Source organism: Mixophyes fleayi, chromosome 6 (genome assembly GCF_038048845.1).
Source record: "Mixophyes fleayi isolate aMixFle1 chromosome 6, aMixFle1.hap1, whole genome shotgun sequence".
NCBI classification, from domain to species: Eukaryota; Metazoa; Chordata; class Amphibia; order Anura; family Limnodynastidae; genus Mixophyes; species Mixophyes fleayi.
Window position 1 is genome coordinate 27,678,076 of NC_134407.1, and position 106,062 is coordinate 27,784,137.

Consider the following 106,062-nt stretch of genomic DNA (forward strand, 5'->3'; position numbering starts at 1 on the left):
CCCGTGCATGATACTCATGCATTCTAGTCAAATCAAGCTACTTAAGGTGTTAAAAAGGTTCTTGTCATGCATTTGGGCCTAGACCAGGCCTCCTCAGGGGAAGAGCGTTACTTCCCGAAGCAAGCGCCCTTTTTTAACGTGGTTTTGTCCACATGTCACCACCTCATCATTTTTCTCCATCACCTCATCCTTCATCTTCATCGCCACATCCTTCATCAAGCTACTTAAGGTGTTAAAAACTCCCCACTGTCACCCCCGGCAACCGCCAACCACTCCCAACTGTCACTTCTCCTTCAAGAAATATATAGGTCAGTGTCTAACTCTGCCCAGCAGGTGGCGCTGCAGCTTGGTTTTTTTTTTCCCACACACGCCACTAGGCATTTATATAGTAGATACTGATTAACAGTTCTTTGAAAATGACAGTAGAATGACTTTTAAACACCTGGATATCTCAATTAAACTTATTTGTTTTGGGGTAATCAAAACAATTCAATAAATAAATAATAAATTAACAAAATTAGTAAACGCAAAACATGTTGTGGGAGAAATGAAAGATACATGTTTTAGTGGCCAAGACAAGGGGCGAAGATTACTGAGGAGGGCAATAATTCAGTAAGAGTCCCAAAAAACATAGCACCAATCTGTTTTTAAAAACAAGGTGAATTTGAATAAACCAGCTGACATACCTTCCCTCTGGAAAAAAAATGTACATATTTTTATTGTAATAGGAGGTTGATATCAATGAAATCTCTGCAAGTCTTATTGTTTGTTATGTATCCACCAATTAAATACAGTCAGCATTCTGTAAATCACACCTACAAAGTGCAGTGGCATTCCACTGCTGTTAATAGTACACCAGATTCATTCTGCTCAGTGTTCCATTTAAAAACAACCATGTTTACATTTCCTGTTGAGCTGTGTATTTTGTAAGATTTATCTTGGCAACATTCCATGAATGCAAATTGGGTCCAAAATCCTTTATCAGCACAGAAGATAAACAGTCACGAACTTGTGTTGAAATACCATTTAAGGCCAAAATTCATGTAAAAGACCTTTCGCCTGGGGTGACTTCAGTGAGAAAAGCAGCTCAGGGGAGTTAGGCCTCCTACCTCCAATGTGAAAAGAAATAGAGAGAAATATTAACGAAAAGTAATCGGACCTGTGAACATGGAGCTTCTTCTTATCCCTATCTGGCTGTCTCTCTTTGCTCCAGCACTTGTATCAGCTTCAAAACCGTAAGTGGATTACTACTTTATATTTATCCAGTGCTTATCCAGCCAAGTGGTATCCTTCAAGCAGGCACTTTGTGTTCTAAACCAAAAACTCATGAGACTGCAGGCTACATTCCAGTGATATAACAGAGGCATGAAATATGCTGAAGCAATATTCATAAGAATGTATGCAACCAGTGGCGAAACTACAATGAGTAAAGGAGATGTAGCCACTACAGGGCCCAATCGTGAGGGGGGCCCAGCAGTGCCAACCACAGACCTCCGCAGCACTCCTCAAGGCCCTTCTCTGCTCTGAAAAGAGTGAGCGGAGTCCTTTTCTGAGCTACACATGTGCAGAGGGAGCATGAACCAAACCGCGAGTGCTCAGGACAAGCCGCCTCTCTACAGGGCCATCTTAACATTATGTGCCCCCGGGTAAAGCAGTGCACCGGGGCCCCTAAATATAGATATATAGATGTATACAGATACAGATATAGATATAGATATATAGAGATAGATAGATGTACTTGCTCAGTGACCCTTGTAGGTTTTTTTTGCAGGATTATTTATTCTCATTAAGAGCCATGCCTATGGGGCCCCCTTGCCCGTGGGACCCCGGGCAGCTGCCCATTGTGCCCAATGGAAAATATGGCCCTGCCTCTCTACTGTTTTCAGAGCAGAGCGGGAGCCTGGGAGGTTACAGCAGTATTGACATGGCCCTACCCTAGTTTTGCTATGGGGCCCAGCAATACACTTTTCCACCCCTACACGAAACCATAAACTGCATTCTCGTGTGCTGTTTATTGGCAAAGCTCATAAAATGGCTGCTTGTGTATAAGGACTATTCATTACAATATTATGTTTATATAGCTGTATAGTAGCTAGTGTCATTTAATATTTGAATGCACTTTTTCACTTGCAATAATATTTGCGCCATAAAATGTAATCAAGTTCAATATGTCGTTATGTCACTGCAGCTACTATGTGATCACAGTTCCTGCTCAGATGGTGTATCCGTCAGTGGAGAAAGCTTGTATTACCATTCTCAATCTGCAGGGGGAGCTAAAACTTAAGATGGAGCTAAAGAGAGATGAGAGAATTCAACTAGTGACAGAGGACACAATTAACACCCCCAATTATTTACACTGTTATTCGTTTCAAGTGAGTGAAAAATTATGTGTTTGTGCTTGGAAAGTTATCATATAGAAAACATTGTGCTATAAATAGCAGGTTAGACAAATCTTTGTGTTTAGACAAATTATGTGATCGCATTTTACATGGCCATACAGAGTATAATTAATTTTAGGGCAAATTGATTTTGTAGCTCACTTTAAAGTTTTCAATAGAATTGTACTAATTTCATATTTTAAACTTTGGCAGAGCACAAAATCCTTAGAAAAGCATTAGCTTTGCATAATGTATCTTGCGTGAAATTACTCTGCACATGCCCAGAAAAGTGGTACACATATGTTCCTATGCGCTTTCTGACTTTACGCCTGTGCGTGGAGAGGTGGGATGCAGGAGGGAAGGGACATGCAAATGCAGGCCAAGCTTGCTAAAGGCGTGTTCACGTATATACGGCTCATTCAGAAGGCGTATGTTTTGCTCTTTCTATAGGACAGGTGAAAGTACAGGCTGATGATGACTTATCATAGCCCATGCGCAATTCGAGGTGTATACGGTTCAGCATGTGGGCAAAAATAAGCTTGTTTCTAGTGCTTTGTTTTAAGAGTAAGTTTCCCTTGTTTTGCGCCTTATTTTGCATCAGGATTCAGTTTAAGATAAACTATCCTGCCCGAACCATAATGAAAACCCCAAGGAGTTGGTACGAAGTTGGACACATATGCATGAATACATTACATTAAAAAAAAGCTGTGTATTAATATGATCAGTTAGACACATTAAAAGATATGTCCCAATCTACACCAGTATCATATGCTTCAAATTTATCCCAGACATACAACAGATACACTTATACCTAACCCAAGACATTTTTATATTGTGAATTTTCTGTGACTGCCCCATTTGTGAACAATAAACACTTTTTGACCTTCACTTTAACCACCTTATTAGCTTTATGTACTGTGATTGCACCCCCAGTATCAGACTGGGGCATGAAGGGCCTACCAGGGGACTGCAACGGTAGGGGCCCACCAGAGGGGATGTGGCCACCCACCACAGAGGTGGGACCAGACACTAGAGTGGGAGTGGACAGCCCATGAAGGACATGGCTAGTGGCATAATGTAGTATATAAAGAAATGCAGTGTATATAAAGAGTGCAGAGTCTAGGACCCACACATTAGATCGAGACAAGAAGTTAGCAGACTGTCTTGTTCTCTCCTACCTGTTTTTGCAGCGTTTACTACCTGCTGCTGCTGATGTCTTAAGTTTAGTTGCTGTCTGGATCCTGGATTATTGGGGTCCTGTTTGGGAAAAAGGGATAGGTACATTAAATATGGAAAGCCTAGCAATGAGGACACACTCTAGCCCCCTTTCCCAACCATATATCACATTTAAATATTTCTTATTTTATCATGCTGATTGCATAATATTATTACTAATGCAAACAACAGATAAACGTTCACATTATGCCACACAGTAATGCCTCCAATTTACATTATGTCACACAGTAGTGACCCCAATTCACATTATGCCATGCAATTTTGCCTCCCCATTCACCTTATGCCACAGATTTATGTGCCCATTTCACATTATGCCACACAGTAATGCCTCCAATTCATATTATGCCACGCGATATCACCCCCAATTTGCATTATGCCACAGATTTATGTTCCCAATTCCCATTATGCCACAGATTTATGTCACCAATTCACATTATGTCACACAGTAGTGCCCCCAATTCACATTATGCCACACAGTAGTACCCCAAATTCATATATCCCACGAAGAAGTGCTCCAATTCACATTATGCCACAGATTTATGTCCCCAATTCACATATGCAATGCAATATTGCTCTCAATTTAAACACACACATATATATATATTTATATACAAGTTAACCCGTGCATGATACTCATGCATTCTAGTCAAATCAAGCTACTTAAGGTGTTAAAAAGGTTCTTGTCATGCATTTGGGCCATAGCCCAGGCCTCCTCAGGGGAAGAGCGTTACTTCCCGACGCAAGCGCCCTTTTTTAACGTGGTTTTATCCACATATCGCCACCTCATCATTCTTCTCCATCACCTCATCCTTCATTTTCATCGCCACATCTATCCAGATGTCTATCCAGACACAGGGATCTCTCTCAGCGGTCCTGAGTATCAAACTCCTCTCACTCTGTCACCCCCGGCAACCACCAACTACTCCCCACTGTCACCCCCAGCAACCACCAACCACTCCCAACTGTCACTTCTCCTTCAAGAAATATATATATATATTTTTTAAATCTTTATAAACACTTTTAACAATTAACAAATTAAATTAACAAATTAAAAACATCTTAGTATACCAAATTTCAGCCCTTTCTGAATTTTTTTTTCCACACACACTAAGAATTTAGTAGGTCAGTGTATAACTCTGCCCAGCAGGTGGCGCTGCAGCTCGGTTTTATTTTTTCCACACACAGACAGACAGACAGACAGACTAACACACGCCACTAGACATTTATATATTAGATAGTGATTAAAAATTATAAACAAGTGGTTAAAATCTACTCACCCATATGTTGATTGCTGCAGCCTCTCTGCTTCTTCTTCCTACAATGACGGTGGGAAAATCAGTGTGATATCATCTGACAGGGAGAGGCGGCGGGTCACATGAGCTCAGCGCTGCGATCCCGTTTGACAGATGCCCTGTCGAGACATGGGGGTAAATTTGTCAAATTGCGGGTTTGAAAAAGTGGAGATGTGAATGTGCTAAATAAATGACATCTAGAATCTGATTGATTGCTATAGGCAGCATCTCCACTTTTTTAAACCGGCAGCTTGATAAATTTATCCCATGGACTCTATAAGACCTCTAAAGGTGTCCTGTATTATCTGCCACCAAGATGTTAACAGCAGCAATAAATAGACCTATTTCTAGACCTATTTCCTTCCTACCAGCTCTGACATTAAATTAAATTTACATTTAATGAATAGGCCTATCCCCCCAATTAGCTCAAACATTAAATTAGTAACATTCAGAATTATTAGATAAACTTACTTTGCCCCAAATGCCATGACATTAAATGAATGATGCTCACATTTAATAAATACATCTATCCACCCCCCCCCCCCTCCTGAAACAGCTCCAATATTAAATAATCAGTATTACCATTTAATAATTAAACCTATTTCCCCTCAAATAGTCCCAATAATAACTTGTTTTTCACAACTAGTAGATAGCGTTCCATCTCCCTAAACTCAGCCCCACATTAAATTAATAGCCCACAAGCCACCCTAGCATCAATTAAATAATGCTATCACACCATCTTAAATTAATACTCATTACTATTATCCACTATTAAATTAAATAGTCCTCATCAACATATAAATAAGTAAAATAATATTTTCTATCTACTAAATGATTATCACCCACCCTGACCATTAAATTAATAACCAGCCTCCACCCCTATTACAGTAAGAGCCCTTCCCCGACACTTAGGCTCTACCATCCATCTGTGTAGATTCCAGGGCCAGACACTTCTGTGTCTCAGTCACAAATATACGTGAACATGCCCTTAGTGTACTTGACCTACTTCCCTTCCCCGTCCTGGCTCTCCAATAATAAGGAGGCGTAATTGTCATATGCCACCAACTCTGCGTGCAGATGTATGCATATGCTTTTGTGGGCATGATCAGTGCAAATGTATGTTTTACTATTAGCAAACAGGTGTAGGTCCATGTCAACATCGGTCCATGTCAGCTTCTGACCCTGAGTGCTTGGCTGAGTTCCAAAAACTGTGCTTTCACTAATTTTTCATACTACTACTACTGTGCATTATCGTTCTAGTAAGATTATTTCAGCTTGCACTGATTATAAGAGACGCACCATACGATGGCATTAATTGACATAATGATAACACTAGTCATGCTTGCTCCGTTACTAAATAGGTTTAACTAAAAATTGAAATTGGAATTATAGCACTAGATGCAATTCTAATAATTATTTGCAAATTTTTAAAGGATAACTAGGAAAAAGGAAAAGAGATTCTTTTAAAAAGAGCAGATATTATGTATCACCCCGTTACTCCAGCTAAGGGGTGCACCTATTGTGGAAGACAAATAATAGGATGAAGTAAACTAAATTGATTAATATTGTTTTACCGTGCAATTGCGAATAGTGCGCCACGTGAAGTGACGCAATCGCACAGATTAACAACACACACATTTACATTTGCACTTACACTCGTAAATAATACACACTTATTAAGGTTCCAATCCACATTTATTTATTAGTAACATGTATTGGAGATTAATTATACATTGATAATATTAAAGTTAAGGTATTTATGGTTCAAGTCCTCTAAAATGTAACGAGTTTGGTCTTATATTAAAGCTTATTTCTCCAGCATTAGCTCAGTTTCCACAGAGTAGCGATCGCATCTAGCAGTCGCAAGTTGCAAGCTATATGAGATTAATACTCAAAAGTACTTTGTTTATGGGTCAGTTTAAACTGATTATTCGACGGGAAGACACATAGGCAATAGCTGGAGTAAGTTTCCTCCCACCCTTGGAAAGGACTCACCTATGACCAGCAGTCTACTGGAACATTGTTAACCCTGGACTAATGAAGCCCTCTCTTAGTGTTATCTGTGTAGATTTGTGACATCATCACTGTTCATGCTAATTCAAGCTGTATATAAGCTTCCTGGGCCAGTGTTTTCTTTCTTTCTTACTGACAACAGACAAGACGACTGTATCTGAACCTTCGGTTTTATATTTTCTTGTTTATTATTACCAAGTCTTCTTACTCTTGGACATGGGTCTGCATAGACATGGATGTAATAACCACCAGCTGCAACTTTGGGACCCCCTGTAACCACACACACTTCACACAACTCTGACACACGATAAGGTTGTTCTTTTATAGAAAAATATTTACATTGACAATATATATTTTAAATAGAAGAACAATTAGGGAATAAATAATAATTTAAATTACAAACATTTTTATGAGTTTGACTATTAGACTCACTAAAGATTAAATTTGGATAGTATCTAAATAATTTTGAAATTGTGCTCACTATTTTTAATAGATTACAATATTCTTGTAATAAACTAATCCTAACTAACAATAAAATATGACTATGTCTAACACCTACAGTATATATAGATTATATCACACTAAATTACTTTATAATAACCTAAAAGTAATACTAAATTACACTCCTCACTTAGATTAAATATTAACTAATTAATATTATAGCACACCTAAAAATGTATAGTTCGCAGTATTAATTCTTGCAATATCCCACACTTCCTTGCTATGCTTTTGTTGGTGCACTTAAAATACCGTTGGTAGCTACTTCTCTTCTTTGTCATATGTAGATTTTATTTTCTTCAGATGTGTATCTGAATTCCTTATCACTAATAATGCACAAGATATAATTAAATTGTATATATATCACAGTCTCTGAAATAAGTATTTATAATGACTCAGTTTGTAGATTCAATGGCTCTATATCACAATCTATGAAATTAATATTTATACTGAAGAAGGTGATATATTGAATGGATTTAAAAAGCAATTTCTGTATTTCCTGACATAGGTTTTAACTATATTTCCTTTCACTTCAGGGTTATGATATTTAATTATATGAAAGTCTCCGTCTCCATTACATGGGGGGGATCTCCCCTTGTGTGTATGCAAGGGGTATGGATATCATTTGAGACAGTGCTAGGCTGCTCTCCAAGTCTTCAACTATCTATATTCTACCAACAGTAGCTATAGTTTATGTTATATAAGTATATGAAAGTTCTCAGGTTTACTCACAAGCACCAGGGTTTGAAAATACTGCTTTGCTTACTCTTTCAGTTCTCAGAGGGTATTTTTCACAATGATGTTTCTCCTCACAGCTGATTGGCATTCATAGATAATTCACATTGATATATTTCTATTATCAGATGGTTTTCTTATAAATACTGATCTCCACAAAAACAGCCTTTTACATATCGCTTAATAGATCAATCTCAATAATATATATTTAGCTTCTCATAGATCTGTCTCAATTAATTTTCTCATTCTCACATAGGTCTGTCTCCTCTCACCCCCACCCTAGTGTCCAGTAAAACTGTTGTCACTCCTCTCCCCACTGTAACCAACACACTTTAATTGTCAGTTTCAGCTACCAGGGAATTTGGGATATGTATTCCCTGTCGGCACTGGCTTCTATGTTTATTTTATTCTCTGCTCGGCGGTGAATGTTACAATTATAACATTGCGCTATTATAAGACATTTCCTATAAATAAACTTATGTTTTAGCTAGGAGTTTCAAAAACAGTAAATTGAGGGCTGTAAATAAACTTTCCCATCCCTCTCTGAAAAGAGTACAGGCAGGATAATGAATTGATTAGAACAGATCAATAGAATTAAATAAAATATGTGCGCTACAGCTTTGTTGGTGGGGAATGTGAAACACTGGTTTCTATATATTATAGCAAATGTACTGATAACTGAAGCCGTAAGTGAACCAAATATGTTTAGTTTTGTTTTATATATAGAATTGTTTTTTTCCAAAAAGTACTTAGTTCTAGAAGGTAAACCATGATCTGAATAATACTGTGTTTCTTATCAGCTCCCAAAAGTTGTAGATGAAGAAGAGGTGTGGTTGTTCTATGTATCTGCACAAGGGGAGAACATCAACATTGACAAGCCCAAGAAGGTGATGCTCTACAAAGGAACCCATGTGACTTTTATCCAGACCGATAAACCCAACTACAAGCCTGGACAGACTGGTAATTTCTTTTGCACCTGAAAATCAACAAAAATGGTAATTGAGTCATGACTGTATTATTGGTCATGGACATCAATAATTAGGGACACCCTAAGAGCTATCATAGATACAGTCTATGCATGGATAAAACCATATATGCATGGATGCAGGAGAGGTAACCTTCCCATCTCCTCAAATTCTAGCCATCAATAGCCAAACTGATAGCAAATTTAAATCTTAATAATTTTCATTACAACAATCTCATGATCCTCTCATTATCTATTTGAGGACCTATACCTACTCTCATTTGCCCATCCAAACTAAATACCAGATACCAACCTGGGACTTCTATAAATGTTTGCAGTGATTGGATGCAGTCATACTAAAACTGACTCCCAAATTAGTCATCCCACCAGCGCTGCCATCAGAATTTGTGTGGCCCAGTACAAATGAAAAGGTGGGGCCACCATGCCCTCCTCCCACACTATCGGCCCAATATTAAATTAATAGTGTTTATGTTTAATAAATAAGCCATCTTCCCCCTGATCAGCCCCAACATTAAAGTCATGTCCTTTAAATATCTACATATTCCCCCATTGCCCCCCACCAGTCCCATTAAAAGCATTCTCTCTTAAGTTGGATGCAGAATTCTTGGCCATTATGCAAAAAGAATGAGAAGACATATTTAGTTATTGCTACTACATATCCAACTGCATAATCCACTTATAAATGTTAATTAAAATGACCCATAAACTGAACCTGAGTCCCGGGAAGCTCCATAAAATATTGCAGAATCAATTCAAAATTTCTGGAGAAATTGTGTAACAGATCACATGAAAGTGGTTGGATTCTCACAATCTGTCTGATTTAGCTCAAACTCACAACTTAGCCATGGAGTCTAACATGACAAAGGTTTTCACCAGTGACACCGGCAAGGAGGTTTGGTCTTTGCTGCTAGCACCATGCAGGTCAAGGTTCTCTGGGTGGGTACCAGGTGAGACTGACAGGTGGCAAGAGGAGATGTCAGAGAAGAAGAGCATATCTTAACACAGGAAGCAGGCAATTGAAGAGGAGTTATGGATACAGGATACTGGTAAAAAGTATAGCTGAAAAGGCATTGGATTCTGGATACCAGGACTAGCTGTGAAGCGTAGAACACTGGAAACCAGGATTAACTGAGAAGCACCAGATACAGGATACCATGATTATCTGAGAAGCATATGAAGCTGGATACAATATTTGTTGAGAAGCACCACATTGCCAAAATTTAACTAAAACTCAAAAGGAAACAAAGGGGCTCAAATATAATAAGGCCCAGCAATTTTATTTCCCTTAGTCAAGTGACATGTATATGTACGTATAGTACTGAGCTAGACGACTGAGTCTCAACAAAGCAGGCTTCCTATTTGTTGGACCCAGAGACCTCACTTAGATAACCTTAGTATCATTAGGTTAGGGCCTGTTACACAGCATTGGTATGGTTCATATTGATATGACAATATGTATTTAATACCATGTTAACAATAATCTTATAAATATATTTGAACTAGATACATCCCATGCAGCGCCGGTGCTAGGGTCCTTGGCGCCCTAGGCACTGTGTGAAAACCGGCGACCCCCCCTTTAAAAATCGCCGCCCCCCTTTAAAAATCGGCGCCCCCCCTGTCAAAATTGGCGCTGCGCTTCCCTCCCCTCAGCTCCCCATGTCTTTCTTTATCTTACCTGCATGAAGCTGCTCCTCTCTGCTCTGTCTTCTCTCCTCCACTCACAGACACTGTCGGGCCGTGATGATGACATCATCACGGTCTGTCATTGTCAGTGAGTGGAGGGGAGGAGACAGAGCAGAGAGGAGCAGCTTCATGCAGGTAAGATTTATAGCCCCTTCCCTCCTCTCCTCCCCGTGGATTTCCGTTTTAAATGACCATAGTCATTTTTTTTTAATTTCGAGGCGCCCTGCAGAGCCTGGCGCCCTAGGCAATTGCCTAACCTTGCCTAATGGGAGCGCCGGGCCTGATCCTATGTGATGCTTATTATGACTAGTTACTAAAATTGGTTTGTCTGCTGTTTACCTCCTTTTTGGTCATCTCAATTTCCCTTTTTGTGTTCTGTATTTTGAAAAATCCTAACAAAAACTAATAAGTTTAATATTTCTCCTGACAACTAATTTCAGTTAGTTTCCGTGTTGTAACCCTGGACAAGAATTTTCAAGCTCAAAATGACAAGGTAAATGTTTATAAACCATTCTTTCTTGTTGCTAATAATTTATAGACATGTATAAAACAGTTCTTTTTTCCTGAAGTTAGAACCAATAAATTAAGTAGGATTAATAGAGTGACTTTTGGCAATTCATGCAATATTTAAGTGTGTCCTTTTGCTTAAACACGGTGGAGGAAGCCACTGTTTTTTCTGAAACAATGTTTACGTTAATACATATATCAAATCACTACGAGCCAGTGTTGTCTTTGGCTCCTAGTGAATTTATTGGCATTTTCATGAAATTGGTTCACTTAACAAAATGGCTGACTCCATTGTATGTAAGTGATGGGCATACTTTAAGAGCTGGGTATATAGAAAGTAGAGATGCTCAGGCTCGGTTCTTCGGAAACCGAACACACCTGAACTTAGGGGATCTGAGTCGGATCGCAAGCCGGCTCGGTACCGTCACGCGCCCTCGGAATCGAAAATGAGGCAAAACGTCATTGTGACATAGTCAGATCTTGGATTCCTTTTTAAACTCCAAAATAGCGGGGGATGGGAGGGTGGTCGGACACCCATTTTTCTTTTCTGCCACTGCTGTGTGCCAATGTGTCCTAGATGTGCTAGGAACTGCCGTGTGTTTGTGTCTTTGCTCTGTCGCTTACCATCCAGCCAGGTCGCTGCAGTCTTTGTCCGAAAGTCTATGAAAATAATAATGTGACCTGTGAGGTGGTCAAAATTGACTGCAAATGACTTGAAATTAGTGTTATTGAGGTTAATAATAATGTAGGAACAAAAAAAGAGCAAAATTATGTGATTTTAGCAAATTTTAGTTTTTTTTCTAAAAAATCCAAAACCAAAACACACGAGGGTGGTTTTGCCAAAACCAAAACCAAAACACGAAGCTAATCCAAATCCAAAACTAAAACCGCTTCACTGGGGTCAGTGAGCATCTCTAATAGGAAGACATAATTGGTCAGGCTTAGAAGGTTATGCCTTAGTACATCAAAAAAAGATGCAAACAAAGTAAGTTTTAGACAAAGCAATATAGAAATAATACAGTGATAGAGAATTGCATAACCACATTTATGTATTAGTAACTTAAAGGAAACAGTGCTTTACAGGCGCAGTGCAACGTTTGCTTTCTGTTAATAATAATGATTATTGTCACATGTAAAATTATGGGCATTATCAATTTTAATGTGTAATAAATTACTATTTTACTGTCACATCATGTTATGTATTAGGTGGCACAGATATCAATTCAGTTGTGACATGTAATCTGCCTTTGTGTTTCTGTTACAGTATCCACTGGTGGAAATAATGGTGAGCATTAGAGGAAAATGTCCCCTGGAACTCTTTGTTGTTCTTTGCTGTTCCACTGATCCCCTGGGGAGTATTCCATTTGCATTGTCATCATATTTATTAAATTCTATAAATATAAACTTATACACATAAAAATATATGACCTTACCTATACAATATGGTTTTAGGTTGCCCAGTTACATGGTACCCCCCTACGATTCCTCATTTGCCACTAAGTCAGTTCTCTGTACTTTAACCAATCAAACTTAGAATGTTCTTGAAAGTGGGCGGGAATCATTCTTTCCCAGGGAAAGCAGTATGTGAGTGGACAGTGCCAGAGAGAACCAATCATGTGCTGCCTTCCCTGAGATGGAACCTTGTCTTGTCTGCCTATTGTTGACAAGACTTTTCTGTGTTTACAGTATAAAGCAACTTCCTGGACCCTAAGCTTGACAATGAAGTATGAATGCCAATATCTGTTTATTGATTGCTATGTTGCATTATTGTGCATTTAAATACAGTTAAATCTTTACCCACCTGCTTGGAACCATATCTGGACTTGCCTGAGATGGTTGCTAACTTGAGCAACCATCCCCGGCATCCCCACCAAGTAATTTGTCATATTAATTTGTATTACCACATAGATGATTATGAGCTTAACTAGTCGCCTATACAACTTAAGCATATGGATGTGTTAAGATGAATGTGCAACCATATTGTCTATGACATATTAAAGAGATAGGGAAAAGGAACAGCCTAGATATATAATTCTCTTTAACAGAGCAAGCAGGCTAGGTAAGCTTTTCCAACTTATATAAAACAGCACACTGGATTTTCTTCATTAAAATACTTACCTTAATTATATATCTTATTGTTAAATAATATCAAATTATTAGATATGCTGTGAAATGTATCTTCTATTTTAAAAATGAATTTGTCCATATACAGTACCTTTGATGTTTAGTAAATCATGATGCACACAGTGAGTAATTTGATTTTAGAACGTATCTGTTTCCTCACAGGATCCTAATAACAATCGCATTGAACAATGGTTGGATGTGGCACCAAATCAAGGAATTGCAGATTTTACCTTCCCTCTGGCGAAAGAGCTTCTGTTAGGAGATTACACAATAAATATACCTAAAGTTTATAGCACAACATTTTCGGTCACAGAATACGGTAAGAGCTATGGCTACTGTTTTCTGTTTTTATCTGTTTGTTAGTTTGTTTTACAATGTATTTGTGCAGTCATTTGTTTAGTTGTTAATTAATACATAAAGACTATATCATCATCATCATCACGATTTATTAATATAGTGCCACTAATTCCTCAGCGCTGTACAGTGGACTCACTCACATCAGTCCCTACCGTTTTGGAGCTTACAGTCTAAATTCCCTAGCACACACACACATAAACACAAACACATCATCATCATCATTTATTTATATAGTGCCAACATATTCCGTAGCGCTTTACAATTGGGGACAAACATAGTAAACTAATCAACAAACTGGGCAAAACAGACAAAGAGGTGAGAAGGCCCTGCTCGCAAACTTACAATCTATGGGACAATGGGACTTAGCCTTAGCTTCATGTGTCGAAGTCTACATTTTGCATTTTGGCCCAGCAGGCTGTAAAGGTAAAAGGGACTCATAAGCTAAATTATCCTGTTACACAACAATGTTGGTCAGGGGGTAGTTGTCTTGTGTGAAATTGTGTAACGGGTGGTAATAGGGTAAGGTAGTAAGATTAAAAGGATGGTTGAGGAATATTATAAGCTTGTCTGAAGAGGTGGGTTTTCAGAGAACGCTTGAAAGTTTGTAGACCAGAGGAGAGTCTTATTGTGCGAGGGAGAGAATTACATAGAGTGGGTGCAGCCCGAAAAAAGTCCTGTAACCGGGAATGGGAGGATGTAATGAGGGTGGATGAGAGACGCATTTCCTGTGTGAGTTGCCGAGTTGGGAGATATTTTGAGATAAGAGAGGAGATGTATGTTGGTGCAGCTTTGTTGATGGCCTTGTAGGTTAGTAAAAGTAATTTATATTGGATTCGATAGAAAACAGGCAGCCAGTGTAGAGACATACAGAGTGATTCAACAGAGGAATAATGATTTGCAAAGAAAATCAATCTTGCAGCACCGTGCAAAATAGATTGTAGGGGTTTGAGTCTGTTTTGGGGAATTGCAATAGTCAATGCGGGAGATGTTAAGTGCATGAATTAAGGTTTTCGCAGTGTCTTGCGTGAGATATGTGCGAATTCTGGAAATGTTCTTTAGATGTATGTAACATGATTTAGATATAGAGTCAATGTGGGAAACAAAGGATAGGTGAGAGTCAAGGATTACACCTAGGCAGCGAGCTTGTGGGGTGGGATTTATGGTCATGTTATCAACAGAGATAGAAATGTCAGGTATCTTGAAGTGCATGTAACTACAGACATGGAAACGGAAGGCACCTTTTGCAATCAATTCTAAATCATCTCGTACCTGCAATACATTGTACTAGACATATGTGCAGTTGCAATATTATATAGTAGAATGTAGGGGGACAAATGAAGACAACAGCAGCAGGGGTTTTTATTTCACTCTACAAAAACAACAGAAGAATTTACAGTTATATATATTACTTTCATAGTTTGCGTTGGTTTCTGTACTGTGATTATGCCGGTTTTAATATAACTGAGTATATCTCATTCTCTCTTCCTTTCATTTTAGTCCTAAAGAGATTTGAGCTTATTATTAACTCCTCATCTAAAGTACCTGTGATAGGTGAACCCTTCATTGTAGAAATTTGTGGAAGGTAAGTCGGATAGCAGTGTTATTGCACCCTTTAATTGGCAAAATCGTGGCTGTATGGATATATATATATATATATATAATATAAATGCCTAGTGGCGTGTGTTAGTCTGTCTGTGTGTGTGTGTGTGTGTGTGTGTGTGTGTGTGTGGAAAAAATAAAACCAAGCTGCAGCGCCGCCTGCTGGGCGGAGTTATACACTGACCTACTAATTTCTTAGTATGTGTGGAAAAAAACCTCAGAAAGGGCTGGAATTTGGTATACTAAGATGTTTTTAATTTGTTAATTTAATTTGTTAGTTGTTAAAAGTGTTTATAAAGATTTAAAATATATATATATATTTCTTGAAGGAGAAGTGACAGTTGGGAGTGGTTGGTGGTTGCCGGGGGTGACAGTGGGGAGTGGTTGGTGGTTGCCGGGGGTGACAGAGTGAGAGGAGTTTGATACTCAGGACTGCTGAGAGAGATCCCTGTGTCTGGATAGACATCTGGATAGATGTGGCGATGAAAATGAAGGATGAGGTGATGGAGAAGAATGATGAGGTGGCGATATGTGGATAAAACCACGTTAAAAAAGGGCGCTCGCGTCGGGAAGTAACGCTCTTCCCCTGAGGAGGCCTGGGCTAGGGCCCAAATGCATGACAAGAACCTTTTTAACACCTTAAGTAGCTTGATTTGACTAGAATGCATGAGTATCATGCACGGGTTAACTTGTATAATATATACATATATTTTTATATATATATATATATATATATATATATATATATATACATATATATATATATATATATATATATATATATATACACACATATATATATATAAAATATATATATATATATAGATAGATACATATAGAGATACATACATGTATGTGTACATATCTATATATATATATATATAAATATATATATATATATATATATATATATACACAAGTTAACCCGTGCATGATACTCATGCATTCTAGTCAAATCAAGCTACTTAAGGTGTTAAAAAGGTTCTTGTCATGCATTTGGGGCTAGCCCAGGCATCCTCAGTGGGAAGAACGTTACTTCCCGATGTAAGCGCCCTTTTTTAACGTGGTTTTGTCCACTTGTCACCACCTCATCATTCTTCTCCATCACCTCATCCTTCATCTTCATCGCCACATCCTTAATCTCCATCGTCTTACTGTTCTAAAACCTCTTGATACACAACGTTTCTGCTAAACACCTTATCGCTGTGCTCAATCAGTCTTCCTTGAAGGGCAGTATTGATAACCTGCACTTTCACATCACTGCTTCTCCGTACTCGTGAAAATGCGACATACAATTGTCCATGACCAAACACAGACTCTGGTAAATAAATACCCACACGGTCAAGAGTTTGAGCCCTCAACTGGTAAATTTAGCCTTTACTGCCCCTCCCACGGTGGGAAGGGGGGATGATGGAAGTTAACTGACTTCACTATTATAATTTTTTTGTCAAATAATGTCAGTATACCAAATTTCAGGTCAATTGGATGAGCCCTTTCTGAGAAAATAGTTTTTTCCACACAACACACGCCGCTAGGCTTATATATATTATATATATATATATATATATATATATATATATATATATATATATATATATATTCACTTTTTTAAGTGCTTTGCAGTGTAGATTTATAGAAACATGCTCATGTGCAAGCACTGTTGAAGGGTGCAACTGCGCAGATTGAATAATATATGTTAATGAAACTAAATTCATACAACCAACTTGTTGAGATTTCCTTTCACTTTAAAAACATTTTATAGTGTGCTATAAAGGAAAGGCAAGTGCCCCATTAAATTTTAGTTAGATAGTTATTGTAGAAATAAACACTCCCCTTTAGATCCATGGCATATATAAAAATATTTCCTGTATTTGTTATTTATATCCCCAACCTTAGAATTCTATTTCTGCTACAAAGATTTAGATATCTACAGATGGAGACAGCTAATTTTCAGAGAAGCGCTCAATCACATGGTAATATCTGCGCCCACTCAGTAGAAACAATATGAAGGGTGATGTGCCTACAGGTGAATGGTGAAATCAACACTTGGTGTGACATACGTTTGATCGCACAATTTGTCTAGAAGAGATAAGCTCCATCTTTATGTCAATCTTCAAATATAATACTCTAATACAAGTTTTGACGGGTAGTAATTTAGTGTTTGACAAGTGTATAAACAACATTGACATTTTTTTAAATGATCAAAAGTGGAATTGTTTTTTTAACAAAAAGTAATACATCAAAACATAGTCCATCAAGTCTAATAATTTTAAAATAAAGGTCAAAACATATTTTAAAGTCCTGTAAGTTGCAATTAATAAACGTTTCTTTGTTCAAGCTGAATTCACTGAGTGAGAAGTTCTTCCACTAGGGAAATAAAATAGATTAAAGTCACTTACTTTATGTTAGTGGATTTGGAAAAAACTCTATCTGTTTAGATGATATGAGTATTGGTGCAGAGGACAAGATAAGTCTCATTACTGGGACTGGGGCTCTTTAACGAGTCACTAGGAATACTTGGGCACAGTGTGGTTATGTTGTGGACATGTGTGCTACGTTTTCTGTTCTACATTCCTCCAAATCACCCTCTGCAAAACTTTTGCTTAGAAACTGAACAGCAATGGTCCAAGGACCCAAACTGATACCTGGCTCCTAGCACGTACTAAGCTAAAAGCACAATGTATTTTGGTGACATATGTAGTAGACATTTATTCTTCTTTTCCTTTTGCTTGTGTTTATTTTAGTTACACATATGGAAAGCCAGTTCTGGGTTCCATGAATCTATCTGTCTGTATTAAAGAATTTCGACCATGGGAACGCTATTATCTGGAATATATTGTGGGAAACACAGATGATGAAGATTTGGAGGGTTGCCAGCAAATCAAGGAAGTACAGGTGAGCTAAAGAGGAAGATTTCACTCTTCCAAAAGTGCTTGAAGTCTTAAAAACTTGGGATAGTCCATAGTCCATCCATGGAATAAGGAAAGTCATTACAATTGTTTGAAAAGTTATAATCTAACAAAAAGGAACACATTGCATTGCAGTAAAATTAGGTAAGCTTAGGACCACTCTAAGACAAGCAAGTTGTTGAGCACTGCCCTGTGAATGTTTGTAGATGTCTGTGGGAGAGCGTAAAACATAGTACATAGTACATAACTCAAATTTTAGGGAGGCGCTGTAGGGAAGAGTTGCCCGGGCAGAGAGATCATTTTAATGAGATTATGTAAGCATGAGTTTAGACATCTCTTCATATAGAAGATTCTGTGATGGTGAAAAAGGAAATATAGTGTACACTACATGGTGGGAATAATTTGTGCAATTATTACGCGAAATTATTCGGTTGAAGCTCCACTGACATCAGTTTTCTCTGCTATTTATGCACAGACAGGTGCCTATATCCTCCAACATTCTGCAGATGAAAACAAGGAAGCTATTTATATCCCAGCACCCAAATATGACAAGACACAGGACATATACATTTGATTACATTTCTAACACAGCGCAATAAAAATATCAACTGACTATGAAACGTTCCATAAATATGTATTACTTGCATTTTCTAAGAAGTTAGATGTTGATTTTGGCGATAAGAAAATAGTGAGGTCTAAGATACACATTAAACACAGCAGGGTACTGAGGTGTTGGGGAAAAAAGGGTACATTTGGTTGCTAGACAAATAAAACGCAATTGGTTATGTTTTTTATTTCAAAAACAAGTCAAGCAGCAATTAACTTTAGAGCTTCACACAATAGTATAATATTATATTGATGCTCTAGCTATCACTCTCATCAGGGGTAATTTAAAATTACACTGTTTGCACACTACACGGAAATTATCATTACATCTATTTTTTTGCATCTCTAACTTGTTACGTAACCAAGAAGGCATTGATATGGTCATACTCGGGTATGAAAATTGGATATATGCTCTGTGTCTGCTCATGGCAAATGAACCTCAGTATCTAATGTATATATTTATTGATTACTCTTACCTTTCAGACTACTGACAGAGGTTGCCTATCCAGAGCTATCGACCTCAGTTTTTTCAGCATTTCAAATAAAAAACCATATCAATATTTAAAAGTCAGATCTTCACTGACAGAGGACAATACAGGTGAGAATCAGATCTTATTTAACCAAACCTAGATACAATATTTTAATGGGATATTGAAAATGGTTCCAACTTTATGTTTATAGTACTCTTAGAAACTTAAATTAATGGTTCAATCTAAAGAATGGGGTGATAGATATCATCCTTAATCTATGCTATAAACATAGCAGAGATAACAGTTAAAGTATGTTAAATTATGTCAGAATAGCATCCACTTTCCCAAAATACTGTGACATTTGGAATAATAAGCAAAAACCTAAAATTGCTGACACAAATATTTATATTAGTATCTCAATATGTTTGATCAGAATTAATACAATGTATATATTCAATAAGTGCACAAATGGAAAAAATATACATGAAGCATGCACAATTTACAAACGGACAGTCAAATTGTTGAAAAGGTACAATGTCAAGCCAGTACAAACCAATAAATATTATAAGCTTTATCGAGTAGTTATGTCCGGAAGTTTCAGGGAACAATAGTCCGTTTGCAAGAGATTTTCCTACTGAACTGTGTGCCACGATTTTCTTAAATACTTGGTGTTCGCACCACATTAAGTGTAATCTTTGGCTGCAACAGTTTTAGGGCCTGTGTCATTAAGGGACGTATCTATTTTTCTTGTACGTATCGTACTCAATTCCCTTCTGCGCATGCCCAGAACGAGGATACTCAGCCGTCAACGAAGGCAAGCCCGCTGCGTAAGTCAACGCAAATGACAGTTACAGTGGTCTATGATTTCGGGGAGTGAACGAGGCAGGGAAGGGGCGTATGCCCGTACTCGATGCCCAATATGGGTGTGCCAAACTGAAGCGAATGCAGCCACGTCAAAATGAAGCTCTGCATTTGTGAAAGTTTCATGTTTTTCTGCCTTATCTCTTGTACCATCTAAGGGTCTAGTCGAAGTCCTCGGTCAGTAATGTATCCATGTTATAACAAGTGTCTGAAAACAGGAGCAACTGTAAAAATTTATTTTATGTACAGTAGACATTAAGGACAGACTAATAAATGTTTTTCACCGGAATTTTTTTTTGTATACAATTTCGATTTCTAATCATAAATGATTATATTATTGACAAGTAACATTAATTGATTTTTTATTTTCTGTGTGTTCTTTTGAGATTTCATATTCCACATACGTATTGTATGCATCCTGCAGTGTCTGGTCTAGTAGAACAGAGTGAACCTACACCCATAGTCAACACCACACGTATCTTGAGATCCGCTCCTTGCTGGCTCTGGGAGCACGCCGAGACGATTTACATGCCGTTGAGAACAGTGGCACGATGCCCTCCGTATGCGTGGCTTAATGACTCAGGCCCTTAATCTCTTTACTGGTGGATAGCCTCACATACAGCTCGTTCCTCCAACAGCTACTTATAATTGGACATGGCTGTTTCTTCACAGGTCACAAGGAGGAAGCATCAGCTTTTTTCATATTTCAGTTTGATGAAACAATGGAGTTTGTGGACATTGCAAAATTTTACCAGAGAGGAATCCCTTTAACTGTCAAGGTAAAGTGATGAGTCTTAAACAGATTTGCTCAACTCCAGTTTCCAATTGTAGTCACAGTCAGAATTTGCTTTGTTATACAAAGGTGAATAAATCTTTGCCTTCATTATTAATTATTCCACCGGTTCCCTTAAGGAGGAATCCAGAAAATCAACTTGTTGGGTATACTCGAGGACCGGAGTTAATAAACTCTGTTCTGTAACATGTTGACGAATAAGTTGTGTGTTACTTCTAGTATATTATTTAGCTCAGCGATACCCGTTCTTTGAAATATATTCATTTCAAATGTGTGTTTTTGCTCTTTAAGCTAATTGCTAATGGCAATTAAGTAATCTGTGACAACAAATGGAATTTATATTTCCTGGGACTCTCAGTTTGGGACTCACTTACAGTTGAAAACATGTTTGCTCATAAAGGAAACCAAATGTACATAAAAAAAAAAAGCACACTATGGGGTAGATTCAGTTAGGAACATCGTGGCTGCGCACTTTTACAGTTACTGCAGTAGAATTATCTGCTCATTTTTCCTTGCACCTCCATGGGGCGCGAGTTTTCTGTAAAAATATCCGTCAGAAAGTTTCTCCAGATTGATCGCGAGACACTTTGGGGCTAATTCAAGTCCTCCCAGTGTGTTGAGTCGGCACATCTCTAGATGTGAAGTTCAAGAACATCAGGTGCGTATACTTGCGCACCATAATAGTGTAGGCATAGCATAGAGATATAGTAGAGATGTGGCTTGACAGTATTAGTAGTAAATGCTAAAGTTCCATTTCCTTATTTGTACATTAGTTTAATATAATAAATTGACATTTATATAGGAGAGAATAATGTCTTGTCAGCATCATTAATAAATGTGAAAGTTGCATTTTCCATATAGAATGGAATTTAATGAATACATAAATTAAGCACTTTAAATTGCAACTTTATTGTTATTAGCATTTCTGATGCAATCACCTGCATTCAAACGTTATAATTTCATAACAGCAGGAATGGTAGACAAGAACATTAGATTCCCTATAACCCCATGGAAAAAATATCTCTGAACACAAAAGACTGTCATTAGGGTATTATCATAGTGTGTTTATGATTAATTGCACCCAGGAGCCACTAATTAGATTACTGCCTCCCTCAATATCCAGACACCCCATGTTTTTAAATTATTCTGTGCTGTATTGAGTAGTAGGGACACACATATGTTTAGGAGATGGAGAATAATTATAAAACACGCTAAAAACCTAATCTTTCACTTAATGGTCACAAGCTTTATTTTTACCGGACTGCAGAAGCATAGTGGCCTTCTAGAGGCACTACCAATATATGCTGGTAAAGAACATTAACATGTCCATTTCTCCACAGCTGAGAGCTATTGACAAAAAAATGGAACCAAAGGTGAATGAAACAGTCTACTTGATAGTGGGCTTTGAAAATGAAGACGTCAACCTGACATCAGTGACAAATGAGAAAGGCATTGCAACGTTTACAATGGATACATCTACATGGGATGACATGGTGTCTATGATGGTCAGTTATATTATGCATGCAAAATGACACTCAGAAAAAAGGAATATAAACTTTGATGACAGGGGAAAAAAGTAGAGCTAGGGCCACTGGAATCTTTTTGATGACAACATTTGTTTTTGTTTAAGGAAATATATATTAAGAATGGAGCAATTATAGGGGATGGAATGGTAAATAAGTTAGACAAAATTTGTAGCTGGCCCTTTCCAGTATGCACATTATAAAAACATTCAGGGCCTGATGCAACAAGGCACGTATCTGCAGATTTTCAGTGTGTATAACGCAAAATCACTCTACACATGCTCAGACCCGGCAGATATGGTAGGTTAATCAGCCCTTTCCCGTGCGATAGCGCACGGAAAGGGCACATAATACAGTCTACGGTTTAGGGGTGAGTCCTGGGTGGGGAAGGGGCGTTCAGTCCTAGTCAATGTACAGTAGGGCCATGCCACACTGCAGCGTACGCAACCACGGCCGTAACAAGCTCTATGGCCGTGGAAATAACCTTCCATTTCTGCCGTATATCTTGCTCCAGCTATGGGGCTAGTCTAAGTTGAACCGGCGGGTCGGCCAGCATTACAGAAGTGAAGCTTCTACCCGCTACAGCCCCTTTTTGTGCTCCTGGGTCTGTGGCTAATAGTCAAACATGTACAGCAGATGTTTCTCATGCCCTGTGAGTGATTAATGGTTCACCGCTGATTTCTCTAGATAAAGGTACACTGAACCTTTTAATTACAAATATAATTATGCAGATTTCACACACTGAGCGCTACTACATGTTTTTCCACTATGTGCAAACACTTATATAATATACAGTTTAAATAATAAAGCTGTACAGTATTTGTGTTCTACATGTAAATGCAGACAGTATTTTCCCTGCATGTAAAAAAATGCACTTGCACCCCTTGCATTGGTTTGTCCAGGAGCAGATTTGCACCTTTTGCTTTGCCCAATATGTCTGCATGTTTAATGTGTTAATATATGGAAGTCTAACCTCTTTCTCTTTTAGAGTATGTGGTGTATACATTTATGAGTTATAAAATCCGATAGATCTGAAAATTGTGTATATCCACCTATTGCACTAAAACTCTCTCATTCACCTTATTTGGGGGATACTGCTTACCTTCAGGTATGGAGAGCACAGCACTGGAGTTGGCACTTAATTAAATGTCAACTTGTTTGTATTCTAGATGCGCCCTATAAATGGCCCTCCTTCCATAGCTCTTTATTTTTTTACAGTGCCAGCAGTAGAAGTTAGTAATTTTCTATATTTTCCTTAAAGATTACTGTAGGCACAGCAGTATACTAGAGTGGTATGACTGTGCCTTAGATCTCACTTCCCCGATCTTGCAAAAGGCTTTCTACTGGTGACCAGGAAGACTGGCACTCGCAAGAGACTCCTGCTGTATCTCTCCTTTCACTGATCGTGCTCTGGGAGCAGTTCCAGTCCCCTCCTGGTCGTGATGGATCTTGCTGTTCTAGCCATGATTCTTATGGCAAAAATCACCTTTCAGATGAAGGGTCTTGACAATGACTGGAGATTTGATTTCTTCAGGGTCTATGTAACTGCCATTTCAGTTACTGTCAGTTGAACAGTGGCCGTCTCCCTGAGATCCAGACTTCTACAGGGAGTACTGCAAGGTCAACCACATTCTGTCAAACTGATAGGTCCTGGGGAAAAGCACATGGAATTTTTGACTGTGGAATCTTTACTTTGTACAATTTTTGGGCTATATTCTCAGCAAAAGGAGTTGAGGGATGAGATTTTCTGTTTGACAGGTCACATTTGTTCCTTGTTTTTCAGGATAGTGTGGCTGTCCTAAATAGCATTACCGTTCAGATCAGGTGGGGGGCATGTTAGAGCTCCTGTTCCAGGATATAGGTTCCCTGTTCTGGGACTTATATTTTTGGTGAGTAAATAGTTTCCCTGTTAACATGGCCTTTTGATGGAGCTTCATATTTCCATATTGTTATGCCCAGTGAAAAGGTGGGCCAGTGTATGGTCAGACCATGGTCAGGCAAATTAAGACTGTGTCTCGACTGGTCTACATTTCTACCAGGAAATGATTAGGGCGCATTCTGCTAGATTAGCGAGCGGTTCATGGGTGGTTCAGCATGGAGCTCTGGCAGAGCAGTTGCAACAGTCAGATAGATGTCTCTCTTTCCATTCTTCAAATAGGGTAGCTTGTCTCCAAAGTAGGAGGATGAAGATTTTGTGTGCATACCATCCCCTAGAGGCTGCTTTGGAATTTTGGAATGTCTGCAAGATTAGCAGTGTCTCCCAAATAGGATGAATGAGAACATAGAATTTTTTTATTTACTGTTAACTCAATTTCTCTGATTCCATTTGGGGGACACTGTGTTCCCGCCATTCTGTGTTCCTGTGTCGAGGTTGAGCATTATTGTTTGCTTCTTTCAGTCCTATCCTTTGGGCTTTTTATGTAAAATAAGTGAAGAGGTATGGAAGGGGTATTTATGGGAAGGTTTATTAAATGTCTACTCCAGTGCAGCACCCTCTATACCCCAAGCCTAGCAGTGTCCTCCAAAGGGATTCAGAGAGATCAAGTTAATACAAATTCCTATTTTTCTTTTCCTCAGGGAAAGTTTTCATTGGAAGAGGAAAGGGGGCCATATGCCTATGACTGGCTATATCCCTTCTATTCTGAGACAAACAGCTACCTGAAAGTAGAAGCCTTTACAGACAATAAATCATGTGACACTGATGTGCCAGTTATTGTTAAATACTACATCAATAAAAGTGAGCTGGACCCACAATCAGAACAACTTCCTTTCTTCTTCTTAGTGAGTATTCTAACCTCCACCAAATGATGTTTTCCTTGTGACCAGGAGAAGATTATGACTACCTTTGATATGTGCTTGATTGATGGTCTTCTCCTATATCACCCCATTCTATATTATAGTTAAATCGGCTTATAGTAAATGCTCTTTGGATGATTATTTCTATAATAATAATAATAACAATAATACTTATTAATTATTATTATTATTATTAGTATTATTAATATTTTTATTACTATTATAAAAACCTAGTGTAAACCTTAAAAGAAGCAGCTGAAAGATAAAGCAGAAAGAAAAGAGAGATAGACAATAGTGACACACATATTGTGATAGAGATTTTGCATCCTGACCACCACCACCTGGTTATTTTTAAATCTCAGAGGAAATTACTTATTAATTAGTGTATTTTAAACAAATCTAACAACCATGAGTGTTTTAGAATACATCGATTCATTCTCTCCAACTTTATTCAAATATACTGCAGATCTTCAACTGTATTTATGTGTAAGTGTTTGATTCAGAGACATGTCATTACCTCAAATTAACTTTATCTTTGGAATAGATATGTTTTCTTCAAACATGATCTCACTAGAGGTGAATGTCTTCTGAGCTCTCACTAGACACACAATAAGGAAGTCCCTGGACTACTGATAATAACATTCCAGTCATTAACTCAAGGACTCAATTTAACACCTGGATTTATGACCCACTACATGGACACACTTCACACCCCACAGCAGAGTAACTCCAGATCTCTGAACTCTTAGGACTTTTACTCTTCCATCCATAACAAACACCTTTGTTTTATTACTTTAGCTTATCTTAATGATGTATCCCCACCCTGTACAAATTTCTTGATGTAACAGCTCTTAAATGTTATGCCTTTTCCTCAGTCATTCATTTGTAAACTTGCCTGATAAAGTGGCCTCTGTGCTCTGAAAGCCAGCAAATATAATCATTTTTGATTTGGTTAGCCAATAAAGGTATCACTTCTATAATACTTTTGTCTTTTTTGACACAAAAGTATTTAACATCACATAGAGCTCTCACCAGATATAGGCAGGCTGGAGGTAGTGCGTCTCCCAGAGGCTGGATCCCCATCCATGGACATTAGAACAATTAAATTTATGGCTTTATGCAATCATTCAGTGTTTTGGGTGCACACGTAATCAATATCGCCCTATTGCCTAGGTTCAACTAATGATAGCGTCTGCCCAAGATATGTGTCTCAGACTATATGGTCTTTACAAAATCCTCATAAGAGTTTGATATGAGAAGTTTTGCAATTATACAATATAAAACACAGCATATAATCTTTAATGAAACATTTGACTAGTTATTTACTTTTATATCTTTCAACCTATTCAAGTTGATGAGCCAAAAGTCATCATAACCTTCATTTTATTATACTTTAATATGATAACCCATCTTTCTGACTTTTTATTCCAGCTTAGCATGAAATAGCTTTAATGACAGTTTAAAGTTAATTTTATTTGTGTTCTAGGAATTAGGCTGGGTACACACTACAGAAGTTTTCTCCTAATGTGTTATCTATAATGATTTTACCAATGACTGAATGTCCCGATCAGCATGCCGATTCATGGGTACACACTATACATGTTTTACAAGATTTACCTTCAGATCTGTGATCTTCATCTGTCATAACCATTGGCTGAAAAAAGATCATGACTCTGCAAACTCTTTGGAGATCCTTATCGTTAGTGCATACACACTGCAGAACTGGAATGACATTGCTCCATTACTGGATGAGATTTTCAGTTCAGTTTGAAAATCAAATAAACAATAATCACTTATCGTTGCAGTGTACACACTAAGGCAATATCGGGCAGAACAGCGTTTATCGGGTGATTGGCTCGATACTCGTCAGAAAACCCTGTAGTGTGTACCCAGACTTAATTTGGTGTTAATTCCTGGACCGAGCATGTGTTGACACAGAATATCCATGTACACTATAGACAGTCTGTGTCATCTGTATTGGTGCATGATAGGACTTTCTGGTTAGCATTTGACCCTATACAGTTAGTGAGTTTGTCCTAACTGTTTAAATGCTTTTCAATAGACTTTGGCTTGCATCATTATACATGGTTTGTCCGCCCTGAATACATTAATGTGCAATCCTACTCTCTGCTCCTATGAGATGCCTTCACAATCTACAAGTGACCCTAGGTGAGTGGAGATGTGGAAAAAGTGTGAAGAGGTGCACTGGGCAAAAATGTAAACATCACATAAAAATCCAAAGTCCTACCACTTTAGAACCACTTCTTTCAGTAAATTAAACTGTACTATTCTTCTCACAATAGACTACTGTCATGAGTATGGGGATTTTCCAAAGAGATCTATTTTGATTCTTTAAGGGAAATGTTTGACCCAGCACCTGCTATCTGTATCTGTCTTCTCTATTTCTCCTTCTAAAAGGGCAAAGTCAAGGACTAAGGCTAGTTGGGAAGAATCATTTCTGAAATAGGGAAACACTGGGAACACTTGGGAAACTGTTGAAGAGTAAACTGAGGCCATAATAAATCATTAAAAGTGATTTTGTTTTGAGTAATCTTTTCCCAAGCCTGTTGTTGAGGTGGTTTAGATATGATAAGCCCTCACCTGCAATTCCGGCTCTCTTGTTGACACTCCAAACACTGAGGCCAACTCCTTTAGTGCTGGATCACTGCTGCTGACCATAATCACCTCACCTATGCTTGAATAGGCCTCTGGAGTCAAATGTCTGTTCTCCAGCTGAAAAGAAGTGATCTACCAGTGGAAAGGGCATCTTGCATAACACATGATCCTTTACAGATATCTGTAAAGGACAGACGTACTTTACTTACTCTATGAATTCCCAACCAAACCATTACAATTTATGTAAATTAGGAAAGTCTCAAGACCCAGGAGCTATGACCGCTAAGCCAGCTTTTCTGGACCTGTGTCTATTGGTCACATTATTAAAAGATCTACTTTAAAAGAGCTATCTACTACCAGGGAAACTAAGGAAGGACCATTTTTATTTCCACTTTGCCTGGGCCAAATAGCAAGAAAATAATTATGACTGCAGTTGTAGACTGGATTTTCTTAAGGGGTATATCTGGAAATCCAAAACTGACAAAGCTACTTATGATTAATGCCAACATTGGATCAATAGCAGAGCAAATATCTCTGGATAAAAAAATCTGACCAAATAAATAATAGGTCATCTTCCTTAACCAAGGTAAAACAGAAGCCGGCTGGGGAAAGTAAAGGCCCTTCAGTGCCCAGTGTAAAATGTAAAGTCTAGAAGGGATATCTTACCCTGCCAGGACTCTGGTCATGTAAATTACAATGCTCGTGTCAGGATTCCCCTTTTAAGGCCACAGAGAAGTGTTTTTTATTAAACACTGGCTACATAGGTTTGGGAGCAAGGCACTGAAGATAATAGACACAGGATGCTAAGATCTGCAGGACTTTACCACAAAGTAGTGGAAATGATATACAAGGTGCAACGGTCTGCAGAGCAAGGCATTGAAGGTAACAGACACAGGATGCAATGATCTGCAGGACTTTACCACGAAGTAGTGGAGATGACACACAAGATGCGACGGTTTGCGGAGCAAGTCACTGAAGGTAACAGACACAGGATGCGATGATCTGCAGGACTGTACCACAAAGTAGTGGAAATGCTAGTAACAATCTGCAACAGGTTAGTTATCAGAGAGCAGAAAGCAGGTATTGGTGATAATACGCGGCAGCAGGATAATGCAGAAACACTGGAGGTCTGCAAGCAAGTTCAGAGTCACAGAAAAGCCGAGTCAGGGGTCACAGGAAGAAGTGAAAAAACAGAGGGATGAGCAGAGGTCAAATCAGGATAGAGCACAGAAACAGCAACACAGGTAAATGCAACAGATGATCTGGCAAAGGTTGCTGGGACAAGCAAGCTTTTGTAGGCCAAGGACAGGTATTAATCATCCTGGAGTGACAAGCCTAATTTTGGCAGGTAAGAGAGCAGTCTAAGCACCACAATGGCCCCTTTGGTAGAACAGTGGTACTACAGGCAGGATATAGATATATATATATATATATATATATATATATATATATATATATATATATATGTATATATATCCAACCAGCTTGGAGCCTCAATACACCTCCTGAGAGAGATCTGTAATTATGTCCCCGGTTCTTCAGTGGGCACTGTGGTGGCGATATGAAGGTAAGTCAGTGGTTACTATGAACCTAAATGATTCCTACTATTGGTTGACCTTGAACACCTAATGCTGGTTTGAGGCAGAAAAAAAGAATGTTATGATTTGTGTTGAACAACCTCACAGCTTATGAAAGACCGACTAGTACTATCTCTCCTTCTACATTTTTCCTTGACCCTATGAATGCCTAATGTGTGAAACCTCAGTACAACCTCAGTATACCTGTTGCAGGTATGAAATGACTGCCAGTTCCAAAGACTCCTGAAAACAGGGGAGTGGGAAATCCCAGAACAAAATGAAATTCTCCTCTGATTCAGAGGATGAATGCTCTAAAATTCTCTTTACATGCTTATTATTTCAATTTATCTTTAATATAGTTTTCTCAAGTGCTGAAGAACCATATATAGGGAACACTATTATTTTAGGATACAACAGATAATGATAAAACTTAAAGCGCTATTGGTGTTCTTACATAACAAATTAATCAAAATAATACTTAAATTCAATGGAGTTCAGATTCTTCTCTGGTGAAGATCTCTCTCAATGTAGATAATCATTTGAAAACGACATCAAGAAAACATAACGTGATACTATTTCAATCAAAAATATATCCCAACAATACATGTATATGATATATATGTGATGTATCTTCTAGGGTCACTTCCCCCTCAGACCCCTTCATATAGTGCACTTACAGCAACAAAATTATTATGCGTTTTGTACATACGTAATGAACATTTTTTCAAAGCGAATTCTTCTAAACGTGAGATGCTGTCTCTGAATTATCCTACTCCTCTTGTGATTGTACTCACAAAATATTTTGTGATGTAATAAACGTATATATATTCTTTTGGTATTCTTTTCTTATAGATGGTGTTCTCCAATTGCAACGTGATAAAACATACAAAAAGTGTTCCAATAAAAAAGTATATCTTTAATTTATACAGAAAAAGAAGCAAAACTGATAAAACATAAAAGCACAAATAAAATGGACTTCCTGGATACAAAAATCAGGTGGATTCCTACCAGATCATTTTAGATGTTGCGCAGGATACAAATCATTGCAAGTCCTAGGAAATTTGCATCATTGTCTCCTAGAGAAAGACCTGATGGTTGAAACGCGTCGGATGGAAGTCCTGTGGACTGATATAGTGATACAAGAATTGACTACCAGAACTTTATTTAGGAGACAATGATGCAAATTTCCTGTAGTCTGTGCAGTCTTAAAAATTATCACATGCACAAGCTGATAACGGGAATTTTCCTTTTACATTTTCCAACACGCCTGAAAATAGTTTGATCAGTTTCAGGCATTACAGTTGTTTCAGGGTTACACACACACAGATATAACACCAAGTGCCTCATACTGACACCAGTATTGCAGCTTTTGTGACTAGCATAAAGGAGGCTGGCAGTGTGTTTCAATGGAATTACTTGCAAGAAGTCTATTGTATATAAGAAAAATAAATCTTCCCTTATAAACAAAACTATATTTTAGGAAAGTGTACACCTATTACTGTAGTCAGCTGTTTGTAGAAGATATCAGTGTATATCATTGTATAGAAAAATTAACATAACTCATAAAATTATCAAAAATCAGATGTAATCACTGTTTTCATAAATCCTATATATTTATTAATCAAGCCTTTTTTCAGGCACAAACACCATGATAATTATTTTCATTTCATGCTTTCACAGCTTCTGTCTAAGGGAATAGCTTCTTCTGGGGAATATAAATTGGATCTCAGAGAACAGTCACCTGGCTCTGGTGAGTTCATGAGTACACTCCACACCATGAGAATTTGTGAATATTTTTGGCTTGTTTCAGTAACGTGTAATCTGCTCTTTTCATGCATTGTAGCAAACATATTTGCTGCATTGGAGCATTTGTGTGTAAGAGCAGTTGGGTGCTCTCTCAATTCTTTCTGCTTGTATTTAAGGGAATGCCCTGCTCAAATGCAACAAGTGTTTCATCATGAGACATGAACCCAGAGACATCCATGAGGGTAGTTCGAGCTGTGGGGATCATAGGCAAACCGAGGGGGGTTCCTAGTGCCTGGAAACCCCCCTTCAAGCCTGGGTACTGTATAATTGAGGTGGCTGGACCCTGCTCCTGCTTCACACAGCTCTGCTTGAAAAGGGAGAGCTGTGTGCACCTAACAGTAGTGCACGCAACATTGCCCATGTATGTTATGGGGATAGGAAGAGTTGGAGAGCAGCCAAGCACTGTCTACAATTATAGCCACGCCCTCATGCATACTGGTCGCGCCCACTGTCGGCATGGTGTGGAAACCCCCCTTTGCAAATCCTGCGTTTGCCCCTGGGCATATGGTTTTACATAAACAGTGAGTTTAGTGCAAAATTGCAATTGCAAAGACTATCCAGCACCACCTGGGTAGTATGTAGTGCATTGTCCTGTTCTGTAATCGAGTATATGGTACTAAACTCCTTTCTAATTACAAGTATGCAATGCTGAGCCCCATAATGGTTGACGAACTGTATACATTATGAGCCTCATCCTGATATAAGCACACATTAGCACTGATAGACCAATTACTACTAAGTGTAGAACCACTAATCCTTAAAGAATCTCTGAGAAAGTCTTACTTCCTGAGCCGAAATGCGTCAAAGAAAGAAAACCTGCTAAAGAGGAATAGGGAGCAAAGAAAGTATTCATCAGGGACACAGGCTATCTTGACAATTAAGGATTTTTGTGCAACAATGAACGTTATCTTCATTCAGTAAGTTTTCCACTTACATATTTGGACATCATATTTAACTGACTGTTACACGGGATGAGAGTCTATGACTATCCAATGTGGGGGATTTAATCACAAAATTGTGTGCTATTTTGAATTGTGGAAATTGCCTCCTTTTGTGAACCCTAAAGGATACTTGAGAATCATGTTGCGACTCAGTTCCTTAATGATTATGTACAATCTTTACTTCCATGTGGCTCATCTAAATGTTTTATCTTAGTATTTTGAGACTGAAGCACTTCCTAAAGAAATTGATGTTTGCACTGAGATAAAACAGCAGTCCGCTTTCTTACACATATTATTTTGCACAAATGCAATGAATGTCTCTTGCTTTCCAAAATCTAAATGCTAGTAAGCTATTGATTGATTACTATCATATTTTTTACTTTATGATTGGTATCATTATCCGATTGTTGTTTTTAATTAAATTATTTTTGTATTTTAAGCCAACTTCTAGTTGTCTTACACATGTCATTCTGCCACTTACAAACTTTTCTGTTTATATTTTGTTTTATTTTTCCATGAACATATTTTCATTATAATTATTTTTTCTTTGGTTCTACAGTTAGCAGTTATTGGACCATGAGCGCTATTAATCTTTTATTGATATATTTTATAAATGGGGAGTTGAATGGTGTAACTCTATAGAACAGAAGCTGGACCTAAAATCTAGTGGGTTTTTTTTTATAGGGAGACATTTTCATTCTATAAAAATATAAAAATATTTTTTTTAGCGCCAGGTTCAATTAACCCTTTAATGACAGAAACAAGCCCACCCTTCTTTTGGCTCTTTTACCGTCATTGAAATCCAGCAGCCTGTCCAAGCTTCTGGGTTTCCCAAAAGAATAAACTAGTCGATAATTGTTAGTGAAGCTATAAAACCTCTAGATATGATGACTACCTCATATAAGCAATTTCCTAAAACTTCATGGGCATAGTTCGTGATGATTATAGATTTTTGTCTCCAGTTCTACAGGGAACATTTTCTGTGAAGATTCCCAAAACTATTGAGTTGTTTCCTGATGTCACATTCTTAGTTTTCACTGTATTGCTTAATGGGGATGTAGCGGCAAGCAAGAAAAAGATTGAAATTCCAACATGCCTAAAGAATAAGGTAAGAGAGCTAGAATGAGCTAATCCTCACTTGTTTGACCAATACATTTTAAATGTAACACCCCCTTGTGTATTAAGCGTTGTGAGGGTATATATATATATATTGAACCACGCAGATGCTTCTCACCTTGGTACTTGGTTTTCAGTGCCTCCACCCGAATCTCTGCTTTCTCTTCTGGGGGGTGTTCAAAAGATACACCAGGGGGAGATTCGGGAAACCCCCTGCCCAGTATTAACACTCTGTGACAAAATTTGTGCTGCAAAAGCCAGCCAGGCACATTTATTTAAATGGAAATCCTAAATGCAGCTTTGTAATTTTATAGAAAAATATACTTTGGTATAATTTGAAATAATAGTGCAAACAATACAATACAGTAATAAAACAAGTGTGGATGAAAGTGGCGCACCACTTCTTACTATGCACACCAAGTTAACACAAAAACTCGCAATAAATCAATAACAGCATACAATATAATATAATATATAACAATATAACCATTAACTGTCACAGCTTTATACACATGAAAAAATATATCAGATATCTTACTTGCTCCTGATACTGTGAATATCTTGCAGGGTGAAGTTATATATTTTCCCTTATAGCCCTACAATGTACTGCCAAACACACACAGCAGTATTCAAACACACCACACAAATAGAGCAGTGCACTGCAAGTTGGGGCCCTTCTGTATGTATGCAGCATGGCATGGAAACATCATGTGTCCAGTTTGCAGATTTTGGAGATCTTTAAATCACTTGCAGTGAGGTACAGCAGTCACAGTATGCAGACCCTCCTCTAGCAACAACTGTAAAATCCTTTCTAATTTGTATCCTGGGACTTGTAGTTCCACAAGTGCTGATTAGACACACACTTGGTGCATATTTACCTGCCCACCCATCTATCCCTAACTCTTCAGCCCTTGTGGCCAGATATAGTCCAAACCCCACTTGAACAACAACAGATAGATAAAAATAACCAGTAACTTATCTGCACCAGTGTGTCACAGGTCTGAACATGATTATCTCCAAAATGGCTGACTTGTAAAATGTCCTTCTTCAGAGATGCATGCAAACCTCCTCCTACAGCTTCAAACTGTGGCTTCCAGCAGGTTCTGTTCAGAACTGCACCGAGCTTTGATATCTCTGCAGACTGCTCTCTCTGCTCAGATCACTCATCCAGTGCCCTTCTGCCTAGGGTCACCTATCTGAACTGGTCACACAGCTCAGTCTCTCCCAGGATGCTCCTCTCTTCCTCTCTCTCTCCGCCCTCTGGTTTCTCAGTCTTCTTAGGCTCCGCCCCCTCCTCATAACAGCTTTCTGGGAGATGTAGTTCCTTCTCCTTGACTGGTAAATAGCTATATGCATCTCTTTTCTTACTGATGCAATTGTGATTATTAGCCCCTGGGTGCTCAAGTCCAACTGCAGCATCCCCAGGGGTTACACACTCCCCCTGTGGGGCAAGTCCACAATGAACAAATGATGAGGCTTGTCCCACATCCTGCAAATTTAAAGGGGTTAAGACATCCTGTCTAAATACACTTTCACATCCATACACAACAGGCCCTGGCATAACAGATATGGGAGTCAGATATGGCCACTGATAGACCCAGCTAGGATGAATCACCTTAGGAATCTCAGTTATATGACCTAGACTATCATAAGTCAGCATCATTGGGGCTCTAGGGCTCCTTTTAGGCCGACCCTGGACTGGTGGGTTCCCTTCCTCTCCCCCCAACACCCTGTTGGGGCGTTCAGTGCATCCTCCATCTGGATCAACGACGTCCCCATCCATGTCAACTTCCTGGTTAGAGCCTTCCTCTACTGAACACTGAGAATCCAACCGTCCAGCTACTCTTGGGTTGACACTTTCATCTGAAATGGCAGGCATAGTTCTCCTTTCTTCTACTTGTGGAGGTCTTACAGCGGCCCCCTCGGTAGACCTAGTGAGCCTTCTGATATCTTGTGTCCAATCTATTTCTCCCAATTTACCTGGAGCATCATACCCCCAATCATCTCCATCATCTTCTTCTGTGGTCGGTTCTCTGATTCGCCGTGATCTTCTGGGTGTGGACACTTTTGGCTCATCTGTTTCAGGCTCCTCCCAAAACCGGACACCATCTCTGATGGGAAGCAAATGTTGTCGATGGTATGTCTTTATAGGGCCTGTTAGCCCCTCGGGCCTAATTCGATAGGCTGGGATGTCTGGCAATTTTGCAACCACAACATGAGGATCCTTTCGCCAACGATTGGCTAACTTGTGTTTCCCCGGGAGGCCCAAGTGTCTAAGTAAAACCCTGTCACCTGGCTCCAGAATATGCTCCTTGACCTGTAGATCATAACGACCCTTGTTTCGTTGTCCAGCTTTTGATGCAGCTGCTTCCGCTAGTCTGTAGGCCTCCTTTAGTTCTTGTTTCAGCTGCTCCACATATTTCAAATGGGGCTTTTCTTGGGGATCAGCAGTGTCCATTCCAAAACAGATATCGATTGGTAATCTAGCCTCCCTTCCAAACATTAAGAGATATGGGGAGTACCCCGTGGACTCGTTTTTCGTGCAATTGTAGGCGTGGACCAAATGGCTGATGTGCCTACTCCAATGTGCCTTTTTTTTAGTGTCCAAAGTGCCCATCATGCTGAGAAGGGTCCGATTAAATCTCTCCGGCTGCGGATCTCCTTGGGGATGGAAAGGAGTAGTCCTGGACTTCTTTATCCCGCAGACCTCGCACAGTTCTTTTATTAGCTTGCTCTCAAAATCCCGACCCTGATCTGAATGAATGCGGGCAGGCAGTCCATAGTGGACAAAGAACTTTTCCCATAGGATTTTTGCCACGGTCACAGCTCTCTGGTCTTTTGTCTGGTAGGCTTGAGCATAACGGGTGTAATGATCTGTCACCACTAGAATGTTACACTTGTTGCTTTCATCCGGTTCCACTGATAGAAAGTCAATACAGACTAACTCTAAAGGCCCATTGCTGGATATATTCTTTAAGGGGGCAGCCTTTTCTGGGAGGGATTTTCGAAGTATGCATGTCCCACAAGATTTACAATAACTCTCAATGTCTATCTCCATTTTCGGCCAGTAGAATCTATCTGAAATTAAACTCATGGTCTTCTCTATTCCCAGGTGGCCGTGTTTATCATGCAACGCACGGAGAACCATGGGACGGTGCTTCTTTGGCAATACTAGCTGTTTCCTCTCTCTGCCATCTTTGCGGCTGGTTTCTCTATACAGTAGCCCCTGCTTCACCACCAATGACTCTCTCTGTCTGCTTAGCAAAATAGCTTCCTCCGTTTTCAAACTACTCGGGTGGATTCTTTGTCTGTGTTTAACAGACCACCTAACTGCTGCTATAGAGGAGTCATTCTGCTGATCTTCTTTGACTTGGCTTGAACTCAACTTCTGAAGATCACTGAGCTCCATTTGACTCAGCCAGCAATATTGTCTTGGTAGTGCATCTGTCGTTGCCCCTAGAGCTGTTAAGCATTCTTTGACTGGAGGCACGACCACACGTCCCTCGTGACACATCCCCTTCACCTCTGGAGCTGGCAACTCTATCCATTCTTCTTCCTGAGATTCCACAAACCTTCCCGGTAATCTTGACAAAGCATCGGCATCTACATTTCTTCTCCCAGGCCTGTACTTTATTGTGAAATTGTAAATGGCCAGCGCCGCCAACCATCTGTGCCCAGTTGCATCTAGCTTTGCTGTGGTCTGCACATATGTGAGGGGATTGTTGTCTGTATGCACTTCGAATGGTACTCCATACAAGTAGTCGTGAAGTTTGTCAACAACTGCCCACTTAAGGGCCAGGAACTCCAACTTATGCACCGGGTAGTTCCGTTCACTGGGTGAGAGACCTCGACTGATGTAATAGACTGGTCTTAACCTTCCTTCTTGCACTTGGTATAGCACTCCCCCAAGTCCCTCAAAGGAGGCATCTACATGCAGAATGTATGGTAACTCTGGATCGGCATATGCCAGAACAGGCGCTTGAATCAGGCAGGTTTTCAATCCTTCAAAAGCTTGTTCGCAAGCCTCACTCCACCTTTCCCCGAACGCATCATTTACCCGGAACAATGGTTTCTCTTTCCGATGGGAACCTCTTGGAGCAGGATAACCTCGAGTTAGATCTGTAAGAGGCTTGACAAGTTTACTGTAGTTTGGGACAAACCTTCTGTAATAGCCACAGAACCCCAAAAAAGACCTTAATTCCTTCAGTATTGTTGGTCGAGGCCATTCTTTCACCGCTTCTATCTTCGCTGAATCTGTAGAAATTCCTTCCCGATCCACAACATATCCCACATACTTGACCTGGGTTTTACAGAAGCTACACTTGTCAAGGGACAACTTCAACCCTTTCTTTATTAAGCGATCCAATACCTTGAGGAGTCTTTCGTTGTGCTCATTCAATGTTTGGCCAAATACTATCAAATCATCCAAGTATACCAGCACTTCCCTGAAATTCATGTCACCCACAACATCATCCATGCATCGTTGGAAAGTGGCTGGAGCCCCTGATAATCCTTGTGGCAATCTTTTGAACTGAAAGAATCCAACCGGGCAGATGAAGGCGGTTTTCTCAGCATCCTTCTGACTCATCAATATCTGATAGTACCCGCTGCGTAGATCTAGCACAGAAAACCACTTGCTTCCCTGAAGACAATCAAGGGCTTCGTCTATCCTAGGGACAGTGTACTGATCAGGAATCGTGCGCTTGTTTAATGTCCGGTAGTCCACGCACATCCGTATTTTTCCCGTCTTCTTTCTAGCCACCACAATAGGAGAAGCATAGGGACTCTCAGATCTCTCAATCACATCATTCTCTAGCATCTCCCTTAAATGTTCCCGAATATCATCCAAATCAGCAGGGGCTAGGCGTCTTGACCGTTCTCGGAAAGGTCTGTCGTCCGTTAGCCTTATGTGGTGCTCCACTCCTGTCGCTAGACCTAAATCCCAGTCCCCCGAAGAGAAGGCAGCCTCTCTTTGTAGCATTTGCATAACTAGCCAGTGTCGGTCTTCTTGACTAGCATCACTACCATTAAAGCATTGATCAAAACTTCCTATTTGTAATGTGGTTTCTTTCTGAGATTTTTTTTTCTCTTTCTTCTTATAAGCAGCAAGGCACATAGGATGAATCTTAAGTGTTTTACTATAACTTGCTCCTCCCACCTCTTGGCACCAGTTGGCCAGTATCTCGAACAAATGGGAGTTAGTTCCAATAATCACTGAGACATCTCGAGGTTCTCCTTCGGCCTCAGGACAGACAAGTGCAAGCACGTTCACCTCTTCTTCTATTCCAGCTACTTCCCGTGGGAACTTCAAAGGTACAGTGATGTACCCAAGGTAGGGATAATTCTTGTCACTCAGACCCCAGATGGTCAGTCCACACAATGGCTTTATGGGCAAGTCAGATAGATTATCTCGGTACCACTTCTCGAACACAATGGACACCTGTGAACCACTATCTAGCAAGGCCATACAAGGTCTCCCATTTAGACATGCCGGCACGTGAGGAGAGGGTCCCAGCAATCCTTTGGGCAAAAGACCCCATTCCAGGTGAGAGTTCCCCACAGTGTTAATGTCAGCTTTCTTTAGAGGGCCAGTGTGGGGGTTCCTGGTCCTCCCTTTCAGTTTTCCGAAAGCTTCCTATCCCGGTGGGATGGTGAGGGTGACCACCTTCCTCCCTTCCTCTGAGGACATTGTCTAGCGAGATGCCCAACTTCTCCACAAGTGAAACAATTGTTCTGTTTCCGAGTAGTGTTAGCTTCGAGAACTTGCCGGGGGTGGATGTTCGGGTGCAGTTGCTCGGTAGTGTGGTATTTCAGCATCTGTGCTTGAATCTGCTTCTGCATCTCCAACAACTGAGCAATCTGCTCACCTTGTTTCTCCACAATCTTCATTAACTCAGTGCTGGGAAGGTCAGCCTCGGGCTTTGACTGTACGACCTTGACTTTCTTGGTCACCCTCTCTCGGGATTTAACTATAGCTTCCTCTTGTTTAACATCTTGTATCAACTGAAGAAAAGTAGGTGATGGTTGTCCCAGTTGAGCATTTCTTATCTTCATCGCTACTGGGTCATGGGACAGAGCACCCCGTAACAACTGTTGCATACGCCTGTCGTCTACTTCTGCTAGGGGTATTCCTTTCTTTGACACAATAAGGTGGATCAGCTTGTCCAGCCGATAGATATAATTGGACAATGTCTCCCCTGACTCCTGATAGGTGTGGCGTAGCTGATAGAGCAGATCTGTTGCATCCTCTGCCATTCCATATTCCTGATCTAGAGTCGCTAAGTAGTGTCGTGCAGTGGCTTGGGGGTCACTTCTCCGTACAGCTTGGATTAGTTCTCCAGCGGGACCTCGCAGACTTTCAACGATCCGCTGTCTCTTATAGGGTTCGGAGCAATGCCATTCCTCCAGGTATTGGGAAGCCATCTCTTTCCATGCCTCGTAAGTTTCTTCCCCAGTAGGGACTGGTTTTATTCCTGAGAAGAGCCGGAGCCTTCTGTAGCCCCCTTCATGCTGTGACTTTCCTAACTGGTCTACCAGTTTCTGTACAGCAGTGAGGAACAGTTCGCTTTGATCCTCATCAGTTTTCCTAGTACTGGAGGGTGACTGAGAATTCTCTTCCCTGGCCTGAGGGAATACTTGTCGGTTAATATCTCCATCTGGAAGTTCAGCATTAAGAGGTGCTGCGACTAGCTGTTTTGGCTTTAACGGTATCACAATATGCCATTGTTGTTTTTGTGGCCCAGAAACGAGGGAGGGAAGAAAATCTTTATCCAATTCTGCTTGCGTCTCACAGAGGATCAGACTGGTCTTATGCTGATCTCTACCTTTCCATCCAAGGATTTTAGGATGTTCTACCCCATAAATCCTGTGGAGCACATGCAGGACTTCCTCATCTGTCACTCCCTGAGAGTCACCATAGATCCCTAAACATCGAGTTGGGGCCACAGTCTGTTGTTCACACCACAGAAACACTTCTTCTCTTATACTATCCATGACGTCTGTGCTGATGGGTTTCACTGAGTGTGTCTTCAGTATCTCAGCAGTGCCTCCACTGTAACACCCCCTTGTGTATTAAGCGTTGTGAGGGTATATATATATATATTGAACCACGCAGATGCTTCTCACCTTGGTACTTGGTTTTCAGTGCCTCCACCCGAATCTCTGCTTTCTCTTCTGGGGGGTGTTCAAAAGATACACCAGGGGGAGATTCGGGAAACCCCCTGCCCAGTATTAACACTCTGTGACAAAATTTGTGCTGCAAAAGCCAGCCAGGCACATTTATTTAAATGGAAATCCTAAATGCAGCTTTGTAATTTTATAGAAAAATATACTTTGGTATAATTTGAAATAATAGTGCAAACAATACAATACAGTAATAAAACAAGTGTGGATGAAAGTGGCGCACCACTTCTTACTATGCACACAAAGTTAACACAAAAACTCGCAATAAATCAATAACAGCATACAATATAATATAATATATAACAATATAACCATTAACTGTCACAGCTTTATGCACATGAAAAAATATATCAGATATCTTACTTGCTCCTTATACTGTGAATATCTTGCAGGGTGAATTTATATATTTTCCCTTATAGCCCTACAATGTACTGCCAAACACACACAGCAGTATTCAAACACACCACACAAATAGAGCAGTGCACTGCAAGTTGGGGCCCTTCTGTATGTATGCAGCATGGCATGGAAACATCATGTGTCCAGTTTGCAGATTTTGGAGATCTTTAAATCACTTGCAGTGAGGTACAGCAGTCACAGTATGCAGACCCTCCTCTAGCAACAACTGTAAAATCCTTTCTAATTTGTATCCTGGGACTTGTAGTTCCACAAGTGCTGATTAGACACACACTTGGTGCATATTTACCTGCCCACCCATCTATCCCTAACTCTTCAGCCCTTGTGGCCAGATATAGTCCAAACCCCACTTGAACAACAACAGATAGATAAAAATAACCAGTAACTTATCTGCACCAGTGTGTCACAGGTCTGAACATGATTATCTCCAAAATGGCTGACTTGTAAAATGTCCTTCTTCAGAGATGCATGCAAACCTCCTCCTACAGCTTCAAACTGTGGCTTCCAGCAGGTTCTGTTCAGAACTGCACCGAGCTTTGATATCTCTACAGACTGCTCTCTCTGCTCAGATCACTCATCCAGTGCCCTTCTGCCTAGGGTCACCTATCTGAACTGGTCACACAGCTCAGTCTCTCCCAGGATGCTCCTCTCTTCCTCTCTCTCTCCGCCCTCTGGTTTCTCAGTCTTCTTAGGCCCCGCCCCCTCCTCATAACAGCTTTCTGGGAGATGTAGTTCCTTCTCCTTGACTGGTAAATAGCTATATGCATCTCTTTTCTTACTGATGCAATTGTGATTATTAGCCCCTGGGTGCTCAAGTCCAACTGCAGCATCCCCAGGGGTTACATAAACAAAAGAAAATATCAGGAAAGAGCATTCAGCTGCATTTAATAGAGTTACCACTGTGAGAGATTAAACAGAAAGGAGTGAAAAAGATGACTATATGTGTTTATTATTATTATTTTTCATCTATATAGTGCCAACATAGTATATGCACTTTATAAGGGGAGTGGAGATTACAAACTAAATTCTCATACCATACAAACACATACTTGCCTACTCTCCCAGATTTCGGGGAGTCGTGCTAGACTCCTGGGAGAGTAGGTCACTTTTCCGACTTCTGCTTCTTTTTCTTGGGAGAAGCCTTGGTGTCGCTGTGTCTCACATCATCATGAGCCGCTGTGCCATGATGCAAATCATGACATTGAGCAGTGTAGAGTGGGGCCGTGATTACGCAAATTGCGTTTTCACCCTCCCTTCAAATAGCCACTTGTACCTGTCTCCAAGAGGGTTGTCCAAAAAGTAGGCATATATGCACAAACATCATCTACATCAGTCTACCAGTATATTTTTGGACTCTGGGATGAAACCAAAGTAAACCCACAGCAACATGCATAGAACATATAAACTCCACATAGATAGTACTCTAGTCAGAATAGAACCCATGATCCCTGCACTATGAGGTAGCATGGTACTCTGAAAAGCAATAAATTAAATATTTTTTAATTTTTTTCTAGCAGATGTAATCTGAATTATTTTAGCCGTACATATCCTAATGTGATCCAGACTGAATTTTACAGTCATATCATTCACAACCCTTGGATTCCATTATATAACCTGCAGGTTTGTATTGGGGCCAGTACAGAAAGTCTTAAATTTCACTTTTCCCCTCCACACAGTGATAGGAGTCATTTGTGAGCTTAAGCAATATTTATGACCATGCAACCTACCAATTTGCTATTAATTTTCATGACAAAGCTGCCCATCCATGCAATGATGCCTTTAATTACTAGTGAACTAATTGACTGCCTTATGATGAATATTAATTACGTCTACAAAATGGCTGCCTACACCGTTAGTTGTTTACAGTTTTACTTTAAAACTATCCTCTAATAGTACATTTGATGCTTAGACCACTTGAAGTTTAATCTTGGATCTTATGGTTTCCATTATCAGGTTGAGCTTAAGTTCTCTAAAGAAAAGGTTCAACCAGGAGAAAGGGTGAAACTAGAGGTTACAGCAGAATCTGGATCCTTCTGTTCTGTGCGATCTGTTGATAAAGGACTTTTACTTCACAAGCAACATAAGCCAGATGAGCTACCCACAGAAATGGTAAGGTCTTTAGCTCATCAGTATTACCAATATCTAATATAAAAGATAGCTATTGTGTTAGGCCTGATAGATCGACCAATGCCACAGATTTATGTTTATTCAAATTAGTGGGTCACTCAAGTAACTTTTCTACATATGAGTTTTAGCAAAGTTTTGTTGTTATGTTTTGAGTTTTAACGTAGACCTGTCTTTTTTACACATTTTTGGGCTGAAAAAAATCTGAGAATGCAGCTCATCCATTCAGCAGGCACTCTTTTACTCAGTGATGGTGATTTCATAGGCTACATAGTTGGCACCATGGTGATGTTACTGCTTTATCTGAAACTGATTGAATTATCATCAATATTGTTTTACCTCACGCAATGGTTGTCTGCACTTTGAGGAGATATGTGCACTTTAAAGGGACACTAACTATTAATATATAAATTGATTTCCATTAAAGAGATAAAATAACTGGACATTTTAGAGAAAGCTATGATCATGGTGAAATTGTAAAAGTAGCCCTGGAAAATACTGTTAGTAGGTGGGGTCAACCTTTCAGAAATGTATGCTGCGTTCTCCCATGTGGTTGCCTCCAAATCACCTTAGAGTGTGTAGACATCATGCAAGTGGCATGCCTATTACTTTAGACATTGACTTTAAAATAGGGACTAGCAATACAGAATTGGAACAGTTGGCAAACAGTGATGCTCTTTCCTACCTGTTCTTGAAGATTTCACTACCTGATGGTATCTTAGGTTCAGGTGCTGTTTGTCTGGTTCCTGTAATGTTGGAGCCATGTTTGGAAACAAGATGGATATGATTCAACTCCTGAAACCAAGCACCAAGTACACACTGACTTCCTCCAAACAGCCTTGACATTAAGTTAATAGCTCTCATGTTTGTTATTTAGGCCTCCCCCCAACCAGCTTCAACATTAAATTAATATTACTTACATTTAATTAAAAGTCCTGTTTCCCACAACCAGGAACAACATCAAATTAATAGCAGTTACATTTAAAAAGAAATCGCTGAAATAGAGCTGGCAGCTCCCAGGAAAGAACCACTTGTCGGGGTAGCTATCAGTGACACGCCACGTCCAGCCAAGCCACTTAGTTCTGAGAGGGCTGGGTAGTGAGGTTCAAGCTGAAGTTAAAGGATTGTAGAAGATAAAATTGTTATGAACGAAGCAAAAATGTTCTCATTGACTTGACATTTTCACTGAAGAGCTAATTGCAGTGTAAAGAAAGCTGTGCAGCAGTCCAGGTGAGTAGTCTAGCTAGATTGCTGTTCTTAGCAGAGTGCTGATTGCAGGAATTGAGAGAAAGTGTTTCTAGCTGTCATTGTGAATAGTTTTCTGACAGTTGCCACCTGGAGCTAGTGTTATGAATACTCACAGTAAATGTTTTCTGACAGCTGGTATCTGGAGCCAATGTTGTGAATCCTCACAGTAATTGTTCCCTGACAGCTGTCATCTGGGAGTTGAGTAAATGCTAACATATTGATTTTACATTATCATTTATTAAAAATATTTGTTCTTTTAGTTCACAGTTGAATTTGTTATTTGGGCCTGACATTATATGGAATATTTATAAATATTAAAAATACCCTTTCATTCTGCATTAATGTAGAGTTTTTAATTTCTTATAGTTCAGATTTAGAGGAACTTATTATTAAAATTAGACAGGCAAGCTACAAAGCAGCAGAAGACAACTGTTTAAACAAAATAAGCAACAAGCAATTGTTTGAATTTAATATTTTTAGTGATTGAAGAATTCTAAACTAAAGAAAAATACAGTGTTTTAAATTAGTGGGACACTTCTCATATTTGAGGGGGGGGGCAATTTATTATATTTTATTTTACTGTAACGGGTCAGCATCTATGTAACCTGTGTCTTTCGCTTTAAGCTTCCAACATTTGTCTAAGGTATTGTTGGATGGGTACTAAACATACATGCATCCTGATCAAGAACTAAATAAAGGAAGTCTCATACATTTTAATTTCTTGCAATTCACACAGTATTATCGGCGAGTTAGTCTGACATCGCTGGATGCTACTATGTATGTGGCGACAAAAAGCATTATGTCCAAGAATTATCCACGTTGAATTAAAAAGATACATTTTCACCATCAACCCCAAAGACTGGCTAAAAACTGTTTGTTAAATCTATGTATCATCTGCCAACCACTGTAACTGGATCCCAGTTGCATAACCTGACCACTGAACCACTGGATCCGTTCAATTTGGGCAACCATGTAAATGGCAAATATTGAAAATATCCAGCACTGGATCCAGGGACAGGGTTAGTCCTTTGTGACAAGTTGCAGTTCAGTGAGTAATTAAATTATTGAAGCGTTGTTGCCATTATTGAGAACCTGTAAATATTTTTCAAGTTCTCCGAGCAAATCATTTTTTTTTGTGGTGCTACCAGTTTGTTCAGTGAACCTCTGCTTGAATGTTGGAGAGAGGTTATAATTTTTATTTTATTTTATTTTATTTATTTTAAAACAATGATGTTCTGCCTTTTTTCCTTTGGTTCTCCTCTTCTAAGATTAAAATGATGTCAGAAACATTAACTGTTAACAAGCGAGGCTTTCCTTATGCAATTGAGGATTTTGAAAAATATCCTTGCCTGAAAAATAAGAATCAGCAATCAGAAATACAAGAAGGAGTTTGGTACCACAATGAAGCGGATGTTTTCACATTGCTTAAGGTACATTTATATTTGATATTTACATTTAGCATTAACCTCCACGAAAGTATCCAATTATTTTTGTTTGATTATTTTAAAAATTAACCATAATATAAGTTCAGAAGTTTTTAACTGAGAACCTAAGTTAAGGTGGGAATCCTCTTCATAACTCATGGTTTACTTTTGAATTAATAATGGTGTTTCTTTTGACTACTTAAGCATAGTATCTTAAAATACAAATATAACAAACTTTTAACTAAACTATTAAAATTGATGTCTACATATATGTAACATATATATATATATATATATATATATATATATATATATATATATATATATATATATATATAATATATTTATCATTTTATTATATATATTATGTTATATATATATATATATATATATATATATATATATATATATATGTATGTGTATATATATATATATATATATAAAATATAAATATATTTATTTATTATTATATATATTATATATATATATAACATTTAACACATTGTATAAACCACCTTATTGAGAAGAGGATTCATCTTTTACAATGGATCCAGCGCTGAGTCCTATCTTCTAAGCACTGGTGGTTTGTCTTCCAGCTCTACTGTTACTTGACAACTAGGGTATTTATGACACATCCCTGTCCATCAGGTACTCAGTTAAGGATAACCTTGGGGCCTTACTGTTGAATTAATTGAAGTTATAGCAGCTTTAGAAGGTAGACAATTATTGTCTTCAGTCCTTCCCACTATGTACCTCATGTAATGTATGAAGCAACAATTTGGCCTAACATGTGATCATCAGCACGAGCACTTATTAGTGTTAGAAAGAAAAAAAAATCAATAAATTAAAAATTCAAAGAGCATGACCCCCACCCAAAGTGAAATAAACACGAGTCCTCATAGTCTGGACTGAATACTGCTTATTGCCGCACTTTCATTATGTAAAAACAAAGTAAACATGTTGCATGTTTTGTTCAGCATTTTTTACCCTTGTATTCTGGTGTTCTGCACCTTCTGCTGAACATAAGTACGCTAGTTATTAGACATGTATTTTGGAAACGTGAGGGTTAGTCAATGCTCAAAGAATACATTCTTGCAATGTAGATGATCAGGAAGTTTTTTGTTTGCAGTTACAGTAACCTGGAATGGGTCCTCTTGAGTATCCACCCTTCAGCTGACAGCATGTCAGAATGTTTTTATGGCTGCTGAACCATCACAATGCTCAAATTGCCCATTAAAATGCAGTGGACATAGTAAATACTACGTGACTCAGCCAAAGATAGGGACATGTCATCTCTCTAAAGGTCTGTGCAGTTTTAAGCCTTATACCCACTAGTATTATACATGTCTTTTTTTACACCTATAAAACGCGTTTATAAACCCACTGTTATGAGGCCTAACAGACACCCACAACATGAATTACACACATCCCTAACTGAAGCCATATTTTTCTATTAGTCTTATTGTATAATGTTTGTGTCATAAAAAGTTCTATCAAGATTTGTACTAAGAATTGTATTTATATTTAGTGCATTTGAATTAGAAATGTAGAGTGACACCATCTATCTCAGTACATTGCACCATAGTAAACCCCACTATGGCTAATTTTAAAATTTGCTCCTTTTGTCTCTCCTTACCTCCTCCCTCCTCCCTCCTCCTTTCCACGGGGAGAATGCTCTATCCTATGTCTCATTTCTGTACTCTGCGTCACATGTCTGCCCATTCTCTATCCTCTTGTTTGTCCCTGTTTTGTCTCATGCTGAATTTTATTTTTGTATGCTTTCATTTTGTTCTGTTACTTGCATCCGTGCATTTATTATTCTGCTAATCTGTAAATATTGTTCTTATCTGTATGTACATCTGTAATGTTGTTGTATGTTCCAACCACATATGTACTACACTGCAAAAGCCTTATGGAACCGTATGAATAAAGGATATTAATAATGATCTATACCTAGTTCCTAATGTGTGTATCCTTAATCTTCCTCAGGAGAGCAATCTAAAGGTTTTTACAAACACTAAGATACGAAAGCCGGTTCAATGTCCTGTTTCAGACTACACAAAACGTATTTCCAAGAAGAAACATAATACTGTGGAGCTAGATACTTCTCCTTGTGCGTAATTTTCAAATCGTAACTCTAATCTTTGTCCTATGCTTTGTGTTTAGCACATCTCCCTGTTTTCCTCCTTCATAATATTGCCTTACATCATTATCAATATTCATTCTCTTTAACTATTGTATAGGTGTATTTACTTGTTTGTCTCCGATTTCTCTTCCCATGTTTGTTGTCTGTTATTTTTATTTGATGTGTATTTTTTTTAACTTTTGTTGGCCATCCTTCATACATGTTTTCCATCTTACTTTGATCGCATTAATTTCGATTTTTGATTTTGATTTTTTTTCTGCATTTTTTCTTTTCTCTTTTCAATCTTTTTTCACCCGATTCAGGCTTCTGTTCTTTTATTTCTGTATTTTATTTACTTCTTGTGTTCACATTTATCCATCCTTGTTTTTTCTTATGGTTTTGTTTGTTTCCTAAAGATTCAGCAAGGCAAAAGGACCCAAAGAAGCCTGTAAGAAGAAAGTCTTTCCCAGACACGTGGTTATATGACCTGGTTTCTGTGGGGTAAGGATCTCTTTGAATACACCATGTGGAATGTCTCTGTAAAAGTTTTGTAAAAGTTTTGTAGTATATCACAAGCAGCAAACTGAATGAACTCCGTTCACAACGTAGACTGTGAATAAGGAGAAGGTGCCACATAGCAGAGACTTCCTCATGTTTACTTCTAATAGAATAAAATGCAAAAGAAATATATTTTATGAATCTAGTTATTCATTCACCGCCATTTCAGTTCAATGGCGTCTTTATCTTCCTATACCAATATATATCAAATCAGATAGGATCCTGTTGGGAATTGTAATCATGACATCAGTGCTGTGAGACAGCAATGCAAACCACTGTGCCACCATCCTACCTCCAGCAATGTTAATTTCAACAGCATTTTGCAACATTGTGATTGGTGCAGGTGATCTTTGGCTTTAACATTCCGTTCTTGCAGCCCACAGGGACGCACCATGCTAAACCTGACTACTCCAGATAGTATCACTCAGTGGGTAACTGATGCCTTCTGCCTGGGGAACTCTGGATTTGGGTCAGTTGCTGATGTGGTGCTTAACAGCTTCCAACCTTACTTCATCGATTTGATTTTACCCTACTCTGTGGTGCAAGGAGAAAAATTCACTGTCACAGCTATAGCCTTTAACTACCTAAAGGACTGCATGATGGTACGTACAGAAAAGACACATTTTACTAACCCATATGGTAATGTTTGCCACTAGTATTCTAAGAACGCTATAGAACCACGGTCCATTTTTCACCTATAGCAGCCGCTATTTCTCATAGAGCTCTATGTGTTCACCGGTTCTCAGTTAACGTTTTTTTGGGGCTTGTACAAACAAAGATATATAGGAGACTAAACCCTGAATGACAGTAATTGCAAAAGGCAAATCAACCAAAGTGGGAAGAGCAGAATGCATTGGTGCTAGTGGTAGACAAATACAATAACAGGGCAAGCAGTCAACAGAGCAGTACGTGCCACAAACCAGAGTCTGGGTGGGTGGCTAGCAGGTAAAATGCTAACAAGCAGAGGTCAATATATGCAGCAGACAAGAACAATGCTAACAAGCAGAAATCAGTACGATGGCAGAGAGGATAATCAGTACCTGGCAGAGGTCAAGGCAAGTGGCAGACTGTAACAGGCAGAGGTTAGTAAGGCAGCAGACAGGATAACCAGTACGTGGCAGAGGTCAAGGCAAGCAGCAGACAGTAACAGGCAGAGGTTAGTAAGGCAGCAGACAGGATGACCAGTACCTGGCAGAGGTCAAGGCAAGCAGTAGACAGTAATAGTCAGAGGTCAGTAAGGCAGCAGACAGGATAACCAGTACCTGACAGAGGTCAGGGTAAGCGGCAGACAGTAATAGGCAGAGGTCAGTAAGGCAGCAGACAGGATTACCAGTACCAGGCAGAGGTCCGGGTAAGCGGCAGACAGTAATAGGCAGAGGTCAGTACAGGCAGCAGACAGGATAATAGGTAACTAGCAAGAGGTCGAGGCCGGTGGCATACAGAATAGTATGGTCAAATATGAGCAGAGTTAGTAACAATCAGACTGGAACAAGAGATCAAGCACAGATATCTAAGCAAGTGAAACATTATTACAGGCACTAATAAACCCCCAGTGACCAATCACAGCGCAGGATCAGTCCAACCCTCACAGTACTGATGAGCAAGGCAGAGTTCCAGCACCTGAGTGAGGGAATGTCCAGGCAAGCAATAAAATAATTGAAATTGGCTGAGAAGCAGGGGAACACCTAAGTCTGTCACTGTTTCTATCCACAATCCTGAAACACACAACTGGCATGGGAGTAGCAATGAAAATCTGAAAAAAATATGGCTCTGTCCATTAATCTGGTTCCATATATTTGATATTTAAGACAGTAAACAAATGTTCTAGAAACAGTGTATCATCTATAGTTCAGGCAATTTAGATCATTGGTTTGTTGTAATGTTGGGCATTTTTCTGCTGTTTTTCTGATCTTTGATTTGACAATTTCATTCTTCAAAAAGTATTTTGTAAAAGGAAGTAATGAGCCATGTAACAGAATGATAGGGGTCTCTTACCTGGTACTAAAACCCTGTCACAGAGGAAGTTACGAGAGGACCTGAACCATGTAAGTACGGTAGTAATAGCTATTTCAAAATACTTTAATATAAGTGGAATTGTCCTGCAGCAAGGAATAGGGGCAGGTAGAGACTTTCACACTGTTGCTAATAGGATCAACGTTTCTCTTTACCCTTTTGCTGTCTAATAAAGAAAACTAAGGTTCTGTTCCTGGTTATTTGCATTGATTTCTATGGGATAAGGATCTCAGTGAACTTTTGTGGACTGTTTGCTTTCAATGTTATGCTTAGTATTAGGTATGTTTGCTTTTTCTGTGTAAAGGTTATCATTGCTTTTGTATTTACTGGTCACTAAGTTAGATATTTTATGATACCTACAAACGTGCCAGTTACCTTGGTAAAACTCATGTTCCTCTTATTAAATGTTTAATGAGGTAATTTGCCCCTAATATCTCCATCCAATTCCTTTATAAATGTAGGTATAGCACAATCAATGAAGGCATTCTTTGCATAGCAAGGCACAAGCTAAGTAATATGGCAGTTAGACCAGAAATTAATTAATCTTCAGTCAACACATCCACAATTTAATTTGTTTCTGATCTAATACCTCTGACTATTTGGAATCTTGCAATACTGTACAATCTGGTACATAGAGTCCCTATTTTTATAGCTTTAGTCACCCAGCTATCATCTTTTTCTATTTAATAAAATAAACACTTTCTGCATCTCACTTTACACCATGCACATTAGTTATTCTCTACTATTTTCTCCTCTGTTCATCTGCATTGAATTTCCTACATTTTCCACACCTTCATACCCTACTAAACAACAACCTTACAAACATACATCCTGTAAAACACACAACCTTGCTATCTTTTACTGCTTTTAGTAGTAAGGGATTTTCCCTCCAACCGTGGTCCTCTCTTTAGCCTACATGTTCTTCCCATCAAATCAAGAAACCTTAATAGCCTTATTAACATCACCTTTCACCCCTCTTTCCCTGTCCCCTTTACAAATCAAGTTCAGAGTGCAATACATTTACCTCTGTCTATAATCTATTCCTTTTCAAGTTTCTAAGCCTGTTGCCCTCCAATGAACCATATTCTTTTATACAAAAGGAGTTTTTTTAAACTTTTTGTATATATTTATTTGTAGAGGAATTGGGTGCTGCTGTTTGTATATTGTGTTTTGCCTCTCACTAGAACTAGCCCTTTCTTATGGTGGTTTACATTTTTGTCATACTCCTAGACATGAGAACAGGCAGTGTGGTGAGGTGGACAAACTGCTGTCATCACATTACACTTTTCATCTTTCTCTTCAATCCCTGCCCAATCCTCAGAAGTCCATAATCTCAGGGGTATATTTACTAAACTGAAGGTTTGAAAAAGTGGAGATGTTGCCTATAGCAACCAATCAGATTCTAGCTGTCATTTTGTAGAATGCACTAGATAAATGATAACTAGAATCTGATTGGTTGCTATAGGCAACATCTCCACTTTTTCAAACCCGCAGTTTAGTAAATCTAGCCCTCAGACTCTTTCAACCCTTTTCTTTATGTGGTGAAGTCATCTACCATCCTCCTGGCTCATCACATCTAGGATAATTTTCTTCCTGGCTACCACACACTCTATTATGTGAAATAAACAGTGTCATTAAGGGTAGCTTAAATATCCCCGATTAGTGATACACATTGCTCCTCTGGTTTAGATTTATTCAATGTATCATTCCCCTTTGTACTTGGTCAGTTGACTAATTGACCCGCAGATGAAAATAGTCATACTTTGCCTTTGTTCTGTTCAAAGATACATCTCTAATGTACAATGTTGCACCCTCCTATATCCTTTTTGCTATCTTTAATTACCATCTGATGGTGCTTTACAGTCTTCCAATGACCTACAGCTGTCATCACCTAACCCTCCCATTTCAGCTTCACCCCTGGTCTGAAGCGCACTGCTTTGGACATCTCCATCTGTCAAAGCTTTAAGGATGTCTTTCAAACACAACTCTGGTTATTTAATATCCTACCTTGGTATTAAAGCCTTTATTTTAGTAGAAGACACCCCTATAGCCTACACCTGCCCAACACAACTTATTCATTCTTCATTTACAACATTCACAAAACATTAATCCGCCCTGTATTATCTCCTCTATAATTCCTGCTTCTCAATGCACTTTATTTCTGCTTGCATAGAATCTAGCTGGATGATCAGCACATACATCTTTATTTGATACTGTGATCACATATGATTGTTCAGCTGTTCAAAACAATTCTACCTCATGTCCTATTTCTCTTATATCCTTTAGATTGTGAGCAGTAGTGAGTATGACCCTGCAACCTCCTCTTTGATTGGATCTTGGTCTATGGTTCTATGTTTCTGTATGTTTCTATGTTGTTATTATTTTTTTCAAAGATGGTATGTTCAATTTGTTTCCCTTGATGATATAACATTGGGTACTATTGTTTAAATGTACCCGTTCATGTATAGCATATGAATGATTTATCCCTCTCATGTGTCTTGGAAACAGGTGTTTGTATCTCTTACTGATTTGGGTGACTACAAAGTGCACAAGAACAAGGAGCAGTCAAGATGCATCTGCACAGATCAATCGACCAGCTTTACTTGGAATTTGACTGCTTCAAAACCAGGTGTGTCGGGGCACCCATATCTGCTGCATAGACAAAAAAAACAATATCATTTTTAATTACTGGGTAAAATACTTTTATGACTTTTATACAAACTTGGAGAATATGCAAATAGAGTTGGTAGCAGGATTTAGGTCAAAACTATATAACCAGGCATTGCAGCAGGAGTTAGTGAGCAACTGCAATGGCAGATATAAATTTAAGTTAGAATTTAAGTTAGAATTATATCCAATATTTGCAATATTTAAATTTTCTCAAACCCCTAACTGTCTCTACTTCTAAGGAAACATAAAGGTCCTTGTGAGCAGTGCCTCTCTTCCGCTACATGGGGGATGTACAGATAAGATCCACAAGCTGGATAAGAATCATAGGGAAGACAATGTTGAGAAAACTATCTTAGTAAAGGTAAGATGTCATATTTCTCATTAAGCCCAGAAGATAATTTTGAATGTTGTTTCTTGTTACCTGTTTGCATACAGTAGCTTGTTATATACAGATGAACATGGCATTGTTTCTAATGCAATGAACTGTGAGTAAAGCTGACATTCAACCGCTCGTTCAAAAGTCGGATCAGTGTGTGCAGTGACACGATGGTCGAAAGTCTGCCCAAATGGACGATTATCGCCTCATTTGGTTGGTCGTACCGTTTAATATTTTCGTTCCAATCTCGTTTCCGCAGTGTAGTGTGTATAAACTTCCGACCGATCCACAACAGTGAGTACCAAATTACAGTCATTGCTCACGACAACATGGCTGTGAAAAGTCGCTAAAGGGACGTCCGCTCTTCCCTTTATCGTCCTAAACAAGGCTAGTGTGTATGCAGTCCATGGACCGAGCGATCGGACCATCGGTTGCATGTAAAATCGCTCTGCATAAAAAGTTGGTCGAAATTTCTGTAGTGTGTACCCAGCTTTACATATAGATATAGTTTTGAGTAGACCAGTAATGTTAAGTACGTATTTTACTATGGACAACCCTATGATTTCGCTTAACCAAGTCTAAACCCAATTTTATTGTCCTCATGTATGAAAAAACCAAAAGGATAGGCTTGTCCAGTCCGCTGGGACTGGCACATGTAATTTCCGCTAATGTGTGTAGCTCTGGAATTTGCAACAGTTCCCAAGTAAATGTATTACAAAATCTATTTTTTTGTCACAATAGAATCGTAAACAATGGATGTGCATTTGTAAGGTGATAAGACATAGTGGATACTTGTAAGTGGCAGTTGTTCCATGTAATGTCCACTTACCTTTTCTTTGCTGACCGATCATCACAGGATTGTTCCTCTCACTTTTTTTTGTGTCTTAATCAGCCTTTGGGAATTTTAGAGGAAAAGACGACGACATCTCTCTTGTGTCCACAAGGTAAACAACCATTATTGTTTGGCAATACAACCCGAAATAAAGAAACCATAATACATAAGTAACACCTATAATTTGTCTCCTTGTTACTGGATTGGGTAAGAAAATTTTGGATAAAGTAATGCCTAATAAATTATAAAGATATTACAATTCACCATGGATTTCCATAACTCTATACAGATCTTCTATACAAATAACGCACATAATAATGTCAGATGACTTCTAATATCCATAATAATTTACAGTTGGGGTTGCAGTATTATATATATAATGCACATTTTCATAATGAACACTGTAATAATGACATCAGGACTCACCATTTTTATAGATACTGCCTCTGACCTGCTCCTCATCTCCTCTCTAACCACCTCTCACTTTCATCTAGAAGACTTCTCTCGTGCTGCTACCCACCTAGGGAATTCCCTACCCAACCTTCACATTTTAAACACTATCTCAAAACCCACGTTGCCTACTCTAACCCACCTCTAATCTACTCTACTCACATAGATACACTAGATACACCATAACTGCTGTTTCAAATTCCACTCTGAGACACTCCTAATGAGGAATTCAATTACAGTAAAAATCTTTTCCTTGCAAAAAATTAGCTGAGATTTTACAGAAGTTTCCACTGTAATATTAATATTATTTACAGAGCTTGTACATAGCTTAGCATCAAATGTGTATTATATAGCTTTCCTCAGATTTGATCCTTTTAATTGTATTTTGCACATGTCAGTAAGGGGAATATACATGAGTACAGAATGTGGAGTAAATACTATTTTGTGAGATCACTTGCTTTCTTTACAACATTTTTAATGGGTAAATGCATATATCTGTGTGCCAAGAATATGGTGTCTGTGTGGATCTAAAAGTTCCTTTGTGGTGGGGGGATATTTGCTAAAAACAGATTATGAACACAAGTGTGACTACTTTTTGGATTTAAATGGAAAAACTAGACTTGATTGAGGCTCATGTAGTTTTGGACGCATTTTGACCATACGAAGGAACAATCCATGCATGAAAAAGTGAATTTATGTTCATATGTTCAGTCAGACGCATCTCAAGCTGCATCTTGCTATACACAACTAACAGTTGTGCTAGGTGTATTTTATAAGTAACATGTTTGCATAATTACATGCCACAGTAACGTAGAGAAAGGGTATAAAGAAAGTGTAGAGAATGCAGGGATGTGGTTTTATTGTGTTAGTAGTAAATGTGAAAGTCACATTCCTAATTTGTACCCAATATTATAATGTAAAGGAAAACTGATCTCCTTAGGCAAGCTTATCACATCCCTGAGCCACCTTCTTAACCTCCCCAGTCTCCGCTACCTAATTACCACCACACTACACAGTTCACACAGGCATTTATATATTCTCCTTCTATATTCAAAAACCATCTGACCCCTGACTGACTCACATAGCCCTACTAAGCACTTTTCCTTATTCCAGTTTAATTGGCACCAATATGCAATCAATGGCCCCGAACCTCATGTATCAAACTCTTATTTCCTTATAGTTTGTGAGTTTGTCAGTAGGGCCCTCTTACCGTTTTATCTGTCTGTTAGTACCCTGTCTTGTTTTATTACTGTGTTTGTCCTTAATTGTAAAGCACTACAGAGTATGCTGGTGCTATATAAATAACTGGTAATAATAATATACAGATATTTTCTATATATGTCATGTCTCCTGTAGCACTGAATAAACTGCCTGAAATTACCTGAACTTGTTTGTGGCTCTATTTTTTATCCTTGCAGGAAACAGCATAAGAACAAAAGTTGCTTTATACGTTCCAGACAGGACGGTGGCGGGCACTGACCTGGCCCACATCACTGTATTAGGTGAGGAGGCACTGTAGATAAATAGATAGATAGATAGATAGATAGATAGATAGAAAGATATGAGATAGATAAATTGATAGAAATGAGATTGAGAGAGAGAGATAGCTATATAGATATGAGATAGATATATAGATAGATAGATAGATAGATAGATAGATAGATAGATAGATAGATAGATACATAGATAGATAGATAGATATGAGAGAGACAACTATATGGATATGAGATAGATAGATAGATAGATAGATAGATAGATAGATATGAGAGAGACAACTATATGGATATGAGATAGATAGATAGATAGATAGATAGATAGATAGATAGATAGATAAATACATAGATAGATAGATAGTGAGAGAGAGAGAGAGATATGGAATAGAAAGATAGATAGATAGATAGATAGATAGATAGATCCATTGATCTTCTAGGCACGTAGCCTTAATAGCTTTTCAGCTACTTTAATGTGCTGTCAACTTGTGATGGAGTCATGGTGAAGAGACGCTATAGTTTCTAAATAGTAGTTTCTGTACAGGAACCAGGGGAAAACAAATTACAATTCACATGCCTTATATATGGGATTATGTCCCCTGACCAATAGTCACAGTTTAAGCTAAATGGTTAATATCATATACTATAATTTGATATACTTTTGTTTCTTAAGTAATTAATAGCGGCATTGTACTGAATTTCACTTTGGCTGTACACTCATCTTTTGATGACACATAAGGGCATCCATCAAAGTAGTCAGAACCTATGACAATAGAAATGTTTTGTCCTTACAAAAAATAAAAAAAAAATAGTGCAATGCATATAGTCATATTTCTTTGTCATCATATTTCATGAGTGTCTTAGACATTATGGTTAGAAATGTATTAGATGTGCCTGCATGAATGTGATTACTCCTTTTACTACTTATAATGTAATATTATTAAATACTTCACTCCACCTGGATCAGTGCTGTTTTTGACGATCCTCTTTCTTTGCAGGTGATGTGATGGGCAGCGCTATTGCAAACTTGGGAGAATCTCTCTCACTTCCAAGTGGATGTGGGGAAAACAATTTAGTTACATTTATTCCAACTGTTTACATAGTGAAGTATCTAGAAAGTACCAAGCAAATAACATCTGAAATCAAGACCAAGGCTCTCACCTACCTGATCACAGGTAAGTTAAATGGACAGCGCTGTAAAGGTCAATCTCTTAACAGTCAAATAAAACTGGTTAACCCTTTACAATTATCTTTATTACTGCATTTATGTGTTCTAAAATATATTCTCCGTCAAACACCTAATAATAGTTCTGGAGAATTTGATTTAACAAACAATACACATAACTTTTTTACATTTCTTTTTTGAGCACTTGTGATCAACTTTCCCTTCCTTTACTGGAAAAAGTATGTGACCATTTAAATTTAATTGCTCTGTTAAGTAGGTGATTTTATTCAGATGTTCCAATTAATTAGTGCTCCTCCTCTATATAGAAATCCTCAGACATATACGTTAACGTCATATTCTGTTCAAGCATGGCACAGGTTTGTGGAAGGGAATCATGTCTTAAGCTAGGTACACACTACAGGGTTTTTGTCCAATAATCGGCTCAACCAGCCGACATATGACCGCTCGTTCAAAAGTCGTGACAGTGTGTGTTGTGACACGATGGTCGAAAGTCTACCCAAATGGACGATTGTCGCCTCATTTGGTTGGTCGTACCGTTAAATATTTTTGTTCCAATCTCGTTTCCATTGTGTAGTGTGTATAAACTTTTGACCGATCCACAACAAATTGCAATCATTGCTCACGACAACATGGCTGTAAAAAGTCACTAAAGGGACGTCCGCTCTTCCCTTTATCGTCTAAAACAAGGCTAGTGTGTATGCAGTCCATAGACCAAGTGATCGAATAATCGATTGCATGTAAAATCGAATGGCATAAAAAGTTTGTGGAAAATTCTGTAGTGTGTACCCAGCTTTAGTCAAAAGAGAGTGGGTAATTATACTAAACCATTGTAGGCGTCTTTGGCCTTCATCTATCAGATAATATACAAATAGTGAAAATCAGTATAACTGCTACTTTTGTCAGGTGATTTTTTTAAAATCAAAATAGATATTTAGGGGCCTGATTCAATTAGCTGTGAGGTTCCGTGGTCACCTCTCAACTATGTTTCTGCTCTCAAATGCAGCAATTACGGTAATCAGAACATCGCTCATTTTTGCTCTCAACCCTATAAGGTTTGATCAAGAATTAGCAAATTTTATTGCCTACAACATTCTGTGATAACATAGCCATACGAAACCACGAAACCTTGCGGCTAGTTGAATCAACCCCTAAGAATTCTGCCAGTGACTCACAAGTGTAATCTATCTAGAAAAGATAAAGTACCATTCGACTCCAACATTTTAAAATGGAGAACTGCACTGATATACACAAATAGGTACCGAACCTAACCTAGAGATAAATATGTTTAAGTAAATATTTTAAATGGGTTGTCCATTTTTGGAAAAGCCGTCCTTTGGTGAACATGCCCCACACACAGCGACTAACACTGAATCACTCTCATTTTCCCTGCAGCAGCACTCTAGACAAAACATTAATAACATTACTCTCCTACCATTCCTCTTCAATACAGCTCTATGTTAGAGCCAGCGCTATGGACCAATTGAGTCTTTCAGCGCCGAGAGCCACAGCGTCAGCCGGCTATCAGCTTTAAGTAACAGGCGGGTCTATTTGATATATGTTTGGGTTTGATTTGAGTGTTGATAAACACAGTTTCATACGATAATGTAACAAAATTACTACTCTGATAAAAAAAAACTTAATTAGAAATCTACTATATAAATGCCTAGTGGCGTGTGTGAAAAAAAAAACAAGCTGCAGCGCCACCTGCTGGGCAGAGTTATACACTGACCTATATATTTCTTGAAGGAGAAGTGACAGTTGGGAGTGGTTGGTGGTTGCCGGGGGTGACAGTGGGGAGTTTTTAACACCTTAAGTAGCTTGATGAAGGATGTGGCGATGAAGATGAAGGATGAGGTGATGGAGAAAAATGATAAGGTGGTGACATGTGGACAAAACCACGTTAAAAAAGGGCGCTTGCGTCGGGAAGTAACGCTCTTCCCCTGAGGAGGCCTGGGCTAGGCCCAAATGCATGACAAGAACCTTTTTAACACCTTAAGTAGCTTGATTTGACTAGAATGCATGAGTATCATGCACGGGTTAACTTGTATATTATATGTGGAGGAATCTGTCAATGTTTTTAAAATGTCTTTGTTGGAACTATAGGGTTTTACTGGACCATATTCTATTTAAATATTTTTATGATTTAAACATGTCAATTGTATTCCTTATAAAGAAAACGTTTTGCCTTGCCTTCTTAAGGAAATAGTCATGTTTATAGTTGTCACTTACTTTCTTCAGGCTTGATAATTAATTACTTTTTCATATGTAATGTTGATTCACTTGGGAGACAATATGTAAAATAAACTACTACATTGTGTATGATTTAAAAATATGATGCTTTGTTGTGGCGTTATCTAAACCGTAAGCACGCCCATGTTTTGGTTAACAGACTAAGAGAAAATGGAAGTGGCAGAAAAATGGAAATGTACCGCTATAAAATAGGAAGTACAAAGAAGGATAACCCTCAAAAGTTAATATAACATTTCCATTCGTACTCTTTATAGAATGCCCTTAATGAGTATTTTATATTCAAATCTCTTGGTGCTGGAATGTACAATACATTCCATTTGGAGATAGCTGATTGAATCACCTTTCACCATTCACCGTGCCAGAAGAATATGCTGTACAAAATACAGTACAGAAAATCAAATATAAATCTAAAATCATGGCGATATTAAGAACGCATGCAATGCAAATATGTTGTAGGCGGTGCCACAGGTTTTCCTGGTTAGGAACGAGATTCAGAAAAGGCATAAGCACACTATTCAATAATTGCAGGCATGCTATGCAGAGGTTGAAATAACTGGACACTAATGTAATTATTTTCTCTCTACAGGTTATCAGAGACAGCTGATGTTTAAAAATGATAATGGCTCTTACAGCACATACCATGGTTCCCAGGGCAGTACATGGTATGTATTTTCGATGGCAAAACTCTCATAAAAAGTTATTTACTATCAAAAGTGACATTGCCGGTTCCTGATGTGAAATTGTTCATAAAAGGGTTTGTTCGCCTGTCTATTCTGGTAATGGAGTGTCCAAATGCTCTTTGTAGGCTTGTGAGCACCTTTCAAGAGTCTTAGCCTGCTAGCCATGGAGCGTTTTGGTGCAAAATTAGCTTTCATTTGATTGGCTGATGTGGTTTAGTGCAAATTTTTATTTACTAATTGACAGTTTTGGCCTGTTTTCTGGCACTTGATGTGCGGTTTGAAAACTGTGCAATTTACTAAAGAGCAAAACCACATCAGACTGCATTGTTTCAATACATGGCTGGTATACAAACTGTTCCATGCATTTAGTGTCGGTTTTACCAAACCGCATGGAAGCTGGCGCTTTCCAATAAAAGAAAAGATGTAGTTCACACAGACGAGATAGCTCAAACCGCATGCAGTGTGAGCTGTGTTACCTGTCATAACGTGAATATATTAATAAATTAAATATTAAGTAAAACCTCCCTTCCATGTTCTATAAGCCTAGCGCTAGTCAGCCTTGTAGTACTGGGCCATTTCTGGCTGACCGGTACCAAGGTAATACAATTAAAATATAGTTCAAGCACTTGGGTGTTATTGCATGCTGACCCTTGTAGAGCTACTACTGCCAGTATGCACACCAGTGAAAGTACATACTTGCGTTTGCAGTGCTACAGGTATGCACTGCTAGCTTAGCTCCCTTTAGTAAATTAATAAATGGTAGTGCCCCCTTGATTATAGAAATAATCAGTAGTGCCTCTGGATGAGGTTTAGGGATTTAAAAACCACAGCTCATTGCATGCCGGTTGTCATTTCAGACTCCAGGATAGTAAATTCTGCGGCTTGTGACTAAAAAACGCTCGCAATGTGTCCTGGTTTGCAAATTGCACACCAAACCCATGCTTATTAAATCTCCCCCATTGATGGTGTTATGCGTATTTGCCAGCAACATTGCACAACCCCAATTATTAGCCGCATAATCAGAGCCCACTAACAGTCACGTTATACAGACCTTTTTGCAAGCCACATAATCATACATCATTGCATACTTCCAAATTTGCAGCTATTCAAACCAGGACAGACAGGGGAGGGAGTATGGGAGCATGGCCATGAAAATGGAAGTTTGGGGGGGTGGGGGTAAATCTTGAAAAGAAACACACGCCAAATTATTATAGAAAATTGTAATCTCTACCAAGAATGACTTTTGCAAGACATTTGCATGTGTTATATCTTATGGTTATCAGGGTGAGATTAAGGGTTCAGGCCGCCTTAACTTAATACGCTCATAGCACCCTCTCACCAGTCTAATATGCTGTTGGCAAAAATAAACTCATCCTTAATTTAAAATACAGCTTCCTATCTCCCCTCTACCACCAATGTTTATGTTTCTGTGTTTTCGAAACTCAGCTCCACTTGGCTATTTAATGCCAGTTCTTATCAATCATTTTTCATTGAAATCGGAACTGTATAGCAGAATAGAGGCCTGAATGAGCTCTACTCCGGGTGGAGATATGAAGGTTGGAGGGGGCAGTCACGACTCCGTCTGTTGCCATCCTTCTTTTTCCTGCTCACTTATCACTATCTTCAGCCTTTAGCATGGGAATAACTCAACAGTAAAAACTTACTACATTCAGATTAGTTATGTGTGTACATGTATGTGCACTTTGCATTATGTGTACTTAGATGGGGTTTAGTTGAAATTACTAGAAGAGTGATGAATTTCTCTACCACTGGCGTTATGTAATTTTCAAGGCTATTTCTGCTGCTAAAACACTCTGCAGTGTCTTGCAAATACAGGAAATTCTTCATGTATATGCAATCTCCACCATTTAATGTTTATTTACATATCTCTACCTGTAAAACAAAGTTTACTCCGTCCATAATAGACTCCATCTTACCACATACATCCCTGTTTTGTACTTTAAATATAAGGACCGGTCCGTATATGGCTCTTTCTGGACTAATTCATAGTGTTGCTAGCTTTTAAATGACTTTCAGTGTTTATGGTTGAATGGGTTCACACCTTCAACTAAAAACCACTATGTCCAATTAAATGTATCCACAATAATTTAAGTGCAGCACACAGGGAAATCTCTCAGCTAGACACTACGTTGTATGTCTCAACAAAAATGTGTTTGTTTGCATTTATATTGATTATAATGCATCTATGGTCATTATGCAAAAACAGTGATTGAACATATGATTACGCTCCATAATAAAAATATAATACCCTGTATTTTTTCTCTTAACAATAAAACAACATGAATCTTCATCTAAGTGTTTTTTTCATTCTATTATCTCCATATTGACATATTTATGTAATCTAAAGGGTGAAGTTAAAGAAATCTATGTAAGTTTCCCTTAGGAGTTACCTAATGCGTCTTGTCACTCCTTGCAGGCTTACGGCCTTCACAGTGAAATCTTTCAGCCATGCTAAAGACCTTATCTACATCCAGGATAATGATATTGTGGATGCTGTGAGATGGCTGAGCAGCCTGCAGTTGCCCAATGGTTGCTTTGAAAACGTCGGGACAATTTTTAATAATTACCTAACGGTACCCAAAACTGTATTATAGAAAATGATGTGTTTAGCGTAATACTAAAAAGCCATGAACATATATTCTTTTCAGTGATGTGATAATGGTGCTACACCTTGGTTGGGACAGGGGATTAACCACAATTAATTTAGAAGCTCATTTACAAACAGCAAAAAGAGTATTTTTTTATATACCCCTATGTGTTCGCCTAGCAAATGTCATGGCTTACTCCCACTTTGCAGTCTTTGGAATTACCCCTGCAAAATCGATATATGCCTATTTTCGCATTGTAATTTGTAACTTTTACTGTTTTCTGAAATGCTACTTGTATTATCTTCCTTTTTGCTTTACATTAATCATGTGAGTAAGTAAAGACACAAGGATCCACTAAAAGTCCTAAACGATGAGATCCAATCTCAAGTTCCTCAAAAGTATGGAGAGAAAATGATTGTATACAGAAAGCATGGAACACTCCTGTCAATGCCCCCTATTATCTAATAATGTTGACTAACTTGAAAATATGCAAAAGTAGGCAGTCTTGGTCCTAATATGTGCTCGTCAAGTAATACCCCCAATTTGCCCAACTTCTCCCATCATCCACTGCAAACTTGGCCCGCCAATCCATACACTTCCCAATAAAACTGTTTGCACTCGGCGCATGACATCACAAAAAGCATTTGCTTTTTAATATTGCAATTGCAATTTTGCACGGTTGTAAATGAGCCTTTGACATTTTATAGAAAACCAAGATACGCACTAGATGAAGTTTCTAATAGTCACTCTAACACAAACACTGCAGACAGCAGACTGCACCAAACCCATTCATAATGTTGTCTCATTCACTGGCGAATCCAGAGGGGGGCGATCGGGCTAAACCTCCCTGCGCTACCAGCAATCACCCTTTGCATGCGCAAAGCCACTTTACGACAGTGACCGGGGAGGAGATACAGACAATGGGACTTTTAAGTCTCCTATCAGATACATTGTCCTGGGATAATTTTTTTCAATAAATGATTATGAAAAATCATTTGTCATCTTTGTGATGGCAGAAAATAATTATTGGTTCCAAACCCCATTAATTAATAAATAGGCCCCTTAGCATTCATACAAAAGAAAATCATTTCATATGCAACGAACATCCTGCTGTCTAACAAGAGACAGCACTATATAGCTCACTGCTCTTTGTGAATCATTGCACATACTCAAACAGAGCATTCACAAACTAAGGGAAATAAAGTCTATCCAAACACTTAATAATAGATGACTTACTAATGAGTGAATGAGTCATTTGGTCCCCCACTTAGTGAAACTTGTTTAATGCTGAGTTAGACATACAGAATATATAGAGGGACGCAATTGGCTACATCACAATTTGAGATTGTGTTTTACACAATTATTTGATAGTGACACATTTTTGCTAGCAATGCAAATAATAGTGGACATAATTATAGCAATCGTAAGTAACTGTTTGTGATACCTTATTTTTAACCCATTCCCTGTCGATCTTTGTCTTCTCAGAGAAAAGCAGAGGATGAGGTGACACTTACAGCATATATAGCGATAGCTCTGATGGAACACGGCAGAGTGTACAACGTGAGTGTTTGGTGTTTTATTACTGTGATTTAGTTAATCTGTCAATCAATCAATTAATGCATTAATCAATGAGAATAGTAATTACATATTGTACCTACAATCATTCTAGGTAATTTCAGTGTATTCACTTAGAAGTGGCTTAGGGCACCTTGTTCTCCTACCTTCAAGGTACCTTCTTGATGTACAGTAATTAAAAAGTACACAGGACCTGTGTTTTTAAACACAAATATATTTTAAAGGATTGACAAATTAGATAATAATGTTCAAGATTATAATGATATAGAAACTTCCAAATATATAGTTTCTATTTTTTCCTCCTATTGTTCCAGTTGCACATTTAGGGGGTTTGCCTATTAAGCCTTGTTATTTATCCAGCCACCTCCAGTTAAGTCCTTTAATTATGAGTGTTAGGCAGCATGCAGATATTAGAGCTGACATCACAGTTAGCCTGCATAGTTAAACTCCTAGCTCTCCTCAGCTCCAACGAGAAAATAGAAAGCGAGTGTTGGCTGTCTATTTAGAAGTAATAATTCACTCAACTCATTTAATAGATAATAGAAACGCTATATAGATCTGCAAAGGATTTGAGGAGATACACTTAGTTTTTGATTATATCAATAATTCAAATGAGAATTTGTCAGTAATTAGTGGAACACAATTTGTAAAGCACAATCCCAAATGTGGTGTAGCCAAGTGCTCCCCTCCATATATACTGTTTGTCTAAACTGTTTGGCATGAAAATAAAAATTAAAAATTAAATAAAATGATAATGAATATTTATGCTCATTGTTTAGCATTCAGACAAAATTATTAATGTCAATTGAAAGCTTTATAAGCCAATTAGACAGCTCATTTAGACGCAACATGAAAAATGATCAGAACTTTAGAATCTGGATGATAACAGAGAATGAGTAATTTTCTTGAGTTCATATAATTACAAATAGCTTTAGTAAGATGTTTGACTAATAGAATATAACACATTACTTTGGACTCTGATTGAGATCGTTGAACAAACTCTTAGATATGACTAGGTGAATGAATTGCTGTTTTGAACTTAAAACCGTCAGACAACAATAGACTCTGAGACAGCTAACTAAATATGTCCATCTCAGAAACTACACTGCGATTTCAGTGTTTGAAAAAACATATATGAACCATCAGATACATAGGCACACTAGTGGTTTGGGTATTAAACACATACCTATAAAAATTAGGTATCAAATTTAAAAGTATCAGTGGATTTACCTACAATTTGAACATAGGTTAATTGACAGGGTCTAGAAAACAGATTGAGTGGATTAGAAATTGCAAATAATTAATCTAATTTTCACTCTCATACACTCATTTTAATTTCATTAATTTTATATTTTGCTTGTGTTTAATGAATTGCATAAAAGTTATATTTTATTAAGGGGTGAACCCTTCCTCTTTTCCTCTCTTTGTTCCTTGAAACATTTGTTAACAAAATATTCCTGGTGCTTTGTAATGTTAAACCCCGTGATTGCCTCTGATAAGAAGTAGTGCTGTTTCTTTTTTATACTTTGTATGTGTTAGATTGCTACTGGAGTGCAGCCAACAATTAAGTAAATACAGGCATTTGTGGAAATTATTGAATTTGTTTAGGGTTAACAATAGATTGTATTAGTGTGGAGGGTTTTCCTGTATCAATTTCATTTTGCCAGCAGCCACTTAGCCTACTAGGCATTGAGCATCATCACATGATTTGGCATTTATAAAATATATTTGCCTACACATAGCAGAAAGCGTAAGCTTCAAGTTCCTTTCACCGGAGCACTGATAAACTAAATCATTCTGTTTTGTGTATTGTTTTGTTTTTTTTTTTCTTTCCAAACCCTTAATATGAACCCTTCAAGATGTATTCCGTTCTCTAGTTCTGTAGTCTTTTTATAGAACACAGTTGTGGAGAAAGCATTGCAGTGTCTGAAGGATGCGGTAGATGGCGTAAACACTATCTACAATCAGGCTCTCCTCGCCTATGCCTTTACTTTGTCAGGAGACAAGGATCTAAGACAGCACATGCTGAAAGTCCTGGAGAAGGTTGCTATAAGGAAAGGTAATGCAGTTGTTTGTCTGATGGTGTCTCCTTGCAAATCAAAAGGGAAAATACATCAGTATTTTGATTTGTATTAATCTGAAGATGTACAAAGCCCAATATATTTTTATTTTTACCTCCTCCTACAATATGGGTAAGTGTCCTGCATTCCTTAAGGGAAAGTTGGGCTATAATCCGCTTATTTGTTTTTTCTTAAAATTTTAAATTTTAATTTGAGCTTTTGGTGTAATCACAAGGTTGTGTGTTGTCTTTGTTGAAACTCAATCAGATGGGAGCAAGCATTGGGCAGCAGACGCCAGTGATAATGGAGATGTTGAAATATCAGCCTATGTTCTCCTCGCAATACTCTCGGATCAGACAACTTCACCGCAAGATATTGCAGAGGCTTCCACTATCATACGTTGGATTATCAGAAAGCAGAGACCACAGGGCGGCTTCTACTCCACTCAGGTTACACCTAATACGTTTGTATCATGCTACTGTACACGCTTACACCATAGCCGGCACTACAATTCTGTCCGATTCTTTGACCTCTGCTCCAAAATGGCAAAAATATTTTTTTTCTTTTAATTTGACTGGAAATTATAGTAAATAAATCATTTAGAGTCAAATATATTTGGTGCAAATTTGCTCAGGTACTTTTGGAAATTTCACCACACAAGTAAAATAATACAAACATGTATACTTCTTTCAAGTTAAGAAGAAACATAAACAGTAAAAGGAACAATTTTAGCGTATTACTCAAAATCATTAATAAATTATTGTATAGGTAAACAAAATATCATTACTTAACTTATTCCTGATAAGTTATCCTTATTGTTGTGTCTGCTGTTAAACTACAAGAGAAAGTACTATTGTTTATAACATACACCAGGACTGTGGTGATACCCAAGGGGAAAAAGACTGTCCCAGGATTATACTTGGGGAATGTCCCCTCAGCTTACACTCATCACCCAACCAAGGTAGACCTCTAATAGGGACCATAGGTACCTTGATACAGGTAGTAACACAGGCTCAGGCAGATAGTCAAGGTCAATAAACAAGGGTTTATTCAGACAGCAAACAGTCCACCATCAAACAATATATATACTGTGCTTAAACTGGGCTCTGAGTACAAACAATGGGGTACACAGTACTGATTTTACTAGTGACTTTAGTCCACTAATTGACTTGTCACCCTCTTGGCCCTGTGAGGTTTATTACTGACTTCACATCGGTTAAGACAAGGTGCCTCCTCAATTTTGACTGGCCCACACTGGCAAGTGAGGCAATGACTGAACACTGCTTGTGTCCAAGCATGACTGCTGTTCAGACATTCTGCTCCTCCCTCCAATCACCTTAGTGTTCTTCTACCTGTTGGCATAGTCAAATTAAGGATCTGTGGGTACCAGGCTTTACTTCCCAGAAAAAAAAGATTCCTATTGGCTGTGCTTATCAGGAGAGGGTGGCTCTTGGTAAACAGGACCACCTCTCTCCCCTCAGCCCTGGGTTCCCTGCTACTGAGCCTGGCTGTTGGTCTGAAGACACAATACTAGTAAACATGGTCAATACCCAGTAAAGATCTATAAAGATAATGGGACTTGTTTAATTGTGATTTTAGCTATTGATCGGACAATGGCTCTTCATTCAGACCAACTGTGGTGGCCATGCAAATAATTATTGTTTTTAAACATATGAAGTGAAATAAAAAATTACTTTGCAGCACGCACATGACAATTAAGAACCCTCAGCCTCTTTCATGACTGCCTGGATAACAGGAGGTGACAGATGAGCTTAACTCATTTAATTAATTAATTTATCTTTCATTACAAAGGCTAAACACTTTCTTTTCAAAAGCTGGTAGTTTTGAGTGAATCAAATCAGCAAATTCTGAAGCTTTTCATCTTGTTTTGTTTGGTGATTTGGAAGGATTTCCTTTTGCAAATTTTAGAGCCTCATCATGTAGCACAAACCATTTACTTTGAAAGTTGCGTAGAGTGGTTATGGGTCCAGAAACAAATTATTGATTCCTGGTGGTGATTAGCAGCAGAAGTCCAGGTTTACAGGCAGTTGTGAAGAGCGAAATCACAGTTTGTGCTGCAGTTTATGAATGGCAGCACAGCATTAGGGCAATGATAAAATTATGTATGCAATTCTAAGTAATTATGTAAGGATGCAGAATTTTGCTAATAGTAGGCATACACCTGTTGCCCCGTTAATCTCAATTTTGTGCCTCAGTTGCAGGCTTCAATTATTTGCTCTTATACTGCTCAGTGCAAACCAACAACTTTCCTAAATGTTAGTTACTATATAAATGAAAAAAAAATTATAAGGAATATTTTTCTTATATTAGATGACCCTCAGACATCTTTGGTTTGCATTACCTGCCTGGCTCTGCCACTGTCAAACAATATTGTTTTGACAATGTTATAATGGATTAAACTGATGTTTTTTCTATCCTCCCATTTATTTTCAATTACCAATATCATCATCATCAACTATTTATATAGCGCCACTAATTCCGCAGCGCTGTACAGAGAACCCGCATTAGTCCCTGCCCCATTGGAGCTTACAGTCTAAATTCCCTAACATACCCATACAGACAGAGGGAAACTAAGGTAAATTTTTAATAGCAGACAATTAACCTACTAGTATGTTTTTGGAGTGGGAGGAAACCAGAGTACCAGGAGGAAACCCATGTAAACTCCACACAGATAAGGTCATGGTTGGGAACTCGTGACCCCAGTGCTATAAGGCAGAAGTGCTAACCACTAAGCCACCAAGCTGCTCAAACCTTTTGATGATGAAATTGATGCATCTTAAGTCATCCCTCTTGTTTATCACATGCCCTCAAGTAGTAATATAATAATCACATCATTAGTTTAACCTATTAAAGTTAAGTAATATACTATTGCTGCGTTTGTTTATTTATTTATTTCGGCCATGTCTTGGTTCCTCTCTCCTTTTTCTCACATGCTCTATCACATATTTTAAACTAATTACAACAACAGTGTTTAAATTATTTTCTGATTAATAAACAATAATTTGCCTTTTTGTTTTTAATGCTGCAATTATGCTCTGTATACGCTCCCATATATTCTCCCACCTGCGAATGTCAGAGTCAAAAGCTTGCTAGGTTGCGAGGGGACGTGAAAATGATGTTTCAGGTCAGATTATCATCATAATTTTGCAATACAAATTCACAAAGCAAACAAACAAACAAAATCACACAGGCTACTAAAGGATCATTTTACCTGGGAGTGGTTGAGATCACAAGAGCAGCTAAGATGGGGATTGCTATTGCTGTCCTGCAGAATTACCCAGTACTAAGAACGGTAGTGGCATTGGTTAGCTGTTATGTCAGGGCAGTACATTTGGTGTTAACTGTCGGAGTTTAGCGGTAAGAGGGTCCTGCTTGCAAGCTTACAACCAATTGTGAAATAGCTGGATGCATATTTGATATATATTGCATATTGGTCCAGCAAGATATCAATGTAATATAGTAATGTAAAATGGTAATTACTAGTCACACCTAGGGAATAAGATAATCTGTTCTTAAAACTTGATTTGGCCAGAACTGCTCTGAGACAACAGTTCAAGCAAGACTCCAATGGTTTGGTTGATTTGTCAAAGTAAAATACTTATTAAAAGACAGAATTGTTCAACTATAAGCAAGATGCTGTAAATCAAGTTGATCTATCCAATGACATTCTCTATCTTATAGGACACAGTGGTGGCACTTCAAGGATTGACAAAATATGCAAAGGCCACATACAGAGACAATCAGGATGTGACTGTGACAGTCGGGTCATTGTCTGGATTTCGGAAGCAGTTTCATGTGGACAAATCTAAAAGCCTCCTTTTACAAAGAGAATCCTTACCAGATATCCCTGGAAGGTACACAGTGACAGCCACAGGGAATGGATGTGTGTATATACAGGTCAGTAGATTAATATGTGTTAAATAATTCCATGTTGGAAAAAATCTTTGGGGTTCTATTTAAAAACATGGTTAATATCTGTAGATCACCTTGTTGTACCTTATCTAAAATGTTTACTTTCTTTTATATTTATGTATTTGTAACTTTCTTGCTCTTGTACCTTTTATGTTTTTATTAATTTTGGTGGGGTTTTCTGAATTTGCCTATTGACTTAAATTAATACTTGTATTCATGCTTATATAACACATTGAGAGGGAGCGTCACTGAGGACTAAAAAAAGTATTTGTTATAATTAAGTTGCGGTATTTTCCAGTGATTCTACATAGGTTGTCATGGTAACATCAAGAGAGTCGATTAGCAGCTGGTCCCTAGGTACAGACCCTAGATTACATGAGGGAAACAAGCCTTCTACTGCTTCCCCACAAAATAACTAATCAATAACAAGCAGGAACCATTTTTGGCTTGAGCAGGAGAAAACTACATTAATAGCTGAATGTGCAGTCTCAGAAGGAGCAGTCAGCAGAAGGGAGCTAGAGAGGCTGACAGAGAGTTCCCAGTGTTGCGAAAGAAAACTAGTAGTGAGTGAAGAAGTGGTCAGTAGAGTATAATAATTAGAACTCAGTAAAAAAAAAAGAGGATACATTTATAGGGTATAAATTCATAGTGAGTAACAGCCATATGCATTTGGAGGTGAAGTAATAGCAGAGAGTAACTAGTTGTTTCAAGTATATAAAGGCTAGAAGTTCTAAAGAAACTAATGAGAGTAGCAATAGTTTCAGATTAGAGTAGGGACAGAGGATTGAGGCCTATGGCTATTGGACACCAGGGTCAGGAAAGGCACTAGGACTGCGGATTTAATGGGACCTGTCTGATTTGTCGCTACCCACAACGGAGTACATGAAGTAATTTTTGCCAGGGACCCCCACAAGGAGGTATGGTCTTTGTTGCTAGTATCACACAGATTGCGGACCTCAATGCAGTTACCTGATGAGGCAGGTAGGATTACCAAGAAGAGTGGCAGGAATTCCTGGATATGCTGGAGTTGAGGCAAAGGATAATGTCAGAAATAGCACTGGAGCAATACCAAGAATATGCTCTATAGAAGATGATACCATGAGTAGCCTGGATCAGAAGATGCCAGGATTGCACTGAGGCTGAAGATGCCAGGATTGCACTGAGGCTGAAGATGCCAGGATTGCATTGAGGCTGAAGATGCCAGGATTGCACTAGAGCTGAAGATGCCTGGATTGCACTAGAGCTGAAAATGCCAGGATTGCAATGAGGCTGAAGATGCCAGGATTGCTCTGAAGCTGAAGATGCCTGGATTGCACTGGGGCTGAAGATTCCAGAGTTGCACTGGGGCTGAAGATGCCAGGATTGCACTGGGGCTATACTAAGAATACACTGGAGCAAGGAGCCAAAACATATGGTCTTTGTTGCTAGTATCACACAGTTTGCCGACCTCCATGCAGTACCTGATGAGGCAGGTAGGATTACCAAGAAAAGTGGCAGGAATTCCTGGATATGCTGGAGTTGAGACAAAGGATAATGTCAGAAATAGCACTGGAGCAATACCAAGAATATGCTATATAGAAGATGATACCACGAATAGCCTGGATCAGAAGATGCCAAGATTGCACTGAGGCTGAAGATGTCAGAATTGCTCTGATGACAGGGTCGCACTGGAGCTGAAGATGCCAGGATTGCACTAGAGCTGAAGATGCCAGGATTGCACTAGAGCTGAAGATGCCAGGATTGCTCTCAAGCTGAAGATGCCAGGATTGCTCTGATGCCAGGGTCGCACTGGAGCTGAAGGCCAGGATTACACTAGAGCTGAAGATGCCAGGGTTGCACTGAAGCTGAAGATGCCAGGATTGCACTAGAGCTATACTAAGAATACACTGGAGCAAGGAGGCAAAACAGTCTGAGTAGCAGGTGGTAAAGTACGAAGAACTGGCACCATACTGCAGTGCTAATGTGATTGAATGTTCAAACGATGGCCGTGCACAAGGAATCCAGAATCCTGTATCAGAACCCAGCGACAGGGACACTCAAAGAAATGATTAAGGACCTGGCCTACTGGACAGCTAAGTTACTCATTTTTATGTTTTGACGTATTTGTCCGGGCCAGATAGAGGACCAATTGCTAAGTCTTGCACTTGATCATGTAAGAGGACCTTAAAGAACTGTTCATATGGGTCTCATCTAGAAACTAAACAAAGCAAAATGGATTACTTACTCTGATGCAAGATAGAATTTAAAATTGTTATTAAGGCTTTTTAACTTGAGCCTCTACTAAAATCTATCCTATTCTACTATTTTTACCTTCCTCTGTTCTATAAATAAAAGCCTTTCCTTTAAAAATGTAAATTCTTGGGGTGAGTCTTGATTTGGATAGTTCACATTTATCTGAATTGGAGTTGGTGACACTTTATCTCTTAAACAAAAGCATGTGTCTACTGTGTTCCCCAAGGAGTACCCCTCTTAAAATGAAAATGGAAGTAATTTACATTAAAAATGTTTGGATGACCTGCTCAGTCCTTTAATATTATTATGTTTTATCTTTATATATAATACATCATTTTGGTTTTCTCTAATAATAGATTAATACAATACTAGTTATAACTTGTATTATGATATGTCAATCTCTCTGCAGACACATCTGAAATATAATATCCCTCCTGCCCAATCTGACACTTACTTTGTCCTCCGTGTTAGTACCCAGCCATCAGTCTGCACCCAGGAAGCACAGACAAGGTTTGAGGTTTTCATGGAGTTCAGGTAAGGATGAGCTCTTCATTTTGGAGATGCTAAACGAGACTTGGGTTTAATGTAATTTGTAAAATCATATGTACCTACAGAACTCAAGATTGGATGTTTCACTTGCATATCAACTTTAATGGGGTCTGCATGTGCAGAGGTTTTAGTACATACTTTTAAAACCTGTTGCTCTCCAGTTGCTATGAACTACAAAATCCAGCATGCCTTGTTAGCTTGTTGATGGCATGCTTGGAATGTTAACTCCACAGCAGCTGTTCTGCTGGCTGGAGCAAAACATTATTGTTTTAATAATTATTATTTCAGTACAGTGTTAGCCAGAAAAATCTATGTGATGTTAAATACTTTCATTTCAAAAAAGACAAAAGTATTATAGGAGTGATACCTTTATTGGCTAACCCCCCAAAAAATATTATTATATTTGCTAGCTTTCAGAGCACAGAGGCACCTTCATCAGGCATCTTTACAAATGAATGACTAAAGCTGGGTACACACTGCCGTTTTTTCAGTCAATTATTTGGCCAATCGACTGAAGCAATAGACATGTATATTACTTCAACAAGTGGGAGCAGTGCTGCATACTCAAAGCACCTTCAAAATATGTTTGAGCATTCATGTAAGAAATACAGTATTCCACAAAATAGGAAGGCAAATTGTTACCTCTTTTTCTGAAACACACACTGAATGAGTATACATATCAAAATTACAAATGGGATTAACAATTCATGTCCTGATTCTCCATCTAAAGCCACACCCCCAATCTATCTAAACAAGCCCCATTTGTGTGGCCAAATATGTGATGTAGTAAATCACAATCCTTTTGCACAAGAGGGGTGTCTGCCTTAAAACAGGTCTGTTGGCAGTTTATGTTTTCTATACCAGCGAATCATCTCTATACAACAACTTAATAACCAATAATGAATGCTCTCTTTAACAAGCTCTACTCTAGAATGTAAGCTCTCACGGCCAGGGTCCTCTCTACCTATTGTCCCACATCTGTCCACAGTCTGACTCGCTCCTATGTCCTGTCACATCTTTTGCTGCACTCGGTGTGAGTCCCCATAGCATTGCTCACACTCATCTGTGCTGCATATGTGTATTTTCTCATCTATTTGTTACTTGCTTCTGTATCTGGCACTAAGGAATCTGTGGCACCTTATAAATAAATAAATAAATAAAATAAATATTTCTTGTAGTTATTTAGGTGACAGAACTGAGACCAATATGATACTGTTAGAGGTGGAAGTTCCATCAGGATTCCTTCCAAGTAAAACCAGTGTGAAAAAGGTAAGACACAAAAAATTGTCCACAATAGGATTCATTTATAGAAAGAAAAACTCAAATATTGGTGTTCTGTGTTGGTTTCAGTACAGATGGAGAACATTTTATTGAGAAGAATGATGCTATGGAGGTTGAGACACATTGTGCCTCAATAATACCATTTTATGTTAACCTCTCCCTATTATCAGTAATACAGTATGTAGCGGGTAGGATTATTGCTGCGCCATGTGGTGGATGAAGTTCTGTGTTTGCGGGTTTATCTAAGCTTCACTAACTTGAATGCAGAACGGGATGTGTTCATCAGAGCAAGCCTACAATACAGTGGTGGTATAGTCTGCGGGGTACTCAGATAGTAACATAGTTTGGGTGGCATAAACCATGAAGGTGTAAATTAAGAGCAGCAGTGCAGGTCGAGGTGTGAGGGAGACTATAGAGTGGGAGATGTGACAGTAAAGGGTTTAGATAGTAAGAGTAGTTAGTATAGTTTGAGATGTGAGGGTGGTAGTAAAGATTGCCTATCTCTGCCTTACCCTCTTGAACAGCTATTTACCATCATAGAGCAGCCCCCAAATCATCTGGAACTTAACCACTAGGATCAAGTCTCTATGGGCACTGTCTGGGAACTGCACGGCAGAGGTGGATCCACTGTGTCAATTCTCTCCACAATTTCAGTTTCTACTTCTGTCCAGGACTCTCCTCTATACAGACAGCCACGAATGTCCAGTGCAGACAGATAAGACCTGTGCGCCCATCAGCTCAACGCAGTTTCCTTATGAGCCTGGCAATTATTGCAGCTGTCGGAAGAGTCTAATGTGCAGGAGCTCATCACACTCTTTATTTCAGTCATAGAAGACTTGAAAAGTAAACCTCAAACCTCTTAGTGACAATGATAAAGCCCTCACTAAAGGCACTTTTAATCATCTCTCCCTGTGCTGCATAGTATAATTGGCATGTAGGCTTTATCAGTTTTAAACCATGGTTTACTTGTGTGATTATCATACTTACCAACATAGGCAACTTGTTTCCCAGGGAGGTCCGGGGGACAAGTGGATGTGTGGGGGCGGGGCTCAAACAATCACGTCATTAGCCCCACCCCAAAACTTTCATCACTATTTTGGACCAATAAAAATAGGGTGCGAGCCACAATGACGTGTACCTATTGATTACCAGCATAGGGCATGCATGCTATAAACAACTGCTATAATTATAAATAGGACATACATAATTAAGAGGACTATTTACTAAAGTGTGATCAGTTATTAAAACGTAGAAAACAGCAGTTTTCTACGTAAAATGGTCATTGCACAATTTATGAATGGTTTATGGCATAGCACTCCCTCCATTCACCGGCAGGGCTAGGCTGTCGGTAAATAGTAAAACAGTTCTTGCTGGAGAGGGGACTTTCCCAGGGTTTCCAGAGCAGTCCCGGCATGTTAAGTTACAGCAGTGCTTCATTATATATGGCTGCAATCTGCAGAGATGAATAATCATTGTCACAGCACTGTTTTAATAAGTAGACCCCTAAGGGTTATCTAGACTATTACTGAACAACTTGTATGAACATTCTGTTTGAATATTATCTATATTTCAAGGGAATTTACAATGGCAGGATTGCAACGTACTGAATACATATACAAGATAGCATGAAAAATATGATTATGGTGTTATCTAATTTATACTTTCCTGCTGGTTATCATGATATCTGGGTTTACTTCTGATTGAAATATTGTTGTTGTTTTTTTGTTGGAGGTAAGAGATCCTGCTTTTATTAAATCAGTATAAATCTATTGCAGTTGGTAGAGAATTGACCAACTTAGGAAATTTAATACTTTGAAGTGTTGAATTTTTTCACTTAATTCTACATGATATTAGGTCCATTACTAAATTGCAATGCAGATATAGGTGACTCCCCACATTCCCCTCTCATTTACTTTATTTTCTTCAGTTAGCAAAAAATCCTGCTGTGAAAAGAACAGAACTCACTCCAGAAAAAGTGATAATTTACTTGGAGAAAGTAAGTAAATCTTACTTGCATTTTTTAATTTCTTTATGCTTTGACCCCTAACTAGCCATCGTTCTCCCACGTGTTCATATTCTTTCTTTCCACTCACTTTCCCAAGTATCATTGGTATTCCTGGCAGAATTCCATCATTCTCATAATGGTTATTTGACATATAAACTAGCTCATAGATGTTTGTAGATGTCATTGATTACATCACTCCTAAGATGTTGTCACCGCTCATTGTTCATCCTATTTACAATCCTCATTATTGTCCTCATCTATGGAGCCTGCTTCTTTTCAGCTGTTTCTCTTTCCTCTGTTGTTTATTAACCATCAATACACATTATACTTCTTATGCTATTATAGCTTACAATTCAGTCCCCATTTACCTTTAGGGCCTGGGTCATTATGGAAAGTAAGGGGAAAAAAGGAGTAAATGTTCTCTGGGACAAACCATGGCACAATACAAGGGGTGCAAATTAGTTTATTATTTGCACATACATTAAATACACAAATACTTGATAGTTTTATTTTTACACTGAAATTTAAAGTTGATCTAGGACATGCCCTACAACAAGTGTAAATCTGTCAACACATTTTAAATATACCTCCTCCTCCAATGCAACATGGTTTTGCCTAGGTGCAAAGTTACTCCTTTTTTATGCTTTGCTCTCCTTAATGACTCAAGCCCTTAGTCTTCCCTACAAACTTTCAATCCTCTCTCTCATTCATTTCTTCCACCACTAACTCACACCCATCAATATCAAACAAAACTGTTTATTCTTTCGAAGTTGTAATTATTAATTATTTTCATTCAATTCCACCTTTCTGATTATCCTCTGACTATTGCGTCACTTAAATCTCATTATCAATTTCCTGCTTTTATACTCCATTTATCACCAGTCTACATTATCCACCATATGGTTAAATAGCTAACAAATATATTTACTGTGTACCTATAGAATCTAAGCAACTGCTCAATTTAGCCTCTAAGATGTTCTGTCTTTACTCTCATTTATCTCTTACTAACTTGTTCTCCAACTTATAGTTTTTTCATTTTACAATTGTTTACTTCTTCATTTTTACATCTTAAAATGTGGAACAGATCACATTGACTTTTTATGATGTCCATTTCATGCTTTCTGTTCTTCCATAGCTCACTCGTGAAACCGAAAGCTTAGGCTTCTCCATCAAGCAATTAACACATGTGAGAAACCTGCAAGCTGCAAATGTGAAGATTTTTGACTATTATGATCCAGGTTAGATCCATTTAGTAATAAAAGCTGTCTGGCCTCAAATTTAACTTATTTAATTTACATCAATGTAAGTTAGCCATCTTCTCACACCTTAATATGACAGTAGTGTTCTACAGAACCCCATGACACATCTAGAACTCGGCGCTCAATGACGGTCTTGGATTCCAGTGAAGTGTCCAGGAACCGTCACTTAAGGTTGCTGGCCATCCGATCTCTTCACATAGCATTCAACGTGAATGATTTGTATATTTCAATGGGGAAACATAGTTGTCCCAACTGAGCAGAGGAAATCCTGTGGGGTCACAATGGTGATGTCATCAGACTTTGCTTCAGATTATAGAGAGGCCTTGGTGCTATAGAGGAGATATGTCTCAAATGCTCCCTCCTTTTCAGCTCTCATATATTCAGTGCAGTTAGGAACTAACAGTGGACGACATGCCAACTGCTAAAAGAGATTAACTAATTTATATAATAATAACATTTTAAAAAGTAAGTAATAAAGATGTAAATACATAAAATCTAAGTTTATTTCTATAACCCTATCATGCCTTACAAACCATGCACATATTTGGAATCCCCCCGTACTCAGTTTATTAGACTAGGCTTTTTTAAGTAAATTTATGTTGTTGCAGTAAGCTGATTTCTGTTTCCCCTGCTTAATGCACACAAGTCAATTTGTGACTTCCTCTTCCATTGGTAACTATTATATTCCAGTCAGAAGTGGATTAAGATCCTATGGGGCCTTAGGCAAAATACTGTTTTGAGGCTCCCTTTCTCTGATCATCCCTGGCAAAATGCCTGCCCCATGGCATTTCTCTGTACCTTTTCTTTATACCACTCTATTTATTACCCTTGTTGATCTTTTATTTTTATGGAAGTCTGGCGTTGGTACCACCAGCCACCATGATGGTGCACTTTCCCCTTTTTCTTTGCTCCTGATTGATCCCTATTAGAAGGTTATGCTATGTGGCTGGAAGTTATTGAGTTACCTATCAAAGCACAAACAGCCTATATCTGTACCACTCACATAGGTCAACATTAGCATTCTTAGCAACATGGTGGTTCCTCCATCTGCTCCTAATAACAAAGTCCTGGTAGAAGCAGGGTGGAGCAGCATTGATATATACACTAGATGCTCACCCAATGTGCAGTGAAGCAGTGCCAGCAGCACAGTAGCATTTGAGCTGCAGGAGTTTGAGGAATTAAAAAAAAAAATGCTGGACCAACAACAGGAAAAGACAACCCAGGACCCTCAGTAAATGAGAAATCAAACAGGTTAAGGTAATCTAGGCCTGTCAGTGCCCACCAAGCCCTAGGCAGAAGCCTAGGTTGCCTAATGGGTAACCCAGCTCTGATTTCAGTTAAGCAGAATGGGTCTGATCCATGTTCAGACATATGCCCGTTTACGTACTTTGTGTGAAATTGCTCTGCCCAAGCTCAGAAATGGTCCTTATGCCAATTTGCATGCAATTTGTGTCCAAACGCAAATGACACCTATGACCGCCTACGACTTGGGGGGCGGAATGGAAGAGGGAAAGGGCGGACAGTGTACAGTAAGGGAGTGCCGAGGGCGTTCTGATGCATTGTCTTTTTATCCCTTAACTGCAATATTAAATTCAATCTATTGTTTAACCAGCCCATGCTGCCACACATTCATTCCAGTAGTTTCTTGTATGTCAGTACTGTATACTGTCTATTTATTATCATACATCTCTATGGTAGTTTTTGGTGGTATATACTATACATAAATAATCTAAGCACAAATAAATCCAGTGTACATTGAAGTGTATGAAGTCTTCAGAACTGGACAGGTCACAATCCCTACATACAACTTTTGTTTGTAAACATGTGCAGCTCATGTTTATACCCTGGATGTAATTTATATCTTACTCTCTGTCCAAGTCCTCCGTAATATAATATAGTTTCTTTCTATCCTAGATGAACTTGCTGTGGCTGAATATAATTCCCCCTGCAGTACAGGTACTAAACATTGGTGTATGTCTTTTGAATTACATTTTTTTGTCTCTAGACTATTTTATAATTTACTTTTTTGCTGCATGTTTTTTTTATATTGATTTATTGGTTGTTTGCATGAAATAACCTTTACCTAGATGACTCATAATAGTTTCTCTCCCAGTGGAAGGCCATTGTACACATGATGTCTCTGAACGGAAGGACTGTGGGTACCCTAGTATAAGCAGAGAAGAATGTGAACAAAGAGGCTGCTGCTTTGATTCCAGTGTCTCCGAATCCAATTGGTGCTTCTTCCGAGGTTTGGCCTGTCATTTATTTTATTTTTGTTGACTTTTGCTGTATTGTCTGATAAAATAATTTTTGGGTGGGTTTGACTATACAACTTTTTGATATCAATCTTACGCATGTCTGGGATATCCCCAGTTTTTAAATGGGTGGAGCCAATCAGATCATTCGAATAGTCACATCGGCACAGAATGTTATAAGAAAAGAGTGTGTTGATCTTGTTTGAGGTACTGACCTGACCTTTTCTGGGGTTGTGCGAGTACAAGTTTATATGTGACAGGTAGTGTCATGATGGGAGTTGCGGGTGATTTGCTATATTTTTACCAGAGGGAAGTGGATACAGGGCAGCATCTTCTATTCTTGGGAGTGTGGCACTGGGCTGTTACTTCATAGCCAAGCACCACCCTCCCAGCCCATAACAAACATGGAGGTGCAGGCACTTCACAGGTAAGGCCCCTCCATGTGTGTGAGCGCTGCGGTGAAATCAAGACATTGAATTGGTGACATTATGTCACTCATTCAGTGCTTTAGGCCCCTCCCCCCCCCCCCCCTACGCCCTGGTGTTTCAGGCAACCCCCTAGTTTTGCCTAGTGGTAGCGCAGGCCCTGGATGTGAGAAGTGGAATGAAGACAAATAGGAAGTCACAGACTGAGTTTAAAGAAGAGAAGGGTTCCCCCAACAGAGTTCTTCCAAAATACTTTGCTATGTGTTTCAGGTAGATAGTGGAAACATGACACAATCTGTAACAACATTCCCTGTGTCAATACATTGACCATCTTGTGGGTTTGGCCCTAACCTCTGCATATTTTGTTAATGTCTGCTTAACCTATATATAGAACTGAGGAAAATATTGAAATTTTAAAAAAATCTGTCTTCTGACAACTCATTATTGTACAATATTAGTGTTCCTTCTGTTTTTATTTTATACTACACTCATACTATTTGACATATGACCTTTCACTCTTCACAGGTTTGGAGAAAGAAGAAGGCCTTCAATAAAATAATGTATCTGAAATCAATATTTAAATACACTGTTTGGACTTCCGCGCAGGCTGAATGGATAATCATGTTATAACACACCAGGTTAACCAGTATTACAATAAAATATCAAATGTGTATTGAATACTTTCTTTTCTTGCGAGTGAGATGAAAATCGTGTTTAAAGTTATGGATGTGTCGTTTAGTTGTAGTTACTAACTCACAAAAGTGACTAAGTGTTACCCATTGCGTGGCGTGAAGGTATTTGTACTGATCCTTTACCAGTCACAATGTAAGGAAACCTCATTGCCAACCACACATTACATACAAATCCCATAGGCAGACAAATTGTGCAGAGACCCTGTTGCCAGCTTTTTACCCATGATAAAAGATCCCCTGCCCCAGATATTTTACTTTAATAATTGCATGAAAGAAGATACAATGTAGCTCTCACTTGCTCTTCTAGCCAAGCCGCTTTTTGGTTGTGTCTTGTTGCCTTGTTTTTAACCCTTTGTTTCATGTGTCTTTAACATTTGTCTCTTTTGAGTGATAGTAGCTTCATGTATCAGTTGTTCCTACTGTGTATCTTGTATACCTTTATAAATATATACACATATCTTTCTTAAAATAATACACAATATTCTAAAAAAAGAGGTGAACTCTGAACCTTCAAAAGGCTTTAATCACCTTAGCCAAATCATGTATCAATTATTTTACCATACAATATTTTCATATACTTGTTCCCATATATCACAAATGGGAAAACCCAAGAAGTGTACAATATTTCATTTCATTGTAGCATCACTGGCCAAGGTATGTGGATTATTCCTGCGTATACCTGTGACCAAATGAAGTACACTAGCCAAATTCACAGTCTTATATAAAATGACACAGTTTGGGCCAGATTAATCATGGAACCCAAACTGCATTTTAAAAAAAAATCAGACAGTAATTTCATGCATGTTTGCTCATATTCAAGTACTAGCAGATCTCAAATGTTTCCATTTGAACATGGGTATGCTCTGGCTATAAGGTACTTGCCGTGTGTATAGAACACACTGCAGAATAGGCACAATTATTGCCATGCCCCCTGCACTTGCCACTACTTCCTCCCCTACAGGAGATCGGGTGTGGTATGGCATATGGATGCTGAGAAGAGCGACAAGACTCACCCCGACGTGACTATTCTGAAGGAGCTGGTTCCCGACCCTGAGCGATGACGACTCCTCTTCACTCCGACAGCAGCCAATGACGATGAAGCAAGAAGGCGGCTGCAGCTGATGACGTCAATGAGCATCCTGATGGGATTATCGCTGTTGTTAAGGGGGTGAGGTAAGTATGCACCCATGTACAATGTATGTTAGAAAGGATTATACATTGTACATGGGTACATACTTAACTCACCTCCTTAACAACAGCGATAATCCCGTCGCCATGCTCAATGACGTCATCAGCTGCAGCCGCCTTCTTGCTTCATCGTCATTGGCTGCTGTCAGAGTGAAGAGGAGTGGTCATCGCTCAGGGTCAGGAACCAGCTCTTTCGGAATAGTCACGTCAGGGTGAGTCCTGTCGGGGTAGTCAGCATCGATATGCTGACTACCACCAAGGAGATCCTGGTCAAAATAAGTCAGCAAGTATGGCTGTGTGTGGGTGAAGCCTTTGTACAGGAAGTAGTCATCTACTGATATGTCATTTAAGTCACAAAACACCCTCAGACAGTCTGAACAAAGCATATACTGCTGGACTGACCACTTTTATACCATGAGACCGGGGGAGGGGAGAGGTGTCTGATTACACATGTGTAGAAGGTGGTCCTTTAACACACATTGTGATATTGCAGTTGACATTGGGTAATTTGCATCGAGTCAGCAGTAATGTGTCCCTGGAAATAATTTCAAAATGTTGGCCACTATGTCAAGACTTGTAAGAGGAAAATCTTTCCCATCCTGCCCACAGTTTGTCCAGAAGAAGCACACTCGGCATGCCAAGCAGTATGCTGTCTCTTCCTCACAAGCCCCCTGCTAGCACTTACACACCACACTAGCGCTGGCATGGAACAGGTACTTGTGACTGTAATTAGAATGCCAACTAGGTTATTTGCACGTTTCTCTCTATATACCTCTGTAAACACTGGTGTTGCATTGAAACAGGTTCTCCATCTTTATTGTTTGTCAGATCTTCATAGTCACCAACTCTCCAGGCAGGACTTGTGTCCTATGTAGAACAAACTTATAGATGGAGCGCCATCCTATCAAACACCCGGCAAAAATCGGTCACTTGTTGCAAGAATGTGGGCAGGACTAATCTGTTGCAATCTGGCACAATATTGGCATTTAGACGGGTACCACAGTGCATCCATGTATCTAGAATACTGCACTACAAACAACAGGTAGTGATGTCCAATGTTTTACAACATACTTACCTACTTTCTTCAGCTCTCTTCCGGGAGCCAGCCAGTGGAGGGGGGCGTGAGGGGGCGGGGCGGCCAAAATCGCGTCATTTCGGCCCCGCCCCCTGTGACGTCATGACGCAAATTGCGTCATTTGACAGCGGGGGGCGGGGCTAAACGCCGCGATTCATCGGGAATCGCGGCGTTTGGGATCTAATTCTGCCCACTTCACTAGGAAGTGGGCACTTCCTAGTGAAGTGGGCAGAATTCGGGAGATTGCCACACTCGCCCGGGAGTCCGGGAGACTCTCGCAAAATGCGGGAGTCTCCCGGACATTCCGGGAGAGTTGGCAAGTATGTTTTACAATAGTAAATAACGATTCATAACCATAGGATTGCAACTTATCCATGTACTAAGGAACATACATGAATAATGCAGGTTCTGTGGCAAGCTGATTCAGACAAGTTCAGATGGTGAAATGTAACATGAAAAGTAATAACACCCCTCTACATACAGATTTTATCCAGTGCTTATGAATTTGTAAATGAGCTCCTTAACATTTTAGACTGAACTCAGAGAATAGAGCATGTAAAATATATATATATTTATTTCAAGCTACTTAAAAATATACATAAACAAAAATCATTTATATAAAGAACACAAAACACTCACCAATAACTGAAGACATTTTAAAAGAATATTTCAAGAAAAATAAGAGTAAAATATACATAAAATAAAGAGAGTTAAAGCTTTTCAAACAATGAGGTTTATTTATGAACCAGCAAATAATGCTGACTAACACTGCTCTTCTGCTGTCTCTTGCAAACAAGCTGGAGATGTGCATGGGGGAAATGTTTACTTTTCCTACTTCACAATAAAGAAGCGGAACAGTGCTTGTTCATTGTGATTAACTGTCAGACTTTCAGTTGACTACCTGAAATAATTGCAGGGAAACTGATTAGATCTGACAAATTATGAAGCTCTTCAAGGAAGTTTCCTGGGGCTACTGGCAGACAAAAAGCATCTTATGTCCAAGAATGATGCACAATGTAATTCATAAAGCCCATGACATTTTAAATCACAACATAACACAAAAGGCTCTCACAGATCCTTTTTAATGTAAATATTGACAGGAGAGCATAATAAAAACAAACTTAATAAATATATCTCATCTGAACCACTCAGGCTACAGTTATCAAATAACAAATATATTTTATTAAACATATATAATACAACACAACATATATTCCATTAATATAAAAATATGAGTTCAAAGCAGTGGTGAAAGTGGAGGTGTATATGTTGGTACGCCATACCGCCACTTCTCCTACTGCCTTCATTTTAAAACCATCACATTCCATTCACTTACATATTCCATACCACCACCTCTAAATTTCCACTTCGACCACTGGTCCAAAAGTAACATAATTATTTATATAATGCACAAGAGATGCTACCACATGTATGAACACCTATAAATAATGAGATCTGGGGGTAAATGTATCAAGCTGAGAGTTTTCCGGCAAGTTTGAAAAGTGGAGATGTTGCCTATAGCAACCAATCAGATTCTAGATATCATTTTGTAGAATGTACTAAATAAATAATAGCTAGAATCTGGTTGGTTTTTCAAACCCGCTGGAAAACTCTCAGCTTGATACATTTACCCCCTGATGTCATAACTTCAGAACTTATTATAAAACACACCCCTTACTATGAATTGTTATGGTAATGGGTGTCTTGTTCCTTATTTTATTAAGGGGTGTGTGTTAATAACTTATAATTGTAAATTATTTATACACATGGATTACTAAACTCCTCAGTGACTTATAATATCCTCATAATTTACAGTAGGGTGTATATTATATATCGATTCATAAAGTTACATAGGCAAATAGGAGGTTATAACATCTCTAACCAAAATAAAATCTCCAATTCATACATTACATAAAATATATCTTTATATTACTGGAAAGAGAAATTAAATGCAAAACACTTACAGTAGTGTCGGTGACCAATAGTTATACTGTAATCTAAATTATGAATAGCATAAATTATAGATAAATCCCAAGAGGAGACAACTAAGCACTTGCACATGTGATAATGGTTTAACATTGGCCATGAGTTTAGAATGCTAATAGAAAATAATGTACATTTTTTTCAAATTAAATTTGGAATTACTAACTTCACATTCATAAAAACCCATTGGAGGGGTGGCGAGTCCTTTTAAGATGGAGTTTAAAGAGAAATCTAACACTATCTTGTTGTTGATTTGGGCATTGTATAACATATTAACTGATTATCCTGCTTTTGATCCGCTGACACCATTTGTTATTAGTGTACAGTCCAATTATTTCAGCCCTTTTACATGCACAGTTTATCTGCAACCATTGGCAGAACATCCAGCTACTTCAGCCCTGTTACCTGCACAGAATATCCAGCAATTTCAGTCATGTTACCTGTACAGCTTATTTACAACCATTGTCAGAATATACAGCTGCTTCAGCCCTGTTACATGCTCAGCTTATTTACAAGCATTGCCAGTTTATACAGTTACTACAACTCAGTTAACTGGCAAGCTTATATACAAGATACACTATATGGACAAATGTCTTCGGAGGCTTGACCATTACACCAACAGGGACTGTAATGACACTGTATTCAAATACATATACTTTGATATGGAGTTGGTCCCCTTTTGCAGCGATAGCTTCCACTCTTCTTGGAAGGCTTTCCACAAGATGTTGAAGTACTTCTGTGGAAATTTTTGCCCATTCCTTCTGTAGAGCATTTATGAGGTCAGGCACTGTTGGACTAGAAGGCCTGGCTTGCAATCTCAGTTCCAGTTCATCTCAAAGTTGTTCCATGGGGTTGAGGTCAGGGCTCTGTGTGGGCGAGTCAAGTTCTTCCACACCAAACTCATCAAACTATGTATTTGCAGTCCTTGCTTTGTGCACTGGAGCACAGCTATGTTGGAATAGAAAAAGACCTTCCCCAATCTGTTGCCACAAAGTTGGAAGCATTGATCAAAATGACTTGGTATGCTGAAGCATTAAGATTGCCCTTCACTGGAGATAAGGGGCGTAGCCCTATCCCTGAAAAACAGCCCCATACCATTATCACTCCTTCACCAAACTTCACAGTTGGCATAATGCAGTCAGGCAGGTAACATTCTCCCGGCATCCGCCAAACTCAGACTCTCCCCTCTGACTGCCAAACAGAGAAACGTGATTCGTCACTTCACAGAACACGTTCCCACTTATCCATAGTCCAGTGTCAGTGTGCTTTACACCACTCCATCCGACGCTTGGCATTGGTCTTGGTGATGTGAGGCTTGCATGCAGCTGCTCAGCCATAGAAATCCATTACATTAAGCTCCCACTGCACATTTGTTGTGCCTAATTTAATGCCAATGGAAGTTCTTCAGCTATGCAATCAGCAGAGCGTTGGTGACTTTTACGCATCATGCGCCATAGCAGTTTTTGACCCCACTCTGTGATTGTACATGGTCTTCCGCTTCATGGCTGTTGCTGATTTTCCTAAATGCTTCCATTTTCTAACAATATCACTTACAGCAGAGAGTAAATTTCATGAACCGTCTTATTGCAAAGGTGGCAATCTATCCCAGTACCACTCTTGAAGTCACTGATCTCTTTAGAACGACCCATTTTGTTTGCAAATGGGGACAGCATGGCTAGGGGCTTGATTTTATACACCTCTAGCAACGGGTCTGATTGAAAGACCTCAGTTCAATAATTAACAGGTGTGGCCAAATACTTTGTCCATATAATGTACTTCCATTCAGGGGAGAGCTGGCAAATGTTTGCCCTGGGGGCAAGACTCGACTCAGCAGCCTATTAGTAACATGTTAAATGCAGATGGCCCAGTGACCCAGACCAAGGAAACCCACTATAGGATTAGCCCGGGAGGCCGAAGCACCCCTGCCACCCACTCCAGCCTGCCCCTCCTTCCATCCTTTTACCTGAACAGCTTAATTACCAGCATTGTCAGTATATCTAGTGACTTATTTCCTGTGCAATCTCAATATATCAGTGTCACATCAGTCATGTTTCCTGTGACTCCAGTCCTGTTTTCTCCTCAAGAGTAATGTATATAACTAATTTGTGGCCAGCGCAAAAAAAAACAAAAAACATTATATGTTAAAAAAATTCAGTGTAGATTAGAAACCAGCAAAATAAAATCAATAATATGTATTCGATAATAAAATTTTAGATACAAATATTTATAATATTAAAAGTAAGAGATTGTGCTCTATCACCAGTCATGAAAACACCTGTCTGAAAATCCTGAAGCAAACTACTATTATACTAGTGATGCCAATATCTCCACTGATTAGTATGTTAATGGGAGAACACTGTCATGATCTAGTGTCTTGTAAGATAAATAGACCCCGGTGACTGGAGGCCACTGATACCTACTCCAAAGTTTATGTACAGAAGTTGATAGTGCTGTATAGTGTTCAATGTAGGCAAAGAACAAAAGGCATACCTGTCGGGAGAATTAATTTGGTCCGTGATCAGCTCTACAGCCAGATTGTTTGTGACACAGATCTCTTTGTGATAGTTGCTGTACAGGCATTCCATGATGATGATACATAGGTAGGCATACAAACAGGGATCAGGAGTGCAGACCAATGTGAGATGCACAGGTAACCAGCAGTAATAGAAGTTCAAAGCTAAGGCCTAGTGTACATGCAACGGTTCAGCAATAGTTAAAGTCCCAAGCTAGACTCTTGCACATAGGTAGGGATAAGCAATGGTAAAATTTCCAAGCTGGAGTCTTCTGCACAGGAACAATTTAATGATAGCCAAGGTAATAGCCACGACCTGGCACACAAGCAGCAGACAAACAATGGTCAATGGGCAAATAGTGGTCAGAGGAGAGCATACAAATAAGGCCATAGTCGGGAATCGTACTTATGAGTTATAAAATAGCAGGGATGTTATGAATTAAGAATGAAAGTTAATTATTTGGGCATATAAATAGGTTTGTTTCCATTAGTCTTTATTTTTGTGATCACAAGTTTTAATCCTAGAATGGATATAATACAATTGTTATAAATAAAAAATTAAATAAAAATGTCTTAATATGAAGTAGAACATTAATCATCAGCACTTTTTATTTATGTATGTGTTAATGTGTTTCACACTTGTTTATATTTATATGCAATAATACTATGTTAGCATTATTTAATGTCTTCAGCAATTCAAGATTGTGAGATAAAAATGCTAGAAATGCACTGAAAGTGTTAAACCTGAAGGGGGGAGTGGTGGGGTAGTGCCTCCCTGAAATATTGTGAACCTTTCAACTTGACAATGTAATTAAACAGCTGTAAGGTGAAAAAGCAGCCCAGCGAAACGCGCGTTGGCGTTTCAGGGCTCCTACATCCATCTCCTGCATTAGGGTAATCTGGATCTTTATTCCTCTGATCGCTCCCCAGTTACTATAGGCAGGGAATCTATCACATAATCCCGCGATCAGAGGATAATTATTGCCTGACCTCACTATACTTGTGGCAACTGTTTGCTATTTGCAGTGCCAGTTTCTCATTACAATTGAGACAGTTATCCTTAGCGCTCCATATTACTACTTGGCTAAGGATTTTGGCACTACTTATTGATCGTATTTTTGGAGGTCTTTTCTTACATTCAGACCATTTATATGCAGGAGTACACCTGCTTTATTACAGGTTTATTATGACCACAGTGGCACTTTAAACTCATTCAAGTTTTTGTGCTTATAGCTGAGTGTTGCTAATTGAGTGTAGGAGCTCTTGCAAACATAGTTTGCATTTTAAACTTGTATTGTATCACTGTATGTTACTAATTGTTCTTTTATTTCGCTAATTTTTCTACCCTTATTTTAATGTATACCAATAAAGGTTAAATTTTAAATTATCTCTTTGGAGTGCCCCAATTACACCCTTTTTCCTCTATTCTATTTGTACAGCTGTAAGGTGCGTTTGCAAAGAAACCTGAAGTGCCTGTTTGCCTTTTGCATTTGCCTTTCTAAATAGGTGCGTTGAAGTAGATTCAGCAGAACAAAACATATGGCAAATTGGAACATGAACATTCCATAAAATATGAAATATATACATGCATTGCATATATGAGCTGAAAACATGATTACCCCCCCCCCACCCCTCCCCCAAAAAACTTTAGCAATTTATGAAGGACATGATAAAACGCTTTTTGCCTCATTATGAGTTATTACCGCTGCATTTTATCCCTTAGCAACATGTTTAAGGAGCACTTATAATAATATCATAACAGTTAATATTTTACACAAAGCTAGCTATTGTTATATATTGTGATAAAAAGGCACCAGGTAGTTTACAGGACAGACCTCAGTTGGTTCACTATTCTTTTATTTTGTCAGGATAGCAGAAAATATGAACCTTTTCTCCATAAAAGACAAAGCAAACTTGCAACCTTAGCACTGACTAACACTGCAACACTGTCTAGTCACTGGACCACTAGTTAGACATCGGTTGCTCTGCCCCCAAAAATAGCACACACTTGAATATCTAACTTCCACCCAAGCGCTAACATAATCACACATTAATCATAGGACTTCCACTTGTGTGAGCTTACACTCTGTGTATGTCTGTACAAGGCTGTCTATCCTCACTGCAACCTGTCATACAAACATTTCAGCCTGAACTGTCTTGGGGAATATCTCTCTTTGCCACTATGGTATATATATATATATATATATATATATATATATATATATATATATATATAGTCTTGATAAAGGGATGTGTGAAGCCCGAAACGTTGACCAATTTTTAATGGAATAAATACTTTAATACCCTGAAAAGTCCTGTGAGTGCCTCCTATTTTTTACATTAATGTTATTGGAGTTCCTGCACCCAGGCTGGAGAAATATCTACAAACGTGAGTGCCTTTCCTGTTATGTGTTTTATATATATATATATATATATATATATATAATCTGCCACAACATTAAAACTACCTTGTGTATCTGATACCAAGACGTTAGCAGCAGATCCTTTAAAGTTCTGTGAGTTGGGGCCTCCATGGTGGAGACTTGTTTTCCAAAACATCCCACTGATGGTTGGTCGGATTGAGATCTGGAAAATTTGGAGGCCAAGTCAACACCTTGAACACTTTGTCATGTCTCTGAAGCCATTCCTGAACAATTTTTGCAGTGTTTCAGGACCTATTATTATGCTGAAAGAGGCCACTGCCATTAGGGAATACCATTGTCATGAAGGGATGTACTTGGTCTGCAACACTGTTTAGATAGGTGGTATGTGTCAAAGTAACATCCATATGAATGCCAGGACCCAAGCTTTCACAGCAAAACAGTTTCTTCTCATATTGCATCCTGGTGCCATTTCTTCCCTTGGTAAACAGCACACACACACCCTGCTGTCCATATGATGTAAAAAAAATGTGATTCATCAAACCAGGCTGCCTTCTTCCATTGCTCCATGGTCCAGTTCTGGTGCTCACATGTTCATTGTATGCGCTTTTGGCGGAGGACAGGTGTCAGCATGGGCACTCTGAACAGTCTGAGGCTATGCAATCCCATATGCAGCAAGCTGTGATGCTTTGTGTGCTCTGACACATTTCTATCATAACTAGAGATGGGCGGGCTCGGTTCCCCGAGAACCAAACCCACCCAAACCTCGCCTATCCGAGTACCGAGTCGAGCAGGCTCGGTACTCTCCCGCCCATTCAGAATCGTAATCGAGGCAAAACGTCATCATGACATAGTCGGATCTCAGAGCTCAGTTCTCGCGATATTTGAAAAGCATAAATACCCGCCTACACAGCAATCCATCGCCAATTGACAGAGGGAGAGAGCAGGGTTAGGTCACAGGCTATATTAGAGTAGGGACAGAGCAATAATTGTACACCTTATTCTTTGTATTATTATTTCAATTCTAATCTATTCAATTCTATTATTATTACCAATTCTGTTAGCAATTGTTAGAGCAGGAAGAGAGGAGGCTTTTTTTTCAATATTTTGCACTACAAGTGCTTTGGGGTGTCCCATATTCCCCAGTCTGAGACACTAATTTTTTTGGCTGTCAAAAGTGATATTTATCAGCAGTATCTATACATTTTTTTGCACTACAAGTGCTTTGGGGTGTCCCATATTCCCCAGTGTGAAACACAAATTTTTCTGCCTGTCAAAAGTCACATTTAGCAGCATTATCTATCTATACAATATTTTGCACTACAAGTGGGTTGGGCTCATTAAAATGGATTCAAAGCAGTCCACATATGAGCAGAATCAGCAAGCAGGTGCTGGCACCAGTCCTGATGGTAGTGTTCCCAGTACTTCATCTGGTAAAGCTTATGTAAAAGTACATAGTCTTTTTAAATCAGGGGAAAAAACACACACCAAAAACAAATTTACCGTGTTGAAGCGAAAAAGAAGTGTAAATGAGGAAAAGTTAACTGCCGATAAAAAATAAATTGGCAACATGCCATTCTACACACGCAGTGGCAAAGAAAGAATGAGGCCTTCGCCTTTCTCTATTAGTGGCAGATCAAAAAATGTTACCGAGCCTTCTTCTTGTACGGTCACTCGTGACCAAGCAAGACCAAGTAATTTGGAGTCTAAAAGTGGTGCACAACTACTGTTACGCGGGAAAGCCGAGCTGCAAGGAAACAGTAAGGCATTAGAGGATAATGTATGCACTGAATCAGAAATGACACCAATCCCTGTGGAGAGTCCATCCACCAGTGGTATATCTAATCGTGAGCATTTTGTTTGTGTACCCATAAAGAAGGGCCCTTTCAGCAGTTCTGCTGATGTGTGCCTGAACAGCCCGAGTGTAGCCGGTGATACACAAATTGAGGATGCCACTTTGGAATTAGAAGAAGATGAGGGGGAGATTTGTGTAGGCAACGAGGGCGCTAATGATGATGTTGATGAGGATGATGCAGACAGATACCAAACTGCCTTTGTCCATTTCAATTTATATTGTACAGTCTATAACGGCTGAATTTTTTACTATTTTCTACAAGTGGAGGGGGGCCTATAGAAACAGAAACCAAACTGCCTTTGTCCATTTCTTTAGATATTTAACTATAAGTGTAGGGTGTAATATACACCCAAAGATGATGGCTGCATTGCCAATATGCATAGATGGAGAGGAAGACAATCTGGTTTGTGTGTAGAATTAATGATGGCCTACCAGGAATTAAATTGTTTTTTTTCATAATTTATTACCTTTACAATTACATTACTTATCCAAGAAACAGGTGGAGCACTAAATTCGGTTATTTTATGCCCAAAAACATTGATTTTTAAACAAAATTGCAAAACAAAACCAAACAAAACCAAAACCAAAACACGCAAGGGCGGTTTGTCAAAACCAAAACCACAACACAGGGGTCAGTGAGCATCTCTAATCATAACCAGCATTAGCTTTTTCAGCAATTTCTGCTACAGTAGTTCTTTTGTGGGATTGGACCAGTCAGGCTAACCTTCTCTCCCAACACACATCTATGAGCCTTGGGCGCCCATGATCCTGTCACCAGTTCATCAGTTGTCCTTCCTTGAACCACTTTTGGAACACCCCAAAAGACCTGCCGCTTTGGAGATGCTGAGACCAAGTCGTGTACTCATCACAACTTGGCCCTTTTCAAGGTCACTCAGATCGATACGCTTGCCCAGTTTTCCTGCGTTTTATATATATATATATATATATATATATATATATATATATATTTAGTTAGTTAGTTTGAGCTGATTATCTTTTTAAATGTTAGCACTCAATATGCAGATACATCCAGGCTTCAATGAAGGTTCTGAAAACCACTTGAAGGGCTTTCCCCGCCTTACTTTGCAAAAGGCAACTCAAACTGGAAATTAGGATAAGCCACCCACTTGAATATATTTCAAGCTCTAGATCAGATCATAATCACTGTGAAGCAGGTGAAAGAACAAGTTTAGGGTGAAAGAATTAGGTTGTATGTGGTCTATATCTCATGAAGGGGTCCATACTCTTTCTGCAACTATTGGATTCCTATGTGGCCAGCTACACTTGTTGAGCTGTCATGTGACTGCCAGTACTAATATATGCAATAGACTGTTTCTTAGCCATCAGCCAAATGACAGAGCATTTAGTATGGTTATTTACATTAGGAGCAAGCAGTTGCATGCTACAAAGTTTTTGCCACCAGCATATATTTGCCTTCAATGGGAGAGACTGTCGTTTTGTTGTACTTATTATTGAAAGTATTGATATACTATGTATATTATTACATTTAGGTTGGTGACCTTCACTTTTTACTTAGTGGGAAGAAGTGTATTGATTCCAGTTTCCTTTATTATTGGGAGAATGCCTTCACTTCATCTTTTTTAATACAGATTTTTCTTTGAATCTATTTGCAACTGAGAAAACCCTCTGCACCAGCACATGACAGTTTAGCCTCAAACCTAAATATAAATTACTAAAGTTACCCATAATTTCTTCATGGTGGGGTGCACACTAGTAATAAAAACACGTACAGAGTCAAGAGAGAATAGTACTACTATAAATTAGAGGCACTCCTGGGGTTTTGTTTATATCTAAAGCAATAGGATTCCTAAATTGAATTCCAAGACAAGGAAAAGGAGTGGCTTCACTAGTCAACAAGTAGACTAAAATATAACTTTTATTAAATCATTTACTGATCTCTAACTAGTAATAGTGATAGATTTGTGCTTTTGACCAGAAAATTATTGATAGTGATGCAGAAACATCCAAGCAACTCTCCTTAAAAAATGAGTTGAAGCATAGACAATGTTGGAAGTTTCCCTAGCTATGTTCATAGTTGATCTAAATACTATAACAAGATTACGGTGGATAACAGAGAAAACTAACTTGGCCAGGGACCAAAAGCCTAGGGACAAATGTAACCTACTTTTCTCCTTTAACCTCATTTAACCAACTACCTCAAATATATTTTTGCATATTGTTTTGTGCCTCTGAAACACAGCAATGCTGCCAAGCAATTAAATTATGAACTTTACAATGTTGTTTTTTGAATGTTTGAATCAGGCGCGGGCTGCAATATTTCAGCCCGGGGGGCGCACAGGCGGCCGCATCACATGACACGCGATGCGGCCGCGTCCAATGACACGGCCGCATCGCGTGTCATGTGATGCGGCCGCCTGTGCTCTGATGCGGCCACATCCCGTGTCATGAGATGCGGCCGCAGGTCAAAATCACAAGATTTTCCATCCGAGGGGCGGCAGGCCCTAACTGCGGTGAAACTGAGCGGCCCGGGCGACCGATGCCTCCCTGCCCCCCGGGCCAGCCCGCCCCTGGTTTGGATACAGTATACAAGCACTATCATACCTAAGCATTATACCACCTAAGTTCAACAGCTGTCCATTACCCCCAGAAAATTTCATATACAGATGAATGACATGTTCTATCCTACTATTTTAACATTCCAAATACAGACAAATGTATTATTATGAATAAGTGCATCTTAATAAAAATATTGGGCCCATGGAATTGTTAGGTCAAAGAGATGAGTGTAGAGGGGGCGATGATGAAACAAAAGTTGGGCTGCAGCCCCTTAAATTTTGTAAGCAAGGCCTTGGCTTATGCTGCATTTTTGCACCTCTGAGTCTGATAATGCTTGGATAAAACTTAAGTATGTGTTTTTTTTAATGGTTGGCAATAAATAGTTTTCCCAGGTGCAAAAAAGATATAATATTATGGGGGGAATTCAATTTCCCCCGACACAAAGCAGCATTAAGCATATTACAGTTAATAATGTAATTTTAACACTGATTTCTGCTGGCGTTGAAATTACCTTACTAACGGGTCTGCTCACTATTACCCTAGTAAAGGCAATCGTGCGTAGACCGCGTTACTTTTGACAGTAACGAGGCCAATTGACTATGCCCCTATGTGTTGTATGATGGTTCCCAATATATCCAAACAACTGCATTGGCAAAATTATAATTTATTGATATGCATTGCTGAAATGTTTGATACGTTTAGCATACAAATTATGAAATTGTGGCCAGAAAAAACTTATCTTCACATATAACAAAAAGTTGTGTACATATAAAATTACTGTGCATCAGATAAAAACAAAAGGTCCCTTAGAAATGTTCAGTACCAATGTTAGAATGTTAGAGGGTTGTTGGAGAATAAACCAATTTATATTCCTTCTGTTTCTGATGGTAATTAACGTTACAAGTATGTGTTCCTTCTATTCAATAGCTGAACAATAGTGTGACCGGATCACATAGAAAAAATTTATTTTAGAAATGTATTTCAATTAGTGGCGCAAGCGCCAATTTACAGTGTTGCAAATGTACTGATTTTTGATACTTTGCTATATTTCTGTATCAGAAATGTACTGATATCTGATACAATAGGCAAATGTTGGAGGAAATTTTATTTATAACTTCTGAGACAGTATGTCATGATTTGGTTTTGTAACGTTTCTAGAGGAAATCTTCATTAAGGCTAATTAGACCTCTTTCTTGTGTAGTGGAAAACACAGAAGGGAACCATTGCCTTTCTTTCCTGTGAGGGCTTTTGTCCTGTGTGATAGAAGCTGTCTGAACAATGTAAAAATCAAATTGATTAGGGAATGCAAAGATTGATGTTGATTTTGTTAAAGTTTAAAATCACGTTAGTTCCAAGCTTGGAGGAAATATCACATCCTGATGTTAAATAGCTGGTGTAAAATGTCAGACATTTTGAGGTCAGCAAAGAGTTCAGAGGAATGGGTTACCTCCTGCTAGCATGTCTGCAAAACTGTATAAAAAGTGTTTTACCATGTAATGTATCATTATACCATCTGTACTTCTGGATCACTAGTACATTGAACTAGTGTATGTATCTGTCCTTATTAGGACACTTGAGCTAAAAGACATCAATGTTTCAAGGAACCTGCTTTGACGCCTGAGTACCTGCTGTAATTCCTGTGACCTATAGATTAGACCCAATCTAATCTGTTATTCGGCTGCTCTGAGGTTGGAACCCAATATCTAGTACCAATGCTATGCCCGCTACTCTTCAGCTCTGACCAGTGTGATAGGCCAGGGGGAAACATCCACAGCAACCCTGATCTGAAGGCAAGAGGGTACACTAGCAGCAAGAGTTACCCAGACGGACGTGGTTCTATGTGCCGCTAAGGAGCCTAGTGGTGGCAGCAGCAAAAGCCCCTCCTACTGTTGTTAAAGGGCACATTTAGGAGAAAGAAATGGGACAGTGGCAAGGCAAGCCCAGCCAGTCCCCAGCAACACAACAGACAGGGTGGCATAAGAGGTACATCCTGTCACAAAAAGCAATAAGCATTAGTGTCCAGTAAGTAGAAGAATTTGTGTGCCAAATCCTGTATGCAAAACATGTAACCTCTCCTTTGTCGATCAGATGGCGATATGCAGTGAAAAGACAGGTCCTGCAATCTGTGTATGTTCTGTCTTTGGTTCTGTGCATGCGCAGTAGGTCCGTTTTTCATCCTGCTGTGTTCACTGACAGTCTGGCATTCGCTCTAACATTGGCTGCCGAACGGACGATCTGAATGTAAATAATAACGGTTTTGATATCTTGGTAGGTCACCGTTTTATGTTAGTTGTCCTCAGTAGTTTGAGTAAGATATTATCAATAAATTCAAATGCATTCCACCCCCGTTAATGTTAGAGCTTCCTCAGGGAATACTATACTAACGGAGGTGAAATGCGTTGGGTGTAACATAAAACTGGGACCTACCAAGATCTGACATCGGTATTATTGACATGCAGATCGCCCGTCTGACAGCATTCCTGGTATCTGTCATCTCCCACCTAATCCTTGAATCTGTCACCTCCTGCATATTGTTGGTAAGAACTCTGTCTATCTGCATGTCAATTCACGGTTCCTGTCTCTTGGGGTAGTTCCTTCACTTTGGTACATCATGACCTGCCAGTCACGCCTAAAACTTGTTCGGAGGACTTGATGGGCCAATAGATCTTCATGGTCTGTTAACAATATACATTTTTATATTGTCCTTTCATTTTTGTTTAATATATGTTCAAAGGCTGCTCCCATCAAATCCAAGTTTTATAGGTTAATATAACACAAATGACATAGTCCACTGGATCCCAAACTTTCTCAGTTTGAGGCACCCTTAGGGTTTCCATAATTTATTCAAGCACCCCTAAGCCAAACTAATTGCCAAGTAATCCCCTGCCTTGCTTACCCCCGGCCAGGGCCGGATTAAGGGAATGGAGGCCCCTGGGCTAAGGGGGCCTCCATTCCCCCATGAGGGCCCCCCCCCTCCCCGTGATCGGAGCTGCCTGCAACCCCCCCCCCTGTGATCGGAGCTGCCAACCCCCCTCCCCCCGGCACTTACCTCCTTCTCCTCCTTCCCCGGCGCGCTGTACTCTCTTTACTGAGGAGATCTCGTGAGAGTGAGACTCACGAGATCTCCTCAGTAAGGAGACTACAGCGTGCCAGAGAAGTACTGCAGGGAAACTGCTCAGGAGCACTGATCTGGCTGGGGCGCCCCCGACCTCGACCGATCAATACTGCTGCTGAGCACTTTCAAGGGCCCCCTGGATGCCATAGGCCCCTGGGCTGTAGCCCAGTTAGCTCTATGGTTAATCCGGCCCTGGCCACATTACCCCAGGGAGCCACGGCGCACAGTTTGGGAACCACTGAACTAGTCACAGAGCCCATCAATAACACACAGTAATTATAATCACTGGCATGAGACCAGGGAAAGTGTTAATTTTATCAGCCAAATTCAGATAACCGTGTCACAATAATTAAACCAGTAATGACCGGAAAAACCTGTAAATTTATGACAGATAATAAATCTAATGTTATTGTGGAAAAGTGAATAGAAAACATCTGTTGTATGAATGCTCACTTTTATTGGCACAGTCATCATCTGTAGCTTAAGAAACAACAGACAAAGAGAATGAAAGTAATAAATTACAGCAAATTAAAGACTAATTACACAATTTAGAATTGATTGCCACAATAGATATTACATTCCTTATGTTTTAATTGAAGATATATTAATTTTCTGGATTCATTTTTTGGATTCTATTTTCCATCAGGTAGTTCATTTATTTCAGTAGTGCTTATGAAGTCCTTGTAGTCGGATATATCTACCCTTTTACCACTGAGTAATGACATGCAGGGGATACTGCAAACACATGACCCTTCAAGATACTCAAGGGAGTAAATTTATCAAGCTGCGGGTTTGAAAAGGTGGAGATGTTGCCTATAGCAACCAATCAGATTCTAGCTGTCATTTTGTAGACTGTACTAAATAAATGATAGCTAGAATCTCATTGGTTGTTATAGGCAACATCAACACTTTTTTTAACCTGCAGCTTGATAAAGTTACCCCAAGGGTTGATGCCACAGATTTTATCAGTAGAAGAGCCCTTACTCAGACATTGTTTGACATGGCACTATTTGAAGGAGATATACTCTATTTGAAGGAGATAGACTCCAATAGGTCAATCATTTTGATTATAACAAGAACTGCCCTTGTACACAGAAATTCTCTAAATAATTATGGTAATTTTGTGGGTATTTTGGTCTGTATAAACTGAGTTTTCTCTGACCTTAAGCAATTGTGTTCTGGAGCCAGTTGAAGGATGGGATTCCTTTGAAAGGTAGAGCGGGCATAATTAGAATCAGGTTAACCTGATTTGATTTCTTATGGGGAACAGCCCACTATAATTCCAGTGTAGTTGATTATCCACCCTCATGTAAATGCAATTCTTATTGTACTCTTATTGTAATAAAAAAAATTGTTTGATCTAATGGAGTCTTTCTACTTCATATTATGCTTGTCCTGGCTGGGCTGATTAGAACTCAGAATGGATGAATGACTTCTACAATCAAAGTCATTGACGTATGGTAATACATTTCTGGTCTAGAAACAATTTTATTCATTATATAATAGCTTTATTATTCATTTTCTGACACATAAATAGATCAAGGCTGCTTCAATAGCCCTGAATGTCAATAATTGCAGTTCTTGATACTAACCAGAGGAAATATCTTGTGCTTCAAAAAGCAAGGGACCTATTCAACCTTAATGCTGACAACTTGTAAAATAAATGTTCATTGATTTGGATCTTGCTTTCAACGATCTGGGGAAGTTGCTGGCGCATAAATTATCTGGTGGGATAAATCCCTCCCGAAACATTATATAAAAGTAAAAACAATGCCTTAGGTTATTGTAGATTAATAGATTCATTCCTTCACCTCAAATTTAATTAAATTTATTATTAGAGTCTGTTTGAAAATGAATAGCAGAACACGTTACAGCCTGGTTTACCTGGTCCAATTGCTGATGGGGAACAGCCCAATGTATCTGATTATCCATTCTCATATAAGTGCAATTCTTGTTGTGCTGGTTGTTGTAATAAAAATACTTGCTCATTTGGGGCCTGAGCCATTAAGGAGAGTGAAGCAAAAAAAAAAGGAGTAACTTTGTACCTGGGCAAAACCATGTTGTATTCGAGTGGAAGATAAATTTAAAATGTGGGGACAGATTTATAGTTGGGGTAGGACATGTCCTAGATCAACTTTAAATGTCAGTGTAAAAACAAAGATATCAAGTATTTGTGTGCTGGATGAAAGAACAGTCATTTAACTTGTGTGCAAAATAATAAGCCAATTTGCACCGCTTGCATTGTAACATGAATTATCCCAGATAATATTTACTACTTTTTTTTGCCTTACTTTCCTTAATGACTCAAGCCCTTGGTGTCTATCTTCATCATACATCACCCCTGTTATATTACCCCTTTAAATACTGTCAGCATTGTTTAAATTAGTGGTTTAAAGGTGCATGTCAGTAGCACAAAAGATGGACCAATCCGATTTCTTGGCACAATAATTATTCCTCCTGTGAGAAGAGCCACAGAACAGGCATTGTCTCTGAGGCCTGAGTATGTATGAGAACCAGAATCAGTAAATTGTTCAAAATTGAACAGGAAACTTAAACCGCCAATGTCCGGACCCCGCAGGCTAACTGCTTCAACACTTAGCCTGCGGGGTTCGGACATTGCCGCTTTAAATTACCATTCAAGTAAGTCGCGCCCACATCACACTGCACTGCTGGACAGGTCTCCAGTCAAAATCACTGCCTGTCAGCCTGCGGTGCCATTGGACATCTCCCTCGTCGTCTTTCAGGTAAGTCTGCTTCTATTTCAGTCGTCTTCTTCTGCCCTCTGGGTTTTTATGTAGGAATCACAATTGTCGGAATACTCAGAATCGCTCAGCTGTACCCCACCCATACACACACATACATTGAATGTATATATATTATTATTATTATTAATATTTATTTATAAGGCGCCACAAGGCATCCGCAGCGCCGTACAGAGACAAAAAAAATTACAATACAATGGGAGACAGCACAGTACAGTAAACACAGCAACTCAGTAAGCTCAATGCACAGCTAGAGAGGGCGGGGAAGGGGGAGGGAGGATCCGCAAACGACGGGGCCCAAGAAGGAGGGCGCGGAAGACAGGGAGACCCCCAGGGGGGAGGAGGGAGCGAGAGTGGACGTGGGGTGGAGGACCTTTGAGGAGGAAGGCTAAGTAGCTGGAGAGCAGAGTTAGAAGTGGTGGAAACAGGAGGAGAGATGGCCCTGCTCAGAGGAGCGTACAATCTAAGGGATTGTACAATCCCAGCCCCAACATTAATATATATATATTTGTAGTCATAGTTTTCATTTTTCATTTGCTCATAAAATTATTATTATTAATAATACAAATATTATTTTTATTATTTTTATTAATAATAATATTATGAATGATTTATAATAATCCTGCTGAAATTGCAAGTGAAAGGAAAAATGCCTTATATTGTGAAGATACCTGCGTAGTATGTTTCTCTTGCTGAGCAGCTACTAGCAGTGGATGTTGGCTTTAGGCATGGTGTCTAATGGATGTCTTTACCAGGGAACCCGCAAGGAGATGACAGACTTCATGATGACTGACTCACACAGGGCCGGACTGGGACTAAAAATCAGCCCTGGCATTTACAGCATACCGGCCCACCTCTGTTGATGAGTAGGAAATAAACCATGTGCCGCCGCCGCTGCGCAGAGGCGCCGCCAAGGAGGCGTAGCTACATTGCGTTGGGTACATGGTCAACATGGGGCATTGATACATACATTATAATAAAACATTACATTTATCACGCCCTCCCCATCCACATCTCGCCCCCGCCCCCCCCCCAATACATTATGACACAACCACTGTACTTAATTATGTTTCTGATGCTGCTGACATCCATCATAGTGGGAACTTCCTGTAGAGTGGGTAGGGAAGCTCTTAGTCTCATGAGATTACTAAATCTCATGAGACTTAGAGCTCCTCGGCTTGCTCTGCAGGCTGTGTCCTATCTAGGGACTGGGAGCAACTATCCGCTCCCTGCTGCTAACCAGAGCTGGATTAAGGCTCAGGGCTTTCAAGACAGGGTGCTCCTATGATGTAATATAGTTATTAAACAAATTTTAGATAAATACATAGGCAATACTGTGTGCACTACTGTTAGGTGCACGCAGCTCTGGCTTCACAAGCAGTACAGTGTGAAGCAGGACATACCTCCCAACTGTCCTTGCAGTCAATTCCTGACTAAGCGGGACAGTCTCCACCACATTCAGGACAGTTGGCAGACTGTTCTGCTCTCTCCTACCTGTTGTTGTCACCACCTGTGGCTGCTGGTTTCTTTAGCTCAGTTGCTGCTTTTCTGTATCCTGGAATGCTGAGAGCCCTATTTGAAAATAAAATGGGTACATGAAATGTAGAAAACTCCAATCAGCCCTGGCATTAAGTCAATAACACCCACGTTATATAATTAGGCCTCCCTCCAGCCCCAACATTAAAATAATAGTATTCACATTTGATAAATAGATCTATTTCCCTCAAACCAGCCCTGACATTAAATATCCTTAAACCACCCCAGCATTAAATTGAAGGTCCCATCACCTCACCTTAAATAAATAGGCCCTGTTGCTGCGAAACTAATAAACACTCTACTCCCCCAACCAGCTCCAAAATTAAACTAATAGCATTCACATGTAACAAATAGGACTATTTCTCCTAATGACCACCAACATTACATTGTTAGCACACCCATTACAACAATAAATACTATGTCAATACATTATTAGTACCCAAATTACAGCAATAAATACCCCCCCGACACACACACACTTATACTACATCAATACCCACCCACATTACAGCAATACCCTCTCCCACTTATTAACAATACTAAACCCCAAAAACACTACCGCCACACTGCAGCACTACCACCAATTATACGGTCACCACTGTAGGGAACCAATGTTCTGCTTTTTTCAAATCTCCCACAAAATATTAACAACAGAGTAGTTAGACGCACATAATTAACAAGTACCATTTTCTCTCAAATAATAAGAGAATTGGATAAATATAGTTTAAAGGGAAAATTATTTTAAAAAGCTAACAATTTATTCCTAAAATAATAATCTAATAAAACCATATATCAGTTTTCTAAAATCCATATTATTTTGACTGTATGTACAATATTAAACCAAAATCAAAATGAGAAAGTCTCTTAATCCAATTATATTGTATTAACAAATGTCCAAAAAATGCCAAAAAATAATTCAAGTGCTGGGTACCAGATACTTGCTATTTTATGGTCCACACGAGTCCTTGTAGCTGTATAGAACGGACACACTTCTGCGCTACTATACAAGGCTATAATACACAATGTAACAAAAAATAATAAAAAATATATATTAGAATTATAAATAAGAGCCAACATAGATCTGATAAATACCCCAGATAAATATTAACACTGCTGCTATTCTCGGGCCTGTTGCATGGCCCTGTACATAAAAACCAAACACAAACAAAAAGCAGAAAGAAGAAAGCGCTGTGGAAATAAAATTCCCCCTTAAGGATAACATCCAAATAGCTGAACGATGTAACCATAAGAATAATAATGACATAAAAATGTATTAAACACAATAAAATATTAAAACATAAAATGAAGCTAATATAAATAAGAATATAAACACCACCTCACTGAAGTGCAAAATCTTTATATATTAAACAGAAGGCTTCAAAATGATGCAGCAACATTAAGGTTAATATATACAGGATAAAAACTCTGAATCCATTTGGGTGGAACAAATCCTGATGAAAAATAAAGCCACAAGTACTTAAGTAGTCTGAATGTCCCATAGCAGTCCCAGGAGAGATGGAATACATTTCTTCTTACTGGTCAGGGCTGCCAAGAGGAATTCAGGGCCCCGGTACAACAAATTGATGGGCCCCCCCCCCTTATAGTTGAGTAAGCAAAAAAAAATTGCGCCGCCTAACAGTGGCGCAAAGTTTTTCAGGTGTGTGGTCACACAATTGGGGGCGTGGCAACTCACCATTGGGGTGTGGCTAGCACAACAAAATCACTAGTTCCTGAATTCCTCGGAGTGTGACATTTGTCTAAGCACTCCTGACTTTCAGGACATCTAGCACCCTTGTGTAGTATAGGAAGAATACAGTGTGTACAGAAAGAGTTTAGTCTTGGCCTGCGCCCACTGGGCTCACCAAACACTCACCAAACATTGGCATTGTCCCTACTAGAATTACAACATTTCACACACTATGCTGCTCTGTCCTACCTGTTCTTCTCACTTTTACCACATGCGGCTGCTGGTTTCTTTAGTTGCGGCTTGTCTGGATCCTGAAATGTTGGAGAACCTATTTGGGGGGAAAAATGGCTACATTTAGAAAATTACAGCCAGTCCCACCGTTAAATCAATAGCATCCATGATTAATAATTAGGCCTTCCTCCAGCCCCAACATTGAAATAGTATTCCCATTACCCTGCAAACAAAATAGCAGCCATTAATTAGCCACCATCTACCTCACACACACTACATTGCCAAAAGCTCCGTGCCATCACACACACATTACTGTGCCCCTTTATCATCACCACGCTATGTCCCCTTATGATCACACTGCGCCCTCCATGCTGCTTGTCCCTCCTTTCTTTAACCCCCTGTGCCATGCTGCTTGTCCCTCCTTTCTTTAACCCCCTGTGCCATGCTGCTTGTCCCTCTTTTCTTTAACCCCCTGTGCCATGCTGCTTGTCGCTCGTTTTTTACCCCACTGTGCCCCCCCCCTTGTTTTTTAACCCCTCTGAGCCCCCCCTCATTTTTTAACCCATCTGAGCCCCCCCCTCATTTTTTAACCCCTCTGTGCCCCCCTCGTTTTTTAACCCATCAGAGCCCCCCTCGTTTTTTAACCCCTCTGAGCCCCCCTCATTTTTTAACCCATCTGAGCCCCACCTTGTTTTTTAACCCCTCTGAGCCCCCCCCTCATGTTTTAACCCATCTGAGCCCCCCTCATTTTTTAACCCATCTGAGCCCCCCTCGTTTTTTAACCCCTCTGAGCCCCCCCTCGTTTTTTAACCCATCTGAGCCCCACTCATTTTTTAACCCCTCTGAGCCCCACCTTGTTTTTTAACCCATCTGAGCCCCCCCTCGTTTTTTAACCCCTCTGAGCTCCCCCTTCGTTTTTTAACCCATCAGAGCTCCCCCTCATTTTTTAACCCCTCTGAGCCCGCTTTGTTTTTTAACCCATCAGAGCCCCCCTTTGTTTTTTAACCCCTCTGAGCCCCCCTCGTTTTTTAAACCATCAGAGCCCCCCCTCGCTTTTTAACCCATCTGAGCCCCCCTCATTTTTTAACCCATCAGAGACCCCCTTATTTATTAACCCATCTGAGCCCCCCTCATTTTTTAACCCATCTGAGCCCCCCCTCATTTTTTAACCCCTCTGAGCCCCCCTCATTTTTTAACCCATCTGAGCCCCCCTCATTTTTTAACCCCTCTGAGCCCCACCTTGTTTTTTAACCCATCTGAGCCCCCCCCCCTCGTTTTTTAACCCCTCTGAGCCCCCCTTCATTTTTTAACCCATCAGAGCTCCCCCTCATTTTTAAACCCCTCTGATCCCCCTTGTTTTTTAACCCATCAGAGCCCCCCTTTGTTTTTTAACCCCTCTGAGTCCCCCTCATTTTTTAACCCATCAGAGACCCCCCCTCATTTTTTAACCCCTCTGAGCCCCCTCATTTTTTAACCCATCAGAGCCACCCCTCATTTATTAACCAATCTGAGCCCCCCTCATTTTTTAACCCCTCTGAGCCCCCTCATTTTTTAACCCATCAGAGCCCCCCTAATTTTTTAACCCATCAGATCCCCCCTTGTTTTTTAACCCAACAGAGACCCCACTCATTTTTTTAACCCATCAGAGCCCCCTCATTTTTTAACCCATCAGAGCCCTCCCTCGTTTTCCTCCCTGCACTTACCTTTTGTTCTCTCTTCCTTTTTGGTCTTCTCTGCTGCTCTGTGCTCCATTGCTCCAGACTGACTGAATGCTGGGTGTTACATGATGATGTCACACCCGGCATTCAGTCAGTCTGGAGCAATGGAGCACAGAGGAGCAGAGAGGAGGGATGCCGGCGCCGCGATCACGTGAGTATGTTT

General features: G+C 39.0%; 1 protein-coding gene across 1 annotated transcript; it reads left to right on the plus strand.

Annotated features, from left to right (window-relative positions):
• Positions 1-1,021: 1,021 nt before the first annotated feature.
• Positions 1,022-81,297, plus strand: LOC142160958 (alpha-2-macroglobulin-like protein 1). The gene is made up of 37 exons (XM_075216098.1): positions 1,022-1,235; positions 2,189-2,372; positions 8,953-9,112; positions 11,261-11,313; positions 12,592-12,612; positions 13,614-13,770; positions 15,306-15,390; positions 18,152-18,302; positions 19,406-19,520; positions 20,926-21,032; positions 22,387-22,551; positions 25,147-25,350; positions 31,239-31,308; positions 33,268-33,413; positions 42,971-43,126; positions 45,658-45,819; positions 47,803-47,926; positions 48,355-48,439; positions 48,873-49,098; positions 53,018-53,138; positions 53,419-53,540; positions 54,448-54,499; positions 56,256-56,339; positions 57,326-57,502; positions 60,350-60,425; positions 62,881-63,037; positions 64,538-64,612; positions 66,524-66,686; positions 66,955-67,136; positions 70,390-70,605; positions 73,262-73,386; positions 74,580-74,670; positions 76,610-76,678; positions 77,823-77,925; positions 79,861-79,902; positions 80,060-80,194; positions 81,152-81,297. The coding sequence occupies exons 1-37, from the start codon at positions 1,168-1,170 to the stop codon at positions 81,178-81,180; spliced, it is 4,458 nt and encodes a 1,485-aa protein (XP_075072199.1). The 5' UTR covers positions 1,022-1,167; the 3' UTR covers positions 81,181-81,297.
• Positions 81,298-106,062: the final 24,765 nt, after the last annotated feature.

Coding starts and splice junctions, on each gene's coding strand:
- LOC142160958 (XM_075216098.1), top strand. CDS start 1,168: ATGGAGCTTCTTCTTATCCCTATCTGGCTGTCTCTCTTTGCTCCAGCA. Junction 53,541..54,447: donor AGAAAACTATCTTAGTAAAG/GTAAGATGTCAT, acceptor TGTCTTAATCAG/CCTTTGGGAATTTTAGAGGA. Junction 64,613..66,523: donor AACACGGCAGAGTGTACAAC/GTGAGTGTTTGG, acceptor GTCTTTTTATAG/AACACAGTTGTGGAGAAAGC.